Source organism: Paralichthys olivaceus, chromosome 1 (assembly GCF_024713975.1).
Source record: "Paralichthys olivaceus isolate ysfri-2021 chromosome 1, ASM2471397v2, whole genome shotgun sequence".
In the NCBI taxonomy this organism is placed as follows: domain Eukaryota; kingdom Metazoa; phylum Chordata; class Actinopteri; order Pleuronectiformes; family Paralichthyidae; genus Paralichthys; species Paralichthys olivaceus.
This window is the reverse complement of record NC_091093.1, coordinates 25,829,849-25,952,629: the sequence shown is the minus strand read 5'-3', so window position 1 is coordinate 25,952,629 and position 122,781 is coordinate 25,829,849. Positions and strand designations below refer to the sequence as shown.

General features: G+C 40.4%; 6 protein-coding genes across 7 annotated transcripts; 3 read left to right on the top strand and 3 right to left on the bottom strand.

The window, feature by feature from the left end:
- Nucleotides 1-21,209: 21,209 nt before the first annotated feature.
- LOC109637195 (proteasome 20S subunit alpha 4) lies at nt 21,210-24,414 on the bottom strand. 2 transcript variants are annotated; one of them, XM_020099403.2, is made up of 9 exons: nt 24,301-24,414; nt 23,497-23,522; nt 23,359-23,401; nt 22,828-22,990; nt 22,662-22,739; nt 22,397-22,485; nt 22,170-22,300; nt 21,722-21,845; nt 21,210-21,438 (listed from the first exon to the last, which is right to left on the bottom strand). In XM_020099403.2, exons 2-9 carry the CDS (start codon nt 23,497-23,499, stop codon nt 21,284-21,286), a joined length of 786 nt encoding a protein of 261 aa, XP_019954962.1. In that variant the 5' UTR covers nt 23,500-23,522; nt 24,301-24,414; the 3' UTR covers nt 21,210-21,283. The 2 variants fall into 2 exon arrangements, with proteins under 2 accessions (XP_019954962.1, XP_019954963.1); XM_020099404.2 differs by having other exon boundaries at nt 24,011-24,318.
- Nucleotides 24,415-26,551: 2,137 nt separating this feature from the next.
- On the bottom strand, nt 26,552-41,467 carry LOC109637200 (neuronal acetylcholine receptor subunit alpha-7-like). The gene is made up of 10 exons (XM_020099413.2): nt 41,273-41,467; nt 38,798-38,937; nt 38,282-38,326; nt 36,966-37,075; nt 35,722-35,801; nt 31,881-32,048; nt 31,596-31,790; nt 28,870-28,956; nt 28,425-28,534; nt 26,552-27,778 (listed from the first exon to the last, which is right to left on the bottom strand). Exons 1-10 carry the CDS (start codon nt 41,325-41,327, stop codon nt 27,272-27,274), a joined length of 1,497 nt encoding a protein of 498 aa, XP_019954972.1. The 5' UTR covers nt 41,328-41,467; the 3' UTR covers nt 26,552-27,271.
- Nucleotides 41,468-42,820: 1,353 nt separating this feature from the next.
- Nucleotides 42,821-51,292, top strand: LOC109637194 (CLN6 transmembrane ER protein). Its single transcript, XM_020099402.2, has 8 exons — nt 42,821-42,998; nt 45,004-45,130; nt 45,232-45,330; nt 46,062-46,250; nt 47,233-47,288; nt 48,646-48,768; nt 50,112-50,394; nt 50,502-51,292. Exons 1-7 carry the CDS (start codon nt 42,946-42,948, stop codon nt 50,380-50,382), a joined length of 918 nt encoding a protein of 305 aa, XP_019954961.2. The 5' UTR covers nt 42,821-42,945; the 3' UTR covers nt 50,383-50,394; nt 50,502-51,292.
- A 244-nt stretch (nt 51,293-51,536) lies between these two features.
- On the top strand, nt 51,537-55,658 carry calml4a (calmodulin-like 4a). The gene is made up of 5 exons (XM_020099525.2): nt 51,537-51,636; nt 51,736-51,766; nt 52,039-52,179; nt 52,857-53,045; nt 54,949-55,658. Exons 1-5 carry the CDS (start codon nt 51,634-51,636, stop codon nt 55,044-55,046), a joined length of 462 nt encoding a protein of 153 aa, XP_019955084.1. The 5' UTR covers nt 51,537-51,633; the 3' UTR covers nt 55,047-55,658.
- Nucleotides 55,659-56,954: 1,296 nt separating this feature from the next.
- On the bottom strand, nt 56,955-118,488 carry LOC109637276 (A disintegrin and metalloproteinase with thrombospondin motifs 7). Its single transcript, XM_020099524.2, has 24 exons — nt 118,221-118,488; nt 113,040-113,407; nt 105,649-105,832; nt 104,966-105,162; nt 101,109-101,192; nt 100,236-100,357; nt 97,061-97,210; nt 94,001-94,144; nt 88,033-88,177; nt 83,495-83,587; nt 82,368-82,513; nt 81,713-81,882; nt 81,344-81,477; nt 79,795-79,915; nt 79,356-79,600; nt 78,473-78,608; nt 75,400-75,526; nt 73,284-73,497; nt 70,521-72,341; nt 70,001-70,153; nt 68,803-68,976; nt 68,456-68,602; nt 66,624-66,786; nt 56,955-58,418 (listed from the first exon to the last, which is right to left on the bottom strand). Exons 1-24 carry the CDS (start codon nt 118,342-118,344, stop codon nt 58,273-58,275), a joined length of 5,508 nt encoding a protein of 1,835 aa, XP_019955083.2. The 5' UTR covers nt 118,345-118,488; the 3' UTR covers nt 56,955-58,272.
- A 1,451-nt stretch (nt 118,489-119,939) lies between these two features.
- LOC109637238 (relaxin-3 receptor 1-like) lies at nt 119,940-121,341 on the top strand. The gene has a single exon (XM_020099458.2). The coding sequence runs from the start codon at nt 120,068-120,070 to the stop codon at nt 121,211-121,213; it is 1,146 nt and encodes a 381-aa protein (XP_019955017.1). The 5' UTR covers nt 119,940-120,067; the 3' UTR covers nt 121,214-121,341.
- Nucleotides 121,342-122,781: the final 1,440 nt, after the last annotated feature.

The following is a 122,781-nucleotide window of genomic DNA, read 5'->3' as shown; positions in this document are numbered from 1 at the left end:
GTGTGTTTCCTCACAACAAGGCAGCTCTCAAAGGCCAGACAGTTTCCTGACTTTGTATAGGAACACAATCAGGCAGGCTGAGCGAGGAGGGGGGGGGGGGCGAGAGGACGGACGTAGTCTCACTCTAACTTCTCGGTGATTTGATCTAAAAATAGTGAAGCTCCACCATGTTTCTGTACATAGTGAACCCAAGTGATGAACGCAGAAACAAAGAGGGAAACAGTCAGTGGATCAGAGGAGCAAGCAAACACAAATAGAGATTAGGGCGTTTGTTTTATTGTTTTACCAGCTTGAAATTCTAATTTCAAACCTCAAACGACTGCGATGACATGATTTTAGAATTTGTGCATGAAATGAGAGATAAAACATCGACACTGAATTGAATCCTGGATCAATAATACATGAAACAACATTATTAAAAACAATTTTCACTGTTTCAGCTTCTCAAATGCACGTTTCCTGTTTTTCTCTGTCTTGTATCATTGTGAACTACATATCGTTGTATTTTGGTCTGTTGGTTGAATAAAATGAAATGTTTTAAGATGTCACCTCAGAAGAAAAACCTTGTGATAGAAATGTCTCACTATTTTCCGGACATTTTATAGATCAAGAAATGAATTTACTAAAACATACACAGCAGATCAATTGTAATTTCATACCATGCAGATTATGTGATTGTGTGTTTAAGAAGATTTCAGATTCTTCACTCATTACAGATTTAATCAATTACTTGATAATGGATCAACCAGCATCTATTTTGACCAAATATTCCATCATAAATATCAAATATTCACCGGCATCACTTTCTCTAATGTATTTATTTGCTGGTTTTCTCTGTTTCATATCATTGTGAACTAAATATCTTTGTATTTTGGAGAAAATGAAACAATTTAAGATGTCACCTCAGAATTCAGGACCTTGTAATGGAAATTTCTCACTAACTTATCAACCATCAGCAGATTAATTGATAATTGTCAGTTGCAATGTGGATTTTAACAAAATTTGGAATTATATGTAATTGTAAATGATTTAGAATTTGAATTAAGAACCAGGTACAGCTGTCTGTTGAAGCGTGGAGAAAGCTGTCAGCCTTCCTGCTGATCTTCTTGTGGTTTTGGCAGATTTGAATTAAGTGTACAATATGTTCTGAGGCTGAAATGAAGACTTTGATATCTAAATTGGACAAGGAAAGCAGGATGTGAATCACTTGGTGTTTTATGTGAGCGTGTGGAGGGTTTTATCACGTGTCTGACATGTTTCCTATCATACGTTTCAAGCATTTTATTATGTTTCCATTTCTCCTTTGGGAACAATACAGCAGAATTTTATAGTAAGGTGCAGACGTACATTATGTTTTATGAGAATAAACCAGAACACAGTAAAACTGGTCCCACAACGACTTCAGTCAGCATCACTGTTGCACTTTACTTTGAAAATGTTAAAACTGACACAGCCTATATTACGCTCTGTTTGTCATTTTAGTAACAGTGGCTGCCTATGAAATATTGACTGTGCTGCTGAGTGATCATTAATTCATTCAGTGTATGTGCAGCTCTGACAGTCTGTGTCATGAGGGTTTTAATGCGCAGGAGGCCGCCATCTTCATGCACCTCGTCCACGCATTCAGGACTAATTACATCAAATATCAAATCTAATCTCTCTGTTTAAACTTTACTTCAAGAAGACACACTTATGCACACAGTAGACTCAGATTTGCTGAGTTGAACATGAATTCGTTATTATCTTTACTGTCTACGAGAGGATTTGTGATAATGCGATTTTATAATTTCATCCAAATTTCTGTTGCACAAATGATTCATTTGGAGTTTGTTCTTTTCTTGCTCCCTCACGTATGAGGATGTTTACATTTCGTAATGCATATTGCAAACAGTTCATCGCTATGAGTTTGGTTAATTAATAAAACCATACACTTCCAATAGCTGCAGTACAGTGATGTCAGAAAATAAGATTCTTCTCAGGATTATGTTCCCATCCACCTTGTCAAACCCTGTTTGTTGCGTTCCGATCTCTTATTACTGACCGACGAGACAAATTGTTCAATCACCATAACCGTCAGCTGGAAACATGTTTATTGATCCTTTTGTTTTATTTTCTTTTGTCTTGTCCTCCTCCTGCAACTCTTTAATGCAACTTTCGATAAATGTCCAAATCTCCTTCACACAATCAGTGTTTGCAGAGCGTAGACGACTGGGACACAAGGGGTTAAAAAGAGAGATGAGTCACTACAGCTCTGAACCTTTTATGTCCAAAGAGGCAACCACCATCTTTACCAAAGATAGATTGTGTAGATGTGCTGTGCAAACTATTATTCATACAGTGGGATTTAAAGTAATGTGTTCGGAGCTATATTCACAGACCTCTTCCTTCTGTGTATATATATAGAGGGTTTACATAATTGAGGGTTGAAACTTTTATCGTATGATCATTGATTATTTAGACGATAAAGCTTCATTCAAAAACTGTGATTGTTCAAATTGTTTCTCATTAAGTGAAGAAGCTGGAGGACATGTTTTTCATGGACCTGCTGGAGGACTTGTCTTCTTCTTTTACATCACAGCTGGTCCCACATGACAGATTGTAAGAATCTGTCACATAAAACTGCATGAAGGACAGGCTTCTTTGTCTCATGACCTAATATTAACAGAAATTAAAGAAATTAAAAGATCACACTGTCTTGTGTTGTTTCCTCTTATTTTTGCCCTGATAATGAGCTTGTGACCTCTTAGATTGATCTCTCTATTTTATCAGACAACTTATTTTGTGATTCCTGTGACCAGAAAGCTTTTAATAACCCTCCTGTCTCGATGGTTTGTGATTTATAAAGATTAGAATACATTTAGGTGGAAGTGTGTGTAAAGTGATGCACAAGATATATCAGGTATTTCCATTTGATTAGATGGTTCAGCTGTAAAAAAAAAAGAATTTATAAATGCAGTGAATGAAAATGTCAGATAGTGTTGAATATGATGCTTTTAACAACATTGGACCCACTCAAGAGGAAACTAAAGTGGAAAGTGGATGTCAATGAGTTAATAGGATTCTGCAAATGTATGATTTTCACTGAATTACCCGTCATTGTATCCAGCAGATAATCCAAACAGCTCAGGAGCATTAAATCAACCCCCCCCCCCCCTCTCTCTTTCTGTTTCTCCCCACCAACACCTGACAGAAACCGAGACTGAATAGTTCAGAGGCTCTGGATAAGCCTCATGTTTTATTTGCGAAAAGCGGCCCCATTGTCCCATAAGTCACCTCACACAGCACTCTTCGACTTCACGCCACGCTGAGCCTGTCCTGCTGCATTAGCGTCACCCGCTGCTAAAGCACTTAGCTTGTGTTCTCCGTGTCCTCTGTGGTACAGCCAAACATCCATTTGGAGGTCCAGGGAAACTTTGAAGCTTTTTCACCCACACACCGAGCAATGGAGGCGCGGGACGCCGTTCATGACGTTTCGTGAATACTTTGTCCAATAAATAGCCCCCTTCATGAATACATTAAAGCCAATCAAAGGCATGCATGTGGCCGCGCCTTCAGGATGACATGAGCCGTATAAATGTGGATTACTTCAACTGAGGATTTTTATTGAAAGAATTTAAACGAGCAATATCTTTATTACCCTTTTAGGAAGTGATAGCACCACTTATCCTTTTATTCTATCTGTTGTCCTTTAGCTGACACTTGTTGGACATATCAGCTGCGAGAGGCAGAGAGGACAGAGAGGGGGTGGAGAAGTTACCACGATTGCTTGAAATCAATCAACCCTTATATACGGCACCGCTCATACATGCATCAAGCATACCAGCTTTATTATCTAGATTTTTCAGAAGAAAGTGTATTTAAATGTTAAATTCCAGCAGACAACAAATAACACTTTAATGCTTCACTTTCATTTCATGTAACAGCTGCCCTCCAGTTTTACAGCTGCCATCTTGCATCAGGTCTTTTCACAGTTTCTAAGAGGGAATTGAAATAGATGACATTGAGAAAATGGAGGAAGTAAACAAGTTTTTTTTTTTTTTTTTTGTTTGAAACGTGCATTTCCTGAGGAGAAGTTAATCTTAAAGCTACAATTATTAATCTGCTTTGTTGCAATGTAATTAAGTCGTGGACACAGCATAGTAAAGAGCTGCGTATTCAGGAAGAAAACATTGTGTGATAGTATAATTTATTCAGAGAGGTGTTTGTATCCACTGGATATAACAGAAGTCCAATATTCACTTTCCTTTTTATCTCTGTTTTGGTCTCTACCATTGACTGTAAACATCAACTTCCTCCCACCATCCAGAAATGAAGCCAGACCATCCCCGATAAGAACGCTGTCATCTGTGCAGTAATGATCGTGGTGTGGGGCCATGGCAGCTAAGTCCCACCTTCACACACGCTCAATCAATCACGAGTAAGTCTCAGCTGTCAATCAAGACGTCTCAGCCTCTTTCATAGCTTTAATTAACTACTTAAAACCAAACTTATCAACAAAACATCAACACTTGGAAATACACCAGTGTGATACAAACGACCGGAAAACCAATTTTGAGAAAACTGTATCTGGCGTGCGCAGAGGTTTTAGTTTGGTGGTGGGGGTACTGGACATTACTAAATGTCGTACATTGACAAAACAGGCCTCTACATAAAAATAATAACAACAGTATGTACAAAGATTTTGTGTCATTAACAATAAAATAAAACGAGATAAATTAAAATGCACATTACTCGTATGTGTCAAATGCTTTTCGTGCGATCACAAGTCAAAATGTGTGTAAATCAATCAAATAGAGAAGCTGAGGAACATGACAAGACACAGCTTGTGTATCACCAATTCCTCTTAATGTTAGATCTCAAAGAAACCTTAATCATCCACCCCGTGATCAGCTGAACTAAAAGTCATAACCTCTGCAGAGCCACCATTGTCTTCCTCTGTCCCCTCGTGGTCCAGATGTTCATGACTGATCGTGGTGCTGACAGTATCACGACAGAAACACTTCACAGCTTTCCTGCAGAGGCCCGTTCACCAGGTTCCTCCGTGACACTGACGACATAAACATCAGCGTTAAATATTAATGTCAGCCACATCAGAACTTCAGGGGCCTCCTCACATTGGTCGGACAAAATAACCCCAGTTCATTGCCTCCGCCGCTCCTCGATCTCAGGGCTGTTATGTTTTCTCCAATGACAACAAAGTCAGTGCCAGCAGCGACTGTGTTTATTGTTTCATACGACGCAGAAAACAAAACTACAAGCTGAAAAATGTTCCGAGAGATTTGCCAGATTGGGGGACTACTGTGAGATTGTGTGTTGCATATTGTTTGCAGCTCAGAAATAACAAATCTGTTTCTTTTTCCCTCCCTGACAGCCTGTCTGTGTCTTTGTCTTTATCACACATATATTTTGGGGTCTTGGAGGAAAGACAGGACAGAGATGATCTTATTCTTAACCTTCAAATTTGCTGGAGGAGAGTTAATATCAAAGTCTTTCCTATCGCACAGAAATACTCCCACTCTGAGCATTCCTCACAAGAGGAAATGCTGGAGAAAAGACCCACTGGGGCCGTTTAAACACTCATTTTCTCATGAAGTGAAACTGGGAGATAAAAGAAAAACTCCACTGAGATCGTTTTAACATGGGAAAAACATCAGAATTAAAAGTGATTATTTAAAGATATTTGTGAGGAAATAAATGAACCTAAGAAACCAGCTGATTTATAGTGATATTTCAGTGCTGTATGACACATAATTAAATTAAAATAAATACTTTCACAACATCCTCCCTCAGCAATAAGGTCCTCACTTCCTGTTTGTGTATGGGATATAGGACACGGAGGGTTGTGCTATTTAAACCAAAGGGCAGCAGATTCCCAGCGAGCAGCGGCCGGCGGGATCTGGACGTCTGCTGCCAGCTCCTCAGGGGGACGTGAAGTGGGTGGGAAAAAGAAAGCAGGAAAAAAAGGGAAAGAAGATGCAAAAGAGAATGGAAAAGAGGAGGATTAAGAGAGGGGGGTGGTGGTTTGTCATGCAAGGAGATGGAAAGAGATAAATATGCAGAAGATTGAGTTTAACCCCTTGGGAGTTCAGGGTGTTTTTAAAGTTGTCCTTATATACTGTATACCACATTAAATATGTTTAACATGCAATTATGTTGTATGACCAGACAATTATTTATTTTCTTACCTTGACATATCAACATATTGACCCCAAAATACACCAAAAATATAAAATCCAATTTGGAAAATCATGTTTTTTTTCTATAAAGAGCAGAAACATATTTACAGTCGAAAACGTACATGAAGGTTGTAAATGTGACAACATTGTGTAATATGTACTCATTTAATGTACAGATTTATTTCTACATTCTGGTACTACAACTTTTACTGAAGTCAAAGATCTGAATAACTTGTTCTATGTACATTTTTTTGGTCTTCTGGCGATGATGGGCTCTAACAGCAACTTTTCTGAGATGTGTAGATGTTGCTTTATTTCTGAGAGTCAGATGAAAAGGTTGATGAGTTCATCTCAGTTCTAGTACAGTCATATATTATGGTTTGTAAGTGGATCTCCGTTTTGTCTGTCTCACTCAAGCAGGCGTGTGATGCAGTGGACATTGCTGCCAAGGGCTTACATGGTCAACAGGGGGCGATAACACACAAACAAATGCATAAACGTAAAAACAAAGGCAACAAATGTTAACTGAAAGTGACGGTTAATAACCTATACTGCGATCTGCCACCAGGGGGCAATCCAGATGATTTGGCTTCACTTTTGAGGAATTGTCATGTTGTCCATCTTTATGGTTACACTAAATCAAACCCTGAAGAAAGTATTGAGCTGGAGCAAGGACGTGGCTAAGTTAGCTTTGCATTAAGAAACACGTAGCCTGACTTTGTGTATGAAAAACTGCACCAACACATGTAAACGCCTGTTACGTACATGTTGCATCTTGTCGAAAAGATTTGAAAACATTGATTTGCACGTTACTTTTTTTTACCAGATTTAGTCAAATTAACACTTTTATAAAATCAAGCTTGCTCACTGCATCTGCCCGCGGCTGCACAGAACTACTGGAGAACTGATGAATGGCTGTTGATTCCCATACAAACAATTATTTTTAAACTTCAGCAGATTCAACGACAGATTTATATATTTCTCAAAAGCTTTCCCACCACTAGAGGGACTAAAGGAACTGTAAGTATTCAGCAAGGGTCGATTAATCCTCTAAATGAGTTATTTTAGATTCTGTTGCTAATTACACATGCAGGGGGTCACATGACATTGACAGAGGTGGGGTAAAGCCTCTGTTACAGGGCTTCACAAATTTATCCCGTTATGTAACCTTCTTAAAAAAAGTCTTGGCTCTGCACCAAAAACATTCTTGGCCCGCTGCCGAACTCTTACTGAAATCTGTAAACGAGTTTTTGAGATATTCTGCTAACTTACAAACGGATAAACAAATCTCCTCGGTGGAGATGAGAAGACAGATGTCAGCAGACAGAGGAAAGACATGTTTAACTGAACCACCGAGTTTCCTGATCTGTAAATTAAGCAGATGCAGCCGATAAAACTGAAATCCCTGCAGAGATTAAATAAAGTAGTTAGGGACTGTAAAGAAACCGTCTGATTTCTCTTGCTGTTATCAGAATGCACTGTTGCGTTTCCTCGAAGCTGTAATAGATCAATCTATTATGAAATAGTTTGCAGAAGATCATAGATATTCAACCACTGCAGGGATTTCAAAGACAGAAACGCCTTCAGATAACTATCGGACCCTCCGGTGTCTGCAACGCCCTCCATCTGCAGCCAGACAGCGAGGACAATCTCCTCCGGCACATTTATACGGTAACACAACTCTGAGACGTGGTAATGCTGGGCAGGGTCCGTGGAATGTAAACTACCTACTGCCCACACATAAACACCGAGGACTTCGTCACAAGTGTCTGAGGCCTAATGAAATACAGGGAAGCTCAATTTTCACATGTGGAATTCCACATCCTCACACGCCTGATAAAGGTAACTGGTATTTACATGATTTGGATTCAGCTCAACAGAAACGGTCGTTATTGCTGCTGGATATAATTCCTCATCAGGGAATTCTTTAAATGAACCACGGTTACTTCCACTTATTAGATTAGAACAGTGTGTGTTTATTTGAGGCAGCTGTGTGTTTATTATGTTTATATGATGATGATGTGTGTGTCACGCTGAAGACTTGAGCCACTGGAATGAGGTGCCGCTGTTTGTCTTTGGTGAACATTCTTTTCTATTCTCTTCTTACCTAAAATAAACATGTTTCTGCAAATGCATCACGGTGATGAAAAGCCAAACAAGGAAACTTCAAAACACAACTGAGCTAAAGATGTAATAGGCAACGAAACAATTCCTCATTAAAAACAACTTACATCATCAAGAATGTTTCAAACAATGTTCAAATCCAGAGAAATCCCCAATTTGATTCATGGTAACAGAACATCTCATGCATCATATCTGTTTAACTTGTGGCTTTGCTTGTCTTGGCTAAAACTTCAGGTTGCATCAGGTGATGAGACCATTCCCATGATACCTCGCTGCTTCATAACGTTATCAAACTAGGTCTTTTGGGATTGTTTCGATTAAGAGATCCATAGCAGCCTGCAAAATCACTAAACAATGCCAAAGGTCGATGGTACATAACTCACAACAAACACATCATTCTTGAGATAATTCTATCGGGTTTTTTTATGGGCTGACTAATAGAGGCTTTCGAAGAACTGTGCTGACAGGCGAACATGCTTCTGTCTGCCACCAGTGCTCTCTGAGAGCGTCAGCGTGCTATTTCTGTGTCGTGAGGGATGAGGCACCAACGGAGAGGACATTAAAGTTTCAGCAAATCATTGTGGACTCTAACCTGTGATGTGATGTTTGCATCTAAAAGTGTGAGAAACGTGAGAAATGCAGCGCGGCCCGCTGCAGCAGCTCAAAATGTCTGAGGAGTTGAAATACGTTGTTCTTATTAAAATCATATAAACACAAAATGTTTGGTGACAACAGAGAAAATCGAAAGTATTATTAACCTGAAGCTCTGTGGAACATTACTGCAGATTAAACACAACCTACTGTTTCTGATGAACTCTTTGTTTTAGCAATAATTCTGATGGTAGGTAGGAAGATAGATAGATAGATAGATAGATAGATAGATAGATAGATAGATAGATAGATAGATAGATAGATAGATAGAGGGATAGATAGATAGATAGAGGGATAGATAGATCGATGGATAGATGGATAGATGGATAGATAGATAGATAGATAGATAGATAGATAGATAGATAGAGGGATAGATAGATAGATAGAGGGATAGATAGATCGATGGATAGATGGATAGATGGATAGATGGATAGATAGATAGATAGATAGATGGATAGATGGATAGATAGATAGATAAATGGATAGACAGATAGATAGATAGGATGGATAGATAGAGAGAGAGAGAGAGAGAAAGCAATAGAGAGAGGGATAGAGGGATAGAGGGATAGAGGGATAGATAGATAGATAGATAGATAGATAGATAGATAGATAGATAGATAGATAGATAGATAGACAGAGAGATAGAGAGAGAAAGCAATAAGGGAGGGATAGAGGGATAGATAGATAGATAGATAGAGAGAGGGATAGAGGGATAGATGGATAGATGGATAGATATTTGATATATTCTTTGAATCTCTCTCTTAACTCTGACCACGTCTCCTGCAGCTCAGTCTTCGGTGCAGTGCGATCTCTCTCTGGTAGCGATGGTAGGTGAAGCTCACAGCTGACCATCAATCACTGGACTCGAATCCAAACACATGTTCAACGCACATTCTCCTGTTCCCTCTCTGCTCCACAGATCCGATGCATGGCTCTCATCTAATGGACAATAACAAGGCAGCTAATAGCAGCAGGATGTAGTTCGGTCCCACTCAGAGACACTAAATCAATCTGTTCCAAATAAACACCGGCCTTTTACGCAGCTTTGCTCATCCTGAAACTTGAGTTCAGAGTGTGACATCTGCAATTTATTACAACCTAGTGACAAACACATGAACACTGACTTATTCCTGGTTTTAAAACAGTGGGGTCACTGAACTAAAACCTCTTTGCTCTTCCTCACAGTTTTACTGCTGATTGTCGTTCCTTCCTGCGTTTAAGGGATATTGAGCCCAGAACCTTTCACTTATATTTCACCTTTTTTAAAAATACTTAAATCAAATTTAAGTCAGTCCAGTTAGAAAACTTTGAGAAGCCCCGTGAAAATGAAGAGTTGGCTCAAAATGAGCTGTTTTTGATTGTTTTGTTTCTCACTGAACAGGATATAAAAGGTAATGGAGAGTAAGATGATTGTGAGTGTGAGATAACAATCTGCCATCGATATGCAAACTGTCAATTTGTATATTTCAACATAACACTGTGAGATATCCATGGAGTTGGATTATTCTCTTTCCACAGGCAGCAGGGTGGTTATGAAATGGTCTAATTTAAAATATTGCTCATGTGCACCACACTGTTCGGTAAATGTTTGGATTAAATAAAAACTAATGAATGAATGAATTCAACAAAGAAAAGCTAAAAGTTGACTCACTATTATTATTATTACAAATATAGAGTGCATCACAAATAGCTTATACATTTTAATTAAATTGGAGATTCTTGATTTTATTTTTATTTTGTTTTGTATGAAGGTTTTTGTGAAGGAAGATGTTGTGATCAAACTTCTGCTGGATCAGATGTAGGGTGACTGGCATGACACGGCTTATTATTTTCATATATGATGTACACGTATGTTTATTTAGACTTCACCTATTCTATTTATGTTGATCACATATGAAGATACAGAGGTTGAGCTTGTTGGCTGCATGTGTGGATTAAATGTGCGACTGCTTGTTTTTGCTTAATATATAGTTGCGGGTTTATGTTTTGTTGATGTCGAGAACTTAAAAAATTATATTATTTGAATCTGCGAGACACTTAAGAAGTTTATACCAGAGGCTGTGGGCACAGATTGACTGAAACTATTTGGATTTGTTTAAAAGTGAAGTCACACAAAGATGTTTGAGAGGAAGATCAAGCACTCCACTAAAGATTCTGTACTTTGTTCTGGTTAAATCTTATTTTAGAGCCGTGTGTTGTGCTTTAAAACTATGTGATGTTTATTTCTGCAAGATGAGCTGCCAAAAGTATCCTAACTAACCCTTTAACATGTTTGGATAGTCAGGCACCTTCCTGCAGAGTTTAGCTCCTCTGGCAGGCGAGAGTCTGCTCAGACATAACTGAACACAGACATTTAGGATTTCACAAAATACTTTCTCTCATTCAGTATATTTTCACCTGTTCAGTTTCCTCTTGAACAAGATGGATATTAAAATATGATTCACAATAACTGCTTCCAATTCACAGGCCCCTGCAAAAATCAGTACTTTCTTAAAGTAGAATTTTCTTTGCAAATAGCTTTAAATCATCACTTATTACGAGTGAAACGCTCCGACCATTAACTGGAGAGGAGAATTCAGGTTGGCGTTTGAGGCTGGGAGGCATTCAGCAGCAGTAAGAGCACAGGAGCAGTGAGCAGAACTAATTTCATCAAATATTAAACCTGGTTAGGAGATTCAGCTGAGCGGCACAGGGGTCCAGTGGGATTTCCCAGTCTGGCTGCATAACCAGGGCTGGAGGATCATGGGACATTTTGTACAGGAAGCGGACCTCGGTGGTCGCCATTTTGAAAAGTAATTGATAGCATATCAGTAAAGCTCGATTGTACCACACCGGATAGAATCAATTTGCAACACGCTTGTGTTTGTTTTGTCTCTATTTTTCAACTTCATGCATCTTATTCCCTGAACATGTGACATAAATATACATTTTTATTGTAATACTCTTTGTGTATTTCAATAGAAATCAACACAACTGAACCTACAAGGGAAATAAACATTCATCGTCTACCAGACACAGTGGATAGTCTGGAGGAGAGTGTTTATCAAGACTAAGAAACAGAAAGAAATGTGTGAATAAGTTGATAAATGAAATAAACCTGCAGAATGTTTAAAAAAGAAACAGACTACATTACATGAACTTTTCAAATATATTATTTCGGCCTTCAGCTATTTGTTGATATTTATCCAATCTTGTAATCTCTAAAGTCTCTAAGTCAAACTTCCTGCAGAAGCCAAGACACTGAAATACGCTGGAGGACTTTTCAGTCTGAATTTCTTCTTAATGATGGAAAAAAGCCACTTTATGCTGAATGCGCTTTAGTTTGACTTTGTTAGTCAGTCGCTCTTGATGAGTTTCAAGGACTAAATGCCTAAAATACACAGATAGGATCGTCTCAAGCATTTTAACAAAAAGAAGAAGATTGACTTAATTGTTGCACAAGAAAAGTAGGAAGTTATTTAAAGAGCACATCTGAACTGTTTGAAATCCACCTGACTCCTGAGTGCAGTCTATTTCCATCTATCGGTTGTCCCCTGCTCTCTTTTCGTTGCCAAGCGAGTGCATGGATTTTATTTGGGAAAGCGGCGGCTCTGTGCTTCAGGTGGACATTTTAGATTCATGCTATGAGCTGTGTTGAAAAGACGTGAGCTGTAATGGAGGAACTGAAGGAGAACAAATGTTTTTTTGGGGGGTAAAGTGAAGTGCTTTACCCACGGGCAGCCTATGAGTTGGCACCATCCCATCGCCCTCCATCGCCTCCACTCAGCTCCTCCATCTGAGGCGTACTTAGCACCATTCATAATGCATGCTCACCACTCCCCCCCACGCACAGGCCTGTCATGGCTTGTTCCCTTTGACAACTCAACCCAACTCTACTTTTGCCCCTAAGAGGATGTGGACGGCTGCATAATTTAGATGCCGCCCGCTGTTTTCTGGGCTCGTCTCTGATCAAAAATGTACCAGATGAAGTTTCTGGGGAGGGGGTTTATCTAAAGGGGGCAATGGAAGATGTTCCAGTTGAGACAATGGACGTAGGCGTGGGCCAAAAACTTCTGCAACTTTTTCTCTGCAACTTCTATGAAGTCAGTGACGTGTCGGGTGAACTGCCGTCACGCATACAAGACATAAATCTTGATGAGCAACAAACGCTCTGCATGTTTCTCCTCGCCGTCATTTTCTACGTTTAAAATTAATTCTACAGTTGAGACAAAACATCATTCCTAAGAAGTCTCTGGAAGTCTAATGTGAAGTGATGTGTGTGAACACGTGTGTGTATGCGTGGATGGAAGTATGCGCAACGTATTTAATAAATCGGAGGATTGTTTCAGTGGAGTTGATAAAGGGAAACAAAAGGCCCATTGAAGTTAACTGGTGCAGCCGGTGTGGCCAGCTGCAGTCGGGCAGGTCAAGGTGATGGAGGTCACGGAGAGAAGAAAGACATTCAAGAGACGAACACCTGCTGAGAAGATCTGACTCGGCTGTATGAAAGAAAAGACATGTGTCACAGTGTGCGTGCTGACGTGTCCGTGGTTTAATCCGTGTAGGTGCCAGATACTTGATGGGGATCACAGACTTTCTGAATAATAAAGCACATGCTTGTTTAACTCTTATTAAAACCTTTCGTCTTAATGAAGGAAAACTTAAATAAAAGCAACTCATTACCTCTGACCATGAGATTATGTTTTCAACCCTGTCCTTGTTTGTTTCTTTGTAAACAAGACTACGCAAAATCTACAAGATGGATTTTCTTGAAACTTGGTACAGAGTCAAGGAAGAGCCCATTAAATGTGGACCAGGGGGCAGATCCAGGACTTTTTCAAATCTCTTACTTTAACATTGCATTTTTTAACATTTTACTGATTTGCCAGGGAAATAATTTATGATGATAATTGATGATTAGCATATTTAGGTGAAATTTCGTGCAGCTTGATTTATTTAAGACTTTTGGAACATTCTACTGAGTGGCATTTTAATTAAATATTCATTCATTCATCTTATACAGTATGTATTGACGGGAGCTTTTCTGTGTTAGGTTAGGTTAATTGTAAACTCTTAATTGGCCGTATATGTGAATGGGATTTGTTTATCTCTATACTTCAGCCCTATGATACATTGGTGACCCCTCACTGGAAAATCAGTGTAGATAATGGATGAATGGATAAAGACAATATGTTTATCTGCAAACTCTTGCTTTGTCAAACTTTACATGCAATAGTAATAATGTTTCATCATTCTTAAAACCTGTGCATTTGTTGTTTCATTGTTCTGGCTTCAGCTGTTTCTATAGTAAATGCAAAATACAAAAATCCACTTTAGCTAGTGAGAAGTCTGGTTGCTCCTTTGTTAAATCAGACAACATTATACTTTTTAAATGTATGTGATCTCACTCAGCTGGTGGCAGCACCTCGGAAAAAAGTGTCACTCGTCTGACATCAGCATGAAGAAGACTGAACTGCTGAAGAAAGAAAAAAACAATGTGGCCTCAGCCCATCAGAACAAACTTACACAGAGAAACTTACACTTAGACATCAAATATATGATTATTTTACAGGCAGATGTCAAGACTCAACTGCAAAATACCAACCATGCAGAAGAAACTAATTCAGATGAACTAAAAATGCTAAAAACGATATATTTAGTTAATAGATTCTACTAAATACAATCAGATAAACTCCATAAAGCATTTAACTAAATTATGTTGCGTATGGTAATATATTGGATCTTTTCTGGAATATTTATCTTGCATTGGAGACATTAAACCTGTTGTTTTCCATCTTTCACAGTGTTGAACTGATGATGTGGAAGAACCCACAGTGGAAAGAAGCACAGTTTTACATCACGCTTGGCCCGTTTCCTGTAGCAACAGAAAAGATTTAATGCCGATCAAGGTGCTGCTGTTGTTGCTCTTAACCGATCTGATTCAGTCTCTGCACACGAGTGAACGCTGTAGCTCCGGTTCAGCGTGCAACAGTCTACATCCTGTAGCATGTGAGCTATGTTTTTTTCACGGCGAACGCTTTTACATAATTAAACCAATCACGGCAGCGGATAACGTGGCGTTAAGATCCTACTGAGGCAAGCAGGGAGAAGGAATCACTTTCTTCTGAGTGGAGGTGTGTCTTCACTGTTATAAGTTATAAGTCTCATACTGGAGATTTAGTGTGAAGATGAAAAATCAGGGTTCTGATCCCCTGTGTGCAGATGTGTCTTTTATAACTTCGCATTCAGCCACTGTCACTTCTGTTACCTCAGCAGCAAATTCACCTCCCGAGGGTCCTTGGGCAATTTTTTTGTCAATTGTCAAAATGGATCAATTAGCTGTAATAACTTAATTTTATGTTACTGTAACGCCTGCAGCCATCAGGGCGCTAATTCATGAAACATTCTTGTTGGTCATCTCAGAGTGAAATGTACTACATGCAAAAATGTCACTAAAACCACAAGCTTCTCAAAAGGGTTTTTCTGGACTCCTGGGCAGTTGCCTCTAACATTTACCGCTCACCTCGATAATCTGATCAATAGTAGAAGACAAGAGCAACAAAACTTTGAATCCACATTCAGACTGTCACTTGAATGTCAATGCATTTCTTAATATGATGACAGAGAACCTGTGTTATCATGAAGCGTTGATCAGAAACCTTAATGAGGTATTTAAACATCTGATCGTAGATATTGTGGTCTGCACACAGATAGGGGAGCGAATAACAGAAGCAAAATTTAATTTATGATGTATTACATTTGTTTTGACCCTTTCTCCAGGTGTGAATGAGTTTTTGAGAGGGAGTAAAAGAGCCTGACTGAACTTTCCACGTCTGCTTTTTTCCTCCTCTCCACAGAGGAGAGTTTATCCCCACCACTGTGTTAGGTAAGCAGGGTCCTGACGCAGGCAGAAACAAATCAGCAAGAAAATTATAACTGGAGTGAAAACAACGAGGGAAAGTAATGAGAACAGTCTGTCCACACATAAAATAATAAGCACATCACTGCCTCTGTGAGGTTTGTGGTGATATCATTGCTGCAGGATTAAGTAGATTAGATACAAATATATATAAATGCATATCAGCTTGATATGTTTGACGACATGTTTTACTTCAGGTTTGATCAATTGTGTCACTAAAAGTTTTGAGAGGTTTAAAAACTTCCTTCAAACCAGCAGAGGGTTGAATCTTTATAATTGAGGTTTAAACAGGAAACTGACGGAGTTACAGGGTTTTTCACACCAAGGCTGGTGCAAGTTTCAGCCCAAGAGAACATAACAATACCAATATACTGGACCACAAACCCTGCTGCTGTGTGCCAGCAGCCACTGCAGCTTCTTATACTTCTCCATAATAGGTCATATCAGCAGCATGGCTTGTAATTATTGTTTACGGCCACTCTGGCTCCATTTATGGAGAACTGTCTTGATGTGGCGGTGAAGCAGTGAGTCTGTAATCTCAGGGATTTGCAGGCTGCTCACAAAATTACTCTCATGGTTGAGAAGATGATTTAATTCCTGATTCCCAGTAAGGTCAGGATTTCACACACCAGTGAGTGGCCTTGGCTTTAAATGGGAGCTTGACGGTGAGTGGTGCAGTCAGAGGGAGAGCTGATGCTGAATCAGGACAGTCGCTCCCTCTGTTGAAATGTGCGGATCGCAGGTGTTGCACTTTTTGTAAGAGCGATTCAGAGTTTTAGTGACCTAAGGTGCAGTTTAAAGTTCATAAATGAAAATTACACTTGGCACCACATGTGCAACTTAATAATATCAACAATCCAGCATAACCACAGGTCTGTTATTATGGCTTTTATCCACAAGCAGTTGGTCGCTCAGAGTACCAGGATAGTTATTGTCCTATGTCAGAGACGGTGTATTGAACAGTGAACTACTGATGCAGCAGGTGAGTCTTTTACAGACGGAAACTCATATTCACTCATCTGATCCAGATGTTACGGGCCCAGGAGTGGTATCAACAGCCAAGGCTAATGTCAGATCTCGCCAGGTTAAAGAAAGCAGGGGAAAAAAATCCTCCCGTTTATCAAGATCCACTCCTAAATGTAATGGGTTCTTCTTCGGGTCAGGCCACACCCCTCCACAGAATTCCATGAAAATGGGTTTGGTAGTTTTTGTGTAATCCTGCTGACTGAGCAACAGAAATGAAATATAACTTTCTTGGTGGAGGTAGAGCTGAAGCACTGTGGGGATATTGGGGTGAATTTCAGCAGCAATGAAGACAAGAAGCCGTCGGTTCATCCTCCAGGTTACATCTGAAGTTTCTTTCTGAGGCATCAACAATTCCACCTGTGGTGCTGCTCTGCTTCAGTGCTCCTGCAAAACTGTCCACTTTACCAAAACAAACACCAGTAAGGACGTTATATTTTTACTTTATCTGACTGATGGTGAGCAGTATTGAAAAAATCTACTGAGCGGATATTTGTGAAACTTGGTGGAAGGACGTAGTACGATCAGGATAGTACCCATCTAGTTTTGGTGCAAATCAAGGATTTTTATCATTTTCTTCACAGAGAATAGTTCATGAATCTTTGTGAAAAAAAGACATGATTGGGGGACTGATATGAGCGTCTGCAATTTGATGCAGATGCAAATAAAATCTATCGTGCACTTGAAACTGAGAGGAGCATTAGAATACAAAGACACCATATTACCATGTTCTCTCATATTTGGTCTGTGTCTGACTGAGGGGATGTTAGGGAGGAAGAAGGGGGATGTGCATGAGGTGGTAAAGGGGGAAAATGGCTGCAAAGAGACACCCTGACCCATATTGCATAATCGTGACAACAGGAAATACACAGTGAATAAACACACTGAGCTCTTGAACACAAAGAGTGAGATTAACCTTGGTGGTGAAACGTGGCAACGTCAGGATCAGAGACGGGATCGAGATCGTCTGAAATGGCAACGAGTCTCATGTCATGTTTAGCCTCATATGCAAACTGCTGTTCTTCCCCTCTGGGACTGAGATGGGGCAGATAAGTGCACGGAAGAAACACTCCCCCTCATTTTCTGTCTGCTTCAGCTGCTCGAACTCCCCCTTTTCTCTTTTTTTTCCTTGTCTTCTATCCTTCCCTATCTCCGCCTCATGCTCCTCCTGCTCCTCCTCCAGCGCAAGCTGGATAACATACCGCCTGCCTCTTGTTTGGATAAGTTAATGCTGAGATGTCAGCCTTGATTCTGATGTATACCACCTGCCTTGGCCTCCGGTTGACCTCGTACTCCAGCTCCCACTGCAGAGACATTCCAGTGCTTTTCTGGGACTTTGTTTACACTGCAACAGATTGCCCTGCTCTCCCTGTCTGTTTCATCACAGCGGACGCTGCTGGGCCTCTAGCACAGAGTCATCCCAACATACGCATTGGTCTGAGGCAACATGATAAGTGAGCTGGCTAAAAGTCCCTCATGGGGAAGTGTTGTGTTCAAAAGCACAGAGCGTCACGGTGACGTTTTGGACGCAGAAATTAAATTCTATCACAGTCCCTAACCCGGAAATAAGGGATGTCTGCGGACCGGGCATCTCTGTGTTTCTCTGTTTCTGGCTTGGCCTCGCGAGGAGAGGCCTGCGAGCAGCTCGAGTCATTCCGATGCCAAGATCCTCCCACTCAGCGCTGTGAGAGCTCATGTGAACACGATGACCTCACTGCGGCTGCTCTCTAAATGAATTAGAGCTGCTGATTTACAGTTTAAGTCCATGTAAGATCCTCACCTAAGCATAGAAGTCAAATGAAATAAGTGTTCGAGCCAAGTCTTCATCTGAGAAACGACTCGTATGTCTCAGTCTTTAATGGGAAAATGTCAGCCACACAGTGGGCCAATGGAAGATTGCTGCGGAAATAACACTTGAAACACCCTTTGTTTAGCATCAATATACAGGAAGTAACTTCTCCTAGAAAGAAGTTAGGTGTTTTTATATCAGTGTTTTACGATATTGTCGTTGATTGTGTTTATACACCAGCGTCTACTTGATGTCCACAGGAGTTAAAGTTGTTAATAACAATAATAATTAATGCGATTTGATAAAAGCTTTACTTGACTCAGACACTTTACAAAGGAAAAAGAGCAAAAACCTTCAAGACATTTGGCAAGTACATAGACTGCTCATTATTGAACACGGAATAAAAGTGCATTATAGTGGGTCACTAACTTTGTAATACAGATTTGGCCTCTGCATATCTTATAATTGTTAATAGGAGGATTTAAGTTAGTTAAATATGTTCTGTCTTTATGTTTATTTTCTTAATTGTTAGTTTATATAAAAGCAAACTTATTATAATATTGTGTTAACTTGACCACTACTCTGTACTTTTTGTGAATGTGTATTTACATGTGTAGTGAGCACAGGAGAATCATTGTTTTCAGGTGAGAGGCCACTTTGAAGACAGAAATGTTCCATTAACAGGTGATTAATAAATCAGAAGCTTTGACTTCACAAATAGCGCGTACAGAATGTGAAAATATGAAAAACAGTGATACCCAGGAAAGAGCTCGTTTATGCAGAGCTGCAGCCGCCGCCGAGGACATTGAGGTCACATCCACAGCATTGTTTCTGGGAATGTGTGGGGCATTAACAAACTGAGGGGGGGTTGACACATCACACACACACAACACACGACACAAATAGTGGGTTAACAGAGAGATTCATTTAGTGGTTGGTTTCAACATGCAATATTTGACTGTTTGTGGCCTTAAAGAGGATAAGATTTCACCCAACAAAGGGATATTACTCCCCCAGAGTTGCTTTTCAGGCACAGTGGTTACTTTTAGACTGTTGTGGTTACACTGGGGGAATGTTGGGCTCGGTATTTATGAAATTGTGTTTTCTGAAAGTACTTGACACTTTACCAATCTGTATCCTCTGCGGTAGTTTTATCAGCATAAAATGTATCATCCACTCGGACAAGTTATTTAGCAAAGATGACACAAGCGAATAGTTCGGGAGCGTGTCTCAGCAAAAACACATGAAGAAAGAAGCCGGACACAAATCTTGTGGTGGCCTTGTCATCGGAGCACATGTGCTACACAACATTAAACAGCTGGTTTAAGTTACGACATGACCACCTACACGGTGAGTAACTGAGGGCTCGTTATTGATAGAACAGACGGCCATTACTGCTACATTCACCACCTGCTCTATGACTCAAAAAATGACATTTAGATCACAATCTGCACCACTGCCGGCGGTTTGAAAATATAAAAGCAATGTTAAAAACAAATATCAACCTATAAATTACTTTTTATAAGGGTTATTGATTTATTCACCATTTTGAGATGGATTACCTTTATTATAGATTCTGTCACCTACAGTATAATAAAAGGATATTAGTCTCATGACATTTCATCAGTGAGCTCTGTCACCCTCAAGTGGTACGAAGAACAAATAACACTTAAAGGGGGGGGGGGGGGGGGCACATAAAAAGAAGAAGCTGTTTATTTGAAGCCAAGACATGAAATAAACTGGTTTTAACTGATCACAAGTATTCTGGAAAATATTTACTCCTAAACTAAATGAACAGCCTGCTCTACTTCTCTGATTGTGGCTCTTTAATATATATATTTTTTAATGTTTTTAATATTTAGCTGTACAAGTCTTGTCTTACTGCATCTGGAGAACAAATAATGTATCTCTGCTGGGAGTGTTAAAGGTCCATTAAGACTTGTTCTTCCAATCTAATGAACAGCTTTTATCCAAATTCCATCAAACTGAAATCTGTCCAACATGGTCCAAACAATATCCTGGTTTAAGAGAAATACCTGGAATTGGTCCAATTCATTGTACTATAGCCACACAGACCATTTCTTTAAAACAAGTAGAACATAATTGTCTAAGCAAATTACCTGCAAACCGCTGTGTCTGAGTTTGTTGTTTTTTTTTGTTTTTGCACTATGAAGATGTGACTGTGCAATGACCAATAAAGACAAGTCTCCTCTAGCCACAACACAGAACCAGTAAAACTTTGATGTAGTAATATAGTGATGATGACTTGCTCGGCTTTGAAAATTAATTTAGGTTCTTTGTAAAATTTGGATTTATTTGAAAGTTCACTATGATAAACAATTCCTGCAAAGCTGGAGGTGAGTGTAAGATTTATCTAATGCAGTTAGAAAAACTGACCATGGTCTTTTAGAGTTTACAGTTCTCAGAACTGACAGCGCCATCATGTGGCAAAATACTCCCCCATCACTCTGTAGTAAATATAAATATGATAACATGTTTGTTTGAGATGTGTAAATAAAAATAAATGTTGACACAAACAACACGTCCATCAGTTTCCAAACTTTTAATGTAAAAGACAAAACATACAGAATATGATGACATGAGGGGGAGAATGTTTTTTGCTCATTTGTCCTTCTCCTTCTGCTCTTTGTCCTTTTTGTCTTTCTCAGCCTTTGCCTCTTCAGCCTCGTGTCGCTTGATGAGCTCCTCGACTTCTTTCTGTTTAAGAACCTTGATATTTGTTTTCCCGTCTTCTCGCGTCAGGGTGGCGATCTCCACTGAGGTAGTAAATGTGATACACGGTTGTTGTAGTTATTGGAGTGTTGTTTTTCATTTTTAGGTACTTAAAACATCTTCTAATACCAGAGATACAGCCTGATGATTTTGATTTAATTACTTATTTCAGCAAAAAGCCTCCCTGTTTATCTGATATAAGTTGTTTTTTTGAATTTGTTATCTGTTAGTTTAGACCCTAGTTATAGGTATATATTATATAATACTGTCATTTCATGTGAATCAAAATGTACAATCTAAACTAAGTGAGTACTATGTGGTTCTCACCTTTTTCTGCCGAGAGTTTGCTGACATCCATCGTTTTGTTGAGGACTTTGACGGCCAAAGCTAAAGCAGAGGACAGAGTCATCTCTCCCTCTTTGTAGTCCTGCTTCAGCATGGACACAGCAGCCTGAGGCAAACAAGTCAATACATGAAGTCATCCCGAGGATACAGAGGAAGAGTAACTGAAGCTTAATGCAACTTATTGGTTCAACAAATGTATTCCCCAAAATAAATTAATTTGTTTTATTATTAATGCCTTATTTTTGGGTTACTAGGTCAAATACAGTGAAGCCAAAACTGCAACAGTCATATGACACTTTATCTTATGAAAGCAATTTACATTCATAACTACTATAATTAAAACATTGTTCATACTCTGTGTGCAACTGTCTAGTGTTATCTGTTGACATCATCTTACTGATTCTCATCACCCAAGACATTTCGGACTTACAGCGCTGTTGTTGCCGATGCACGTTGCCTTCCAGCCTCCGTAGTTGCCGCTGGGGTCACTCTGGTACAGCTGGAAACCGTAGTGTTTGTCCCAACCCATGTACAGCAGAGAAACACCAAACGGCCTCTTTCCTTTAAAAGACAAACCACACAGATGTTACAGAGCGCTTTAGCAACATTAAGGAATAAAAACGATAAATGAGACTAAACAATGTCCGTGCATTTTACCTCCAAATTGTGTGTAGGCTTGCTTGATGTCACACAGAGCTGTCACCAACTGCTCACAGGGAATTGGCTCCTGGTACTGCAATAAATACCTGGAGAGAAATTAGAGCTGGTCAACAGTTGGCGGTGAATGTGATACATGGCAAGAAAGTTTCTCGCGATTTTATTTGCATCCTCTAAGGAAATGTTATTCTTGGAATTAGACCTGATACATTAAGAGGTATATTGGACAGACCTAAAATTGCCAGGTTTTCCTCTTGAAGCTTACCTCTGTGCAATTAGCCGCAGTTCATTTGTCAGTACATTGGCATCTGATGTGATCCCGGCAACACTGCATGCCATGTCTCTGAAAGACACAAGCACACAGGATCAATAGAATGTTAGAATAACAGAAGTGCTTCTTCAACTTGAAGTCTGCAGTTCAGCTCACTCACTCATTGAGCTTGTAGATCTTCTCGGAGAAGAAAACCTCATCGAGCAGTTTGTGGATGTTGCGTCTCTCTGCTGCTAAGAGCACTCCGTCGTTTGCTAGAATCCCCAGACATGTGCCAGCATGGCCGATGGCTTCCATGGCGTACTCCACCTGATACAGGCGGCCTGAAAAATGTAGTCATAAGGTTTCAATTGACTTTTCTCTCTAATCTAAAAACTTTAAGACTTGATAATATGAAACACACATAAAATAGTTTTGACAGAATGAATAAAACAATTCACTATGAGATGTGGATAAATGTTAGAAAGTGAACCACCTAAGTGGAACTTCAAACTAGTGAAACTGGGTTAAAGTTCAAAGACCCTTTGGTTGGATCCATCCTTCCACATCCACAAAAGTTGCAGGAAAGCAGCATTCAATCCACAAAACATGCAAACTGTAAATTCTAGACAAGATCTGATATCACTTATTATTAACTACAGTGATTTGTGAAGAAATGTGATGAACACTACAACAAAACAAAACCACTTGCCTTCAGGAGAAAATATCGTTGTCCGAGAATCATATCTGCGAGACTAAACAATAAAAGAAATAACAAGTCAGCTTAAAAAAGAAATCCCACACAAGACAAATGAAGAACTAAATCCTGCAGAGTTTAAAGGCTACTTACCATTTTTGCACGTCACTGGGACTTTCCTGCAAATTATACAAACAAATGCTGTTATAAACTGGTGCAGGCAGCAGAAAACTAAACACTTGCTGTTGTTGCACATTGAAGCTGAGGTCCTAACACTGTTTGAAGCCAACGTTCAGCTCTGTTACAAAAGCAAGATCATATCGAGAGAACACAACAATCGACTTGTTGCATCTGGAACAGACTGTTCAGATTGAACACATGAGTCAAGTTAGATCTATATATCAAGCACATTACAAAACAACAAGTGCTTTACCATCACTGCAAAGAAAGGTAACACAAGCGTGGATAGAGAATTAGATGTATAATGTTAGAAATGAAGTCTATGGAAAAAGGTAAACAGTAAAAGGGCAAAGAAACAGACACAGATACGGTGAAGTGCTGATGAGCATCAGAAGAACTATAAGACAGACTGGAGCTGGATCACAGGACAGATTCAAAGACTGGGAAACACACTTCTTCTTTGTGGATGTTAAATAAAAGACCAAACCGTGAATTTACTATTCTCTGGACTCGGTATCTGTGGTCTTCCCTCTGTACCACTGTGTACAGCAGCTAGCTAACTGATGCTAAACAGAATGAATCTGCAATATCTCAGTTTGCTAACCGGCTAGCATGCTACCAAGCTAGTTCCAGGATGAAAGCCTCCCCCCGCCCCCTTTTGACTAGAACACCGCAAAGTGACGGTGCGACGCAACGGGAAGTAAAATCAAACAACGCTGATGTTAATAATTAAAAAACGAGTCGTTAGCTCAGATTAAAGAAGGAAACTCTTCTCACGTCAGCCGCAGACTCAGCGATGCTGCACTTTCAGTTTGATGCTTCCTCACACATACCGGAAACTGAAGTAACACGCTCACCAGCGCCACCTGTCAGCGGGAGGACCGCAGGCCGGCCACAGTGCGACCACGCTCCATTGGTGTTGGTGTTGTTGTTGTTGTTGTTGTTGTTGTTGTGGTTGTTGTTGTTGTTGCTGTTGTTGTTGTTGTTGTAATAACACACTCCATTTAATTGCATTTTATATTTATAGCACCACAACATCACATACGTTACTTCAATGAACTCTTGGTGGCATTGGACAGGGAGAGATAACTGTTGTACTTAAGCACTGGACATTTATATATTTAAAACATATATAACATCATTTGACAGCAGCATCAATGCGTAAAAAGTGACAATGATGATAATGTGTAATAAATTGTAGCCGAGTAGAAGATCTGGATTGTGCAGCTCTGGAGTCGCATACAGAATGAGAACAGGGAGACAAGCTGTCATGTTCTTTATTTAGAAAAAAAGATATTGAATCATTACATCAATCATTTCAGAATCAATCACTTTGAATGCACTACTTAACACATTTCATAATCTCAAATGGAAATAATTTTTAAAAAGTGTTTTTGAAAACCAAAAATTGCCACCGACAGTAACATACGACATAATTAAATGTGCCTTAGAATATCAAATATACGGCAAGATGAAATATTAAAAAAATCAAACAGTGAGTTCAGTGAAATCTGAACAACACTTTGCTTATGGAACATTAATTACTCACGATTTCATTAAAAATTAATTACTTGTATATTACACAATTTTATTGAACTTAATTTGATGTGTTTGGAATCAAAACAACTCAAATTTTAAAAATAAAATTCAAAAAAAGGATTTAAAACTCACCTTTAGGTTGAACATCTGAGTGAAGTCAAGAAAGAAGTTGAGAATGCTGATCTGCCAGTTTGTGCTTCCTCACTTGAAGGATTAAAACGTAGCTTCTTTTTCTAAAGACTGCTGAGAGCTGATAGGAACATTTCACAGTTTGAACGGAACTGGGATCCTGGTTTACTTCCTGGTTTAATAAAAATTTATCTTCATTGTCTAAATCCAGAGAAGTTGCATCACAGTGAAATAATGCTTTATGTAAAATACAATAATCCCCTTCTTCAACAATGGTTGTTCATCTCTCATGGAGTTTAAAATCCTCAATGAGTTTAAAATCCTCAGCAGGCTGTCGGCCTCCTCAGATAATATCTATTACATGTTACTTCAATGTAAAAACTTGACCCTTGATTCAGTGACTCTTTTACAACATGTAAAGATGCTGTAGAAACTTTTCTTTAACGTTGAATCAACTTCAACCACAAATAAACTCTTTTATGTTGAATGAACCAAAATTTCTGTCTGTACACTCTGTATTTCACAGACTTTGAGCAGAGTGAACCCTCTTTAAGATACAAAACCAAACAAACACAAAGACAAGCTTTTCCTCCACCAGTGAAACATCTTGTCAAACAAATGTCTGGAAGAACAAGAAGTCAAGAGACTGCTGGACTCACCGGATGTTCACAGGAGAGAAGAGTCTGAGATCAGCTGCTACTGGACCAGCTGCTGTGCGGCCATCTCTCCACAGGGAGGCGCCATCGTGACTTCTACTCCTCCGTATTTAAAGGCAGAAAGGCGGGATCACTGAGATTGGAGACTTTCTGTCTTTGATATAATTTTTACAATATTTATTATCCATTTAATTCTCACTACTATCTGTGGATTTCAATTGCTAATGTGCAATGGATTCCACAGTATATATATTCTGTTTCAATTTAATTATATTAGATTATCAATGTTATACTTCCATGCTCTTATATTGCTTGTCACCTTATTTATTGCTTTTACCAGTGTCTATTTTCTGACTATTATTACTGCACCACAGCAAAAGAAATTATATTTTTTATAACAGTGACTCATTGGATCTGTGTTCCCATGTTGAATCTGTCTGCTTATTCTTAGCTTAGATAAATTTTGCCAGTCATTTTTCTCCATGCTGTTTTTTGCCTCTCATTTTGAAAGTTCCAGATCTATGTGTTATAAAACAGGTGTTTTATTTTGAATAAAATCACAGTGTCAGATAGTCCAAGGATCGACAAACGATTACTGATCAGGTGTAATTGGATGTTTGTGCTAAATTCAGTCACCAGATGGCAGTTTTGTAAAAGAATGAAATACAGATCCCATTTTTAAAGAAATAAACTTCAGTCCCAAGTGGCAGCCTCGAAAAAGAGTTTTTATTTCCGACACGGGAAATCGAACAGAAGAAAACACTTAAAATGCTGTCCCATTAAAATGAAGAAGATACATTTATTTGTTTAACATCACAGGAGAGCGAAATAAATTGAAATGAGTTGACATTAAACCATTATTTTAGAGATACATTCTTTAATTGTCACAAAAAGTAAGACAGGTCTGGAAGAAGAAGATGGTTAAATCAAGGTTTGGGGTTATGCTTATCGCCATAATCAATAATAATTTGTCTTTATAGAAAAGTGACAACATCACAAAAGATTTTTGAGATATATTAGAGTATTCATGAGATACAAGTGATTTCTTTCAATACTAGATATTGTAGCTGTTATGTTTCATTCCATGAATATATTTTATTAGACACATTGTAATGAATACAACAACACATTACAAACCACAACTCTCTGTCAGCCATCAAATTACATCACTCACACTATGATCTGCAGTGTAATTGTTTTTCAGTCAATGTTAACTTGTATATTTAAGTGTATATTGTTATATAAAAGGCAAAAGCAACTCATTTTCACCAAGTCATTAATTTGGTTAAATGTTTGGTCGTGTACAACGTGACTGAATCCAAATATCTGCCCCATGAGTTTCCAAATTGATCGTCTGTGCCAATTGTGGTTGGTTTAAATGTTTACTTCCAATCAGGCATTAACTGTGTTTTCAGATGAGGCCCTTAATTGAAAAAGTCTTTAGAGATGGCCTCGACAAAGTTGGGCGCTGACATGAGGATTCCGATGGTGCAGAGGATTGTGAAGATTGAGAAAGTCATGAGACAAAGCCTGTCAATCACAGCCGCGGCAAATTTCCACTCGCTGCACACCGACTCATTCTCGTCTTGGTCGTGAAAGCGCTTGGCAATGTAACGCACCTCCTCCAGGATCTTGGCCAGCTCTGGTTCCACGCCGCCCACCAAGGAGCCCTGAGCTTTGGGGAGGAGAATCTCTTCCTCACCCGTGCGTCCAGGCAGGCGTCCACACAGGGCGACGGAGTCCGGCGAGGTGGCGCCAACATAAAGGGTTTTGCCGTTGGTGGAGTGGGAGGCCGGGGTGCTCGCAGTGAGCTCCATGCTGCTCAGGCTGCTCCGCTGGGCCTTGTCGTGACAGGCTGAGTGGACTCGATCCTCACCAGGACGCTTCATGCGCAGGAACCAGGCGCACCAGTTCAGCAGGATCACACGGGTCTTTGGGGTCAAACAACAGAATTCAATGATTTAAATTGAAGACTGAGGATGAAGCCAGTCGTCAAATTTCTTTAGCAAGAATCAGCTGTAAAAAACATGGAGGCGTCCGTGGACATGACCCACAGAAAATATCTGTTTCTGATGTCATCCTCAAGACCTGTCAGCATGTTTTCAATCAAACATGATTTGATTGATATTTCAGTTCAGTTTATCAATTAAAATGAATAGTTTTAAAGGAACGTGTGTTTACCTGGATTTTGTGGATTATTAATAAACACCGGCTGTGGGAGATAAGTCGAGTTGAGTGGGTGACCGCAGCATAATCCTTCTTATCAAAAACTCTGATAAGATCAATGACATTTGATTTAATTGTGAAAGAACAGCAATAAAACCATGAAACTCATAGAAACAGAGCAGGTTGATGTTTGTGCTCGTATACGTCAAAATGTAATGCTTTGCCTGAAGAGCATTTTGGAAACGGTAGGAGCAAGAGGAAAGGTTCAGTTTAGTGTATTTACTATAACAATGTCAAAAGCATCATAATCAAAAGCAAATGTTCTGGATTTATCATAATAGTGATAATGCACTACTAAAGTGCTGTTAATGGGGTCACAGTATGAGGGTGTAACATGACACGAAAACTCACCCATTTCGGCATCTTGCCTCCGTTGGGGTCATGGTGATGATACTGTAAAACCAGAACTGTAGCAATGACTGAAACGCCGACGATGACCATGGTCGTGGCAAAGTACTGAGCTGCGTGCAGAAGAAACAGGGGACAAGCGATGCAACATTTGCATCATGCTGTAAAACTCATGTTGAGTAAACAAGCGGATGAAAAGGAAAAAGCAAAGCTCACAGCCCGAGGGAGTAAAACTATCTTCTGGCCTCAAACGGACGACTCCCTTTATGTTTGTCAGAGAAATGCAACCATTTGAATTATGGTGACTCTGATCGCTGAATAAAAAAACCTAAGTAGTGCAAAGCTGCTTAAACTTAGTAACATTGTGATATGAGAACTCCTGGTGATTTCTCACCCGTGTCCTCCCACCGATGCAGATGACACCCATAGCAACTTAAGCCTGACTTACCTATTAAAGGCACTGAGTCGGAAGTGGCAGGCATAATCTCTGCAACCAGCAGCATGAAGACAGTCAGGGAGAGCAGCACTGTGATGCCTGGGGAGGAGAAGCACATCTGGCTTAGTGCTTCAGCGCAACTTTACCCACCAGTCACCATTTTATTCTATACAGGGTTTATGACCTATACTGTAGTCAGACACCAGGGGGCGATAAAGGTGATTTGGCTTCACTTTGTGTGATATGAGCTGCGATTAAAAGTGTTCAAGTCAAAGAATTATGATTTTTTTTGGACCCGCAGAAGTTGAATGTTAGAAGTAAGAGATTCTTTTTCATTCTTTGAAAAACACAAATAAATACACAAACAGTAAAGTGGGTTATTTATTTTTTGAGTTTTCTGTTATGTAAATTATTTTCGTTTTCAGACCCAGTTCTTTTGTTGTTTGTTGTTGTATCTGTTGTTCCCATTACGTTCGTATTTTGCATTAAGTCCAATTTATTCAAGGCATTTGTGATACTTCTCATGTTAATTCCGCCTTGTTTCAGATGTTACGCTTCTCTCTCACACTGGGATTCTCCACCGGAACAAAGTGTGAAGGAAAAAATCCCCAAAACCAGAAGCTGTTAAAGCTGATCACATGTCACATCACCACACCGGAGAAAGAGGGGTCTTTAAAAAACGTGTGAGAAATCACTGAGGGCGGATCAGGTGAAGAGTTTTAACTAATGAGTTGACATCGTAAAGCCTCTGCCTCTTCCTCTTCCATTAACCACTAAACTTCTCAGCAAGATTAAGAGGCACATGCACTTAAAGGCCATTTATGATGATTGCTTCTGCAGCTTCATACACACGTGTATGAGCATGTGAATATTTGCAAATTACTACGAGGGATGCCTGCATCATGAAAATGGATCACTTAAACATTTCACTGAACTTCTATGAAATAGTTACTAACAACTTTTGCAACACTTATTATAAATAGACAATGGACAGAAACACCTAAATTACACTTGATAAGGGTGAATACATTTTTGTATTGACGTGCAGTAAATTGTATGTTATTTCAATTTCTTTCTCAGTTTTCTCTGATGAAGGTAGACATGCTTAACATATGAATTCAAAGTGCAGAGACTAGACTGAAGCTTTACACACAAAGTAAATCTGTTAGTGTTGATCCATTTGTGCGTTTTACAAATCATTTCTCAACGAGGGTTCACCGTCCTGAAATAATGTCAACAACGAGTGGCTGGGTTGAACACATCTGGCTCTGGCGCAGTGTTTAATGGAGGAGTCCAGCTGCTGCTCTGGGCTCTAATGATTTGCAGAAGGGACACGATGCATAAATCAACACACTTCCTCTTCCATCCCCACACACAGTGTTCACACACAAACACACACCGACACCACTGATACCAACAGATTCACAGTCGACATAAAGCCTCTACAATTTGTGCAGTAAACTTTCAAGTCATCTGTGAAGAGCTTACCACTTAGATTGAGAAAGACGTGGCCCGATTACGATCTCATTCATTTCAACTGTTGTCGTTGAGCAGCAGTCATTTTTCTAATGACTGGACTGGGACACAGTTACGACATATAGATCACAGTCACCTCAGCAGGGAACCAATGTTATGCTCAAGTAAAGTGGAAGATTTTAAGAGAAGATTATGAAATTTCAATGGTCACAGTTACAGTATTATAAAATATTTGGGAAATGACTGAGAGAACAGAGGGAAGTAAATATATTTCAACAAAGGAAGAAGAGCCAACATCTGTCCTGAGACCTGAATTACTCGCTTCAACTGAACACTCTTCCACCTACCAGAGCAGGGCAGCATGACATATTGACTGAGAAGTGCATTTTAGGTCAGTGAGGTGCACAGAGGCCGTCTGCCAAACTCATTTTACAGTAGAAATCATCTGTGCGGCCACGGTACACGGAGAAGAGCAAAGAGAAAGAATCTACTTCATTTGTCTTTTGAAATAATTAAAGTTTCCGTAAAAATCTATCTAGAGCTTTGTTTATCTACATTTAGAAGTACAGCGATGAAAAGAAACCAGGGTTATTTGGCTGCTCTGTAAAGACGCACTGGCAGAATATTCCTGAAGAGTGAATGACAATGTGATTAGTCAAGCGCCTGTATCAATGGGATGCGTCGTCCAACTGTCTATGGTGTCAACACTTTGAAATTAAGTTATTATTGTTTTTAAGGTGGCTTTAAGAGATTCTCATTTCCGCTCTTGTCAAATCAATTCAAGTACTCGGGTGAATCACAACCTGTGCCACTTGTATTCACTGGGGTTTGTTGCAGATCCAGCTCAAGAGGCAGATCACACGAAAAACAAGCTCATTCATGGGGCATTGGTCAAAAGTACCTGACAAGGGTCCTCTGAATTTTGTTTTATTAGTAATATTGGTATTTTGGTTTCAATTTTACACAGATATTGTAGCAAAGATATAAACCAACTTTAAAATTTAAGGCAACCCAATGCAAAACCACATGTATTTAATACTATAGCTTACAATTGAACTATATTAAAAAATTACCAATCTGACACATGCACTGTAGTTTTTATTTAAATTAAAGAAAAAGTTGATTTAATTGATTTTTCAAAAACCATCTGGGAATAAATATTTGAGATTTCTGTGCTGCAACTAATGACATTGTCAGTATTTCAGTAATGTTGCCAAAAATAAAAGAGTGTGTGTGTTTCTCTGAGAGCGTATTCCTCTGACCCAGTGAGATCTTCTCTCCAGAGTCAGCAGGCAGGAGGAAGACGAGCAGAGCCAGAGTGGAGATCAGGACGCACGGGATGAGCAGATTGAGGCCGTAGTAGAGGGTCCGTCTCCGCATCACCAGGGTGAAGGTGACATCGGGGTACGGCTCCGGACAGCATTCGTAGGAGCGTTCGTTCTTCTGTCCTGTAATCTCTGTGAGGTCAAACAAAAAACACAATCTGCTACAGCGGAACTGGAGTAAAAACTATTCTCTGCACTTTACAGGCCACCGGCCCCTCTTACCAACAAGATCCCACTCTCCGTTGGCGATGTAGCCGGTGATATCTGGCTCCACCATCTTCAAGTCCAGAGACCAGCCGCCGTACGTCCAGGAGCCAAACTTCAGTTCACATTTCTGCACGTCAAAAGGAAACCAGCGCACGTCGATGTTGCAGGTGCTCTTGAAGATCCCTGTTGTGTGTTTGAAATGTGACAAGATCAGGCTTTGACGTGCACTGTGCTTCATGAGGCTACTGAAGAGAGGGACACGTGGATGTAATTATATTCTCAAGCTGTGATAGAGTGTCTACAAATACACAGTGGTAAACCAGGCGGTTGCTTGAGAGAGGTATTACTTAGAGAAGATTTGGGAGTTCAAGCTTCATCCATCCTAACGAGAGAAAGAAGAAAAATCCAATATGACAATTATATGAAAGTGGCCAGTAATCCTTCAGCAGAGGCTGACGCCAAACCAATTTGCCTTTGTACTTCAGAAAGATATGAGACCTTGGCAGTAAACAAGGTTTCTGCTCTGTCTCAGTGCCGCAGAGATTATAAACCTCAGCAGGGAGGAATGGAGATGGAGAGCAGGCAAATAGAATGACTCCAATTTACAGCAATGAACCTCAATGAAAAAGACAAATGTAAGGGGGGAGGTCATATCGGCATATTAGTTTTACTCATTTAATACAGTGCCAGTGGCAAATTGCCATTTTGAGCCAATGTGGCATTTAGCGAAGGGCTCGTTTGGGACAAAGTTTCAAGGCAATTTGCTCCCAGCAGAGCTGATCGATGCAGAAGATATTCAGTGATGGAGCTATTTACGCTGGTATTGATTAAGATGCTGAGGTGTGGCACACTGACGCTTTTGCGTGGTCAGGGAAAAACAGGAGGATAGGAGCCTGCCAGGCACAGCAGCAATCACCAGCTCTGGCAGTAGAGCCCTCTGTGTCATTGTGTTCCCGTGCACTGGATGTGTGCACTGGGTACATACAAAAGAACCGATGGTTTCGGAGAGTGTCATCCATCAGTCACGACCGCAGAAATCTGGCAGACGTGTGTCAGAGGGGGTTTGATCAGGAAAAGAGCTTCACTGCTCAAAGCCTCAGTGATGGTGATGGATCCGTGTGTTCGGAACATTTGACCTTAAATTACTGTTAAACTGGAGCCAGACCATTTGAAAACACAGGTCAACAGTTCAACATTTTACTGAAATACACTTGTTGGCTTTCTACTCGAGGGTTATGGTTAATTTATGCGCAACTTTAGATACAACTCACGTTAACTAAGTGGGCGCTTTTGCCTCTTTCCTTAGCGATACATGCGTCGCCATGTTTGTAGTTGTCAGAAACTCTCTTATCTGTGTTGCCCGTTAGTGGATGTATTGTTCAAGAGTCAAGGACACAAGGAGGAGGCATGGAAGTATGCCAGCAGTGTTGTTTGACAAGACAAAATAAATCAAAACACAGATTAGCTTAGCTTCCAATAGAGACAGGAAACAGCTGATGAAACAAAGGAAATATGACGTGTTGATTTTCGGGGCCATTTCAAGTTGCTATCAGGTGAATGTTGTGTTAACCTTTTGGGATTTTCCTCAGAAACACTATGACGTGGGTCATTCACCTGGAAACTCTAAGCTATAGACTGCAGCTATAGACTGCAGTAGAGGTAATAAAACCCACCTCCTCGATGTTAGTGGATAGAACAAATACATTTTCCTGAAGATGGTTTCTGTCAGTTTAAGTTGTTCATGGATGGGACGAGTTTCTCTGTGTGTGGTCAGGTTAGATTGCTATAATTCAGGTAAACATATATACTTTTTGCTGTAGACTATTCTAAACTCTCTTCTCAGTTATGTTTCGCATGTTCTACAGCTGGAGGTTTTTCTAAAACAACACATAACATGACTGGCATGTTATTTCCTGTGAAAGACGATGCCAAGCCTCTGAAAGGTCACAGCAGTTAAAATTATCTTTCTGTTGAGAGTCTTAATGCTTTCCAGATGTTCACATGTCTCCAGTGAGTCAACTCTCACTTTCAAAAAGCTGTATAGACTCTGCACAGTTCTTGGTGATAGTTCCTTCTTGAATGCATCGACTAAAAATCATCGACTTGGATTTTCAATCATACAAACAACAACTATGACACAGCGTGGGACAGTTATTTTCCAAAACAGTTTTCCAGAGTAGCAATTAGAACACTACAAAATGTATAATCAATTCCTGCCAACAGATCCCAGATATCCTCAACTATATAGTTTAATAGGCATTGTTTGAAAAAGTTTTTATTTCTTTTAACAATACGACAGATTTATGTCTGTTTTATTAATTTTCCAATGGCAGGTCAATGACATTTATTACAGCAACAACAGTTAATTTTAAATCCTGCAAAAGAATATACTGATGTATTTTCTTGTGTAACAACATCTGTTAACTTTGGACTCACACTGAGATTTCAGATCCGTTCTCCATCACCTGTTTTATCCATTAGCACTCTACAGTGGAGGCCGAAAGTCTCAGACTCCCCACTGGGAAGTGCTCTCACTTTGTGTTTATTGTGTTTTCTGTGCTGATGTTAAAAACACATGTACATTTTATTTGGAATCCATGTGGACAACTAATGGTATCCTGTTGGATGCAAAAAAAAAATGGGATGCAGCCATAAAATACAAAACAACCCAAGATAACAATTCTCCCCTTTGGTTTCAGCGTTTTTTCTTAGAGGGACACAGGGAATTGAAAGTACATTTAAAATCATCCCATTTAATTCCAGCCAGAGTCCCCATCTGACACCTCGTCAACCCCGGAGGGGGAGGAGAGTCAAAAGTTGATTTCCTTTAAATTAAATGAATATGATATGTTAGCCATAATTGTTAAAAGCTTCAACAATACTTGTGTAAGATGAGTTTAATTTTTTAAGTATTCAGTTTTCCTGCATTTTGGTCAGTGGTCAGTTGTCCTACGTTCTGATGCTGGAAAGTGAGAAAGAACGAGCAGTGTCAGTGCTCTTTCTTCACCCACAGCCCTGAAGTGGTTTTATGTAAGTTTATTCACTCAAGACAAAGAGAAACCAGTCTGACACTAGTAACATTTGAAATATTACCATGCAAATAATCAGCAGCTCTCTGGTTTTCTTTGTCTCCATGTGACTGCACATGTGATGAAGACAGATTAGTGACAGCTTCAGTTGCAGCAATGTCAGTTTACAGCAACACAGGAAACATTGCAACATGTGCACAAAGGGGATTTTCTGTTTTTGTGAACTATACCTCAGAGAAATATCCCTCTGAGTAATGCTGGTCACATGTGTGCAGCACGGTTACTTTGGGGGCCGGGGGGCAGGAAAGTTTGGGAACCCATGTTTTACTTCTCATCATATATCATCTTTCCATATTTTCTTTAATGTTCTGGAAATAAAATAAAGATTTAGTTGTGTAGCCTGTTTTGAAATTGCATGTTTAATTTTTTATTTAGATGCTGTTTTCTAGTAATTTATATCAGTTGTTCAGCTTCTGTCTAAATTATTTCCATCAGTAAAGATACCTGAGGAATGAAGCAATGATTGTGGTGGCAATTTCTGTGAAACAAGCACAAAGTCAAACACTTCTTTCTGAAAGTTTAATTCAGCATCTGCAGATGGACTCATCAGTACACATCACCTGAATGACATGCACAAATGAGCAAAGAGCATAGTGGAATCAGTGTTCTTATAACTCTCAGCCCCTTCCCACTACGCATGCAAAGGTATTTATTACCCTCTTGTAGTTTCACTCAGTGGAGGAGACATCCTGTCCATTTGTTTACGTGTTCTGTGGACATTTCCAATCTGGTCTTTGTGTATTGCTGAGTGAGATTGTGATTCTTACCTGGAGGTATGAAGGAACAGCCGCCCGAGGAGTTTACCAAAATGTTGGTGTGGAACGTAGCATCGAACCTCTCGTCTGCACTGTGGGCAACAAAGAACTCCATCATTGTCTGCTGGGTTATTTTTCAACCCAAGTTCAGCTTTGGTGGAAAACACCATAATAAATTCATACACAGATACAAACTTTTTTTGAGAAGAGCTGCAACACACAGCCACGAGGAAAAATATTTCTCTAACTGTAATTTATTGCAGCAGGTTCAGAGCATGCGAGGAGACACAGAGGATGAAACGTTTCCCTGGAGACCGGTTACTCAGTGGTTACCCCCGTTCTCTCCTGCCACCAACTCCTTCTGAAGGAACTCCCCAGAGGTTGAGGCAGGGGTGAGCTGGAGTTGCTTGACAAAGGAAAAAATAAACTTAACTTGCAGCGGCAACTGATTCAAAGAGTTTCAAACCAAGGGGCAGAGACAAATGCAGTACAATGCCTTTCCCCTCATTAGCTGATGGGGGGTGATTTGTTCAAGTCTTTAATTTGCAGATTGATTAATGGTTATCTCTTTAGCATTTACCATGAGGGACACATGGTTAAATGCTCTTTCTTCCATCTGTCTTATACAGTTATTCATTTGTCTAAATGATTTACTGCTTAAAGGAGGAGAACAGAACCTGTGAGAGATATGGACAGTGTGGACAGTTGTTCTGTTACATCCTGGTTCTCCTCCTCTTTCTTTCTGCCTGTCCTCGTTTAGGTTCTGATTGGATCCAGAGATTTGATCATCGTTACTTAAATCAACGCCCATTAAAATCCCCTCCATGTTTTCTATTGAGACTTTGGAGTAAAATCTGGCACAAGAATTTTCTTCCAGATCAATAAAGTTTTATCTTGTCTTCTCTTGTCTCATTTGTGAAACCAATTTCATTCACAAAAATGACACCAGAGCCTCAACTCCTGTGGTCAGCAATAGGCTGTGATGAAAATATAATCTAGAAAAAGTTCTCTAATTTTGTTGTAGGTAATTCAGTAAATTCTATCTATTAGTTCTAGAAATCTCTGTCCGCGGGTTGAATATCTCGAGAACCATTGATATTCAGTGTGATACAATTCAATATTAATAAACTTTGGCTGTAGCAGCAGCTGGGATTCATCAACAGAATCATATCGTGCTGAGTCCGACACAATGCATATCCAATTACAGTGCAGCACCCGGCTTATCTGCTGGCTGCAGCCCACAGTACAGTGCCTACCTGTTATAGAGCAGAATGTCTGGCTTCCAAATGAGATTTTCCGGAAATCTCAAATGGGTCACCCCTGGATACTCCTCTGGATTCCACTGGAGGTAAATATCGTTCCAGAACTGTGGGTTACAGACACATACGATTCTTTAACACATCCCTCAGACCTGTTCACAGCTCGGTGTCTCGAGCTGGAAATCAACAACGGTGTGTTTTTATAGCAGTGACAGTTGCTGTAATTGGTTGAACTATTGCAGTGTCTGTTCTGGCTTTTTGGAATGGGCTGTTCTCTTGTCCTGTGTTGATGCTCTGGAGCTACTTCAGAATTACACCATGTCGTCAGTGAGTCCTCCTCAAACACTTCTACAATATACTGAAAGTATTTATCGTTCATCCTACCTGGTTTATCTTCAACAGAGATTTTAGAGTCAGTGTTTTTCAAAAAATTAAACTGAATTTGCTTTGTATGCTTTATAACATATCACTTGTCCAGATCGCATGAAATTTGACAATGCACTTCTGTGGGTCATTATCAATACCCACCCCATGTGTGAAGCTGATTATTGAATTAGTAGATACAGTAACTAGGTGACGGCTGCTGTTAGTAACATCACGCGACTAACAATCTGCAATTAAGGAGGAATATAATTTATTGTTCCAAGGAATATTGGATTTTGCAAGTAAACACTTTTTTAAACACATTTTGCACGGCCACAAGAAGACCCGGACAAAATGGCTTGTCCCATATCCTTCATGTATAGTGTGTCTTGAACTAAGAGCTTGGTTCTAGCATGCATGATTGAGTGTGTAATCTTAAAGAGGTGTCCCTCAGAGTGTCCTTCAGAGGTGAAAGCATCTTTTAAAACTTTCTTCCTTGGAATCAACACAAGACGCTGACAGACGCTGGATTCAATTTTGCGGCTGTGATTCCACACTGTGATTTAAAACGGACCAAACGGCCTTGATGCAGCTTGCTGACAGTGCAGCGGCATGGAACTAGTGTCACACAACAGACAGGCTGCGATAAAACATTTGTGTTCATCTCACTATGTGGAGGAGAAAGGAGCCTACTGCCCCTTTGGAAGATGAAAAGGAAAACCAGCTGATGTGATAAACAAGTTTTATGACCATTACAAAACATTCCAATGTATTATATTAGGAGATGGATACAATTCAATCAGGAGAGGCTTTAATTGAAAAATGAACAAAATGTATTGCCTTGCACGATGGAGGGGAAAGTAATGTGATATAAATAAAAGAGTGTGGCTGAGCATTTTGCAAATCAGCTTTTCTGTGACTTGATAACAAAGTACAGGGAAAAGTCTTACCAGTTGCAGCCAAATGTTGGTGGTTAAAACCTGGTTCTTCTCATCCTGTTAGAAGAAACATATTAATATTATTATGTTTAATATATTTATATTTCATTTCATTTAAAAATTCATGAATCATTCTACTCAAAAATAATAAATAACCACTCTAGCTTCACCTCTCAGGATAATGGTAATGACAAACAATGGCTGCTACATAGTCAAAACTGTAACACTAAGTCAAACAAACTGAATAAATGATGATGCTCCGGGAGTTTCTATAACAAGAAGCTTCATCTATGTCTCAAGTTTTATTCATCAGCTGTGCTAAAGCTTTTTCCATTAATTACACTTTGAATTCAAACACATGAATTATCCCAAATTTTTATATCCATATAAGATGCAAAACCTGGATCGGTTAGAAAAAGGCTTGACTAAAAAATGACAGAGTTTAGTTTCAGTTGAGAAGGAAGGAGATACTGATAATATCAAACAATGATAACTGATTACACGTATGAGGAGCTATTATTTACACACCACATCCATGATCTGCATGAGGCTGAGGCCGAGGCTGACGGTGAGAGTTTGAGTATCATTTTGGACTGGTCGCTCCAATGGCAGGTATGAGTTCATCAGATCGTTGAGCAGTCTCCGCTGGCTTGGACCTTGATGAGAAACTACAGACGACGGAGACAGTGAATTTCTTTTCATCATTACTTCAGGAAAGAATGAGAATGACTGACACTGTAGATCACAGATGTTTTTTAGATAATAAATCAAAAAAACACAAAAAATAAACTATATATATATATATATATATATATATACAATAGCAAATGTGGACAAAATATCCCAAAACTGTGTGGGCTTTTTTTGGCAAACACGAGGTGTTCTATGCGAGGTGTATTCTGGATGTGAATCTAAAGTGGCCAATGTGGTAAATGGTGAATTTGGCCCAAATTGCACAAAACTAATTGGGGCCATCTTTGGCACTTCTGGTTGATGCAGTATTGCTGTGGCTAACTTGTGTTTCCATGCAAGCAGGAGTGCATCACCCCATTCAGTTAATGGGCTGGAAATGTGCCAAAACAATTTTGCTATGTGTATGTGTTGTACCCTGACTCTCATCCGATGTCAGCTGGGATTGGCTCCAGCTCCCAGAGAGACCCTCAAAAGCTTAAGCGGTATAGATGATGGATGGATGGATGAATTTTAACATTACAAAATACACTTGCAGCATCTCAGACCAAAACAAATGCTCCGCAGACACACGTCCACCCTCCATTCATGTTTTTAGCAGGCCAGGGAAAGCAATCCCCCTAAACCTGCAACTGAACAGATTTCCCCTGTGTGCAAGGGAACCAACATAAAAACTATCCAGCTAACTGGTTAAATGGATCTGCTCAACAGCTCAACTTCTCTGTGTGTTTCCAGATAAACACACTGGGACAATATTTACTCTACAGTGCTGAACTTGTTTCAGCTGTGGAAGGGAAGTCTCAGAAATGCCATAATTGTGACCATCTGCAGAGATGTTACCTAATAACCTATATATACATATATATATTTCTTAACTTAAATTATGGCATATTCTAACAAATGGTTGATAAACCGTATCCTGCACATAAGGCAATCATCCAAATACAATAGCTGGACTGGATTCCTCGACAATCTCTAATCAGACCTGACCTTCATTTTAACACCCTCTTGTCTCCCCTCTTGAATTATCGAGCACCTTTTGGCAGCATCTGTTCACTTCAATGATGGCCACGGTCCAATTATCCTAAACCACCTATGACAGGCTTGTCTGTGGGCATCGCCCCGTCCCTCTGTTCTCTGTTACATCCGCTTCTTACATGAACGACAGACTGAAAGATGAGCTGAAAGCACATCTTTGTCCATGTCCGAATCCCACGTGGCCCCACCCCCTCCCATCCCGACCATAATCAAATTTCAGTCTGAGCATCAGCGAGATGACAAAAATGTGTGGAAGTGTCCCAAGATGCTTCTGTAATAGATCTCAGTTAATTTAGTGTCCATCAAAAACCACACGAGGAACATCCCTGAAGTCGCTGGGAGCCAGAAATGAGAGAAGCAAAGCCTTTCTACGTCTTAATCAAATTTAACAGCACTAATAATGTCAGAAAGATGGACAATGGCTTTAAGTACATGACTTCTCTCCATCTGCTTCTCTGTATTCTACTCTCAGGGAAACCTAAATTAAAAAGAGCCAGTGAGTAAGTGCAGCCTGAAGAGCCTGAGTGGCTTCCATTACAATAATTAATCAATCAAAACATCTAAAATTCAGAGCGGATATGAGTAAAACTGATGAGACACATGCAGCACATCTGGAGGGTTTTCAGAGCTGATCACTATTTAAAGATAAGAGTTTTTAGAATTTCCATGGTTTTCATTCATTTAGAAAGGAAAGGAAGAAAGGAAGCAGCAGGGGGAAGTAAGTCAGACAGAAAGATGTGTTGACACATGTTCCAGTCAAACACACTGACTCTGAGAACTTTAAAAAGCATGTTAGAATGTGCAATGAAACCTGAGCTGAGAACAACATTATCCTGCTAAAATATACACTTCCTTCTCTTTCCGACTGCACATATTAGGCTGCTGCAAATTCTTAGAAGCACAGAACCTTTACATATGACTAGATAGATAGATAGATAGATAGATAGATAGATAGATAGATAGATAGATAGATAGATAGATAGCACATTGTTTTACTTTGTGTTGGTTCATATTTCTCCTAAATGTTAAAACTTAGAATCAAACAACAACATTGTTCCCAAAAACTCAGCAGGCAGTGTGTGTGTGTGTCTGTGTCTTTGTCTCTGCGTGTGTATAGGGGTGGTGGGGGGGTTGCATATCGATCCAGGAGGTAATTAAACACAGAAAAATGCAAAATCCACAAGAAAAGAAAACGCATCATCCTCTGATAAAGATCCTGCGGGTTGAGAGAGTGTGAAAATGAAAGTGTGTGTGTGTGTGTGTGTGGCGCTTTACCTCTCACTGAGCAGGCGGTGACTGCAACGACGAGAGCAAAGTGTAGTAACTCCATGATGAGCCGAGCGAGGACTGAGAGGAGAGCACACAGACCCTCACTGCACCCAGAGTGTGTTTCTGTGTGTGTGTGTGTGTTTCTGTGTGTGTGTGTTTCTGTGTGTGTGTGTGTGTGCGGCAGCAGATTTGTTGTCTCAGTGACTGACAACATTATGAAACATTCTGTTTCATCGACCATGAACCTGATAAAAAAAAAAGTTTCTCCCTCTCTCTCCATGTATATTGGCTACAGATACTTTTTATGAATTTTATGTCCCTTTCTGTTTTTTTCCGTCTCTCTTTGTCCTGTCTGCGGGGACATATGTACTTTTACTGGATTGTCCTCTATTTATGTTAATTTCTTTTGGCTCGAACATGATTATGAAAAACTTGAGCTGTGCGTCAGAAAGGGAACTTTGTTATGAGCTGGTTTTGTTTGCCAAGCTTTGGAGAGATGGGCAGAATATTATATTTAAGTTGTATAAGCATTTGTAATTTTGTATTGAAGTACTATACATATACAAGTTTGACAAGTGGAACTGGACCATTTGGTGTCTTGTGAACCCATGAAGGTTGGGCCCTATGTGTGCATGACATGACAATAAAATGAATAAACAAATGAAAACAGATATAAGTGACAAAAAACCCTCTAAACCTCCATTGTGTTTTGTATATAGCCCATAAAGTATAAAGCACAATATCATTTCTTTTTGAAAAATCCAATTTACTTATCTACTGCATATTTCTTTATTACTTATATTTAAAATGTAGTTTAAATTAATTACACAGAGAAGCTGGAAAAGTTGGACAGCATCTCTGAGACTGAGCTGCAATCTTTCATTACATAATACTAATACAAAAAATAAAAAAAGGCGCCATCTGCTGGTGAATAAAGTAACATTATTTTTGAAATGGCTTGGCCTGGATTCTTCTATTCCTGCTGTTAATGCAAACAATTCTCTAAATTCAAATAATTATAATGATCTTTATTTATGTGGCAGTTTAAAACAGCACATACTCATGCAGCACAATAACAAATGTAAACAAGTTAAAGCAAGATATTAAAATAAAAGAAGGTTTATTTTCCTATAAGAATAAAATCCATAAATCATCCCCTGAATTAGACCTAAAATTTAAAGTAATCTTAAATGTATTTAAATAGTAATGACAAGGGAACACAAGCACAAAAACAATTTTAGAGTTGCACTTGACCTATAGTGATTGGTTATTGTGATTTAGTTGTCTATTTCATTTAATCATCTTTTGTCATGAAACACATTTCAGTTATAATATTGCTGTTTATAAGTGATCAGTATTTTATAATACAATAGAATGTTATTGTTCCCTGTTGCAATATGTGTATGCTTTGTTGTACCATTAATATATTGATGCCATATTTGTTTTTCTATATTTTGTGTGAGCATACAGTTTATAAACTTTATTAAACTATTACTGAGGGTTTAACTTTCTGCCTGCAGACGCTATTGCTGACGTTTGATTGGTGGACTGGAAGGTGGGGGCGGAGACACAGAAACACGGAAACACGGAAGTAGGAAGTAGACAGAAGAAGGAGATCGATAAAACTACAGGAGCTGCTTGAACCTTTATTTAAACTCAGTGAAGAGACAATCCACAACATGAGCTCTGCGCTGAAAAGACGAGGAAACAATTTTCACAAGAAACCACCGAGGTCAGTGAGAGTCCCGGTGAATTAACGCCGATCAGCTGCTGAAGATGTTTGAATGACCCTGAGGATAAAAAAGATGGAAGCTGCTCTGTCGTCAGACGTCCCGTGGTCTGACGTTAACGTTGTGTATTAGTATTATTTACATTTACACTATTGTGGTGTTTTGTGGTGAATAAGGGGCCGTCTGTGTGTTTTTATAGTATTAAAGCTGTTCAACCTTCTGTTGATCACAGTGTTGCATGAGGCAGATAGACGAGATGTGATTTGTGGTGAGTTTTACCTGCTCCTTGTCTTCAGGCTGACTCATGCTGCAGGGTGACAGGTCAATGTGGTCAGATTAATCAATATAATACAGAAGGAAGCTGAATTTCAAGCAGCTCGGTTCATTGAGACAATTTTCCAAATCACAAATTAATTCAATTTACTATCATATACACAAGATGCCAATTTAGATGTCGGTGACGTATCATTGCACTCTGGAAATTAAGCATAGAACAAACAAACAATTCTACTGGAATTAAAGCATTGAACGACTGAACAATTGGAAATCAAATAGGTTAATTTTTCATCTTTTTATTAACATGTAACTACAGTTCAGATTGTTTTAGAAAATCTTTTACTACGTCAGAAAGTGGCACCAGCGAGGTTTGTCACCATACATAGATCTGACAGATCGGAGGCTATTTGAAAAACACACTCATTGATTCCTATATACAGAAGTCGAGTCAATCAACCATAAAATGTGACAAATTGCATTGTGGGATGGTCGTTAGCTGAAAGTAGTGTGTATGCTAAAGACACACATTTTTTCATACGAATGTAGAATTTGTTCGGGCTGCGTAGAAGGGATATATTCACACATCCAGAGTTCAGAGTTTCAAATAAACTGGCATAGGGTAAATGCAGTGGACGCTTTTAGTGAAAAGGAAATAATTTGTGATGCAGCTACTGTCGGTTGAACTGTAATTGCAGTGGAGTTCAATCCATGTCAGTCACCATAGCAACAGCTGCAGGTGGCGGACCAGCCCTGATCTGTGAGGTCACGCACTTGAGTTTCTCAGAACCTTTTTGTGGCAGGATTCATTTGCTATTTCATGACACACGTGTCCATCCTTATATGCGTGGACTCGTGTGGATGTCTGAATGGCGAGAGAGGGTTTGGGTCAGGAGGTCAACGGCGTGATTGCTTGTCTGTATTCAGAAGCAGCTTCTTTTGCTTTTCCCCGACCGAGCTGAGGTACTCAGTGTATTCAGCTGCACTCATCCTCTTATTGACTGTGTTCAGCGTTCAATCAAAAATTGCAAATCTGCACAAAACGACTTGATTTGTTCAGCAAGTCCACCGCTGCTGACGGGGATTTTAAATTCAATAGCTCACAGGTGTTAAAGTGGCAGTATTTTTACCACATGGTATTTTTACTACAATTTGAAATCATCCCCCTCTCATCCTTTGCAATAACTGTCGGTCAAAAAAGCATCAAAGTCAACAATGTGATTGTATATAAAAGATAGACGATGCAAGATGAGGCCAAAACACCACGGATACCAACACTGCCATTGTGCACGTTTGAAGTCTGCGCAGTAGCGATTGGGGGATGGAGCCACGGTAGCGAAGACCTGCCTATACACACACGCTCTCGACCAATCTCGAGCCAGTCTCAGCTGTCAATAAGTATTTAAAACTAAATTTACTGTAAAAATGAACAGTTGAACAAACATCTGTGAGAACTACCGAAAATGACAGAAACTATCTTTGAGAAACTGTATTTAACTTTGTCCATGTCCCATCCACTAACACGGAGGAGGCAGGGTTTATGACCCAGCTTCATTTTTGGGGGAGCTGTCCTGTCGTCCATCTTTATACACTGTCTATGGTTTCAAGAGTTGACTGCAGCAGTAAACACCATAGATAATGTTTTTGTCTGTAGTAAATGTCTGTGCTGCCTTTAGCCTTTATAATGTTGCTTTATCATGATGACTCACAGTCACTGTAAATGCCTGTTAACAGCAATCCTAGTGTTGTGAAGGACAATACGCCACCGAAGAAGAAGAAGACGAAGCACTTCCACTCGGACCTGTGGTTTATTCTGACTCTGGAGAACTGGATACTGGACTTTGCAAGGCCCATTGTCGTGGTGAGGAGACTCTGCACATTTGATTTAATCTATACCTCATGTTTTAAATAGTGCCAACAAATATAAAATGTGTGAACAGCAGTAGTTTCTTTTCTCATAAGATCATCGTTCCTCTGGAATGGTTTCCTCTGAACAACCTCAGTGTTGGAGACTACTTCCACATGGCCTACAATGTCATCACACCATTCCTACTGCTCAAGGTACGCAAAAACAAAATGTTTCATGAGCAGATCATTTCTTCTTCCATTCTTCAACTTTTCCATCTCTTTTGTAGAAGTGAGTGTCATCAGTCCATCACACTCAGTTCCAGAACTCTAGTTGCTCATCTCTCTACGTCATTCCCAATTGAAATGTGGCGTTTAGGTTCTTACAGCTGTCAATCTTCTGGTGTGGCCTCTATATTCCTGCTGTCAAAGTTTTGTGATACCTTTCCCCTGCCCTGTGGATGTTAGTCGTGATGTCACTGACTTGTTTTTTGGCTATTGTTGTCCGTGGCTGACTTGATCGATGTCTGTTGCTCAGTACAACAGTAGTTTCTTTCTTTGCAAATTGTTGTATTGGCTTTTTCCAGTGTTTGTGCGAAAGCACTGGTCGATTCTCCCTCTTTTATCCCGCAGACAGCTCTCCACTATTCATATTGGTTTGTCCTTTTAACAACAAATGGGATCTTCATGGGTAAACCCAAGGCCAACACCAAAAGATTCAGAGCTATTTAATGTTTAAACAATCACTCTTAAAGGCATAGAAAGATTAAAAGGGTATAAAGGGAGATTATTTTCTAAAATAGTTTTACATGTCTAGGTGGAAATACAGAAATGATGTGAACCTTGTCTCATTTATTTTCGGTGTATGACAAAAACAAGGTAATTGGCCTTGTTATTAATACACTAGTCGACTGATAATAGAGTTTGTGTGTTTCTGCTCTATTCAGCTGATTGAGCGCGGCCCCCGTGCACTACCTCGCTCAGTAGTCTACCTCTGCATAATTACTTTTGTCATGGGAGCCAGCATCCACCTGGTGGGAGACTCCATCAGCCACCGACTCATTCTCAGCGGCTACCAGCTCCACCTGTCCGTCAGAGAGAACCCCATCATCAAAGACCTTCAACCCGCTTCACTGGTAAGGTGGGAATACACTGGGAACACACAGAAGGTTGTCAACATTTTGTAAAAGATGTTTTCTCTGCTGTCATCACGGTCTGATGAGCGAAACTAGCATCTACCGTGTGAAAAGTCTAGACCGCAGCAATTACCTTTTAAATTGTCACACACAAAAAAGCTCTTTGTGTTGCTCGTCTTTCACTGACTTAAAAAAAAACCTATGTCACAAACAGACAAACTGTTTATCTTGTCACACACGTTCAAGCTGAATTTATGAGGCGGTGAAGCAGTGAAATCATTTTTGTTTCTGCGCCCTCATCGCTGTCACAGCATTTGTTGTCATGAAGATACTTTAGACTCATGTGATAAACACAGGACCAGTACAGTTTATACACTTGAGTTAAATCATGTTTCATGTTGACGTTTGATTTGGTGTGAGTGTCAAAGGTTTATTTCCTTCACCATTACATTTTGTGGCAGATCCAGCAATTATTTATCTTTTTACCACATTTTCACCAATTCCTCAGGGACTGTCTCATATATCTTGAAAAAAAACAAGCACATTGAGGAGATTGATATCTGTCAGTGTGCAGCTCTATTGGATTCAAGTAATTGAATCACTGTTTACATACACAAAAACTAAAAGATTGGCCAGAAATGATCAAACGTGTTCATATTTACTGCAATAAATGGAATTTAAACATCAAAATAAAGGAACAAGCAGCTGAGATGTACTAAAACGTGTAATAATTATTCAGGTCTTTCTCCCTGGATGAATGGAAATGTCTGCATTTGTTATGTCTCTTCATTTCATCTTCATCTAATTATGAATTGTTTTGTCTCTGGATGGGATTTCTGCTCTTTTTGTAGTTAAACTGGTATTTGCAACAGTAGATGGCACTGTTTCCTAAGGTAGCCAGAGCCACAGTGCTCGGTTCTTGGCGCTAATGCAGCCGAGGGTTTCTAGTAATAACACAAGGCTTTTGTTCCTCTCTTCACAGATTGACTCCTTTGAGCTGCTGTATTTTTTTGATGAAAAGCTAGGACACTTCATGTGGTACGTGCTTAACAGGTATTTGTGTCTTGAAAATAAATAACTAGATAAAGTGCTGGGGAAGTGGCTGGAATGCAGCAGGATACAGGACAGAGTGGTTTGTGTCATTTTGTTCATTCATTTTCATTCTGAGAGTAATCCACGTCAAGTGATTTGAAAACACACAAAGGGAAGAATCCAATTAAAGCGTGTGTGAAGTGTAGATGCAGATAATTTTAACGCAGCGGACTCCATCAACACAGCAGGTAGTTATCAGTGGCTCCTTTTATATCTTAAAGTATCAAACAGATTTTAGATTGAGCAAACTCCATCCATTCATTATCTATAACGCTTACCCTCTGAGGGTCGTGGGGGGGCTGGAGCCAACGAATGAGCAAACTGATGTATAGTAATTGGGAAAATTTAATCCTACAACATGCAGGAGATAAGAGGGAGACCAGAGAAACTGTCTGATAACAGTTTGTTTGGAAACAACTAAAATCTGTATTGTATGGAAAGGAGCTTTATCATAAGAGGATAAGATCCATCGCTTCCATTTTATTTGCATAAACTCTTAGATTTTGGCAGCAAAGTGGCTCAATTGTCTGTTAACACTCTGGCATTAGGATTTCATTGTTGCACTGGCAGAATTTCCGTTTTCAATATGCTGGAACACATCCACGTCTGTGATGCTGATGTGGGATGTTTGTCAGCCCCCAAAAATCCATAACCTGTAAGTTACAGAAACCTATTGTTGACATTTATATATCTGATAATCTCATATCAGCCAAAGATTGGTCCAGTTCTAAAGGATACTGGTATTAAAGCAATAATACTCAGTGTATCAGGTCTCGGCCGAGCAGTGGGTGAGTCACCTTTCAGTCTGGAACTCATCTCTCATGCTGAAATGTGTGAGAGGAGAGAGGATTTCAGTAGTTTCTGTGTCTCTCTGTCTCTGTGCTCCCGGTCATTCTAGGTAGTCACTGTTATTTTATTTTATTTTTTATTTTTCTATGAAATGTCAAAAAATAGAGAAAAAATTCTCAGAGCTGAAGGTGACATATTTGAATAAATATATGAAAATGTCCCATGTAAAGAAAAGTAACCGTAGAATGCAGTACTTATCATTAATTCATTCTTTGAATAAAGACCAACTCTTCAGTGCGAAAGGGAATTTGAGATTTAGTGAAATGTTTTTGGCTCAGTCAGGTTCATCTGGGTTTTAAAGTGGAGAGTGGAGAAGATGCTTTTTTAAAGTATAATGCCGATAATCACATACTGTATTTCTTAAGCAATACTTTCATCATCCTTTTTTAAAGATACAGTGTCCACAGTCAGATGTACAGTCTGTACACTAACTCTTCCTCTTATTTTACTTTAGGTATGTTCCTTTCTTCATCATTCTGTTCATCTACTTCACCGGATGCTTCACAGCGACAGAAGAAAAGAAAAAGGTTCCTGTGTCTGGTTGGCTGTTGCTGGGACCCAGCGCTCTCTACTATTGGTCAGTCACTTTTTCACATCTTCGGAAAACGCACAAGAACAGAGATCTGATGATGGACCTTGGTCAGTTCACATTAAACGTACATAATACAGTGTATATAAGAGGATGTTAACTTGAATGGCTCTCAGTAGATCACGTACCTCCACCAAGGCCCATCAGTCTCTTTAAATTTAGTCATGCTACACTAGATCACACACACGCATAGATATCAGTCCTTTAAATATTAGATTCTTCTTTTAGAAAGATCTGTGAATTATTACCTCAGAAATAAAAAAAAACGGCCACAATGTTAAAGAAAGCACCTGCACCCGCACCAGATTTTTATGTCCTATCCTTCCAACAACTTTGTGGAAATCTATTCAGGAGGTTTTGCATAATTCTGCTGATAAACCAACCAACCGACCAACAAAAGGTGAAAACACAACCTCCTTTATAAAATAATAAGTGTCACCCTAAACTAATTTCAGTGTCTGAAGGTTAATTTTGATCTTCACAAAAGAATGACATTAAATTCAACTTGTGCAGTAAAATTGACTTCACTTAGAAATCTCAAAAGACAAACAGCAATTAAACATGACCTCCTTGGCAGAGGTAATGAAATAAATAGAAGTATGTGAAAAGTACTGCTTCCATGATTAAAGAGATTAACGTGTGAATTACTATATAAATGCTAAAGGTTAATAATGTTCTCTCTCACATTACAGATTGAAGTGGCTGAAATATAAAATTACTGAAAAAAACATGACAAGTTTTCAGTCAAATACATTAACATTCAAATTTAGTATTACATGATAAATATTGTAATTGTGTTTTTTGTCACTTGTCCCCTCTCAGACTTTTGTCATTACAGTCCCTCTGAATGACTGTAATGACAAAAGTCAAAGTTTGGCAAAACCAATTGAAGCCATCATGTCTTTCAGGACAGTTGTAATGTTTGCGGAAATTGTGTTTTATATATATTTTTTAAATAGATTCAGCTTACTTTTATTGTAGGGAGAAAATAACAAACCCTGATATTTCCATCCTCACCGTGTAGAGGAATTCAAATTGAGGAGATCAGAGTCAGAGTATGAACCTAACAAAATGTCCTTATAAATTTGAAACCTTGAGATTTTGTTCTTGTACTTGTTCTTTAGGGTTAGTGAAAGGCGAGATAAGTGTATTTGTAGACTATATTTCAACAACAAGGCAATTTCAAAGTTCTTTAAGTAAAATGTAAAAAGGCATCGCAACAAATTCTAAAAAGCAACACAAGACAATTACATAGAGAATATTAAAATAAGAAATAAAAGATTGACAGTAACAGTTTCTCTCTGACTTCCCCTTGGTTTCTCCTCCTCAAGGTACTTGGTGACTGAAGGACAAATCGCTGAAGTTTTCCTCCTGACCTTCCTTGCCATGGTTACCGTGGTGATACATCAGTGGCGTAAAGGCCTCAGCCCAGACAGCAATGGCCAGTTCCTGCTCTGTAGTTTCACTGTTGCCCTCATCCTGGTGGGGCTGTGGGTGTTCTACCTTTGGAGTGACCCGGTGCTACGCAAGAAATATCCCGGACTCCTTTACGTGCCAGAACCCTGGTCCTACTACACCTTACACATCAAGAATAACCAATGACCTGCACCCGAGGTCTGTGCTACCGTTTGTGTGATAGAAAACTATTCCTGAATGCTTCGACATCACAAGCTGCGTTTGTGCGTTTGACTTGACTGATGCATGTCTTTTTCGTTCTCCAGAGAAAGTGGCTGCACTCGACTCACGAGGATTAATGATGTGCACCAACGTGTGAGGAGACATATTCCCTCCTGAAGGCAGCAGGACCTCCAGTGATACACAGACTTTAACAAGTTGAGACTGTGATGATGTTTGGGGAAAAATTGGTCTCATTTTGCTTCTGCAATCACTTCTGCTAAACCTGCTTGGACTATGATACATGTCATGCATCAGCACTACCCATCACATGAGGTGTTTGCAATTAGCCCCGATGGGAATGTAAGTTTTAATTTAAGGTGTAAAACCAGGGTTGGGATGCTAACATGCTCAAAGCTAAACGCTAAATTGAGCTGTTCAGTTGGGAATCGAACAGTTGTCAATATTCTCCAACTTCCAGCAGTATTTTGTCTAATCGACATCAGGGGTTTATATCAGGTCTGATAAAGATCTGTAAAGAACGTGTACTGAGGTTTTTACTGTCAGGGCTTGTTCCTCAAATGTCCCGAATATTTCTGTGTATATATACAATGAATCAAGAATTTGTGCTTTCTTATATTTGGTTGTGTGGGAATCTCAGGATGTTTTGTCAGTTTACGTTTAATCATGAAAGTAAATAGGAGCCGAGTCTTTGGTCAGTTGCCAACTTTAGAACGTGAGTAGAAAGACGGAGCAGTATTAACAGATGTGACCTTTTATACCTTTTGTACATTTTTAAAACATTTTAAAATACTTCTTAAAAATGTCAAACAAATGAACAATACATTTTGCAAAACCACCAGTACAGTTCTGTCATGATTAAATATGTTGACTGAAATTCTACTTGTTCGTCATGTGTGAATGTGCTTCATATCAATAGTCCTTAATCATACTGGTAAACGTATTTAAAATGTATTCACTGTATGTGGCTATAAGCTGCTTCCTTTTATTATGTGACTCTATAGTGTCACTGATGAATAATTGGCGGGTTTTATTGGAGGGGTTAAAAGGGAAAGGACAATGCAGCCCTGAGGATCTGGTATCAGCGTTTCCACAGCAACGCATATTAAATTACGTGGAGGCTTTCAGGTGGTGGACTTTAAACAGAGGCGGAGGAACAGGTGACGGAGGCGCCGGTCAACTCTCTGCTTCCTGAAAAGACACCGAGAAACCGCAGAAATGGTGAGAGCGAGACTTTCCCTCCACTGAGATACTTTTTATTTCATGTGTTTTCTTATGTAACTGATATTTCATTTGTACATATGATGCAATACTTTGCAGGCTAAGTTCTTCACACCAGTACAAATCAATGGTAAGAGTATTCCACAGCACCGCCACACATCTGTTAATGATTGAATGTTGAAATTGTACAATTTGTTAATCTACCCTTTTCATATGTACACTGCATTTATATTTTAATAACTTAAAAAAAAAAAGAAAAAGAACGCTTTTGGGGACTCATTAGGATCAAAGTCTGATCTTGTTCTGTTCCTGTGAAGTAAAACCACTGGATTTCTACGTTCACTTGTGATTTTATGACGGATGAACTCACTAGAAAATGTCAATATCTTCGTTATTTCCCAGAATTCAAGGAGTGCTTCTCCTTGTACGATAAGAAGCATAAGGGCAAGATCGATGCCAAAGATCTCATCACAGTTATGCGCTGCCTCGGCACAAGTCCCACGTTCAGTGAAATCGAAAGGCACCTGCAAGTTCACAAAATTGGTAAAGTACAACACAACACAACATGAATCCAGTTTGTTTGTCAAGGTTGTGAGACTGAAAAATAATGATCAAGTAAGTTGCTTATATAATATAATCAATGTTGTAAATACTGATATTTTGGTGATGTGTTCAGTTACATCTACTGCACCTCTGTCTGTCCTGGGGGATGGATCCCTCACAGAGTGCTATGCAACATACAGTTTGACAGGCTCTAACCTCAAACCCTTAAAATGTATATGAAATATACCATCTCTTAAATGGGGAAAGGGAGAAACCTTAAGATCAACATTATTAATGACATAATTCCAGTCTTTCTATCCTCACGTTGACCTTGTACTCGGTTTTACTGCACAAGTTGAGTTCCTCACTGTGACTTTAATTACGTGTGGTATGAGCCAAAATTGCCCCTTTGTTACATTTCTGACTTTTTCTTTAACATTACGAAAATAGTGCGTTTTTCCAATTTCCCAGGGATTCTGTCATATTTAATCAAATCTGTTGCAGCTTGTTTGAATTTAAGAGGATTGTTGGGTTTTGTCGGAGGCATGAGCTCCACTGAGCCTCATTCGGTTTAAGTGCTGCATTAATGCCATTCTTGTCAACTCGCGCATCGTTTCTTCACAATTATTTTTTCAACTTGGCACCGGCCCACACTTTGTGTTTGATCCCTGTTTTAGAAAAGTCCGGTGAGCTGGACTTCTCTTCCTTCCTGACAATGATGCACAGGCAGATACAACAGGAAGACCCCAAGTCAGAAATCCTGGAGGCCTTGAGGATGACAGACAAGCAGAAGAAAGGATACATCCAGGCGTCTGAGCTGCGGGCCAAGCTCACCAAGCTGGGGGAGAAACTCACGGACAAAGAAGGTAAAGTCACAGCTGAATCTGAGGAGAGAGGCAAAGTGGAAAATCTGCACAATGTGTTTTTCCATTGAACAGCGAATGAGTTGCTGTGTTGACGCTGAGCTACAGCAAAAACATACAGTTCAATCGATAAAAGGGCTTTTATATATTCTTATATAATCCACAGTGAGCACATGGATGCAGGGCTCAGAGTTACATCGCCGTCTCTCCATGATTGGACAGTTAATTTATGAGATTGGATTTCAGATGAAACTGTAACAGTGAAGCGCTGACCCAGAGTTTAAAAGTTGTATGAGACCTTCACTGTTCACAAAATATTGATGTGAAGGTCTGGCTGAATATTCATGATATTTAAGAAGGCAGTCCAGTGAGGGTCTGCCTCAGTATCTCCATTGATTTACCAGTCTTTCCATATTCCTTTGCTGTCCTGACACCTGCCTGCTTACAACAGCTCCTCTCCTGTTATTCAGAAATCTGATCTGATATAAATATACACACACACACACACACACACAATTTTTAACTATTCCTTTAAGCCTCAACTTTGGGGGTTTGTCCATATCCCATATGCTAACATGGAGGAGGTGGGGTTTCTGACCGACACTGCAGCGAGCCACCGGGGGAGTGAACGAGACACCTCGACTTCACCGAGGCCGTTATGTCATCGGTCTTTAAATAGAGTCTATGATTTCCACCAACAGGTTTTTTACTATGACAGTGATTGAAGGAGACAGTAGATCATGTCTTCTGCTGACAGCCCTGAAGTGATGACAACAGTCGTCTTGACAGTTTTGTCGCAGCGTTTCCTGCGGAGACGCTCATCAACAGTTAAATCTGTGGGATTGATTTTGAAGCCTTTTGTGTTTCAAAGCCCTTAAACTCAGTTATTCATACGGTTTCTGGGCTCAAAGCGACATAAAGATTTAACTCCAGAGCGCTGCTGCCTTTCACTGTGCACATCAAGCAGTTTAAATTCAAACCAAGCTCGGCTGCTTCCCAGCGGAGACTTGTCCATCACGTTGAGTATTGACGCAGATATTGATGTCACTGAGAAAGCAGACAGCAGCTCTCAACTGTACAAACTGTATTAACTGTAAGCAGCTGAGGATGAGCTCCGTCGTTGTCGTAGTAAATCTGAATATTCAGGAGATCTTCATTGGCTCGATTTGTAGATCGCTGTGTGAAGAAACTGAAATTAACTCTGTTCTGTTGCTCAGTGTTGATTTGTGAAGTCGCTGCGTTTCATTTGCTCAAAAGAGCTGTTACATCATTTCATTTCGGAGTCTTTCCACATTCATACATATGTTCCACCACTTCTGTGAACCTGAAACTTTAGTTATAACATTTCAAGCGTTAGATAATTCATCCACATGAGTAAAGGTGGATTTTCACAAGAGATTTGAAGAATTTCTAAAAAGGAAATGCATTTCTAAATTTTTCTCTTTACCCGTTGGTCAACTTTGAGCCTCAGTTTTATTTAAAGTACACTGATTATTCTTTTATTTGAAATCATAAATAACCCTAACTATCTCCAAAGTAACTGGACAATTATAGACCTCAAATAAACAGAGTGCAGAAGATATATCATGAGGTACAAATATAAATAAACCTCAATATTCCATCCCTGTTTCAAACACCTCAAAATAACGATTTTGATAAAACTATAAAACTCAGGTTTTACCTTGCATCAGTCTGTAATGAAAGGTATATATAATGTTTGTATTTTGTATTTCTTACCACTTAATCTTTTGTCTTCTGCTGCTTTAAGAAGTAAATTATCAATAAAATCTTATCTCATCTCATCTTAATCTTATCTTGGGGAACATTTTCTGGACTGTTACTGGAGTTTTCGAGCTGTTTTCTCCTTTCACAGCTTTCGGTGTTTTTGTGTGTTTCCTGTGTTTAGTGGACGAGCTCTTCAAAGAAGCAAACGTCCAGTCGAACGGGACAGTGAATTATGAAGAGTTCACCAAGATGGTGACGCTGCCTCCTGTTGATTATTGATTTCTCCAAAGAAAAACACAAGGCATGATGGGAAACTGAGTTCACACGCTGACAGAGGGAAAGACGACACACCGGATTCAATCTCCGTGTTCAGAACAGCAGATTTGAGCCTGACAATAATCTTCATTATGTTTTTTTGCCTCATGAATATTCACTGATTATTTAATTAAATGCAGAATCTCCTTCCTGTAACCATTTTCCATCGGTTTCCTCGATGACTCATCTCTTCGTGAAGCACTGCCGTTGTTCTGCATCCTGAGGAAAACATGATCTGAACTCTTAATCTTTGATGGAATCAAGTTTTGAAACCATTACGTTCTCAGTTGGCCCTTTATCAAGTCTGACAGTCCGACTAAACTCAATGATTTGAATTTAATCTAGTTTGATGCTTTGTATATTTACTTGAAAACACTTGTGTGTGCTACCTTTAGTGTCATGATGTAGTTTTTGTCACAAACATGTGTTTAAAGACTTAATTAATGTATTCTTAAGGACCAAGACTATAAATGTATGTTTTCACAAGTGTTATTTAATCGTATTTAATACAGAATATAAATATCTATATGTAACTACATTTTATTGATTAATAAACAAATAACAGTTGCTCCAAAACTTGTAAGAGTTGTGTTATCTCATTAAAGCTTGTAGTTGACCGAGTGATTCCATGATGTGTTCAAACACTAATAACTATATTATTACTGATTCTAGAAACACAGATACTCCCTGAGCAGGTCATGAAACCTGTGTGATCTCAGCACTCAGCATTACGCCCCGATTCAGTCATAAGGTTCAAAAGCCGCAAAAATGATTCATCTAGTTTCTGCTTTTTCCCTGCAATGATGAAATGTTTGCTCATGACAAAACCAAAGTATATATCCATCATTTCCACAAACTCCGCTCTACTATGTGCAGCATAGACACACTGAACATACCGGATGTGACTGCTGGTGTCATCCTACTTTCCCCCTTTAACTCTCTGAACAGACAATACTCATCTTTGGGATCATGGAAAATATTTACTAGGCTACGACCTGCTGCTGGATAATGAATGAAATCGTCACATTTGACTTTTAGAATATGGTTTGCAAAGGGAACTTAATGTGAATGAATCTTAAAACCAAGTAGAAAGAAATTAAAGAAAAGCAACGGCCTCAACTGGAAACACCAAAAACATTATGATCAACTTATTACTATTCAAATCTGCCAGTGACAGTTATCAATCAATAATCAGTGACTGAAACTGAGAGATGATCTCAAGAAGCTCACGTTGGAAAAACACATTTTAACTCTTCATTTGAAATAACTCTCCTGTAATTGACTCCACACACCTTATTTAGGAGCCTGGCAACAGTAACCAGAGACACACACGTCATCACTACCTGAATCCTGGATGTAATTCTGAGATAACAAGTGAAGGAAGCATGTGAACATGATTCAATCTACAATTTAAATCTACAATTTAAAACAAATATATATAAGAAAACACAAATTTTTCTTCCAAGTTATATCCATTTACACGTATGCATTATATATGTAGACAAGATATTTATATTTTACTTTTAATACACGTTAGAACTACACAGTATCAAGTAATAATCCCTTATAAAGTATGACTTTTAACTGTGAGATGTAGAGACACTTTGGTTCCTGTGTTGATTGTTGCCTGAGGACAGTTTGTACATCAGTCAACAAAGAGGTTTCGTTACGTCTGAATTCAGTTTACTGCCTTCAACAGATACAGAAAATAACTCCAGAGGTTTGTCATCGTCACCAGCGCGCGCACACGCACACGCACACACACACACACACTTTTTTTTTTTATGAATGTAGGAAGAAGCACATAAGACGAAGACGTCAAGTGTCAAAAACATAACGGCAAGAAATCCTTATTCAACCGAATGTGACGTGTTCCACTTTCACACAAAAACATTTATTCTGAAATGCTGAATTTGCCTTCATTTCAAATCGAGTGGTTAATAAACACATATTGACATCAAATGACCCAATATTCAAGTAGATGAGGCACTGGCCCTGCCAATACCCGACCTGAAGCGTCTGGAGCCTGCGTGGCCTCGAGCACCAAGAATATCCTGCACGTCCACTTTTCACATTTTACTTAATGACTTTTAAATTAAAGTGTAAAGTGTAACCGTTCGCTAAAACCCGCCCAACACCGCGTTTATGTTATCACCATCGGTTTGAATAGTTATCCAAGGATGATTGATTGTCTGATTGTATATTGGTTGGTTGGTTTGTTTGTTAGTGAACTCTGACTAATGACTGACATTCTAGTTTGTTTGTCAGCAGGATTACGCAAAAAACACAGAATCAGATTTCCACAAAACATGGTGGAAGGAAGCGACAGGAGCCAAGAAAGTAAAATTTTGGTGTGTCTCACCTTCTGTAACATTGCCTCATAGTGTTTGAGTCAAACACAATTTTTTTTCTCAATGTTTCAGTGTTTTTGAATAATAATTCATGGATCTTAAAACATTTATAAAATCAATGAGTGTGTGAAATGTGTTGCAGCTTGATTGAATGCACGGTCTCGGCTGAGACGTGTGCTGAGTGCTAGTTTCACGTTGTTTCAAAAATCACCGCAAAGTTCGATCAACCGCTGTTTTTGCTGATCGTGAAGCCTAACAGGCACATAGCAACTGTATCTAAGGGGGCAGGGCTTAGCGAGCGGCCAGTTGTTTATTAACGTCACGTGAGGAATTTCTGCACCACTTATTTAACTTGTACCACATTTAACGTAAAACCACACGGAACTTTATACCTGATTCAATCTGTACACTCTCTGCTGCCGTCATTAACATGAAAGCATTGTACCAACGGTTAATAAGTGGTTTATCTACACATGTAATGATGTATTACTACATCATTACTACACTGACTACACTCATGGGAGCACCACATCTGTTACAAGGACATATTGATTCATAAAATCTGTTCAGACGGAATAATAATAATAATAATATATAAAAGTGCAAACAGATGTTTACATTCTCATTGTTTAACTAGGAGAAAAGGACACGGTTTGTTATATTTCCAATTTCTTACAGCCTCATATAATAATATAAGTTTTGGAATATGACTCATTCATGATTCGTCTGTAGTGGTGATGAGGCAGAGGCTCAGATTGTCGATTTTCAGTACATTTCATCACTCAGTGGTGCAGTCAGTGTCCTTGTTGGCGTGTGAGTGATTGCTTTGTTGTTGCACCTCAGCGGCGAGACGTGCCAGCGGGCCGGGAACGCTGGCTGCAGGTTTTGCAGCACTGAGCTCGTACGTTGGCCAGATGGCAGCGGCCGAGCACACGGAGAGTGTGGCAGAAACGGAACGTCAGCCGGTCCCGAAGACAAACCGCTCCTGTGTGGGCGACAGAGAGAGGGAGAGAGAGAGAGATGTTACCTGAAGAGGTGAAACCGACTTTTTTCTGATCATACTCAGTCGACACAGGCTGATGACAGAATGAATCATAGACATGTTGTTATATCAGTGATTGAAGCCAAATCATGTTGTCACATCTGTTTCATCTTATCCGTTTTTATTTCGTGCAGTCTTTTTAAATTACTGACAACACGAGAGGATCCAAATAAAAACAGACACATGGAAACAGTTCAGTGCACCGGGTCCGGGCAGGAAGCCGGGGATCATGGGTAATATTCACCATTCAGTGTGTGTTTCGGTTCTTTGAGTGGGACTACACAGTCAACACATAGAATAGAATTTTCACATTACAGATATAATTTTCACATTAAAACCACTTTATCGCTTCGATAAGAATACCAACAGTATTAAATAACCATGTGTGGCTACAGGGGGCGCTGATGCTCATGTAACGTTACTCAGTGTTGCTTTAACTTCTGTTCGGTTCTTGAGTTTTGGGGATTTTTGACCGAAGTGAGATGACAATCAAAAATATTCTCTTCTCCTGCAGATGTTGGTACAACAATGAATGTGAGGAAAAGAAGACTACTTATAAAACTGTGTCAGAGGCCAACGCACCTGAAAGAAAAACAGATTTGTACAATTGGAAAAAAAGAAAAGAAAACACAACCCACACTTTCCTGCTGCAATTTCAGTTGAGGGGAATAATGTGGATGTTTCTGAGAGGAGGAAGAAAAGCGCTGATGGCTTTTACAGGCAATCAAAGTATTATAGTTATAAATCTACTGCAAACTGCTGTGTTCTGTGGTTTTCAGCAACAGGGACAGATATGAGAATATTATTTCAGGAGAGAAACATTTTAATTCTCAAAGTTCTCTGAGAGCTTAAACAAGGTCTTCACACTGTGACATTATGATCATCTACAGTGTAATTGTTTATAAAGTAGACCTAAAAGGTCACAGTACATTCTGTGCTCAGCTCAACGTTCTTGTTATGGAATTGCACACAATCGGCAGTAACGCCTCTGCAGTCTGAAGTGAAGCAGAAAAAAAAGATTGTACAATAGGTGTTGACACGTGCGAAAGAGGCGTCACTGCTTCTGCTCAATACACAATATTTCCTTTGTGCATCTCATCTCACCCCCAGTTGTTATCTTTGACTAAGCAGCGTACCCCTGACTGAACAGCAGAAAGGGACAAAAGGACACAGGAGATGTGGAGTTATATGGAATATAATAATACCCAGGAATATTGGGTTAGGTAACAACAACAACAAAAAATCCAATTATGGTTTTCCAGCCCCTCTTCACCTTATGGATCCCTGGTATCAGTGGATGTGGCTGTGCATTGGTTACTAATACAAAGTTCACAGAAAGTTAAGTGAAGCATTATAAATGGACAGGCCAGGGAAGACAATAGCTCAGTGAGGAACATTTCAAGAGTGAAAGGCTGATGAAGGACCATAAGGGATTGAAATGAGCACAATTAAATATTGCACAAGCCCATATGACCTACATATCTCTGTATGATCAATATTTTAAAACTACAGGGTGCTCAGAGACTGCATACCTCCACCAAAACCCTATCACCACCATGTTTCAAACAGAGAAAATATTATATTCATATTTGCTCAAAAATCGATCCTCCAAGGAAGTTTTTGTTGGTTTGTTTATTTGTTTGTATGCAAGATTACACAAAAAATACACAAAAATGGATCTCTATTTTTTCTTGGCAGAAGGGGATGTGGTTTTGGCCAGAAGAGAACCCATTACGTTTTGGTGTGGATCTGGATCAGGGGGCAGATCCACACATTCTTGAAAATTGTGAGTTGCAGGCGTTTTTCAACATTTTTAATAATTATTTTTTGATAAGGAATTCATGCAGACAGTCAGACAAACAAATGCAGATGAAAACCATTAACTGTAAATCACTAGAGGCGACTCTGAGAGCACGAGCTCCATCAACCAACACCTCTTCATCACCATATTGCATTTAGTATTGAGATCAGGTATTGGATTAATATCCAGGTCTGCAGCAAATTTCCCCTGTTCATAGATATTAGATTCTTCTTTTTCTAGTCTGCTCTAAAGGTTAATGAGGTTTCTTTCGGCCCATACCCCATTCGTCCACGAGAACCAACAAAATCTGTTCAGTAAATTGCGTAGTCCCACAAACAATCAAACAAGGTATTGACCTTCTAGTGCCTTGAGATAATGTATATTATGATTTGGCGCTATACAAATAAAATTGAATTGAAAAAAAAACCTAACTGGAAGTCACTTCGAGCGAATACCTTCGCAAAACCTTAAATCTAATCAAGCTAATTACTATAGGGGTGTAAACATAACCTCCATGAGGTGATAATGGACTTCCATCTGCCAATCTTTTGTTTGACTTCCATCTGCAAATCTTTTGTTTGACTTCCATCTGCAAATCTTTTGTTGCAAAAATTGAGAAACAGTCCGAACATTTACTCTCCTTCAGTTCTGTTGACCAACTCCAGGGGGAAATATTTGAATGTGTAGCCGCTACACGGTGTTCACCAGCTGCTCTCTATCTGTGTCGCCGGCTGAGTACATGGGGTCCGACTGGTATTTTAGAGTCTTTTACACGAATACAGCTGCTTGTAAGAGACTTAAATACTCTGAGAGCAGTAGAGTTGTGGGCTGGACAGATGAACAACAAGCTAAATCTCTGTAAAGCTCAATAAAGCTGCAGAATTATGTAATATTTCCATGTAGTTTTATCACCTTGCACGACTCACTTGATGCATTATAATACCAATATTGAAAATAGAGTCCTGCTGGGATCTCTGAAGGAAGTTTAATATTTCTGTCACTTCAGTCTGATCCAATGAAATAAAGATATTTTAGAGGACTGCTGGAGAAAAGCTTAGACCTTTGGCTCATGCCTCCAAAATCCTCTGGTGGTTTTAAATTACAGAAACATATTTCACCCTTCACTGAGACATGGTGAGCTCAGGTAACCTCAACCTTTCTTCAGCTGTTACTAGACACTATTGTTGCCAGGATATTTATTCCTGTCAGGATTTAAATGGATCTAAATTAGCTTATTTTCTAAGGTGGAAAAAATGCGTCACTTTGTTGTTCCCTGTGGAAAAGAAACACTGAAACAGGTTGTAGATCATTGTGAAAGAAACTCTGGAACACACCAGCGTCTTTCATACGACACAAGACGACAACAAGTACTATGTCAGGAGAGAAATAAATGATTTCAAGCCTCCAGAAAATATCATGCTAATCAGTTGAGTAGTTTTTGCATGAACACAAATGGAAACACAAGCACCTTTGCGGAGGTAACTAGAAAAATTAACCTGCCAGGGTATTATTATTATTATTATAATCATGAACTCTGCTTTTTTCTCAATAAACCCAAACAAATCCAGTGGTGAATAATCTTTAATGAGATTTTCAATAACTTTTGAGTGGTGTTATGAAACCAAACCAAAAGCATAATGACTACATCACCTCTTTATAATGACTTTATTATTTATTCATTAAACCAACACAATGTAGCTCATTAGCTTCTGACGGTCTCTGAAACCCTGACGCTAAACGCAGGTCACGCTTTGTTTAAACAACCATCGGTCTCCCCTCTGCCTTCGGCTGGTGCAGGTATGTGAGGGTCCGCTTGGATCCCACTGATGTGGGATTCATCAGAGGGTCGACCCAAGGACATGAGAATCAGATCAATCGTCCAATCTTCAAACGCTGGGCACTTAATAAATGCTGGCAATCATTAATACCGTCTGAAGTTTGTCTGCCTGTCACACATAAACTACAGAATCCATGTTCATCATCGAATTTTTGTGAAAGCAAAAATACCCATGAGTGTGTGTAATGTGGTGTTGCAGCTTGATTGAATTTAAGGGGACTGTTGGACCTTGGTGGAGGTACGAGTTCCATCTTTGATCCAGGATTCGCGAACGTTATTTTGATTTGTTCCCAACACGTGTGTTTGTGGGAAAAGCAAATCACAGTTAACGACTGCATGTTAATGTCAAAATGAAATAGATACCACATCAGGTCTCTGTGTTTTTCCTGCAGAACTGTGTTTGGATTGGCAAAGCTTCCTGGTTTACTCTATAGCCGGTGGTGGGTCTCAAATGAGTTCACCATCGAGCCAAAGAAATTTAATCTAACAAGACAACAACAAAATGATCTCGACATATGTGCTCATATATAGAAGAAGCGCAGGCAGTCGATTTGAAGACGTAAGAGTTTCTTCAGGGGACAGAGTTCAGGATCAGGGACTTCAGCGCCCTCGCTGCAGCTGAGGTTAAAGAAGACGTGTCAAAGGTCATTAATGTCAAATACGTCATTGTTTTTTTCCCATCTCATTCTTCAGAAACACATGACCTGTCCTTGTGCAGGATGGACTTGCTTCAACTAATCCAGCTGCTGCTGAGAAACCAGCCTCCGCTTCATGGCGGGATACTAATGATTGGGGCCGAGATTTGTTGTTGCAATTTAAAAAGGAAAAATCTGTCCTGGGTTCACTCACACCTGGTCTCACACATCCCGTTTCACAGTCTGAATTAAAAGTCATAGTTTGTGCCATCGTCTGTGTCGAAAAAGTAAAACAAAGAATTATGCCTAAAACAGTGATTTGAATCATGTTGAGTTAGTGTGAATAAATCAAATAACTTGAGAATGATTTAATGAAATAATGTTAAACTTATAATTAATATTGTGATGATTGATTTATTCACACTAACTCCACATGATGGAAAACACTTCATTAGTGACTCTTAACATTGAACTCATGTAAAACAGTTAAATGTTTAATTGAAATATATCAAGTCAATAATATTTGTTTGAGTACTGGCTTTGCTCATGTGCAATATTATAAAATATATTTTACAGTGCCTATTATGATGCCCTAATTATGCTGGTTTCTCATTTTCTCATTTTAATATTTATCAATGTCGAAAGAGGTGTGTGCAGGAATGTGTGTATGTTTTGTCAAAGTAAATCTCGTGGTATTATTTTGTGCAATGACAATAACGCTCTCTGATTCTGAAGCTGCTTGGATCAGTTCGGCACAGACTCGAATACGGATCAGACTGGAGTATTGTTTTGGTCAATATTTCACAGTGGGGCATGTTATGTTGACTCGTGACCTTTATCAAATGTCAGATGAAATGCTGCCTGAGTCGGATCTGACAAACCTTCCTTCCTGACCATTGTCCACTCTGATTACTGACATTTATGATCAGTTACTAAGAAAACTCTAAAAAGTGCAGTTGACAACCTTTTATTGCACACGCCCACACGTAAGAACATTCTCTGTGCAATGGATGGAATTACCTCCTGCTTCTTCACTTTACATTTCCATCACGTCTAGTCTCCATTAAGTCTGGAGAGAGGATTTCAATCTGTGTCCTATTACATTTAGATTTGCTCTCATGGATCAATGCAGCATCCGGATATCTCTGAATTAATATCTGTCCATAAGCAGCGATGTGGAGTGATGCTCAGGGGATTTGACAGGAATGCAGGACAAGAGGAAACAGGTACTCATTTGAATTCAAAGAAAACACTTGGTGTAAGATCAGATTTTACTTTCAGGAATTTTCACTTGGGGAAGAAAAACATCCCAAAGTTTCCTGAACATTGCAGAAAATATCAATAATTCATTAGATTATGTTTCACAGTAAGATCTCACTTTTGTAATTTGAAAACGTCGTGAGGGGTCTCTCAATCCAAAACACAGCGAAGCAGCTTGGGATCATGCGAATCATAGTTTTCACTCCCACTGAAGAAACTCTACCTCTACCTCAGGCTCAAAACATGTTTTATTCATGTTACTGATCCTGATCCTTCACAAGTGATCGATACAAACAGTTTAAGGAATAAATAGCCGACCGGAGTTTCTCCTTCGCCATTTGTTATTGGCATCGGAGGTTGTAGCAGAGATGAACAAAGCCACAGGTAAAGAAAATGAAATGTCCCATTACGTCGGCTAAAGTTGAGGATTTGATCATTGTTCGAAACATTTTGGAAGATGTAAGGACACAAGTCAATAAAATAAATAATATACGTCTTTTTTTTTGACATTTTAGTGAATTTTTGTTTTAAAGAACCGTGTTTTGATATCGTATATTAATGTAGCTGTGATTATGCATCTTCTGTATTTTTATGCTCATGAAAGCTGTTCTCTACTGATAGTAATGATTATTTCAGTAAGTTATTTTTCACCATGAACTCACTTCCCTCAGGACAATAATCGTCATGTTTGTGAAGCATTTCACACTCAATGAGTTACCTCCTCAGAGTTGATTTAATCAAACTGCTGCGATGATTGAGACTCACACAAAAGGTGTTTGATTAGAGCCATCAATGCAATTCACTGACCTCAAGTAACTTAAAGATAAATAACTGAGTCACATGTTCAGAAAAGTACGATGAACCATGAACACTTCTATTGCAACAGATGGTTAATGTGGAAGTTATCACATTTGGGGCTTTGTTATGTTTTAATGTTCTGCTGCTTTAGCTACAGATTTTGTGAAGAAGGGATATTTTTCCGTATGAGAAAGCAGCTCATTCCCTGCCGAGCAAACTTATTATACGACTCCTGTGTACCACAAGCCCTGATAACAGAATATCTGAAATGTATTTTCAGTCAATTCCAGGGAGATTTCAATTTTTGATTGTGACAATTTATTCTGGATTCAATCTGCTGTTTTCTTTTATCTTAATAACCGACAAGATTTGAGTCAAACTCAAAATGGCACACGCGAGTGCACTGTTTCACTGTTGCAATGTTTCACATGTGAATTATGATAATGTGAAGACATGAGCAGGGACTTTTGTCACGACTTCACCTCCTTCCGAGATGCACCTGTCTTTGGATGACTTGAGGATCGCAAGTTGAAAGGAGTGGTCGGCTCATTAAGTGTTGCTGGAGTTTCCCCTCTTTTAAGGCCGACTACACGTGCAGCAGTTTGTGCAGGTTCTGACCGAAAACTTGTCTGGTTCAACGACCGGGAGGAGAAAAAAAATTATGCGAGCACCTGATTGCCTCGTTGAAGCTTTGCTGAGCTACTGGGTCACACACAGCGCTAGCATGGCCTGCTGTTGGCTGTCATATTATCATGCGCTTCAAATATTCACGATAAGACTTAAAGACCTTGTGTGCCTTCAAAATGTCAGCCAAGCCGGCGCTCAGACAGTAACAGGCTGCGCTCTGAGGAACACTGCGATTTCATATCCGATATATATCAAACAGAAATGCCACTGAACTGCTGTGGCTTACATCAGACAATTGAGAGAAAAAGTTAAAATCATATTTGTCTAGCTGCAGACGACACAAATATAAGAGGAGCTGCAACAGTGATGTATATATTCGGAGATTACGATGATGTGTCTTGTACTATGAGGGTGATGAAGGGAGGGGGCGGCCGCTGTAACCCACTCCTCATCCTCTGGAGCGAACATCCACCACTACTACAAAAATGGAGGCCTATTATCATCCTCAAAGAGACCCGCATATCAAAGCCAGATATAAACTTCAGCTCTGCCGCGGCTGAGTTTTTCGGATACTGTGTGACAGAAACTAATTCCATCCAGAGCAGCAGATGGCCCATAATTTACGAGTGTGAATGGTTTCTTTGATTGCAGAAGTCCTTCTCTTGTGCCCGCTTGACAAAGAAAACCTTTCAGGATGCAGTTGTCAGCCTTTCCATGTTGCATCATTCGAGGAAGAGCTGGTGGATCCCCAGTGATAGCAATGCTGCTGTTGATATATATCTAATATATATCTGAGAATCTCCCAGATTTGGATGGCTGGGACCATCGGATGTTTTAAAATAATGCAATAAAATATGTGTTATTACTTATAATATAAAATATAATTATTGCTCTTTTGTCAGTCTGGATATTGCACATTGTTGTTGGGCAGGAGAATGTGTTGGTGACAGCAGAAAAATATAAATCCTCCAGTTTCTCATCAGGGATGTGAAGAGCATTTATCATTGTTTTCTATTTAATCTTTTCACCGAACCACCAGCTGGAGCCTCACTGTGCTCTCTGCAATCATGTTACCCGATTCAATAGTTCTACACATCCAAGACAAAAGGATTATCTGAATAACCCTTAATAATCTTATATTACTCACCAAATAAACATGCATTAGTTTGTTTACAGGCTGGGTTACTCACCAGAGGGGGCGCTCTCGCACTCCTGTAAACTGCACTTCTGGATGATCTCAGGCTGCGGCTCGTGGTCGCACCGAGCTTGATCCACTTCTTCTTCTGTCTCAGCCTTAGTGTCGACACATTTGATGAGTCGATGCTGAACTCCGCCGCCACAAGAGGCCGAACACTGAGGAGAAAGGAAAACATGTCGTCTGAGTTTAACATTGTCAAAAAACTTTATTTATTTTGTGGATTAATCACATCTGCAACATTATCAGTGTTATCAGACCCTGGTTTTCTCCGTTCCAGTTATTACCTCCGCCAAGGAGATTATGTTTTCACCTTCTTCTGTTTGTTTGTTGACTCATTTAGCTGCAGGATTATGCAAAAACTAACTGATCCCACTTCCAGCAAACTCGATGAAAGGGTGAATCCTGTGGAGAACCTGTTAAATTTTGATGCAGATTAGGAGGCAGTGGCAGGATTTGTTTTCCACTTTCTCTTAACTCTTCTCTGACAAAGAAAGAATTCAGGTAAATTTAAATCTCTACTGGGAGAACTAAACAATCATGTTTAAAATTGTTGAGTCTTAGCAGATGTGAATGTGCAGGTTCAGCTACTAGTAAGAATCCTCAGGTTCTTCTCTTTTAGCTGTTCCCCAAAGCAGAACAAAAGCATTCAGCCATTAGGCTCCGAGGTGATGGAGCAGCCTCCCAGAGGAGCTGAGAGGAGCTGGATAGAAAGATGTGTTTAAACTCAGTCTGGATCCATATAGTGTTTGTAAATATATTCATTTATACAAATATTTCTGGTGGTATTTTATAATTCCATTCTTATTATTCTGTCTTGTTTTATCAACTTTTTCACTTTTGAACTGCAACTGATTAGTTTAAAAGGTGCAATATGAATAAAGGTTGATTGACAGCAGCTGCTTCCAGGAGCAGTTGTTTGCGCGGAGCTTGTGATTGCGTGTATTCACTGATAGAACTAATATAAATGCAGCAGTGGACACGTTTAAGCTTAATTAAAGATCAAATATCTTAAACTCTCATGGTGTTTTCCACTGCTGATGTATTTAAAGGATTAAAAAGAATTAAAGAATTAAAACACCTGCCTTTGTGGACACAACTGAAACTCACACTTTGTGATTCCCAGTTCGATTATAGCGAAAACATCTGCCTGCAGCTGTTTGATTGTGTATTAAAGAAACAACAAAGATGTTTTCAGACATGGACTCTGGACATTTTCTGGAGTTTTTCATAAATTCCTCTGAAGACATCACATGTTTTTGTCTACTGCACAGCGACACTGGTGTTGGCTCTTGTCTCTCTTCTTTTTCCTCCAGTTTTGTGTCTGACTCACTGTGAATCTCTCTCCTGCCGTCTCACATGGGCTCTTTCAAACATTGTCTGGATATTTTAAAAGGGAGCTGGCAGGAAAAGATTAAAATGTGGAAACAATCTGGGGCAACTGATTTGGACATTAACATTCTCACTCCAGGAAATATCAGGAAAATATCTGGACTTCAGTGCACGTTGAAAGCAGCTTGTGAAACTACTGAGCAACAGTGGCACAATTCTCCATATTCCATGTCACTGAAGTTACTATTTTAATTTAAAATACTTGTATAATGTTGCTTTAACCACAGTGAATCACATTAAAAATCCTGCCTCCACTACTTGATGGAAAAAAAGGATATTTGATTATTCAGAAGGGTCTGTGTTTATTCTAGCGGTAGAATGAAGGTGAGACAGACACTCAGCTTGAGAGGATTTTGCTTTAAAACTCCAGACTGAGTCTATTCAGACTCCCCTCCACACACACAATGTAGATGTGTGTGTGCATGCGTAGTGTACCTGTCCCCATGATCCAGTGAGCCACTGAGCACAAGGCTGGCTGTTACATGGTTGGATGTTGCTGGGTTGAAGCTCCCTCTCACATCGATCCTCCTCTGGACATGTGACTATACGCTGCTGCTCGCCTCCTCCACACACCTCAGAGCACTGAACACACACACACACACACACACACACACACACACACACACACACACACACACACACACACACACACACACACACACACACACACACAGTACAATATTGACTGGGTGGGTTGCTCAAGGTTTCTATAAGTGGTAATTATCAGCATCACTCCAGTCAACTCAATCAATATTGTTATTGCTGCTACAGCTGCTACTCACCTGACCCCAGGAGGAGGAGTACCAGTCGAGACATGGCTGAAAGTCACAGGGTATTTGGGTTTGAGGCCTGGAGGACATTGCCCGGCAGTGGAAAGGTCGGAGGGGTCTCTGATCCCTCATGTCAAAACACTGGACCTCTCGGGATTTAACGCCACCTTCACAGTTCTTGGAGCACTGGGAAAATACACAGATGACTGTTGCTCATAGATTTTTTGGGTACTTGAGCTTATAATTGTCCAGAAGTGAGTCATAGACGCTGGAGAACTGAGGACAGCTTCATGTGATGGATGAGCAGCAAATATGTCTTCAAGGCTAAACAGCACTTTCAGGACCTTTGACTTACTACACCTGGATGACTTCTGACCTGACTGACTGAAGTCTTCTTGAAATTATTATTTACTTATCCTATACTTAACCGGGAAAGTCCAACTGAGACACACGATCTCTTCTGTCGGGGAGCCCAGTTCAAGCTGTTCACGCAAGTATCTTGTCAGTGCAGCTTCAGCCCTTTTTGAAAAATAGCAGTGTACTTAACCTTTTTTGAGGAAGCATGTTTCTATGCATAGGTCTTTAATCCCTGCTCATTCCATTATGCGCTATGAAAATGTCTCTGTGAATCACACCTATTCTTGGATCTCACTGTATTTAAAAAATGTTTTAAATAAAATGTGGGCAGCAATGGAGTAAAAAAAAAAAATTCTAATCTAAATACAAGAGGGGACAAAAAACACAATAGTGCACAAAATAAATGTACTTCAACACAACAACAGATTAAAAACAAAAAGAAACAGTGGCTGGAATTAATTATTGAAAATAAAAAGGACACATTAAAGAATAATGACATTGTTCTGTGAAAACTGATTTAAAAGACGTCCAGATGTCTTCAAAGACTTATACCCATTAATAATAAATCACTCACTCTATACTACAAGTGCTTCTCTCTCTCTGATTGCCTCACTTGTGCAGCACATCTCATCTATCTGCTCGTTATTTTAAAATTAAACAAAATACAATGAAAATGTATTGAAAGTAAATCTGTATGTATGGAGAGGGATTTTAAAGCAGAGTTAGCACTGTGCGTATTAAACAGAAATAGGATTTTAACAATCCAGCTATTTTTTGGGGGTATCAATTTTCCCAAAAAAAAAAAGGTAAAACAACACTCATGTCATAAAAAACATCTTGGTAGTAGTCTCACCTTACTCCATTCCCCAACTTTCCACATGGAGCAGGGGCGGAGGTAACACCTCTGGGCCGGTGCGGGCCTCTTGGCTGGATCACAGTCGGAGTCGGAGCCAGTGCTGCATGCCAAACTCCTCCAGATCGCACCAAGACCACAGCTGGTGGAGCACTGCATTACCAGAAGAACTTTAACACCACTTAAACTTCATGATGCACAATGAGCCTCAGTGACAACAATGCTAATCGTGTGGAATCCTGAGATTGTGTTGTGTGTGTGTGTGTGTGTGTGTGTGTGTGTGGGGGGTCTGGCTTTCAGACGAAATGCAAATAAATGCAAATTCTGAAAATTCCTATATCCAACACAGCAGGGGTGAGAGTCGAGAGAATCATCGCATACACTGACATGATACCAGATTGTGTTCTATAGAGATTTCAGATGAATGTGTGCATGAACCAAAACTGGAGGCTGTGCCTGAATAACAAAAAGCAGATGTGATATCAACAGTGGAACACAGCGGATGTGCAGATTAACTCACGGCACTCCAGTTGGCGGCGACCCAGTGGGCAGCGGTGGTGGGTGGCGTGGCAGCTGAAGTTTGGTCAGATGTTGGAACTGGGAGACGTGGCCTCAGCGGAGGTGGATGAGTTGATTCCACTTGTTTTGTGCTGAATTCAGGGGTCGTTGCGGAGGCTGTCGGGAAGTGATGAGAAGGACCAGGGTCGCTGTCACCGCTGCTCCTCGCCATCGGGGGAACGAGTATTTCGTTGTAGTCAAAATCAGCCAAATCAAACGGTGGAGACTGGGATGTGGAGTCTGTTCCAGTTGTCTCAGTGAAAGCAGTTTGTGTAGGTATCTGTTTTATCGCAGCTGGAAGGAACCCAGCTGGAGAAGGTCGAGTGGCTCCCTCCAGGTTTGTGGGAGGTATGATGTCTGTACCAGTTAATGATGTGGAGTCATCGGAGGCCTCTCGGCTTCCTGAGATGTGCAGAATGGGAGAGGGGAGAGCGGTGGATCTCTGAGAGGCAGGACTCCAGGTTGTGCTGAGGTCAAGGTCAGAACCCCATGACTCTCCCTCACTAGTGGAAAATACCGCATTAAAATCAGTCCGACCCAAGTGCAGATCCTCCGATGTTAAAGAAATGATTGTTGGTCGACTGGTTGTTTGAGGTATTTCTGAAGCACGCTCCTCCAGCTGGACTTGTGTCTTTACATGAATTATAGTTTCTGGTGAGGGAGAACCTAAAGGTTCTGGATTCTCTTCATCATCTGGGTCTGCAGAGATATCTGGACCTGGTGTTCTCTCTTCATTGTAACTGTATTCATTATCATAATAATCATCTTTCTCCTCCTCCTGTTCGATCACTGTTGAAGCAACAATAGTGCTGATAACTGTTTGGTATCTGGGAGTAGGAGCAGGGTGTTTTGGAGTCACAGTTTCATCCTCAGTGTGAGTTTCTTCCTCTGTGAAATAGTCATAATTATTGTCATTCTCCTCCACGTATTGTCTCCGTGTCACATCCTGTGTCGGCTCCTCTGTGGTGGATTCCAGACTCGGCGTTGTGCTCATGTTTTCAGGCCACCACACATTGTCCTGTCTCTCATTTATCGCTTGTGAATGCTGAGTTGTAGACAATGGCGGAGAGCGAGTGGCAGACACAGGCAGGAAATAATCCTCTGAGAGAAAGTCGTCCACATTTTCAGAATTCGTTGGTGCAGACTCCTTTGCTCCTGAGTTTCCGCCGTCCTTCACATTGTCCAGATTTGTGCTCTGTGGCTTTTCAGTGTTCATTGTGTGGGCAGTGGCCTTTGAAATTGTAAAAATATCTGAAGCAGCCGTGGGGGCTCTTGTGCTTCCCATGTGGGCGTTTTCATTCGTGCTGCGGGTTGACGTGTCCTCCTCTGGGGGATCTAACCTGTGACTGTCCTCCGAATCGTTCCCATCGCCCTCAAAGTCGTCCGACAAGTCTTCATGGAAGTTGATGAAGTTATAGTCGTAGTAAAAATCATCAACTTGGACAGTGTTGTGATTAATATTTTCAATGTTGTTGTGGTAGTGGAAATCTCCCTCCACAGTGTTACTGAGGTCATTGTGAGTTCTTGGTTGGCTTCTGGTGGTGCTGTATTTAGAGGGAGGTTTAACTTCAGGTATGGAGTTGATTTCATTCAGCACCTCTTTGCTCGGCCAGCCGCTCCCAGACCAATCGTTACCTCCGAAGTTTTCCACAACCTGCGGACAGTCCTGAGTGTAACAGGAGCTGACGGCCAGAGGTTTCTGTTGGGGGTCGCAGTCAACGCCTGTGTTTCTAGAGCAGGTTACATTACGGCGACGAAGTCCTCCTCCACAAGTAAGTGAACACTGCAGGAAAGAGGAGAGGGAACAATGCTGATTACGTCCGGAGCACGATTGGTGTTTCTCCAGGATGAGAAGTTTACAGTTTGGTTTAAAAACATACACAAACTGGGGAAAAAAATTGAGATTTCCAGAATTAAGTCCTAATATTATAAGAATGTATTCAGAATTTTAGGCTACAAGATCCGTCTGATGCCTATGAAGAGAGGAGGAATGTGAAGTATATTAAGTTATTCTTAATTACAGGTTTCAAGAATAATGTAATACTTAATCTTTTGACTCATCAGCACCACATAAGAAGATTGTGAGAGAAACTAAGTCTTTTCCAAGGGAAGAACATCATTGACTTGGAGGAAATTGTCTTTTTTGAGAAGGAGAAAATGTTTTCTAGTAAACTGCGACACTACATCTGCGTGCTACTAAAATAGATTTCATAGTTTCTCAAGAAATGAGACTGCTCATCAAGATTTTACGTCCAGAGGGAGTAGAACTCCAGCGATTCTCCCAACTGGTAATGTCCTAAATGCTCATTTTCTGTATTCTCGCAATATCAGTACTTTTTCACTCAATATTGTTCAATACATCCATCATGAAATTGCATTTAAAACTAAAAAGTAATGCAACTTTCTTCTTACGTTTTCAATTGAAATACTACATATATTAAAACATATCAGTGTAGAGAGGTGCTGCCAAAGGTCTCAGGGTCAGGATTGTTACCGTTACCCTGTTGACATTCCTAAAGGACAGAAGTGAGCTGCAGAACAACAAGAACAGTTTGTGTCTGTGAGTCATAGTTACATTTCTAGCATTTTTTACTTTCAAAGAGTTGTAGAAACTTATTTGGATACGTTGACAAAAGAAGAAATACAAGTAGAATATGAAACCTTTTCCTCTTTAATGAAACAACACAGCTGCTGACAAACCAGACCTTCACAGACTCAGGCTCACCTTTGACCAGCTGCCAGCGGTCCAGTCTGCAGGGCAGGGGATGTCTGTGTTGCATGAGGATAGAGACTCAGGCTTGGACATGTGCTCACATTCGCTGGGCTGCAGGGCTTTCTGCTCCTCCACACTCACTGCCTGGATGCAGAGCACGGTCCTTTTAGCCAGGCCCGAGCTCCCACAGCTGGCCGAGCACTTCTGCCATTCCCCGACCCACCATCTACACACAGACACACAAACATGTCCAGTTTACTGTTGTAATGGCACTCAGCAGAGAGCAAACCTCTGCCAAGGTTCTTACATTTAATCAAGTTGCACCTAATTGCAGAGTCCCTCATTAGAGATAATTACGGTTTTTGGCCCAATATGTCATTCGTCTATTCTTCTACAGCTATAGATGGATATATGTGATAGCAATCTATAGCAATTTCAATATTGTGTCCCAATAATACTAATAATCCTACCTTTTTTTTTATAAAATCAAAAACAAAAATAAGTTTAAACAAATGGAACACACCAAACAATAAAAGTGAGTATTGAGTAGACATTTCAAAAGTGTGTCTGCCTGAGATTGATTTCCAGGCAGGGAGTCCCAGAGCCCAGGGGTCCAAAAGGAAAAAGCTGTTTAGTAGCAAGTTGTGGTTTTGGAACAGTTGGCATAGAGCCCTGCAGAGATCAGACTAACGGGGGGTAAAAAGGTGGTAAAGAAAGGCAGGAGCCTGATTTTTCAAGGAAAACAAAACATGACGCACATTTTCGGCTGCACAGTTGTTGTGACAAGTTGTTGTAACACAAATGAACAACCATTGTTAGGATGCTCACTCAAGGGCAACAGAGACAGAAAGAGGAACAGACTGAGATGTTTGAGGCTGAATATGTTGGTGATATTTTAATTTCAAAACTCAGCGTGACTGAGGGTTTTTTCATAAAATGACCAGAAATCATATTTGGTAGTGGAGCGTGAAACTTCATGTGGTGAGGTCATTTTACAGCTGCCTAGCAGCTTATTATCCACAGTTGTTGTCCTTCATCACCACCACACGGGACATGTACTCACACCAGCCCCAAAACAATTACACATAATTAATTACCAGCATTAATCTGCTGATTTCTAACAGTGGGAATAAAACACTTCAAATCAAAAACACAATATAACTCCAGCTGTTCACTGATGACAGGCACAGGGCAATTTGTGCTTCTTCATAAGAAACTGGATTTCCTTGTGGGTTTAATTGATTACCACTTATGAAAATTATAATATAAATATATATCTTACATAAAAAAAAAAGATTAAAAGACACAGACTGTTCTTTCACTTCTCATCTGCAGCGACGGGCCTGATGCTGACACATTTATCTGGACGTGTCTGAGAGGAAACGGAGCCGTTACGACCGCACGTTAACAAGCTGCTGCTGCACTTTGGTGCGGAGAAAAGTGTGGGAGTGGAATAATCTTAAGAGCGTCGATGCTTTGATGTCAGTGCAGCAACACGCCAGCTGTGACACTTTACACCTGTCCCGTCTGAGAAATCTCTTCACACCCTTTTAAAATAACCAAGATTTCTCTGTGAGTACGGATCTTTCAAAACAAACTGTCAGGTTGAAAAGGTGTAAACAAGTCCAGAAGAACGAAATAGTGGATAACACGACACAAAAAAACTGCAGATGCACAGAATGCAGGCAAACATCTGTTTTTGTTGCTTTTGGAAATGCAGAGAGATTAAAGAGGTCAAACCTATAATCACAAATTGATAAACAAACATTTACAGACCTCTGCTTTTGGCCAGAAAATTTAAAGCACAGCTCGATGGAAGAATATTATCGAGCCCTTGATTCGAAAAGATAACTATTAACATATTGAAAGACTAAACAGCACATGGAGGCCCATTATTAATTATGTGAGGAATTTAGACTGAACCGAAGATCAAGGTAACAGCCCTCCTTAAAACACTGGACAAGTCTGGTAAATAAAACTGATTTATAATTAAAACAGCATGTTTTTCTGCTGTACAATCACATGTTACACCCTCTGCAGTTGGGTTTGGTGTCTTGGATAATTAGTGTTTGCTCCTTTTATTTCAAAAACAAGCGTGTGAGTCATCTGCTTAATCACATGAACTCACGTGGCTGGACACGGGTCCTTGTTACAGCTGGTTCTATTATCGTCGGGTCGGGTTGAGGGGTCACAGAACTGCTCCTCCACGATCCCTGTTGTCTTTTCCACACAGTGAACAATCTGCCTCTGAACACCTGAAACACCAGAGGGAGGAGAGGAAAGAAAAATGAAAAACCTGAAGAGACACCACTGGTGTGTGATTAAGAATCAAGGAGAAATAACATGACTGAAGACACAGCAACACATTTCTACTTCATTAAACCGGAATACATCATCAGAAATAAATATAAAATATGGCTTATGGCTCTTAGACATAATTAAAAACAATAATACTCTCTCTAATTAATACCTCTCACCATAATGAGGAAATATATATTTGACAGTAACACAACTAACACAGAATTATATAAATGAAAACAAATGTGTTTTTCTTCCTGCCTCAGTGAGAAAATCTATGTTCATACTTCATGTAAAAAAACTAAACTAGTTCAAGATTTATATATTAGGTTGTATTTGGTTATTTATTTTAAATAAAGCTTATGGTTAAATGGTAAAATTTCAATTCTCAAGTACATATTTGTCTTGAGGGTTTGATAAAGACATATATAAATATCGCAATTTTTTAATATACTGTATATATATTGGCCAATCTCTATCAGAAATACTGAGCTCTATTTCCGTCAGAATTACACAAAGCAACACATAAAACGATTTGATTCCTGAGGCTGTGATAGATTTATCTCTGTCCATCACTACTCTCGTCTTCCTGAGGGGATTTCCACCCATGAGCATGAGACACCTCTCACTTCTGCGTGCCACCTGATCAGGAGCCCGTTGAGGGCCACAATGCATTTCTGATGGCTTACTTCCATCTTCAAAAACACGTCTTGAATGACAGGACAGCTACGGTTGGACTGAACGCCAGATGGAGGTGGGATGAGAATGATCATGTGGGAAACACTGAAATCCACCTTGATTAAATGGCCTTCTTTCCACTCTAAGTGAACAGATCGTGCTCTGACATCTTGCGCTGCAGATAGTGTGATCCAATGCATTTTGAAGGTGGTTGAGCTTTGTCTCTGTGCTTTATGAGAGGAGGTGGAGTAAAAGTGGATTATTTAAAGGAGAAATCTATATATAGTGTTTACTGAAGGACCTCTGGGTTCATATTCGTAACAAGTCCAGGGCTAATGTCTGAGATTTAGGTTTATTGCTCAAAAAGCACTTCTCTGTTCATACAATATCTTTTACTGTATTTAAGGCACACTTTTCGCATCTCACTCAGCCGGTGCTGATGCTGTATTGATCCCTTATTAGAAAAGACTCTGCAACGCTGCGATGAAAACAACAGCTGCTCTTCTAGTGGCTTTTACAGAGATACGTTTCATCTCCAAACCTGCATCCAACTCTGGACCCCAAAGACCAGATAGAACTTTAAAGAATGTGTGTAAACCCACACGGATTTTCCCACACTAGCTTGATACTGTTTTTTTCCCCAGCCCAAGGAAAACCAATCGCACAAACAACATTTTAAAGATTTCAGATTAAAAACCACAGTTAATATAAAAAGCTTTCAACAGATAGATTTTCGATACCTTAAGATTCTTCACATTGGCATCAGCCGCTGGACTGGGTGTTTGATAGGAAGTGTGATGTACAATGATTTTAACTCCTGCAGTTCAAATAGTTAGGGGAGATTTAAAGAAGGGATTTTTTATATGGTTTCTATCATCCCCTATTTCCCATGAATAAAAGAGAGGAAATTATGGCAGGAAAAGCACCACTGAGATTTCGTCAGACTCTTAGTTCAATATAATTTCCCTGGTCCTCACTGTCTGAACAAATTAAACATGTTTAACAAAATCCTACTGAGACTGACTCACACCAACTGTATCGTAAAAACTGTTTGGCATCAATAACATAGAAATGAAGTGACGCCCAGCAGTATGATGCTAATGAAATAATCAGTATAATTATTTCAGGCCTGTTCAGCAGTAAACTGGCTCAAATAGAGATTTTCTATTAAAGAGACATAATCAAACACTTCCAACAGTCAAGCCAGTTGATGGTCTTTGAAAACCTATGATACATTTACTTTTCAGTCCCAATAGGACAAGCTTTCAAATCCTACATTCGTCCATCTGGACAAACCAACAGTGTCTTTGTTCCTTTCAGTCACGCTGTAAAGCCTCTGATTGAAATTCAATGTCCATCACACAGGTCAACACTACCAGAATAAAACTGCACAGCGAAGGACAGCTGAACGAGTGATGACTCATTAAACAGCTTCATAAAGATTCATACGTCTCTATTTCTGTATACAGATATATAGATAGATATATAGATATTACATATAGTAAAGTGGTATAGATTGATATCGTATATATTTGTATATATATATATATATTTATATTTATATTTATGCTGCTTCAAATCTTTTTTCTGCTCAGAGGTGCTTTCACTATATTTTCTAAATCATTACACGGGCCACTGCTTTCGAAAATATCTGGCTGGGTTTCACTGTACATGTCCATAAAAGTTTCACTGCCCAGATATATTGGCCCAGGACTCGAGACTGTCTGAGTCAGGCAGGTGATGCAGAAGTTATTACTGGAGCCGCTGTTTCAAAATCACATCATACAAAACTTTCTGCATGGGCGTCTTTTGTCTGGGTACGATGTGTTTGTTGTGCAGACTGTGCTGATTGAAAGGGAACAGGGTAATGTGCACAAAACCAATTATCCCTGAGGAAGAAATGAGATACAGCGCAGGCTGGCCCCTCACCAACTAAGGGCTCCGTGGGTTGATTGAGGCGATCGACTCGAAGAGCTGGAGTCAAGAAGGACGGCTTAGTGCTTCTGTACTTTTCTAAAAATGATAAGTGGGTTTGGCAACAGGAGAAGCAAAAGGAGTCGGAGAACTCTCTGGGTTAAATGAGGCCAATGGACCAAAGCACGGGAAAGAAAGGTAGTTGTTCTAGTTGTCAGAAATGTTGATGCAGACAGGAACTGAACAGACTGAGGAGATGAGTCTATTGATGACTATTTATGGCAGAACCTGAGGTCGGTTATTTGTCTCACCTGCTCCACAGGTGACACTGCACTCAGCCCATGAACCATATTTCCAGAAGAAAACTGGTGTGTTGTTGTCCTGTGAGAAATTCTGACTGATTGTGTACTCGTACCGCACTCCTGGATTGGTCTCCTGAAAGAGAAGCTGTAGCACAAAAAAAAAAAATAAATCTCACAAATTCTGCAAAATACAAACAAAACTATCCGATAAACTATCCTCAGGAACTAAATCACAAATTAACAATATACTTTGCATATTTCCTTTTTATATTTCCACCTCAAAGGTTCAGTGTGTAGGATTTGGTTAAAGGGATCTATTGGTAGTAATTGAATATAAAGTAATCCTAGTGATATTTTCACCAGTGTGTTTTGTCTAAATTGTACACTTTTTTTTTTTTTTTTCATTTCAATACTTTTTATTTACTTCGGGAGCAGGTCCTCTCTATGGAGGCAGCCATGTTCTTTCTACAGTAGCCCAGACTGGACAAACTAAACACTTTTTGAGTTTTTATAAAGACTGAAGCCTCAGCAGGTTCTGTTTCATGTTGGGAAGGGGAGGGTGAGGGGAAGGGGAGGGTGAGGTGAAGGGTATTCAGCTGCAACATGCAGCTTCACCACGAGATGTCACTAAACTCTACACACTGAGCCTTTATGAAACCGCTTTGTCTGGGAAATATAAACACAATTCAGACTCATGGGATTCTTGGGGAGACGTTTTATATATATAAGATATATCGTGTACATAGAATTTTTTTTTCTTTCCTAATCTTTCCTATTAACTTGGAGCAGGTGGGTTTATGATCTAGCAGCCAGCCACCAGGGGGCGATTGTGATGTTTTGACACAAAGGGACAAAATACACCGGAAACATTAGGTGAAGCTATTCAGCCTGCCTGAATCCACAGTGGTTCCGTGGTGGGCCCGGGAGACGTCAGGTTCTCCAGGTGTCCCGTCCTCACATAGGTGAATACCGTCCCCGCTGCCTTGTACTCGCCATTCCACTGGATCGTCCAGCCGCCGTTCAGAAAATACTTGTTTGGGTTGTCGCTCCGTAGTGCCAAGAAATTCCCAGCCTCAGCCACCTCCTCAATCCGGATGTCCCAGGCTCCCTCTGGGATCAGTCCGATATCAACATAGCCTGAAGGACATTACATTTAATGTAAGTGAAACTGAAACACAAGATATCCTCATGTATCGTGAATAGATAGTATTAGTATAAGTAAAGATAGTGTTGCACCATTAGTCGTTTTATTATTGACACATGTGCTTTTCTTGCTGTAACATATCAACGTCTTCTGTATGAAACCTAAACCAAACACATGAGAAACATACCAAGTCCTTCACTCTCCTCAAACGTCTTCTTCACAGTAGTACAGGTCGAGCCGTTACCATGGCAAACCCCACAGCGATCCTCTACAGCGCTGGAGTCAATCACATAGTCGCAGCCTAGCTTCTGTGACACACAAACAGCAATGTCAATCCCACAATGCAACATTCACAATAAACCTTACAGTGATGATGACACAGAAAATACAGAAGCAGATACCAGATGTCGTGTAAAATCAAGAGTTTTGATGTGTTTTTTCTATCAGTGGTGTTTCAGTGGGGAGTGTGTTCCATTTGGATTCCACCCTGAGAGCGTGAACGGGGGCTGGGCGTCCTGGAGCGAGTGGTCGGCCTGTTCGAGGACGTGTGGAGCTGGTGTCCGGAGTGCTCAAAGAGACTGTGACAACCCAGTGTAAGTTTGTCAGTAACTACTAATGCTGACAGGTGTCTTGCTTTTGAATGATGCACTGTTAATCACAGGTCAACTCACCCTCCACCAGTCTGCAGGTGTGAGACGATTCCCTTCATGCTTATGTCAATGTGTGAAAGAAAAAAAGCAGCGCAGAGCACTGCCTCAACATGCCTCTTGTACCTTTGACCTCCTCAGCCGGATAATACAAGTGAAAATCTCTTGCTATTCTTCTGCGCTGCTTCATCACTATAACCCCACCCCCATGCTGTGGGCTGGCTCCTTCCACCTGGTGCAGGGAGGCACACTTTACAAGACAAGCTGCGGAGGATGTACTGAGTCTTTTACTTGCATACTAATAGCAACACTACAATGGAGAAATATAAGTATATAGCATATATATGATATATAAAACCCATTCTAATGTCTCATCCACTAGCAAGGAGGAGGTAGAGTTTATGACCTATACTGTAGCCAGCCACCAGGGGTCAATTTTGCGACGTCCATCCTCGTATACAGTCTATGCCCTAAATGTATTATTCATATTTGAGGTGAATCTCTTGGATTACAGATGTGTATTTTTTAATGGTCAACGAAAACAAAACACTAATAAGGCCTTTGCTGTTACATCGAGTCTCCTAAACATAAATGAAACAGGTAAGGTGGAAAAAATGCAGGTGCTTGACAAAAAAAGGTCAGAAAATGTCAGAAACTCAGAGCCCAAGGTCTGAGATTACTGTCCACTCACTATCCAAACAGTGTCTGTATCGGTTACTGGCATTTTGCCCCAGGGTGATAGACAAGAGCAGCTTGTTATCGCCAGCGATAACAGCCTCGACGGTTTTCTATCAACAGGCTCATTTTCATACAGAATGTCAGATGTATAGCACTCGCCTGTGGAAAAAACACGCCGAGGGTCAACTAAACAAACTGCATGACAAACAAATCTCCACGGCAATGAACAGGATACATAGATTGAATAATCAAGTGATGTTGTTGGGGGATAATAATGACTGTATTTGCATAGAACCCATATAACAAGGTTAGAAAGGGTTTCACGATGTTCATGGCAAAAAAATGATGAAATAAATGTACAGAGAACAACAAGACATTATTTATCGGATGCACGTGGAATAGTCACAGTACCTTACAGATGCCATTGATGCACATGTCTCGGCTCTTGTTGCCTTCGTAGCACGGCGTTCCATCGGTGACGGCGTCCCGCATCTTTTCAGAGAAGTGTTCATTGAGCGGACGGCAGTGCAGCTCACAAGGGTTGACTTACAAAAAAAATTAAATAAAGAGATGAAAATGTGATATGGATGAAAAAATATGCTGCACAAGAATGACCAAAGTTCATATATTTAACTTGCCAGATAATATCAATTAGCTGGACGGCGAAGTAGCTACAATAACATTGGGGTGATGGTATGATTACTTGGGGGCGAAGCTCCAATCCCTTCATCCCTTCATGCCCGAGGTCTAAATACTGCCGCAGAGGTTTATCCTGCTCACCTCTGTTGATGACTGATTCCCACTTGTAGAACTTGCCCTTGTAGGGCATGCTGTTAAAGTGACCACACTGGACGCTCCTGAACGTGGGCAGGTCGTGAGGACACGGTGAGATGTTACACACCTTGTAACGTCGGCGTTCTCCCAGACAATACTTCCCTCTGTACTTGGGACTGTGAGACAGTCAGACACGTTATTTCAGTGCTTGAATAAATAAGTAAGAAAATTATTTCATATCACACAAAAAAGACCAAATTTAAAAGTTAGTGTAGAGATAAGTGTATAAAAATCAGTGTTAGAGCTGGACTGATACTGGACTGTAAAGGTCAATGCAGATATCAATATTTGAGAAAAATTAAAATCATTCAATAGAATATCTGCACTCCTTGATACTTTAATACTTTTTAAATAAAAACAAGGCAGGAAGCTTCTGGCTAAACTAAGAAAACTGAAATCATATAAACAAAAAGGCCGTTGAAACACGTGCTCTGCTCACACACTGATACTGTGATCTCTGTCTGGTTTGAACTGTAGATTACATTACAGCTTCCTCTGTCTCCCACCAGCAGACTGGTGGAGGGTGAGTTGACCTGTGATTAACAGTGCATCAGTCAACAGCAAAACACCTGTCAGCATTAGTAGTTACTGACAAACTTACACTGGGTTGTCACAGTCTCTTTGAGCGCTCCGGACACCAGCACCACACGTCCTCGAACAGGCCGACCACTCGCTCCAGGACGCCCAGCCCCCGTTCACGCTCTCAGGGTGGAATCCAAATGGTACACACTCCCCACTGAAACACCACTGATAGAAAAAACACATCAAAACTTGTTCTTGATTTTTACACGACTCTCTCTTTAGCTACTTTGAGGCCAGCACTCATTGGAAACACAATTTGGATCCATTTCATTATTTGACTCTGTTATTTTACTTTTAGTCAATTTTAATTCTTCGGTTTCCTGCAGCTCATTCGTCTTAGCAGTCGTCCTCTATTAATCAAACAGTTATTAACTTTCAGGGGAAACAGGGTTTAATCAAACTATTAATCAACAAACAATTAAACAAATGTCAACGTTTGTTATAGGTCTAAATTAATTTACTAAATGAATCATGAGAGGAGTCGGGATGTGGTGAATTTACAACCAGTGCAAAACAATTTGCTTCCAAGAATAAAAAAATAAATCGGATGATTTACCTGATGACTGATTGACAACGAAAAAAGAACATTGAACCAACTGAGATTAATTTAGTGCGATGGTGTTTTGTTTCCCTCGGTTCATTCTGCCATGAGTCAAAAAGCTTTCACGCCAGGCATCATCATTTTCCTGTATAATTCATTATAATAATACAGGAATGGCTGGCAAAGTGGTCAATGGGGAGGTTAGCAGCGTCACCTCACAGCAGGAGGTTCTGGGTTCAAATCTGTTGGGAGTTTGCATGTTCTTGGTGTTTTTTCTCCACTGCAGCTTCCTCCCACAGTCCAAACACATGCTGCAACTAAATTGCCTGTAGGTGTGAATGTAAATGGTTGTTTGTCTTTGACCCTGTGATATGCTGTTCACCTGTAGAGGGTGGAACACACCTACTGCCCAATGGTAACCTGGGATTGACCCCAGAACCCCCTTCGCTAGGGTAATGGTTACTGGATGGATAAATTATGGGATCTCGAGCAGAAACTGAACAGTATGTTCCTGCTGCTGCAGGATAATGATAGTACTACTAAAAATCAGCATTCTCCCTGCAAAGCCTGCGTCTCCTCTCTCACAGCCATGATATGAAACATACCTTGCCATCGCCGCAGCTCGTCCCGTCCGCAGCCCCGTCCAGCTTTGAGTGGCAGGTCGTTCCCACCGTGCACCACAGAGTGCTGCAGACGTTCTGAGGAAAGCAAAAGAGATTTACGTCACGCTCCACACCAACCTGTTAGCCTTTCAGAAGTGTTGTTATTCACTGCTCATTTATTTTCACATGGTCTGCTGAGTGACACAAGCAGAGATATTGTATGACAGTGTTCAATGCCCCTTCTATCTATAAACTCAGGTTTTGTCCAGCACATGTGGATTTATAAAACCAATTTTTCTTGGTTATGTATTTCCACTGGAGATCATGACCTTTAGTTTTACTGACTTCTCATTTTTCATTCATTGTCATTGTCGTCCTCTACAGCTCCACAGCAGTGACCATTTCAAAAGACATTTCTGTTTGTAAAAGTGGAGTTAAAAAAAAAACCTTAAAATCAAAATATGTTCTGTAAAGCAGCCGGTCAACATTTTCAGAAACTAGAACTACCGCACTGTGGCTGCCTCCACCATCAGTCTCCTACTTTAGCTGGCAACAAGAAAGAGCACATTTCCCTAAACTCTAAACTAATCCTTTAAATTTATGGTCTATTGTTTATGTTAAATAATAAACGTATGACCTTCCTGATCACTTCTCATCTCTGTGTCCTCTCAATTTACAGTTTATATATATAACTTGAAAACGTGACAACAAATCCACACAGCAGAGCACAAACTGAATACAGGTTTTATCCTTATAGGCAGCTCAGTGCACCTGAGAAACCACAACACATCCTATGCACAGCATAAAGAAATGTGCGGCACATTGAGAAAAAAACATAAAACTACCGAAAGGTATAAAAATAAGTTTAAAAAAATCATAATAATAAAGACAATGGTGTTAAAAAAAGATTAATTAACATTAATTAAAAGCAAGATCGTAGAAATAGGTCTCGAGTTGTTTCTGTCTGTTGTTGTTGTGTTGTCTTCATTTGAGAAGCACAGAGCTCCTGCAGGGAGCTGCAGTAAAAGTAAAATGAACTTCAGCAGACAACAGACTTACCTGGATTTGCAACAATAAAGAATCAAAAGACCAATTATTTCCTACAATGGTAAAAAAAAATCAGTGTTTCAAAACTGATAACACCAAAAGGTCAAATGTCTGACTGGTGCAATCGTCTGGGCCCATTCTTCATGCTGTTGTGTGACATTTGTGAATGTGTGAGGGACATTTTTCATTTTTCGTCAAAACCGTCACACAACAGATGTAAATGATTTCAACATTGTAATTTAGCTACTTTTCCGATTAAAAAATGTGAATGCTAACAATAAAAAAAATGTAAGAAATATTAAAAAAGACATTTAGAACGATTTGTCACTGCAGAGATACATTTACAAAAGAAATGGAAAGGTGGAAGTGCCTGATTGTCACATAGCACAAGAATTTTTAAACTGAGTCTGAACTTTCTGAGATAATAAACAAATCGATTGAAAATCCCCCCCAAATCCCAGAACTACCTGTTCTGACCAATTTCTATAATCCCTTTGGCCAAGATCACAAAACAGCGAGAAGAACCTCAGACTTTGTCTCTGTAGTTCTGTCAAACTTTAGTCCTCGACACTCTTCAGACGGCTTAATACGGCAAAGCCACTGTGAACGTCGTACATCTGTCAAGGTGGATATTCAAGTATGTAGCCAACTTGAAAAGGTTAAACTCCCAATAAAATAAATGAGGCAGAACTGATGCTTTTGAAGCTTTAAAGGTTTCTTTTTTAAGTGGCTCTGCACGATTTCTTTGTGAAGATATAACATTATGCACAAGTTCTAGGGTGAAACACTAATACAATTAAAACAGCATTCAAACCAAGTCCATTAAGCTGCGACAGAAAAAGTTCATTTTGGACAGCAAATACCTTAAGTAGGTGAGTGGGCTGCTGACTGTTCTAATGGATAAAATCACCAGCATTACCACTGTCAATTCAAATCCCTGCATTCTGCTTTTGTGCTTTAAACACAAAGCTTTTCATCCATTTAATTTGGCCCCGTTACTGTGACCAGCATTCGGCAAATGAGATTTTTGTGGAGTGCAGGAAACATGAAGGTAAAAGAGGAACATTTCTATCAAATGACAATAACCGCCCTTGGTTTCATAAAGGGAAAAGGCTGCAAGCAGAGAGAGAAATGTATTCGTGGCTCCACCATATGAGCAACACTGAATGTGAACATCAATGTTTATTTACAAGAAAAGTCCCCAGGGAACTTTAGACCTGAGGCAGTTTATACCTGTGCTTTAAGAAAAACCATGTCGGTGAGAATGTGTGCGTCTGAACAGCCGTCTGGTGGTTTTTATAAAACTATGAGCACCTTATTTGTTTTTCTTTCCTGTGGATATTTGTAAAACCTGCACAGAACGAATTGTATTCGTAGAGACACTTTGTTGTTACTTTGAGAAATTACTTTGCTGCTGGAAACGAGTACGTGTGTGGTCTCTGTCCATCCAATCCTGCTGCTATGGTTTGATGTTGTGACTGTATATAAATTATTTATATCAGCTCCGAGCCAGGATTAACTGACTAGAGGATCAAATGCAGGATGTATTTACTCAAAATGCCCAGAAAAGATGGAGTCAATCCCTTTCAAATCCTGTGTGTGTGTGTGGGGGTGGGGACCTTTACGCAAATCAATTCAGTACTTCAGACAAGTGAAGTCCTCGAGATTCATCGACTGTGAGCTTCAATATAATAATTTGCTTGTTAATATTCCAAACCAGATGCTTTTTGTCTCGACAACTTTTTTTTGTGCTGTACTTTAAACGTCTCCCCAGAGGGAGCATCTGAGAACAAGCCGTTATCCCTGTATTCAAAGTCGAGTAGCCGGTGGCTCTGAAGCTCTAAAGCTCCTCAGCACCAGATTTGACAGCGACTACAGCAGCTCAACTGAGACAACTGTGAGGATCACTTGCTCTCGAATGTGGATGTACTACACCACCGTGCACTTCAGCCGACAGATTTAAACGATGAGTCAGGCGGGGACGAGACGGAGGAAGACTACGATCATGCACGTTCGAGCCGAGATCCAAAGATGACATTGGATTTTCATTTTACACAAAATTAGTGAATGCCTCCGAGTGTGGGAAGAGTCATCAAACAGTTAATAATTTGCAGGAAGAGAAAAGACTGATATTTGAAAAAATATATATTTGGTAAATAATAAGAAATAAATGAATTAACAAAGACACAGGATTAAAAGAAGCTGTGTATCTGCCGCTCTGACAGCTGGCCTGTCACTTGTGTGTGGGCGTTCAATTCATTTTCACTCTCATGTAATCTGTCAAATTCTAGCTGAAACGTGTTTTTAGACTGTTCTGGTATCTAAGACCACAATCCAGCCCCCTTCCTACAGAGAACAAGTACAAGTGAAGGTATAAAATAAAAACAGACATTCTAATTGCTGGATTATCAAATTGACATTGTCAGACATTAAACTCTGGGTCTGGCAAGAAATGCTCCAGAAAATATCTGAAGCTACCGATGCAGACTTAACACAAAGCCCCTCCTGAAAATTTCAAGAAAATGTCTCTGTTCAGTTTTGGACTAGAAGAAGTTTCACAGTCTTATTACAGTCTGAATGTGGCCCAACACACAGTGACCGTGTTCTCTCTAAACACAGCGCTGCTTCTCCTCTGTGGTTCATATAACTAGTCTCACTGGTGACTGAGCTGTTAAAGTCTCATCTGAATTAATGTTCTCATAAATGGCTCATGGCAGAAAAGCTTAAGAGGACTGAGGTCAGATCTACACTGGATAAAACCATTATAAGACGAGGGTCTGTTAAATGTAGACATTTTTATGGAGCAACAAGCAGTTGAACCTAAGTGACACCTGCTCAGCAGGTGTGTTGTTAATAATCTAACTGATGTCTGCTCATTGAAGTGTCAGGGGTTGAAGAAGCTGTGCACAAGGTCCCCTGACACCGTTCTAACTCATAATCTGCTCAGTTCTCCATTCAAAATAAAAAAGACTCCCTCAGTCACAGAGCATATTAGATAATCTATTTAATGTGGAGCATGTTGTGGACAGAGGCCACGCGTAAAGAATCAATAGTGAATTGACAAACACTGCAGTGAATTCAGGGGACAGAGCTGGAAATGAAGACTTGTGTCCTTCAGGATACTGACGATGTTTTTGACTCGATAACTAATTATGTCTCATTGAGTCTTCCTCAGGCTCCTGTTTGTCAGTTCTTATAAGATACATGTTTATATATATTCATCCTTTTACTGCATTGTAAGAGGTTCATCATGAGAGTTTTATGAGAAAAAGCTCGTCTCAAGGATGTGTGAGGGTTAGTGTGTGTGTGTGTGTGTGTGTGTGTGTGTGTGTGTGTGTGTTTTCAGTGAGAGAGAGAAAAAAGTATAATAAAACAAAACACCCAATCCCAACTGCAGAGTACAGAGAGGAGAAGAACAGGAGACATGTGGGGTCAATATAATCATGCATGGAGTTCTTTTCATTTATTTTAATGTGTAGTGAGTATGTTCTTACGTCCATGTCATCACAGAGCAGGGACCCAGATCCATACTGCAGCCGGCACTGATGAGCGGCGCTGTACAGTTCTCCAGGAAGCACCGAGTTCACAGTCAGTTTGTCCTTCACCGGAGCATCGTCGAGGCACCAGCCCCAGCCACGACTGTGAGGAGGAGGAGGACAGTTTTATAAAGCTCTCTTGGTCATATATGCACACAGGGAGAGAGATAGAGTAGCATTAAAATGAGGAGATCTACTCTTCTTCTGATGGAGATCATTTCTTCCATATAAGACGTCATTCATTACTCCTGACACAATCAGATGGGCAGGTCTTTTCCAGGAATTATCTACATCCATATGTAGTGCACTTGAAGCTTCAGGCAGAGGGGAGTGGGGATTTGCTTGGAATGAATAGCAGAAATTAGATGTCTTCAACCGACAATCAAAGAAACACTGAACCTCCGTAATGTTTGTTTGACAGAGAGTATGTAAATGGCTTGCATTAATTTAGCGCTTTTCTCGTCCCCTCAAAAGTCTTTACGGTACATTTTGCCATTCACACAAACATTTCTAATATCTTCTGTGTAATGGCTCGTATGAATATTTCTCATGAGTCTGTCCTCTCCCACAAAGAGCGAGTGCCGTCTCACCAATACATTTAATCATGATGGTATTCTAGAGGAAAATTAATTGCTGGTTTCACATGTTGGTTGTATTAACAGACTTAATGGCTGTGGTGTGTAATATAATGACAAGGATAAGTGGGTTTTCAAATTGCCTTGACAGTCGCACAAGAATAATCCATGTTGATGAAAGAAATAATCTTCAGAAATAATGAACTGATAGAGAGTGAGTTCAGCGTTCATGCTTTCATTTTACATTCAAGACACTTTGCTCTCACTCAGAGTGGCATTGAGATCAGAAAATGTTTTTGAGGAATAACATGAGGGTCAACAAAAACTTAACTTAACTAGTAACAAATGCACTTAACTAAAAGTCCTGAACTGATTCAGTGTCTGAACATTACAGAGGGATGTCAAGTGTGGAAGCCAGACTAATGACGAGGCGTTTCAAAAGATTTAAAAACATCATGATCGATGGCCGAGGTTGACTCACAATGGGCCGGCAGGACCTCAATACTGTGGCTCCCCTCTGAAGCCCAATTCATGCTGCTGCGTCGCAGCTAAGCCGTAGTCTATGCGTAGAAATGTAACTACGCATTGAGGCGACGCAGACCGCAATAGCTGTGATTGGTCCACTATGTCCGACAGACTCGACGCCATTTTCGAATTGAGCTGAAGGAACATACAAGGACAAGTACATCTGTCAGTTCCAACTCCAACACGATCCGCTTAGTAACACTCGCCAGAGAGTTTGTAAATAAGCAGACCAGAAACCAGAGGACACGCAACAGCAGCATAGAAACTCTACCACCACTACCATTGTGCTGTTGCAACTGCAGTGTGATACGGATATATGGCATAGCTCTGACACAAATGTGGAATTGGCCTTAAGATTCCTACTGCACAGACACTGGCCCCAAATTACATCGCCAGCACAAGATGGCGGCATCTGAATCTGGAATATTTTAAACAGTTGGGGGAAAAGGAAGACACATTCTATAGTCATTGGTTTGTCTCCAGAAGCAATTCCTTTCACATTACATAGTCATTTCCATCGCTAATATAAAATTCTAATTATATTTTTAGAACACGTACAGTATCAATTATTCATGTCCGAGAGGGGGAACAGGGAAACAGAGGACCTCTTCCACTGACCAGGAGTGGCCAGCTGGGGTGAGCCTGACACTGGGAAATGCTGGTGGATGTAGGCCAGCAGCTCACGGTCCCATCAGGACTTATCAGCACCCCCCTAAGACCAGACCTGGTACTCCGGTCGAACACCCTACTGTTGAATGGTGTGTAGATATGGTGTCTGAGGCAGAACAACGTGCTGGACAGCCGGTGGAGGTTGGCTGCAGCGCGGTTTTATTGCAACATCCACCATCAAGTTGCTCAAACAGCTTTGGAATCTGCGACAAACTGAGACAGAATCATCACCGACTGCAGAACAAGACCTGAGACTCAAGATGTTAGGGACTCACAACCAGGTCTGACCAGCCGGTGGTGTGTCTGCCTTAGAAGAAGGTGTTTTGTGATTAGAAGCCTGAAACACCCGATAGTTCTTGACTGATGATATGTCTATAACAACTGCTGGCGGTTTACAATTCATCATCAAAGTCATTCTGGACCCTCAAACGTTCCAGGGTTATTCACCATCTTGTCCTTTATGTTATGAAATGTTCTATGTTAAATCATTTTTCATTTTTTCTATTTAATGCCATTATTTCTTTTATTTTGATCTCCACATTTTCTCAATTTCTGCAAAATATAAAAAATGTTTGAAGATTAAAAATAGGAATAAATAGATATGTCAAATTTAAAAATATAGGAAGGCTGATTGTTTCACGTTTAACAACAAATCATCAATGTAAGTCAACCTCACAATGACGACCGAACAGCAGCAATTAAAATGTTCTCCATGAGTGGCCCCGGACTGAAAAGCAAATCAGAGGGCAAATTAGGTTTTACTGCAGTCTTTGTCAAAGCTAGCCTTCCTGGAAGTGTTCATGCTGAGGAATTAACTCTTTGCTGAATCCATATATCTAAAATGATCTATATATTCTTTCTTTAGCACTGCAATTTTATGCTTTATTATGTGTGAAATCTCTGGTTTTTCCTCTATGGCCTTCTGGGAATTCTCTTCTGGTGATTAAAGACTGGCTCAGTGATAATATCTAAACAGCTCTACATTCCACATAAAATGACACCTACAGACCAAACATCTGAAGCAGCGCGAGCAGCAGAGGCCGGCGGCACAAATGAACCCACGCACAATGGAGGCCTTGTTCTTCGGTAACACATAACACGACATAAAACAGAGAAAATGGGGGCAAACGCTGGCATTTAGAGGAATGAGATGAGAAGACAAATATGAGTTGTTTGGTCGCATGTGAAGAAACTGATCAATGCACATTTTAGTGGGAGGCTGAGGTTTGAAGATGGGATACAGGGAAAGAATGTAAAACCAGGGACCAGCTAGCTGTGGAGGGGGAGGGTGGGGAGACGGCATCGTTTTTTCATTATGTTTCTCTTACCTCAGCTACTTAATTGGGTAGGTCCAGTATTAATTTAGATAATGTATCTTCCCCTTTTGCCAGAATATACAAGAAGATTTGAAAAATTATTCTGGCTCACAGTTAATTCAATTGTTGTCTTTGGAATCTGAGTTCTGTCGGAGATGAGCAGATGTTAATTATGTCTGTGAAAACCCATTAACAGCACTAAACTCATTCCAGCACCAGGAAACAAGACTGAGGGTCTACAGCTACACTGGTGTTCAGTTACTGTGGTGACTCTGAGGACGTACTTCAACATGCTCACAAAACTCTGGACAAAAAGACGATGCATTAACATCATAGTCATATACTGAAGAAATACAACTTACTGAGCTTTGAGAATTCTGGATTATTTACAGTCTAGAGTTATAAAACTCAACTGGTTTGGTCCTTTGTTTTCACACCCTCAGCCAATCAGATCCTCTATTTTGACGCTGGGCTTTTGTGCAATCACCCGTCTGTGTGTCAGCCACAGATCAGTGGAAAACGCAGTCTGACGATTATTGATTATTGGTTATTGACTTTCAATAACAGATCTACCAAGGGACTAATGGCACTTAGTGAGCACATACCTCTGTCAGGCCCCATCAGTCCCCTTATGAAACCTCATTTAAATTCACTCAATCTAGATTTTCAATTGGATCTGCACCAAATTGGACACACTTGTAGAAATCCTAAACATGATTGAATTTTTCATCAAGATCCATAAATTACTTTGAGAAATCAATAAATGCTGGAAAAACTGCCTCACACACAATGTAAAGAAAGTGAAAATGAATTCCTGCATATGCACCAAGTCCAGCGTGTTATGTAACCGACAGACTCACAGACAAATGAACGCAGGTGAAAATACAATGAGGACACGATGGTAGAGGCAGATAAAAAAAAATCTAATTATCTGTCTGGAGCATGAGTTTTTAAATTACCAAATTTAATAGCAATCCATCTAATCGTTATTGACGTTCACTTTAAAACCCCCAACAAACAAATTGTGCCCAGCAGGGATTCAACACAGGCTCTGACTGTGACAGCCTGTTACCTCAACATGAGGTTGAGGACTTTGTATTCATATAGGAAACAATCATAATCATTTTAAGCTGCTCGCTGCACGGCTCTAGAGAGAAGGTTAATTTATGAGAGAATGAAATGATTCCTGTTCGCGTGTGTCCATTTATTTTTTATTTAACCTAATTCATGCTGAACAGTGGGTGTAGTGCACCTCTTTTTATGTGTGACCGTAATAAAAATACCTGTTGGCCACAGTATTACCATTGGTATTTTTCACTGTGTTCAACATTTGATTTATCTCAGCATGATTTCATAGATACACAAATCTGAATTCTCACAACATCTCGATCTGATGATTGTCTCCTGCTGCCCCTCCACCAGTGCACCTAAACCCCATCCACAGATCAACAGTATAAAGACCCTGAATCTAAGATAAGATAAGATACACTTTATTGTCCTTGGAAGGAAATTTGTCTTGGACTCCAATGCTGTCACATAAAGCTGCTTACAATAATCACAGTACAGGTACAGACAATACGTACACATATAATCTAGACTCCAGTTTCCTTTAGACTATTATCAACATGTTACTAAAGCTTAAGAGAAGCTCAGCCTTCAGTACCTCCTGCTCCCCTGAACTGAGCTCACCCCTGTGTTTGCCTACACCTCAGGCTCGTCATCTTCTGTCATTCCACTTTGTTTTCCTTGCCCCCCTCTTAATCTGTCTGTCTCCTCCCTGCCCCATCGTCAGCCATGACTCAACTCTCCAAAAACATTTCAGTTCACCAGAAAAAACCCCACACAAAAATCTAATCAGTGAGTCCAACGTAATATTGTCGGAGCAATTCCTTTTGATAAATCTACAAATCACTGGCAAATGATGCCTCTAAGCACTGAGGCATCTCTCTTATAATTACCAGTGCAGAGACAAACACAAACACACAAACCAGTGGCCTCTGTGTTGCAAACTCCCACGAGTGTAAATACCGCCCCCCCCCCAGCCCTTTTTTCTCTTGTTGAGTCAAGAAGCTACAATGATGTCGAGCTGAACACCCACTAAATGAATTCCAGATGCTCCGAGCTGAGAAACTGGGGCAATTATGGTGAAATGTTTTAGACACAGAGATTCACAGTAGCTGCAGACTGTGTGTGTGTACAAACACACACACACACACACACACACACAAACACACACACTCATACTCATACTCATGTCTGTCTGTAGTCTCAGCAGGTAAATAATTAGACCGTCCAAACTCCTTAAAAACCAACAAACCTTCCAACTGCCAAAAGTTTCCTGAAGATTTATGAAGAAAGAAAAAGGAAAACACAGAGAGCAGGGATTGTTTTTCTGGAGTTTGCATTTCACATATAAAGAAAGCAGCAGGAAATGTTCCGGTTCAGATGTTGGCGTCTGGGTAGAGCACGCACGAGGCAGCTTATACTCATGATGAGAATCTGTATCAGGAGAAATGTTGGACTGTGGATGATCCCTAGAGACTAGGGATACATCAATCCAAGTTTTGGAACATATTCTGAGCATATCCCCACATCCATCCTGTGCATTTGGAGAGTTATTATGCTGAGAACGTCAGATGTGATCTAAGATGACAGATCTGTGCTACCATGTTGAATAATGTATTTTTTCAGGTAAACTCATACAGAACATACACAATGTATAATATGGGTGCAGGGTGCCTTTGAATGATTCAAAAGGATCTGTGCACATAAAACCTTCAACTTGAAACACACTCAGAGTCACACGTCAGGTAGCAGTGTAGCAGCATGTTTGACACTCACTCTAGGAAGCGGGTGATGTACTGGCGACTGCAGCGTGACCACCTGGGCAGGGAGGTGCCATACAAGAGCTGTGGAGACATGACGAAAGGTCGTTTTCCAATGGGTTCACAGTCATTACCGTTGCCATCATGCTGAATCCCAAAGCTGTGACATAAAAGCACAAACCCCACGGAGAGGGCAGTTAAAGTGAGTGGGCACAACATTGAACACACACATCAGACAAATCCACGCGTCTTGCCTGTAACTCCACAAGCACAGACGCCAACTTATCACAATTATTTATTTTGGTGTCGATGCAGCATTAATGAGTCATTGCAGCGGAAGGTGTGCACACAACAACACCTGTAACATCTGCTCCTTCAAATGTTGTTGTGGCTTTATAGAAACTGAGACAGGGGCAGCGAGAATTAAGAGGAACATCTGGTGCATTCTTCAGCATTTGTAGTTAAAAAAAAAAAAAAAAAAAAGAGTTGCTAACCTTCCAACTTCTGTCCGACACACTGAATAACACAGTTTTACCTGCTGAGAGTACTTATAAACTCCTCAGGGTATCAAAGGGAAAAAACACAAAATCATGTTTCTCCTCTTTTAATCATGAGAATAAACCAAAGATCTAAGTAGTTGATGAAACAAGAATCAAAGTGAGAAGGACTCAAATTAAGAATCTTTTTTCCCTGCCTGCACCACTGCTGAATTTTGAACGTTGTAACTTCAGTCAGTCACAAGGAGGAAATGCTCCGTGCATGCACAATGGACTCCTGTCAGTCCGGGACTTGTTCATGCATTCAACATAAAAGGACCACCCTGACTATTTACCCAGGATCTGCAGTCGACCATGCAAACACATGGTGGACAATAAGGTTCTGTCAAAACCTTTACAATACCACTTGTAAAAGAACCTTATGGGCTCATCTGCACCTCAACAATCAAGATGAACAAATACAATGAAGCTATCAGATAAGATATATGGAGATATAAACAGACTGATGGGTTAAAAGAGACAATGTTTAGCTGTTACAGTGTTTGGAATTTAATTTAATTAAAAATAGAGTGTGCCTTGTTTGCAAGATGTTCAGCTCTGGGACTGCAAAACTGTGAGAAAGCTACGGATAAATAATTTCAAAATCAGGTCTATAGATGCAGCGAGCTAAGAAAAACCTATTGGCAGCTTATTTGTTGGACTGTGAAAGAAATGGTTTTATAAATCTATGATTTCAATTAACCTAATGTCTTGTTTGCAGCATTAAACAACGTGGGTTATTATTTTTTCAATCTGTTTGTATTGCAGCACAAATGAACGTGTCAAAATGTTACCGTCTATCAACACCATGTGTTTAACTCTCTCAGATAAGACATGGTTATTGCTGAACTTCTCTTCAGTTCAATAATCGCATTAACACTCACACATGGTGCTTTCCATAATATGGATTAAAAGGAAACCACCTCCATCTCCTCCAATCCTCTGCTTCCATATAAACATTACAAATAGCTCAATGGCTCTATGGAGCATTAATTAAGGGTTATTTCTGGTTTGGTTTAACGCATGAGGAACTGGATCTTTACCATGATAAATCATGTGCTTTTAAATCAAATAGGCCAAACAACGTTCCCAATGTCATGTAATTACATCCTCATATTCACAGGTAATTGACAATATAATTTGTTAGGGCAGGTCTCCAACAGATTAGCTTTTGTTTGATTGATGTGTTTCTCAAGTAATAAAGAGGCTGAAAGCATTGTGATAAAAAATAAACTGTATTGATGAGAAACAGACGGCTGATTTATAACCAGGAGAATATGCTTCCGCCTTTTTTCAGTTAAAGTACTTCAATGCAATTTAATGTGATGGACAAGGAAGAAAACCGTTCCAAGTTATAATAAACCAAAGTGATGGAGAGAAAAGTTTAAACATATAATTTTTAGGGCTTTACAGCAGCAGAAAATGTTTTCTCCCTCTTTGTCTGCAATGAATTTATACACCCACAGGTTACAGAAGGTAGACTGGATGAATGGAACGACACCAATATAAAGTGATTACTTAATGATGGAGAAGAACAAAATAGCTGATCTGGTAGGAACTGGATTATACCCATCAACTTTAACATAATGATGAAGTACAGCATAAACCAGTGACTCACTTTCATTCAACCCGAGTCTGCCAGACCAGTTTCAATCATTGCTTAGCAACTGCAATTTGGCACAACCGCCCTCTCAAGCTTTGTCGTAACGCTGAAGCAGTTTTCAAAGTGATTTATTGAGCATGAAGCTTTTTTTTATTTTTTATTAGCCTTTCCAAAACCAGGAGGTAAGAACAAAGGTGTAACATATAAAACCGTGTATATCTCTTCTTATGTAATATTGGCATGATTATAATAAAAACAAACTTCATACATATTACACAAAAAAGGGGGCTCACAAAGGGCTTCAGAGACATAAAAACAGAAAATGCAGAGTACTATTACAAGTTTTAACAGTAGTAATAGTGTTAACCTGGTATAACGCAGGCCAAGAGATATTTCATACTACATCAGTTAAAGGGATTTCGTCACTGAATGAGTAGCGATGGCGGCTCTGTCCTTTTTTATTGGATTGGGATCATTTTAATTCCAGCAACCTAAGCAGTGTGTTTGCCAAGAACTCAATCTCTCATCCTAAAAGCATTTTCCTTTTATGATTAAAGTGAAACATTCTGTCTGAAGATATGAACGATGGAAGTTGAATCTATTGTTTGTAAAACTTGAGGCCAAACAAAATATGATAGACTGAAAGAACACTGGAATTTTACATTTGTATCATCAAATTAGTTTTCACTCAAGAGAAAATGGCTCTGGTGCAGTTCAGGATCAGCGTTACATCTATGTCGACTTCAGTAATCATTAACTGATGATGATGATGAAGCTTTCTTGGATATGTAGCGTTAGCCTCAGGCTTTTTGCATGATATCATGTAGTAGCCATGGGGCACAAGTTGAGTTTTTAATCACCTAGTTTTCTCTGCTGATTATTTGAACCTGTATCCTGATATGTGTGTGTTTGTGTTGGTATGTGTGGTTAACCTTACTTGTGTCCCAGCTCGTGCGCGACAGTGAAGGCGAGCGGGAGCCCCGTGTCCTCGCTAATGCTGCAGCTGCGATGCGACTGACACATCCCGGCCACGTGGGACAGACCCAGAGTCTCACAGGGCATGTTGATGGCAGCGCAGATGTCCTTCCTTTGAAAAGTGAAGGTGGAGCGTTGGTCAGATTTCAGTTGAAACACGACGACATGAAAAGACAAAACATAAAAGATTAGTAAGAAAAGAAACGAGGTGACGAAGGACAGATAAAAAATAGTGGGAGGTAAAAAACAAGGTAGAGAAGGGCGACTTTAAAAAACACTGCATCTGCTGCAAACTGTGTGCAAGACAAGTCACAGTCATGTTTGTTATAAATCGAATACATTCCCCTTATATACAGAAAATGAAAGCACTGACTGTGAACTGATTTACTCTCTATGGCCACAAACAGATGAATCTATAAATATGAATTAACAGCAGCACAGATGTGAGATATATTAATGGTGAACAGCTGGATCTGTCTGTCAGTGTTGGATGGGGCAAAACAATCCCTAACCCTTCCGAAGTTATCATTAAGGTAATACAAATGTATTATGTGAAACCTACTGCATCAACACTCTAATGACAACATGAAGCAATCTAATCATTTCATTTTGTTTCTGCAGAACTTAAAGTCTTCAATTTATTGATATCTATATGTAAATACGCCAAAAACCACTAACTGGTTTTAATGCTGTGACAGATGTCTATAGTGTAGGTACATACAAGAGAAATCATTATATCACGTTAATTAATCTTTGATTAGGGTCCAAAGCTCCTTTACTTTCACAGAAAGTTATCACAACAACATTTTACTATGTTTAGCGTGTCCTTGTTATCTTACATAAAGTTCATCATTCAAAGTCAAGAGCCAGAGAGAGACAAGAAAAGGAAGAATAATACGAAAGAGTATGCCACTAAAGTAATGAAGTGTCTTTAAGCGGCAGATAAAGTATCCGTCAGGGAGGAAGAGGAGGACAGAGATGGAGGATTATCTGAGGTGAGTCCAAAAGACAGATGAGAGAAATATATCCTAACTGTCAGCTATTAACAAACTGCACCAATGAACTTTGAATTTGTGTTAACGCGTTGTGTTCTTTAAATAAACAAACAAATAAACACAGGCGAAATACATGACCTCTGCGACGGAGGTCACGACTAATGTTGGTGAACAGAGTGTGCAGATGAAATATTTCTCTTTTAGCACAGAAACACAGTGTGGTGATCAGCATCAGGTACTAATACTGTGCTGACAACTGCATCTGATCTGAGATAGAAACCAGACAAGCTTGGAAACATCGGCAGCTCACACATTTCAACTTCATCCTCAAAATGCAAAAAAAGAAAATCCTCTCTGATTTTGTTTGACTTTATTTTTCAACATTTGAACTTCATCCTTGAAATGCACTCGTCCTTCTTTCATTTTTTCCTCTTGTGCCCGACCCTGATACTCTTCAGTCGACACACAGCTGGAGGAACAGAAACATTTCTATTTTAAACAATCTGACTCTACATGGGACACGCAGCGGCTCACTTTTCACTCCTGATTTGAGCATGTAAACTTCACTCGGAGTGTATTTTTACACTTCAAGTAACTTCCATTTCTAAAGCCTGTAACTACATGCATACGTTGGGCTCTGACATCACGTCTGCACAGAAGGTGAAGCATGAGCAGCTTCAGGAACAGTATTGAGTTGCAAACACGAAAGTTAAAACATCGACTTGAAATAAAGAGGTAAAAATACACGTTGGGCCGAGTTCACAGGACGCGTGGCATGACTAAAGGGTGAGTATTTACATGTTCTGCGTGGACAGCTGGATTGGTTAAAATAGACCTGAATCCGTCCCGTCAGACACTCGTGAGACGGGCGACTGAGACACAGCTGAAATTCCTCTTGGGAGCCCTGAGCACTGTTAAAATATGGGTGACCTACATTTATACTTCCTATGAGGGTATAAAGTTCACTGATTTGAATTTGAGATGAACAAAACATCAATCGGCCCAAACTCAAAAGGTGATAAATCTTGACCTAATAATGTGAATGATGCGTATTTTTTATAATTGGTCTGCCAAGGGTTTAACAGTCCCCTTATGAAACCACTTTTATGTTCTTATTATTTTATTAATTCACTAAATCCAGATTTTTATTTGGATGTGCAGCAAATCACACACTCACCAGCATTTAATGGGCTCTTCGTTGGGTCATGTTGAGCAAAATTAACGACTAACAAACAAAAACCATCACAGACAAAAACATAACCTCCTTGATGAAGGCAACACGTGTACGTATGATCCATTAGGTCTGTGTTAGTCCAGCTCTTAAGACGCAGCTGAGGGGTTTGCAGAAGTGAAGCTGTATTTAAGAGGTTCACTTGATATTTCCTGAGATTTCGCAGATATACTCCAGCTCTGGTAATAACAGGAGATCTGGGGCTGGAGCCCTGTGATGATCAGAGAAAGGTGCATGCTGGCAGGCCATGAAAGAGAGAGCAATCATTTAAAAGTCAAAAGAATATTTGAGTGGGATCCAGAACAGAGTGGGACCTAAATGTTGCATATAAGAATATTTTTAAAGCTATAAGGAATATTTATAACACATCTCCTATTCAAACTAAAGCAGATGAAACTAGAGCATTCAGTAGAGTCCATACCTCCACCAAGGCTCAGCAGTCCACCTTCAATTCAATCAGGCAGCTCACACTCATAGATATCAGTTCCCTAAATATGCCTGATTTTATAACCTCCTGAATCCGCCACCTGATCCGGATCATCACCAAACTTTAATGGACCAGTCCCTGACCTCCACCACACTCTTATACCGAGTTTCATGGAAATCTGTTTCATTGTTTTTGCGGAATCTTGCATCAAACTGACAACAATATAAAACAACTAAAAAAAACCTTTTATTAGATTATCAGAAATAATTATTTCTCTGAAAATCATATCCTCAGTCTTTGTGTCGAGGTTAGCGGTGGTACTCTGCCGGGGTGCTCTGAGACAAATAAAAGATCTGTGTCCTTTTGTCTTCACTTGAAATGTCATGGTTTGCGTCATAAAAAGTTTAAAAATGAACGGCTGGAAACTGTGAATGAGTCACGCTGCGTCTTTCGGGACCGATCTCCTTGAATGTTTGCTTATTACCTGGTGATCAGAACGGCCACATCGTGGTGCAGCGGGTGTTCGTCTTTCATGTTGAGTTTCTTCTGCCACTTGCAGAAGCTGTTCAGGCTGTTGTCGGCGTGGTGTGTGATCTTTAACTCGTCCTGTTGTCCACAGGGATGACAGGGAGGAAAGAAAACATACAGTTCATACGTCAAAAATGATCTTTATCTGTAGCTGGAGGACAGCAGAGATTAAAACATCAGGTCGATACGACAGAAATAGCCTTTGGCTTTAATTGCACCATCGCTGCTTTCAACCTTTTGCGTGGGTGATAGAGTCGGGTGATGACATCATGCAAGACTGTGTTGTTTTCTGCAGTTAATTGCTGTAAATGAACTTTGGTGTTCCAGGATTTCTTTCTCCACGTGTGCGTTTCAGTTTCTATCTTTGCTTTTATGCTGATTTGTATTAATTTAATTCAGATGAATAACATGTTAATCAAATCAGCTGAAGAGGTTTTGTTTTGTTTATTGGACCAATGACCATGAAACTTGGAGGAAGGATTTGATATGAGTCGGTGAAGAACCCATTCAATTTTGGTGCAGATCTGCATCTGGAGTTTTTTTTATTTTTATTACTTTCGTTAATGAAGCGAGATCTTTCAACATTTTGTTGATTTGTCAGGAAATTATTAATAATCTGATTTTTATGAGTGTGTGCAATTTGGTGCATATCCGAATAAAGAACCAGATCTAGTGAATTGAATGTGGTTTGAATGTCGTCTGATTATCAGTGCACGATACACACATACACAATCTGTTCTGTATCCATTCAAAAGATGAACCTTGATGTCTGTTTTTTATCATTTAAAATCAACCACAGTTTAATAAATATCCACAAATATGTTTTTACCTCATCCTCCTCCAGAAGAATGAGGCGAACAACCGCAATGTTGACTGCGTTTCCGATACTGGCATCTCTGTACAGGCCCGCCACCTGGAAGAAGAGAAAATGTCGTTATGCATTTTACACAGATACATGCTTCCTACTGATCATGACACTGAGTACATCAATAATCAATAATTATACTGATAGGAAAGAATATGATGTATAGATAATATATATATATATATATATATATATATATATGTGTGTAATGTGTTTCATATTATAGGCCACAGCTGCCATGAGTTATCTGTGAATTTACTTTTTTTATTTAAAAAGAGGAAACTTCTTTGTGTAGAAAAATCACTTGAAAAGAATATATTGCATAACAGAGTCATTATTCCCTCGTGTGACATCTCACCTCTGGATTTCCATTTCAACGCCAATGAATACATTTAAACACAACATTTAAAAGTTCATTCAAAACTAAACAGAGAATAAAACATTTTCCTTTTGTCCGGATACTTTGATTCCATTTATGCATCAAGCAACTTTCGAGATGACCCGAGTTGTTCAGAGAAAATCATTTCTGGGCGACGTGAACTGCAAACAACCTCAGAGGTTTGATATCGTGCTTCCAGCATTTTATCAGTGGAATCACTTAACATCAAAGCTTTTAGAGCTGTTGATTCCACAAGGCAGAAAAGTGTCGAGACTTTTAAACTTTTTTTTTGTAGTATACCACACAAATGTATTAAAAAGTGCATTTAAATACAGTCTCTTTAAAGCCTGGACAGTGACTTCTTGAATGAAGGAGGCGTGGGATGATTGAGAGATCAGCTTCATAAAGGGCAGGAAGCAGCGTGGGGCTGATTAGTAGAGAACAGGAAAAGGATCAAGGTTTAACACGTTGAGAGATGAGAAGTGAGAGCTGTGAAACAAAGGTCACAGGAGAAAGGAACTCACGCTAATGAGATGGATGTGAAACACGAGCATTGTTTTCAACAGACACTTCTAAAAAGAGAGAGCGCCCACGCTGCGTATGTTGCCAGAGTGTGGATCTGCGTTTAGTGGGATTCAAATAATGAAAATTCAGTCATTGTGTCCGTGGTCTGCACCTTTTTAAGAATGTGTTATGTAGGAATGATTTACTTTGTCAGAATTGTTTTAACTTTAATATCTGGTTTTATTTACTCCTGTTGCAGCATTTTGTTATTTCATCTCCATCATTTTAATCTTTTCTTGTTTACCTGCCTTTTCCTTATTTCAAATTGATGAGATTTACGATTGCATTTCCTCAGTCTCTGTTAACATTGTTTTCCTCTGTACATGCTTTATTCTGTAAAGAACGTTGTGCCGTACAAATGACGTCTGATGGATTAATTGATATATAAAAACATGTGGTTTCAGAGCACAGAGGAAGTGTGTTGGATTATTATTTATTTGCAGAACATAGTTCAGCTCAGACTGGCAGCACTGAGCCTGTGATCTGTTTAGTGTCGTTCACACAGTCACTGAAAACAAAGCTGAAATAATAGACAAGGGTGAAGCTGGAGCAAAATCTGCAGAGTGGATGTAATGGATGACTGACAATGTGTATGAGTATTACAAATGTAAAGCTGCACGAAGGAGGAGGACTGTACAAGCTTCAGTATCCACACTCAAAAACAACAATATGACGAGAACCTCACACAGACGTTGACCTGCAGAAGAGACGACGTCTGCAGGGTTTTTGTTTTCTTTTGTCACCTCTCATGTGTACAACTGAATGCAACTCCATTTAAAAAACTACACAACCAATGCAGCTCATTCAATCAGTGCTAATAGCAACACTCATATTATATTGGCCAGATTTTTATTGTCGTCAGATCCTAAACCTTTTGTACGAGTTCTAACTTAATTCTTTAAAAACTCTGTTTAAAGCCGTCGTGTCTCATCGCAGCACCAAACAGAATCAACTTTGCGGCTTTTTTAAAAAAAGCGTATCTAGTTTTCCATTTTTCTCTTTTATTATCTTGTGAATAAGACGGAGCTGCAGCTATTTAAAGCCCCTGATTTATTCTTTTTTAGAACAATGTGCTGCTGTTACCTTCAGCGACGTTATTCTTTCCACCGGGACTCATACGTTTATATGTTTATGTAACATTGCTGAAGGTTTTCATGAATTTCACAAGAACCTGGATGAGTTTTTACTTTTTATGTTTCTACAATAAGTTTCTATACCGACATGTATGATTGTGTGGCCTTGGCGAAGGTATTTATTCTACTGCGACCCACGTTAGTTTCACCACACACACTGTACAATTGTACCAAAGCCTGAGGTTTTAATTGTGCTTATTTAATTCCCCTTGCATCTATTATTGCTGCATGGCCTCAGTAGTCAGCTTGTTTGTGAACACACAGTGATAATAATAAATATCGCAGAGGAAACACAATCATCTACCATTAGATCACCATGTGAAAGGAAGTCAGGAGCTATTTTTGTGAAACGGTTTCCACTTTCTCTCTGCTGGGGTTGACTCCCCTGGTTGTTACATGTGAATCATAAGTCAGGCTGCATCAGGTGACAGAGAATATATATAAAATATATAAAAGCTTTTGTAAGTCGACAACTTTAAAAAAGCGTCTGTAACAGAACAATGGCGCAGCTGGCAGCTGAGGAAGGTGATGCAGTTACTTATTGTTGGGACACGTGTGAGAGGTGGTTTCCCCTCGAGGCTGTTTTCACAAAGCTGAATTGTTTGGGAGTTGAAAGCTGGAGCGAAAAGGACTCCGAAAAAGAATCAGGAGAGGATGTGGGAAATAATGGCTGCTTCCTCTGTGTATTATTTTCTGTGAAGTCAGTTCATCCTCCGTCAGTGAATTCCCTTTCCTGATATTCTGTCCTCTGATATTCCGTCCAGTAGCTGCGGTCGGAGCACATGACTGTATTTTGGAAAAACCCCTTCATGTGTTAATCAATAATAGAAAAGTCTACTTGTCTACTTGACCCCTAGTGGAACGGTTGTAATAACATTCATTCTAAAAAGGTTTGAGAGTCATACTTTAATCCTGCAGCTGGTAACACGGAGAAGGAAAAACTGAACCAGGATCCAGTCGTAACAACCACAACAGTGTCTGTGGTTATCATCCAAACATCTGGGCAGATGATCAGACGTGCTGTGACTCAGCACTCAAAACATCACTAACGTTATTATTGTAGAAGTAATGCAGCTATAAATACTTTAAAACATTAAAACAGACACGGTCAAACTGCTGGAAGTGTTTCTCAGTCTTCTATCTTTTTTTTTTTTTTTAATGCATCATACGTGATATTGTCTCCAACACCCCCCATGGATGGATGTATAGACAGATGGATGGATGGATGAAAAGATGGATGAACAGATGGATGAAAAGATAGATGGGAAGATGGATGAAGAGATGGATAAACAGATGGATGGATGGATGAACAGATGGATGGATGGAAAGATGGATGGATGGATGAACAGATGGATGGATGGATGGATGAACAGATGGATGAAAAGATGGATGGATGATGGATGAACAGATGGATGGATGGATGAAAAGATGAACGGATGGATGAACAGATGGATGGAAAGATGGATGGGTGGATGAACAGATGGATGAAAAGATGGATGGATGATGGACGTATGTGATGAAGACGTCTTCTTCATTTGCTTTGTTTGATGTTTATGAGCGATGAAGGACGACACATGAGAGCAACTGTGATGGAAAACTTTTCCACCTGACGACTGAGTTGCATGAGAAGATCCATTCATTAATGTTAAGCTACATGGGAACAGTTAGCTTAGCTTGGCTAGAAATGTATATTTGGTGTGAAGACACGCGCACATTCACATACTGTATAAACTAGACATACTTACAATGTTCATGATGGCGAGGACGTAACTTTCCACAGCTTTGCTCCCATGATACTCCACCATTTTGGGGTCAGCAACCACCAGCGTTTCCACCCACCTCTCTTTGCTGACTGAGCGATGACGGATTCTCCTTCTTCTCTGCTGCCGGCGTTCCCACCGCTCCCGCTGTCTCTCCACGTCTTCAAAACTTTGATGAGAATCTGGAGACGGCAGAAAGAAATAGATATTTAAACCTCAGAAGACAAACCAGTGATGATTTTTAACTTTCCACATACAGTCTATTCCTTTTTCTATAGGATCAAGCCCCCTCTGCATGAGCCCTATCTATCTATCTATCTATCTATCTATCTATCTATCTATCTATCTATCTATCCATCTATCCAGACTGACTCATGAGGTATAAGATGTGCAAGTTCCAAATGAGTTATTGCCGATATAAAAGTACATCTCCTCCTTGATTTCTCCAGGATAATCATATTTCTTTTATGGTCAATTAAGCCGTCTCAGAATTTTAAGTATCATATTTATGAGCTATTAAAACTCAATGTTTTTATTCTTCTGACCTCTGCACTTTAGCTGGAGAGCGACTCATGGGACAAGACATTTTTAATCAGTCATCATCTTCACTCTGGTCTTTCCTCACTCGGGGCATCGTGAGTCATGATCTGTAGAGATGAGTGACTTACTTTTGAGTCCGCAGGTACCGTTGAGTGTTTGATTCCCTGAGATCGTCTGTATGAGTGGACTCAAGGAGGGAGGGGGGGCATGGCGTTTGTAGATGGCATGGGCCTGCGGCGCCGTCGTCTGTTCGCTCATCTTCTCCAGAGGCTGAATGAAAAACTCCTCATCAGACAACTTGAACAGTCCTGTCTGAAGAAAAGAAAGGTGGCAAGTCAGAATCTGAATATTTCATCAACTTGTGTGATTAGGAAAATCTCAGAAGAAGTTTTTGAAATATTTAACTATTTAAAAAAGAAAAAGCTCAATAATTAAAATGCATTTTTCGATTTTTTTCTTTCATCCTGGAGTGACACATCTCTTAAGAGCAGCTCTGGTTAGTCCTTAAGAGAAAATGTGGAGGCTCAGCTCACTTTCAGTGACACAGAATAAACTTTCTGAAGTCGTATGTTTGCTGTCGACATTCAGAGCCCAACTGAGACAGCGGAAAGATCACATGTCACATAAATCACTGAACCCTAAACCACACTGGCACGGTACCAAAACCAAATTGTAGTAGAGACCTCCACTCATCCTATGTTTAATTCTCAACTACTTCATAACCCTCAGCTCAGCTTTCTCTCCCTCACGGCGCCACCCACCCCCACCCCTTAAACTTTGACCACCTAAATCCAGTCAGTTCAGACATGAAAACCTTGAACTCACCAAACCTCAACCGGACTACATTCAAAACGCAGATTTTGGTCTGAGCACTCGAAGGTCTGATTCAGCTCCTGCAGACGGCCCCAGAACACATTCCAATACACAACGTGACAATGAGCTCCAGAAATGTGTTTTATACTTGAGGTCACATTCTCTGATGCTAAGGTACATGAAGTGTTCACCTTGAGACATGTCTGGTGTCCCTCAGGCCTGATGTCCTTGGACACTGAAGTGCTGGGGCACATTCTTACTCCTCACTCTGAATAGGATCAGTAAGTACCTCAGCAGAATACAGAGAATATGCACATTTCCATAACAATGTCTTTTTAAAAAAAAAAAAATGGTGTTCATCCGTCAGATTGACTTTCAGATATTTGCACAGTGGACGACCTCGTGCACTGAAGACCCAACACTTTACAAAGGCATCTTTTGTCTTTTCCTTACTTGTCTTTGTAATTGACACGCTGAATTTTTATGTCCAGACTCGTGTATTTGCAGCCGTCATGAATTGTTGAAATTTGTCCCAAAACCCACCGTGACTCTGTGAGACAAATCATCAGACCTGCCTGGACTGAGACGGACAGACTCAGATGAAATGAAATTGGATTACGTGTAGCAGCTCTGGGAGATGCATGATTTCACACGTGTCTGCACAACAACACGTGTGTCAGCAGCTTAATGAACGTTAGTTTGTACTTGAGATGATTCATCCTTTCAGCCTGAATACACACGGACAATGCAAACAAAACATTAACTCTTATTAAAATCACTGCACTGGAGCACTTATGCTGCTGTATAGTATATAATGTAGAGCATTAACAGTTTTTAGACTGCGTTGTTGATATTAGCTTCCATTATGAGCCCATCTGCTCTGTAAACAACATTCTTGAACTCTGTTTGTTTCTGTGTGCTGTGGATTTCTGTAAAATGTCAGGGTGTCTTGGCAGCATTCTCACCATCTGCAGGATTTATCTTAGCTGGTTCTTACGGGACTGTATTTCTAACCTGAGGCGTTGCACCTCTTGCAGGAAAAAAGTCTGATGGAAATATTCATATACATATTTGTGAGCACACATGCAGAAATTACTGTTTATATTCAAGCAACAGCCCAAAAACTGCAGCAAAAAAGAAAAGACGGTGAGAGGTGAGTCAGAGAAAAGTCAGAGAAGTAATTTCACAAGTCGCGCCATAACAAGAGAAGTGTACACAGCTCAAAGAAAGTTTTTTAATCAAGACTGGACTCTTTATTCTTCGGGAGGTTCAAAACCAGTGTGTCTCATATGTTCAGAGACTGTGACGATAATTAAAAGCAGCAAACAACTCTCTTCTCTTACTGAACAAGAAAAAGTTGGGCCGAGATATAAAGGAACAGAAAGGAAGAGAGAGAGGCCGGAGTTAAAGTTGTTCAGTTTTTAACCTGCGTTGAAATTTTGCTTTGCTTTTTTTTTTTTTTTTAACTTGACATTAGAAAATAAGTTTATTATTTATTTTAATCCCTCTTGCTCATGTGAAAACTGATAATGAATATTGTAATAATATTATGTTCTATTTGATTTGACACTGGGTTGTTGATGACACACAGACGTTGATACATCTCATATTTGAATATATAGCACAGTGAATCTTAACATAATAATGTCTGAACCTTTGCTTGTTCTCTTCCTGGACATCTTTGACATTTCATTGAATATCAGACACACTCTCCCTCTTTAATCCAGTGCATCATTAACGGAATTGTGTGTTATTGTTGGCGTGAACCTGACATTTGCAAGACAAAACCATCTGATGCACTCACACATCTCAAGTAAAATCCCGTCTGTGGCTCAGTGAAGAGTATTGTTTATGTTGTAAGCTGATCGACATGATAATATTTCCCTGGATGCTGGAATGTAGTTTTACAAAATGATTTTCACTAATGTTGGGGACTCTTGAAATGTAATGACCGCACTAATTGCAGATTCTTGAATACCGTATAATTTTCGCTGATTAATTGAAGCAGTTATTTTCTGCTGAACGTTAAAAGAGCCCTGCATGAGAGCAAACTGATAAGAAACATTTAATATTGAAAAAGTGATTGAAGATTACAGGGAAAAACCAATTAGGGGTAAAAACAGTTATTGGAAAACTCAATTAGTGGAGTTCGTCTTTACTGAGGTGAAACAATGACGCTCTGTCGTGCACCAGACGTCAAGTCAGACTGTGTTTGCTTTTCTTTTTCCACTGTGAGACAAATTTCAAGGGACATTTGCAGACATGTACACACACAAACAAACCATCACGCACAAACAATAGATGGGAAGTTGTCTGCTATGAAGAGGAGGATACTCTGTGTGAGTCAGACAGAAAAAGAGCAGTGCACGGAGTTCATTTACATACAGCTTCAGTAGAATATCAATCAATAGAAACCTGTTGATGTGGTTCCACATTTAAATTTAAAGCAACACTGTGCAACATTTTCACCTTAGAAATGAAAGTTTTAAAATTTGTTTGATGGTTCACTGACTGTGAACATGGAGAATTTTCTCCTCTTTCATTCCCACTCATGCTGAACGTCTGTTCTTGCTCTCTGTGGTGAGTGGTTACGATCTCCTGTAAGCTGAGGATCATGGGTGATAACCAGTTTTTTTTTCTAAATGAAAACCACTTATTTGCTCAAACATGGACCCTGACAGAATTAATCACCTAAGTGTGGCTGCAGGGGGCGCTGTAGCTCAGTAAATGTTGCATACTGTTGCTTTAACAGGGTTTCTCTTCAAGGCTTATATTTTTAGGAATGGGAATTCCACATTTGGAGGAGAAGAATGGCTCTGGGGATAAAGTGCGCACTTCTCAACGTCACGGTCCAACTGAAATCACATTTAGTCAGTTAAGTCTTTTTGTAATCATCTCTTTAGGAAATCCTCCTCTTTCTCACGCGGGCTCCAGCTGGGAGAGACAAAGAGAACAAACGGGGGCTGTAGCTTACAATCGATGGACGGACAAGGTTTTAGTAGCAGTGGTTTTGAATCACCCTGCTCATGTCAATGAGAGGCAGCATCATGGTGCAGTTCAGTTCAACAGCGCCACAAGCTGCAGCCTCTCAAACATTAATATCTATAATGACGATCTACAATGTAAAGTGACCGATGATTATTTTAGGCCCAAACAGAAGAACTGGGTCATAACCGGCTACGTCAGTCACATGACTTCAATCCAGCTGATCATGTGTTTCACTTGCTGTGAGCCAGACTGAAGCCAACAGACCCAAAAACAAGTAAGGAGAAAATTTGGCTGCTGCACAGTCGCAGACAGGCAGAGCTGCAACAATGTGGACGCCATGTGTCTGAGTGAGCTGTAGACTTCAGAGAGTGAAGGTCTGCAAGTGATTAACAATCAAATGTCTTTTAACTTCGCTTGTGTGTGTCAAAGTGAGTGAAGCGTAGCACTTATGTTCTGGAGTCTACACCGAAGCCCCCACTAGAGATGCACGGAAATGAAACTGAAGTCATCAACACAGTTGTTACAGAGCACACTGCACATTTGACCAGAGAAGACGTGTGCCAGCTCATTATCTGCAGAGCACGTCGATCTTTAGCCTCAGATTTCCCTGACGGCAGCGTTGTAGTGTATTTGAAGGTGTTTGTAAATTACAAAGACTGTAGCTGCAACTTCATGTTCAGAAATTGTCCCAACACATTTTCCCAATGATCCTAAATATCCAAAACATGAAAGATCTCCAAGTCTAACTGTGACATAAGAGTTTTGCACAGTTGCTTTAATGTAGAGCAGTGGCGCTAACTCGCTCTCTCTCTCCAACACATTGATCCGTTTGTTAGTTACCAGTGGACCCCTCAAAACATCCAGGATGTGTTTACTGCCCTTTGACACCATGTCCTCCTCAGTGTCAGTCAAACTCTTGTGACATGATCTGACTCCGTTACTCTGAAGTGACACCGCGGCTGCTGACGCACGGAGCAGATGCTTCCACTCTCAGTTTATAACAGCAGCATCTGAGTATTGATAAATCTAATTTTTAACAAATTATTCTTTTGGATTTGATGAACTACCACTGATATGCAAAACTGGACCAAATAGGATTCATGTCTGGTGGTGCTGATAACCTGAACACTGCGCTCCACCAGAACTATTGGCGACCACAGCACAGGTTTCAAACTGTTCCACAAATCAATAGGAGGCTGTAATGAGCCAACAAACGCAGCAGCAGTGTTCCATGGCAGCTGTGAAAGAATTAAAGCAGAACATAAACAAAGCAGGGTCTGAAATACTTCAAAATAAAAAATAGGGTCTGAGAAAGAGAGAAAGAAAGAAAGACGGAAAGAGAGTAAATTCATTCGACATGTTTGTTAGAGCAGTTCAGACGGATTTTGTTCTGTTACAATGTATAAAAGAAAACTTTCAGTGTACACACTCAGTACGAGGCCAATTAGTCCAGTGAATCACGAAGCTGCAGATGATGTTCAGTTACTATTCAAATAAATGTGAGAGCTTGCAAGACATGATGTGTTGGACTGCTTCTCAGAAAAGGTTTGCAGAAAACATTCACTCATTTATATTTCTGTTGGTGAAAAACAAAAGCCCGGAAAACATGAGCAGATAAGTGGGCATGGAAGAAGATACAGTTGTGAACTCGTGGGAACAATGAAGTACATACTGTGCTTACACATGAATCCAGGATTGATGTTGAAGGTGACGGTAAGAGAAGTGTTTTCTTGGCAGTTCCTTGGCAAGAGCAACAATGCGACAGAACAGTGCTGCTGAAGGACGCAGCCCTGAAACTTGCACAATGCACCGGAGTTACCTCTCGTTTACGCAAGATGTGTGTGTGTAAATGCGACTGTGACTCAAACTCAACACAGCGTAGTTTCCAGGGTCTCATACTGCGAAATCAATTCATGTTGTGTGCATATATGCATGATGCTGCTTGTCAAGTTCCCACACAGGAAACTTCTTCAGGTGCCCAATAAAGAATCCACAGACTTGATGACATCAGGGCTCTGTTGTTTTTACAAATGACGGAGCAGGCGTCGCCCTTGAGGAGTTTATCTAAGACTCAATCGATGTCTTTCTCCTCAGACTTGCTCAAGGCAACGTTTGTTTACTTGAAGTGTGCGAGTGTGATGTTTGATCGTACTCTCAATTTGCAGGTGAACATGGTCGTGCGTACAGAGTGCGAACAGGAAGCCGGTCTCAAAGGGACATTTCGTCCAGTTGAGGCAAAAAGAAACGACAGAGAGTTTTTATTTTATACAGAAATGCTTGAACCTCTGTGTGATGTTGTTTCACCTTACTAATGGAGAGCACTCTGAGAACAGGTTGAGTTTTCTGTGCTGCGGTGCTGTTGTTGCAGGAATTATTGCTATCGTTGTTTTTTTTGATGACAGTAACTTGAAAACCAGCCGCTTTGCAAAATCACGTTGATGTTAATTATATTCACAAATAAATACATTTCTGCTTGATGCTACGCTCAAAGCTAAATTAACCACACACTGAGCTGTTCATAAACGTTTCACTAGAGAGATATTGTTTTTGTTCACTTTTATTCTTTTTTCTTCATACTTGACACTAATAAGACGCCAGGGGAAATTAAACTTCTTCACATTAGGATAAAGCCTTTTTTCAGATCGGCTCGTTGGTTGTTATAGAATGCAGACGCTAACAGGCAGTAATAACACAAAAGTCAAAGGTTATTTAATACCCGCACCCAGTCAAACCATTAAAAGTCAATCTGCACCAACGATTATCACACAAACACACACACACACACACGTAAATGAGGAATCCTTTGCGGCTTTAAATATGCGTTAACCTTCAGGTCATTAAATCCTTGCAGCCATATGAAGGCACCAGGACACGTATGTTGGCTAATTAATATGACGCCTCCGGCCTGAACTTCAGCTCTTTAATTTCCGCTCAGTAAAATTACTTCCAACTTTGTTTGCAGTTTTCCAGCTGTACTTCATTTCCATCAAGAGCCATGAATGATTAAAGAAAATATTGAAAAACGCGTGAGTTGCAATGTTGAAGTGAGTAAAAAAAAAATAATATCCTGATCAACACCAACATGTAATGGGTTCCTCTCTGATATCACATCCCTCCATTACGTTTTGTGGAAATCCGTTCACTTGTTATTGTGTAATCTTGCTTTTTAACAAATTCTAAAAAACAACAAACAACAGCTATGGGTCATGATGATCCTTCACGTTTCCACGAACAGTGAACAAACAGTCTTTAGATCGTACGCAGCAGACTGAGCCTTCAGCTGGAATCCTGCTGCGATCCTTCACTGTGCTGCAGAGCGCGACACTTTCTTCCTAAGCTTCAACACTTTCATGGAGAAATACAGGTGAGGAATATATTTACTGAAAAGCCTAAAGGTGGTTTGGGATGTGAGTGGGTGTGTATTCATTACATATATATACTGTATATACGATGCACTGCCTGTAAACTTGAGACGTCGAGGGGAAATATTAGTGGACTGTGTTTGTCTTCTGCTCGGAGTAAAGCACTTTAGTTAGGTCGAATAACTTGACGCCGGTAATTTGTGGAAAATCCATTGATACTTTACAGAGGAGCCGTACAACTTCCTCCTCCTCCCATGAATTTTTGGATGTTAGCACTTAGCAGACAATTTACAAACACACAAAACTATACGACATATGAGAGTGAAGTAATAAACAAGAGTAGTTTGTTCGCTCACCAGTCCATCGCAGGTACTAATGGCTGCGTTCCCTTTGACGGTGGCCCCGTCCCACACTTCTCCTAAGAAATAACACTGGGTGGATCCAGGGGGACGGATCTGGGCGCCCTCCAGGCCTCCGTACCTCCTCTCCGTCAGGAAGCCTGGAGCCAGCAGGTGCGGGTTGAGGCTGAGGTTAAAGTTCAGACTGTGGCCGCCGTGCCACAACTGGTAGAAGACTCGATCCAAGTCAGCCGGTCCCTCCGAGGCTTCCCGGCGCTGCACTCTGCGAGCGTGGTGCGACAGGAAGTTGGACAGGAAGTGACCTCTGGCATCCACCCTGGTGGGGTGAACCACTTCATACTGCGGCAGATCCCCCAGAATTCCCTCTGTCAGTCAGAGCCATGGTGGGAAGAGAAGGAGGAAGGTTATTAAATCATGGGAAAGAGGAGGGTAATTATATAATTAAGTGGCTGTAAATCTGTAAACAAAACGAAGAAGCTCTAAACTAATCCATATGTTCGTGTGACCTGTCATTTTTATGTTTGAGCACGGATGCGAAGGATGCAGACCGTGTTTTTACTCTTGTGTGCATCAGGTTGGATAAAGTCAGTGAAGCTCTGATAAAAATAATACTCCTTCATTTCCTGTGTGTAGCTGAGGCAACAGCGTGAGAAAGACTGCTCCTCTGTGAATGAGGGTAAAGAGGACGAGGGATTAGCAGCAGCCTGCTCCTCTCTGCTCCTCTCTGCTCTTTACATGAGATGACTGAAGGTGCACGTTTTTATTCCACAAGCAGAAATTCAATGGTCCTTAAGATTATGTATCTTTTTAATTGAGTCCCTCGCACTGAATAATCAATGCGTGCACTTTCATAATAGACTTTTAAATGAAGTGACGACGGAATGAGACATGAAACTAGAAGTGTTTTAAATGCATTTTTTGTCATTCGTGGGGTCGCTGTGACCTTGACCTCTGACCTTTTACCACCCAAACCTAATCAGTTAATCTGTGAGTCAAAGTGGCCATTTGTGCCAAATTTGAAAGGATTCCCTGGAGGTCTTCCTGACAAATCATGTTCACAAGGCAAAAAACATGTGGCGTGAGGTCACAGTGACCATTGACCTTCGACCACCAAACTTGAATCACTTGAGTCCAACCAAACATTTGTACCAAATTCGAAGACCTTCCCTGTAGGCGTGGCTGAGATGTTAATGTTCACGAGACTGGGACAGACGGACTAACAACCCAGAAACATGTGGCCTCCAGCGACTGTCACTGACGCTTAAAAAACGAATATCTGAAGGGAGTAAACGTCAGGACTCTACAGTGGCATGAAAATAATTTTAATTTTTAACATTTCATTCAAATTCATCTTGAATAATCAAAGTATTTCACATTAAACCACCAAAATGAGCCTTTTCAAAACATATATCAGAGTCTGTGATTATATTTATATTTAATTTAGTTTTCTTTTTATTCATAGGTACTTAGAAAAGTAACTAAATAAATATCCAGTCTCATATCGATATATCAGAAATCTTTTCCTCCCGATATCGAGCTGCAATAAGATGTTTGTGGATAATTATGGGATTTTTTTAGATAATGAATCAAACACATTTGACCAGATTTCGCCAAACTGAGAACAAACGGAGCCGAGAACAAACAAATGATGAGAAGAGGGAGACAGATTATTTGTCTACAACAAGTGAACAAACTTGGGATGTTTTACTAAACTGCATCAACAAATGTGGCCACTCTGCATGAGCAGGAGAAAGATACGTTTATTTACTGGTGTCACAACAACAGGAGCGGTCTCATTCACTCTGTGTAACTCGTGGCACAAATAAAACACTTGTTGCATAACAATTTCCAGACACAGCAGCTTCTGCATGCAGACAACCTGAGATACAAAAGACCCAGGTTCTGTTGTCGTCTACGTTCGTTGTCGAGGTCAATCGAGTGGATTCCCTTATTCTCTTTGATTCTTTGAGCTCCAGTTCAATCACAGCAGCTACAGTCGAATGTGGGACTGTGCAATCTGACCTCAAATCAGTATCGCGATTATTTCAAACTTTAACCTTGTTTATGTTTGTTGCTGGACTGTTTAAATAAGTGTCTCATAAATTATCCAGTGAATCAAACAAACACAAAGTAAACTTCAAGGACTGTACAGGTCCCGATAACTTCTGAGGAGCGTTGTTTGTTAACGTGTAAAGTGGGCACAGGTCAGAGGGGGGGAGGGACGGAGGACAAGTGGCAGTGTGGTACGACACACGGTGCAAGGATGAGGTTTCAATACATTTTCAGTTAATTGCCAAGCCCAAGTCTGATGATGTGTGAAATACTGCAGCACATAAAGATCAGATGGAATCATACATAGAGACGAAGCTACAGCAAAGAGTTTGGTGTGATCTGGACTTCCAGCGTGTTCAATATTTTAAGAATTTGATAGACATCTGCGGCAGTCAGTGGGGGCGGGGCAGAGTGCCTTCAACCTGCGGACTGAATTGAACGTGTCTTCTTTTACGTCCTCGGATGAACTGCAAAGGGCCACCAGATCATTTTGATATTTAGATTTCTTTTATTTCACCATATCGGACTGACTCAACAGCGCTGATCTCCGTCATGGCAACAACACTCAAAGAATCTCTTCCTGTTTTTTTTCAATTTGTTTATAATAAAAGCAAAATCTTTGTTTTGTTGCCGCAATATACTGAGCAGAATTACATAGCTTTTATTTTGAAAGGTTTGGGTCTTATGTCTGAAGATGGTTCATTTTCATTTTATGAAAACACTGACTTTAAAATCCTGACTGCAGATAAACCAGGTGGGATGAACTCAGTTTTCTAACCTCATTCTGCCTGTTTATAAAAAGCTCTGCACACAACGTTCAGCACACAGACAATAACAGGTGACAGTACGGAGCACATCTGTTTGAGGAGGACGCACTAATGAGGAATAAATCTGAAGAAGCTCCGGAACAAACATCCACTGCACTAGTTTCTTTAAATCTTACACAATTCCACTTTTAACAAAGTCTGAATCTTCCTGGAATAGTTCTTCCTCCAGAGATCATCAGTCAATCAGCACGACTGTTTTTCATTATATGTATTTTAATGAAACATGGATCCAGATGGAGATTTTTTTTAACCTTCTAAACATTTAAAACTTTAATTTGACCTTGGCAGAAGAATGAACTTGCGCTCCTTGTGTGGTGAATCTCTTCATGGAGGAGAAAACTCATAACACATGACTGGTTTTCTCCATCTGCTGTTGTTGCCTTCAGCGTTGCCTAATTAACAAAACACACACAACTATTTCATTTTGAATTCAAGGGACTTGGTTGTGTCTTTTTCGTTTAGCAGCGGCTCCCCCGGGGGTCTCCGAGCAATCGTTTACCACGAGAAGAAGAAAAGGAATGTGACTTTCAATTTATCCACGGTGATCAGAAACAATCATAACTGCTAAAATAAGACACTGTGGGAAAACACACCTGTGATTGCGTCTAGAAGTCGCTCGGCTTGGGAAGAGGTATTTGATGTACAGCCCAGAATCGCCAGGCGTCTTTATGTTGCTGCCAGGGGAGTTGTCTGAGAGAATTAGAGGACGTATGTGTCCCATTTCTCTTCTTGTTCTTAGTAGTTTGAAAAAAATAAGCTCCTGCACCAACGTTTGTCACCGAGATTTCTTTACTTGGTCGGGAAGGTGCCTCTCCCCAGCAACTCACGTCTGCAGAGCCTGACAGCTCTTTGTTGTTCTCTCAGCTAATTTATGACGGATGAGACGGGGCACTGAGCTGTTTCACAAACAGTTGTTAAAGAAAGAAGGATCCATTTTGTCTGACAGCACCCAACCCCACCCCCGGCATCTATAGAGCTTCAGAGCTGCAGACCTTGAATTCTGCCTCCTACATCCTCTCCTTCAGATCCCTCACTGAATCACTCAAACTACATCATGACACATCACTCTGCTGTTTCAGACATGAACTCCCGAGGGTATCCGTAGACTTTCACACACGAACAACCCCTCCATCTCTGAACATAGGGTCCTGTGCTCCACCTGCCCTGCACCAGCCTGTGAACGACACAGTGGCGGCATATTCAGTGTTGCAGCCTCCACCCACTGGAACTGTCTCATAGCACCTGTTCACAAAGGTTTTTGCCCACCAGTTTTATTTTCTCCAGTATTTTACGTTCCAACCTTTGTAAAGAGGCCTATGGCGCCTTAAAAGATCCTAAAAATCCAACTTATCATTGTTACCTCTGACGAAGGAGGTCATGTTTTCACCCCTAGGAAAAAGAATGCAAAAAACTACTGGAAGCAATTCCAGCGAACTTGGTGGGGGCAGATCTTTTTTAATCAGGCATGTTAAGGGAACGGATATCTATGAGTGTGTGCAGTTTGGTGTAGCTGGATTTGTTGGGCCTCGGCGGATGTGTGTGTCCTACTGATTGTTAATATTGCCCACAAGGAAGAACCAAGAACCGATACAACCATCATGCCCTGTTAATTAAATCAGTGCTTGTGCAGCATGTGTTGTTTTCCCCTCTTATCTTATTGAATGGCCTTATTTAATTTTGATCATTTTGTGTTTAACTGCTGCACAACTTACAAAAGAGACAAATTAAGTTCTACTCGACTCCTTGTTTCTGTTTCCTCTGCACGGCCCTGACTTCTAACTTCCAAACCACGTACTGCGAAGAAGAGCCAGAGGATGAAAGTGTTGGCGGTGGAAACGAGACAGTGCACAAGACAAAGGAGGATTAATTCTCTGATGCGAGGATATCCACCGGGCATGTCGACTACTACAAATTGCAAAGCATAGGATGGACAGCACAGATCCATTGCAAGAATGATAATGAATCATTCTACAGTCCTGATATGATTCTGCTTCCTGTCCTTCACTGGGGGAGGTCAGAGGTCACTGTCAGGCACAGAGCTGAGACTCTGGGGGATTTGCTCAAGGGCACTGCAGGGAGGGCGGATGGGGATTCACCCTCCGGTGATTCATCTGAAGGACCACACTGAGCTGAATGTTGGGTTTAATTGCTCTGGCCCAGAGACTGTGAACACAGGTCAGGGCTGCGATGAGATGCACTTGTGGAGCAAATGTGCACAAAGGACAAGCGGAGACCTTGGTGTTATCATCCATCACACGTTTGAATGTTGGCTGGTTTGTTGGTTTTCTGGCTCACTCACCTGCTTCCTGTGATGATCGCAGCGTGTTGCAGGTTTGCAGCAGCGTCAGAAGTGCGATGAAGAAGTGAAGGGGAGACACCGCTCGTCCAAACGACGCGTGACGCCCGCACTCCAACCGGGTCATGTTGTCAGGACTCTGGCCTGCGCTGGAGAAACATTTAACGCCTCTCACACACCGCGTCGACTGGAAAACTCAAATCACTTCCATCTGCGCTGGATGCACTTCTCCTTCTTCTCCTCCTTCTCCTCTTTCTTCTCCTCCTCCTTCTTCTTCTTCTCTCCTTTGTTACCCTTAAACTCTGACAGACCCGACCAACTTGTCCACCTCAGGCCCGGACATCGCGCGCCTCCGCTGTGCGTCTTTGTTGCGTCCTCGCTTCTTTTGTTTGCGAGTCGGTGTGAACCTCTGCTCACGGGTGGCTGTGCCCTCTGTTCTCCATCTGTCTCCTCCCGACAGCCAGTGACAGCTCACAAACTTTTCCTCTGCAAACTTTGTGCAGAGCCACCCCCACAGATGGGAGGACTTAAGACAATGGGCCATCTCTCCGGAGGGCTGCAGGCTTAAAGGGGAATGCTCCTCCAAGAAATCGGATCCAGTGGAAGGTTCAGCCTCATCAGGGGTCAGTCGGGTTCAGTGGGTCAGATGAGGACCAGTTTCTGCGGCCTGCTGTTTCATCCACTGGAGAAGTGATTTCTAGCCATGGCTCGATGAGATCTTTGATTCCTCTTCATGCACAAAGGGATGAACCCTTTGTGCATGAAGAGGAATCAGATCAATTGTCTCTGTGGTGGAAACTGTGTGATAAAAACGTTCATAAAGTCCTGATGAAACTGTTGTGGACGTTTGAAGAAGTTCCTGATTTCATAAACCTTTGGAAACTCCATCTGCCTGGAGTCATGTAAACACAGAAGACAAATTAACTTATTTATCATATTCATTTCATTTCTACAAGAAAATCAATGACAGTGTGTTTTCCTCTATGGGACCAGCTGGAATAAATTATGTTCCAAATCCAAATGTTCATTAAGCTCCAGAATGTTATGTCACTTTATCGTTGGTCTTTATCTGCCCAGGCTTAGCGCGCCCTCTAGCGGGAGCCTGGCAGCACCATGGACCCGCAGGTTCAGGGATAAAGCTCCTGTGCAGCTTCAGGTTTCAGATGATGTGGTTTGTTGTAATAATCCTGCAGCGATGATACAGTCAAATTAAACACACACTGATATGGTTGATGGTGCTGATGGTTAAACTTTATTTATCTGCAAAACAGACAATGAGGTGCACGAACAGAAATGATCTAGAATATTGTTCAAAACAAAAACTTTTAAACAGCTTCCAACTGTTTTGGTTTTGGTTTTAAAGTGTCTTCGTTTTTATTCTGTTCTGCTTGAATTCAGCATTTAATTCCTCCTCTATTCATCTTATCATAAACGCTTCATGTCTTAATTCGTGCATTTTATCTGGCTACTCTTGATAAAAAGTTGTTTTTTTGACACACTTTGATCCATTCGCGACGCATTTTACGCACGGGTACACCCCCACTGTGCGCAGCGACGTGCGTCCCATCCATCCCGGGTCTGGTGTGTGTTGTTGTTGGGACCGGGATGGTCTGAGCTCTATGCCTGCGTCTTCTGTCGCATCTCATTGGACCAATCGCGGCACAGCAGAGGAATCACACACCTGTATAAAAGCAGACTCCAGGTCAGCTGTCATTCAGAGAGGTGTGATGAAGATGTGGCTCCGCTGAATGGCGACAGAGACACTTTACGCATGGGGCGTTTGGGTTGATTCTTCTAGTCTGTGCGCACAGTACAAACTCTGCTGAGGGTGCAGGTCTCTAACTTTGACGATGGATGAAATAATGAACTACAGCGGAGCTCTGAACCTGAGTTCTCCAGCCGATGGGATATTTAGTTTCGAAGACATCGACATGAGCGCGGACGGGAGCCCCATCCTGAGGATACTCATCTCCGTGGTGTACTCTGTGGTGTGCGCGATGGGTCTGGTGGGGAACCTGCTCGTCTTTTTCCTCATGAGGTTACGCCAAGGTCGGAAGAGGTCGAAGATCAACGTGTTCATCATCAACCTGGCGGTGACGGACTTCCAGTTTGTCCTCACGCTGCCCTTCTGGGCCGTGGACACCGCGCTGGACTTCAGCTGGCCGTTTGGAGACGCCATGTGCAAAATCATCCTCTCCATCACCGTGATGAACATGTACGCGAGCGTGTTCTTCCTCACCGCGATGAGTGTGACCCGCTACTGGTCGGTGGCCTCTGCCCTGAAGAAGAAAACCTACAGGAGGTCGCGGTGCGTAAAGTGGGTGTGCGCGGTGCTGTGGGTGGCAGCGACCGTGGCCACGGCTCCGACAGCGATCTTCTCCGCAGTGACCGTCGTCGCCGGGGAGAAGCTCTGCCTCCTCCGGTTCCCTGAAGGACACGACTGGCTCGCCCTCTACCACATCCAGAAGATACTGATCGCCTTCATCATCCCCATGCTCATCGTCTGCGTCAACTACCTGATGCTCCTGCGCTTCGTGAGGCAGCGGAGCATGGGGAGCAGCAACCCCAAGCGCAGGTCCAGAGTCACCAAATCTGTGGCTATAGTGGTTTTATCCTTCTTCTGCTGCTGGATGCCAAACCACGCCATCACCTTCTGGGGCGTCCTGGTCAAGTTCAACGCGGTCAACTGGGATAAGACGTACTACATGGTGCACACGTACGTGTTCCCGGTCACCGTGTGCCTGGCGCACGCGAACAGCTGTTTGAACCCGGTGCTTTACTGTCTGATGAGGCCGGAGATCAGGAAGATGCTCAGCAGTTTGTTCTGGAGAGTGCCCACTCCGTCCACGAGCCGGGGCTGCGCGACGCGCTCTTTTACGCAGGGGGAGACGCAGGCTGTGGTGCCTCTCCAGATTATGGACAACGGAGAGTACACGCTGTCCATCATTGACCGGAAAGGAGTCTCCAACTCCAAAATGATCCCGCACACCAGATAAACTCAGTCTGAGGGAAAACACGTGGAGTCTGATACTTTACTTTGCTATGCAGGTTCCCACATTACATTACACCATGTTGACACTTCATCATCATCATCCTCATCATCATCATCATAATCATCGTCCTCATCATCATCATCATCATCATCCTCATATAGATCATGTGAGGAAGATGAACTGTATCTGTGGCATCTCTGAATCCTAAAACTCGGACTTGATTCCGCAGATGGAATAAACCGACCTGCAATGAATTCCTTCATCGTTTAAAAATGCACCTGCACAGAGTTTATTTCTTTCCTCTGTAACATGACTTTGGTTTTTTCTCGTCAGTGAAGCTCGACAAGCACAAAGGCGGAACAGAGACGAAGGGACAAATGTGGAGAAATGTTCCTGACTGGAACTGACCCTGGGACGTGGAGGGATCTTATGAACAAATGACTGCCATGTAAAATGTAACGGACAAGGAGATTATAACAGAATCATGTTGTGATGTTTTCTAATCATGTGCCTGCACCCTGTGAAGCATCTTTGTAAATAAATGGCTTTTTTCCATCTGAGGGGATAAGTGGTTGATTTTTCTCCCCCTGCAGAGAAGGACACATGTTTAGATTTCACTACTTTCATTTAAAACTGCAGATACCACATTGTTTAACCTCACAGAACATTTTCAATTCTGAGGCATCTTTAAAAGCACGAGTAGAGAGTCGCTTTATTGAGCCCATATGATCCATATTCTGTTACAAGCATAAAAAAAAGCAATTCCTAATGCTCCGTCCCTACTTCAGGTACATTGAGGATGTACTGACCGCATTTAATATTTCACACACGCAGCCTGTTGAGCTGTTAATGAAGGATTCGGTTTCACTGGTGTGTCTGAGGTGACCCAGAAGAGAGGTGAGTAGCAGCTGTATAGATTCCAGCTGTTGCACCAACCTGCTCCACGACACTCGTCCTTCAGGCTGAGTGAACAAGAGGCAGCCGAGCAGCAGGTCTGACAGTCCGTCAGGTTCAATGAGGCTCTCTCTATCTGTCCCTGTCCTCCTGTCCAGAGACTGTCTGCCCACGATGCTGCAGGGAGGGTGCAAACAAAGTGTCCTAACTACAGCTTGACCAAGATGGATTCCTGAGGTGGATAAGGAGTAAAAAGGTCAGATACTGATAACAAATTGGCAGATATCATTTAGTTTGAAGCCTTTTCAATGTGGCTGCATCGTTTATTCTGTTAAAATCAAAGCAAAATGTCTGTGAAAGGCTCACATCATCATATTCTTATGAGTCGACTGAAACAACAGGTCCAGACTCCACAATTCAAACCATCAACTTGAGTCAGAACGTCCCAGAGTGAATACATTCAACTCATTTGAGATAAAGTCAAAAAGTTTCAGAAGAGTTTTTGTCGATTTAAATCTACAGCTCAAGTTTCTTTCATATTTACTTTCTGGTGAATTAAAGATCAGATATGATGAATACAGGTTGTATGAACAGTCAAATATATAAAGTGATCAGCTTGTTTTTCAAATGTCTAAATAAAAGTCAAAGAGTTGGTTGTCATGGTGGTGGAGAATATA

What these genes read in the sequence shown, in the direction of transcription:
- LOC109637200 (XM_020099413.2), bottom strand. Translation starts at nt 41,327, where the DNA reads ATGGAGTTACTACACTTTGCTCTCGTCGTTGCAGTCACCGCCTGCTCA. An exon ending in CGGAGAGTGGGATCTTGTTG is followed by an intron (nt 31,791 to 31,880) that starts GTAAGAGGGGCC and finishes TTGACCTCACAG; the next exon opens with AGATTACAGGACAGAAGAAC. An exon ending in CGACTCAGTGCCTTTAATAG is followed by an intron (nt 28,535 to 28,869) that starts GTAAGTCAGGCT and finishes TTCTGCACGCAG; the next exon opens with CTCAGTACTTTGCCACGACC.
- LOC109637276 (XM_020099524.2), bottom strand. Translation starts at nt 118,344, where the DNA reads ATGACCCGGTTGGAGTGCGGGCGTCACGCGTCGTTTGGACGAGCGGTG. An exon ending in CGGTACCTGCGGACTCAAAA is followed by an intron (nt 105,163 to 105,648) that starts GTAAGTCACTCA and finishes TGCCGTCTCCAG; the next exon opens with ATTCTCATCAAAGTTTTGAA. An exon ending in GCGCACGAGCTGGGACACAA is followed by an intron (nt 94,145 to 97,060) that starts GTAAGGTTAACC and finishes TTTATGTCACAG; the next exon opens with CTTTGGGATTCAGCATGATG.
- LOC109637238 (XM_020099458.2), top strand. Translation starts at nt 120,068, where the DNA reads ATGGATGAAATAATGAACTACAGCGGAGCTCTGAACCTGAGTTCTCCA.
- calml4a (XM_020099525.2), top strand. An exon ending in CACACCAGTACAAATCAATG is followed by an intron (nt 51,767 to 52,038) that starts GTAAGAGTATTC and finishes GTTATTTCCCAG; the next exon opens with AATTCAAGGAGTGCTTCTCC. An exon ending in GAAACTCACGGACAAAGAAG is followed by an intron (nt 53,046 to 54,948) that starts GTAAAGTCACAG and finishes TCCTGTGTTTAG; the next exon opens with TGGACGAGCTCTTCAAAGAA.
- LOC109637195 (XM_020099403.2), bottom strand. An exon ending in AGCCTACACACAATTTGGAG is followed by an intron (nt 22,301 to 22,396) that starts GTAAAATGCACG and finishes TGTCTTTTAAAG; the next exon opens with GAAAGAGGCCGTTTGGTGTT. An exon ending in CAAACTCTCGGCAGAAAAAG is followed by an intron (nt 21,439 to 21,721) that starts GTGAGAACCACA and finishes TTACTACCTCAG; the next exon opens with TGGAGATCGCCACCCTGACG.
- LOC109637194 (XM_020099402.2), top strand. Translation starts at nt 42,946, where the DNA reads ATGAGCTCTGCGCTGAAAAGACGAGGAAACAATTTTCACAAGAAACCA. An exon ending in TTGCAAGGCCCATTGTCGTG is followed by an intron (nt 45,131 to 45,231) that starts GTGAGGAGACTC and finishes TTTTCTCATAAG; the next exon opens with ATCATCGTTCCTCTGGAATG. An exon ending in ACCTTCAACCCGCTTCACTG is followed by an intron (nt 46,251 to 47,232) that starts GTAAGGTGGGAA and finishes CTCTCTTCACAG; the next exon opens with ATTGACTCCTTTGAGCTGCT.